General features: G+C 42.9%; 1 long non-coding RNA gene and 8 other non-coding genes across 9 annotated transcripts; 3 read left to right on the forward strand and 6 right to left on the reverse strand.

The window, feature by feature from the left end:
* The first annotated feature begins 13,154 nt into the window (after positions 1-13,154).
* Positions 13,155-13,227, forward strand: TRNAV-AAC (transfer RNA valine (anticodon AAC)). Its single transcript has one exon. It is a non-coding gene; the product is annotated as a tRNA-Val (tRNA).
* Positions 13,228-18,575: 5,348 nt separating this feature from the next.
* LOC143773298 (uncharacterized) lies at positions 18,576-97,496 on the forward strand. The gene is made up of 4 exons (XR_013215133.1): positions 18,576-18,667; positions 72,459-72,614; positions 93,606-93,769; positions 97,039-97,496. It is a non-coding gene; the product is annotated as an uncharacterized LOC143773298 (long non-coding RNA).
* Positions 20,084-20,156, reverse strand: TRNAV-AAC (transfer RNA valine (anticodon AAC)). Its single transcript has one exon. It is a non-coding gene; the product is annotated as a tRNA-Val (tRNA).
* TRNAV-AAC (transfer RNA valine (anticodon AAC)) lies at positions 60,441-60,513 on the reverse strand. Its single transcript has one exon. It is a non-coding gene; the product is annotated as a tRNA-Val (tRNA).
* TRNAE-CUC (transfer RNA glutamic acid (anticodon CUC)) lies at positions 75,357-75,428 on the reverse strand. Its single transcript has one exon. It is a non-coding gene; the product is annotated as a tRNA-Glu (tRNA).
* Positions 84,532-84,603, reverse strand: TRNAE-CUC (transfer RNA glutamic acid (anticodon CUC)). Its single transcript has one exon. It is a non-coding gene; the product is annotated as a tRNA-Glu (tRNA).
* TRNAV-AAC (transfer RNA valine (anticodon AAC)) lies at positions 86,074-86,146 on the forward strand. Its single transcript has one exon. It is a non-coding gene; the product is annotated as a tRNA-Val (tRNA).
* A 108-nt stretch (positions 97,497-97,604) lies between the features above and the next one.
* TRNAE-CUC (transfer RNA glutamic acid (anticodon CUC)) lies at positions 97,605-97,676 on the reverse strand. Its single transcript has one exon. It is a non-coding gene; the product is annotated as a tRNA-Glu (tRNA).
* A 31,550-nt stretch (positions 97,677-129,226) lies between these two features.
* On the reverse strand, positions 129,227-129,299 carry TRNAV-CAC (transfer RNA valine (anticodon CAC)). Its single transcript has one exon. It is a non-coding gene; the product is annotated as a tRNA-Val (tRNA).
* Positions 129,300-144,179: the final 14,880 nt, after the last annotated feature.

Consider the following 144,179-nt stretch of genomic DNA (forward strand, 5'->3'; position numbering starts at 1 on the left):
CTCAGCGTTCACACCGTCAAAAATGAACTCCAACCGGGGGCTGGCATACATTTGTGGAGTAAGTTATACCACTTTAATGGTGGAAATTATGATGAAATTGGCAGGCGTGCGTAACCATGCCCGATCCATGCTCTGCTCATGCCCATGTCAGCATAACTGTACTAACGTGTAAACGCAAAAAATTGTACAACTGCAACAGCAATTTAGGAATTGTTTTTATTTCTTTTACACTACTTGCGGGATAAGTGATAAGACAATTTTATTCTTCGAGTCGGCATGATTACAGCGATACTAGATTTATATTTTTTTTATGTTTTGTTACTTTTACACATTGCAAGCACTTTATTTGTGCTCTGCATCATCATATTCTGAGAGCTACAACTTTTCTATTTTTCTGCCAACAAAGCTGTATGAAGGCTTGTTTTCTAGTATGAAGGAGGTTATGATCAGCTCATCTATCCACGAGTGCACAGGATGCCAAATCCAATGGAAGACAGTCCAAAAAAAGAGGTTGATCCAGCACTTCAGATAAAATACAACATTTTATTCCATTGATAAAAACATTTGGCAAAAGACAGTCCACATCATCAAATATCCGGCTACATCATCCAAGGAAAAAGTCCAAAGAAGGATTAATGTCTTGGTTGACGCAATTTGAACTAACACTTCTTACTCATGTCAGTTTTTCCTCCAAGGAAAAAGTCTCAAGAAGGATGAAGGTCTTGGTTGACGCGTTTTGAAGTAAGGAAAAAGTCACAAGAAGGATGAAGGTCTTGGTTGACGCGTTTTGAAGTAAGGAAAAAGTCTCAAGAAGGATGAAGGTCTTGGTTGACGCATTTTGAAGTAAGGAAAAAGTCACAAGAAGGATTAAGGTCTTGGTTGACGTGTTTTGAGGTAACACTTCTTACTCATAACCAGGCTATGAGTCTTGGTTATGAGTCCAGGTTATGAGTAAGACGTTTTAGTTCGAAACGAGTCAACCAGGACATTAATCCATCTTGGGACTTTTTCCTCAGATGATTTGGCCAGATATTTAATGATGTTGACTTTCTTTTGACAAATGTTTTTATTGAAGCAATAAAATTTTTTATTTTATCTGAAGTGCTGGATCAACCTTTTTTGTGTAAGGCTTGTTTTCTGTAGGGATTTAGGATAACTTCCCAAACAATTAGTTTTTGACATGTATTTTTGCTGTATTACACTGGCAGGAGGTCAGTGCCACCATACCTGGCAGACCCGAAGGTCATTGTATAGCATTTGGTTGCCATGACAACCACTGATATCCAGTGATATCATCACGGCATGGGTGGTGTAGGAGGCAACGGGTAAAAGATGGAGCTTCCTCCCTCTAACAAGCATCTAAATGCCAAAGTCGCTATCAACATCCACTTACAGAGTGTTTTTGCTATAGGAGCTCGGCGGTCAGATAAACTGAGCCCTGTGCTCTCATGATCACCGTTACGTTCCTGTATGTCATATTCCAGGAACATCTACCTATTATTTCACAGTTGTACATCAAATATTGAGAAGTGGTAAAGGGACCAGCTGTTCTCACATGTCAATTTTTTTAAATTTTCTTTTTGTAGAAACTATTTGTTACTTTCTAGCGGCAGATGTTTTTTTCATTTATGTGTCTTAACAAAATGGATATGGAAAAAGTAGACTATACTAGTACCTAGAGATGCAGCTGTACATAACAGTGTATAGATAGAGAGATTTAATAATTTGTAATATTGAAAATGAATTGAAGGCTACATTTAATGCAATGTGAGTTTTTGCAACATTTTAAATGTGTTTGTATTTTTAAATAATAAAAAATGTTTCTGCCCGGTGACCTTTCGCGTGTGAGGCGAACGTGATAACCACTACACTACAGAAACGTTATTCCATGCTGTGAGTGACACAAATGTCTCAGCTTAAAATGAAACAGTGCCAGTGTATATTTATCCCTGTGATGTATTGTGACAAGTCATGTGGGACTTGTGTCCTCTTTTCATTTTGTGCTTTCATCATTAGTACGCACACAACATAGGTGTGACTGGGAAGAGTTAAGGTACTGTCACATTAAGCGACACTGCAGCGATATCGACAACGATGCCGATCGCTGCAGCTCTCCAGTGACCAACGATGCCAAAGTCCCCGGGTAACCAGGGTAAACATTGGGTTACTAAGCGCAGGGCCGCGCTTAGTAACCCGATGTTTACCCTGGTTACCAGTGTAAATGTAAAAAAAAACAAACACTACATACTTACATTGCCGTGTCTGTCACGTCCCTCGCCTTCAGCTTCCCTGCACTGTGTAAGCGCCGGCCCTAAGCACAGCGGTGACGTCACCGCTGTGCTTTGCTTTACGGCCGGCACTGACACATTCAGTGCAGGAAGCTTTGAGCAGCAGCGCGGACGCCGGGGGACGTGACAGACATCAGAGGGTGAGTATGTAGTGTTTTTTTTTTTACTTTTACAATGGTAACCAGGGTAAATATCGGGTTACTAAGCGCGGCCCTGCGCTTAGTAACCCGATATGTACCCTGGTTACCATTGGTGGTAAATTCTGTTGCAACCTTGGCCAGATCTGTGCCTTGCCACAATTCTGTCTCTGAGCTCCTTGGCCAGTTCCTTTGACCTCATGATTCTCATTTGGTCTGACATGCACTGTGAGCTGTGAGGTCTCGTACATAGACAGGTGTGCGCCTTTCCAAATCAAGTCCTATCAGTTTAATTAAACACAGCTGGACTGCAATGAAGGAGTAGAACCATCTCAAGGAGGATCACAAGGAAATGGACAGCATGTGACTTAAATATGAGCGTCTGAGCAAAGGGTCTGAATACTTATGACCATGTGATATTTCATTTTTTCTTTTTTAATAAATATGCAAAAATTTCTACATTTCTGTCTTTTTCAGTCAAGATAGGGAGCAGAGTGTACATTAATGAGAAAAAAATGAACTTTTTTGAATTTACCAAATGGCTGCAATGACACAGAGTAAAAAATTTAAAGGGGTCTGAATACTTTCCGTACCCTCTGTATGGGACCTTATAGCATTCTAAATATTATAAACACATGAATGATTGCTCTCCCCCTTTCATTATGTAGTAATGTCCTCTATCCAGTACCAATGTCCCACATCTTTGGCCAGTTCCAGATATTTATGTCAGTCAATCCTGGGCACCTCACAGGTATATATGTCCCCATCCTGGGCCCCTTCATGGTATATATGTCCCCCATCCTGGTATATATGTTACCCATCCCGGGCCTTTTCACAGTCTTGGGCCCCTTCCGGGTGTATATGTCTCCCATCCTTGTGTGTGTGTGTCTTTCTTATACACTGGAGACCAGAACAGTACACAGTATTCTAAGTGTGGTCGAACTAGTGACTTGTATAGAGGTAAAATTATGTTCTCCTCATGAGCATCTATGCCTCTTTTAATGCATCCCATTATTTTATTTGCCTTTGCAGCAGCTGCCTGACACTGGCCACTAAATGTGAGTTTGTCAATGATTTTATCATCCACCCATACTCCCAGGTCTTTTTCAGTGACAGTTTTGCCCAGTGTTTTAGAATTAAGCACCTTACATTTGCCAGACAGTTGCATAAATGGCCTGACGTTGGGAGACAACGGAGTTGCATTCCCTTGGCAAACTGGTGACAGTGCTGGGATCTACATCATCTCCCCAGTGTTATCCATGACAAACGTGGTAGCAGTGGGATCTGCCTCCTGCTCTGCCCTTATCAATTTTTACATCTGCTGACACATAGTGAGGTGAAGTACAAGTGTTAGGACCATCCAGAGCGGGGTCACCTTATTGTGGTGGGATGGCTTTTACTTTTTTGTTATTTACATGTACTTTTACTATTTAATTACTTGCAGGGTGTTTGCTCATTTTCCTTTTATCTTAGGTTCTACAGTGTAAATTTAGACCAGATAGTCTTAAAATGCACCAGATTTATCATGGTCCACAGAAGGGAAAAAATCCAGCATTTCCAAACCGAACCTTGAAAACTGTACCTATATTTGACATTTAACATAAGAGAATTAAAGGGAACCTGTCACCTGAATTTGGCGGGCCCTTTTTTCGGTCCGATGGGCAGTGTTTTCAGGTCTTTTATTCACCCCTTCGTTTCCCGCTGGCCGCACGCTGGCCGCAATATTGTCTTGACGTTGATTCGCTTTCCTCCGTAGAACACGCGTGTGCAAGGCAATCTTGCCTTGTGCACGCGCAGCATGCTTTGCCCAACTGCGGGCAAAGCCGAAAAGCATTAGTGCGCATGCGCCGGCGCACTATGTCCCGGAAGTATTTCGCTGTGTTCCGGGACATAGACTGACAGAATGGAGAAGGTTTTTTTTCTCATACGAATGAGAAAAACTGATGCCATGCTGATCAAAGTTTGATTAGAATATCAGACAGTTTTTCTTGGATGTGGAGAAAATGGTTGAGTAACTCTGCCCTAAGGGTAAGATGAAAATTGTAGCCCTCAACAGCTTTTCAAAAATAGAAAAGGCTCTGCTTACTAGTTATTAGTTTATTAAAAGTATGCCTTTAACCCCTTAACGACCGCCGATACGCCTTTTAACGGCGGCCGCTAAGGGTACTTAAACCACAGCGCCGTTAATTAACGGCGCTGTGGAAAAAGTGAATAGCGCCCCCCAGAGTCGGATTTTCTCTGGGGTCTCGGTTGCCGAGGGTAGCCGAGACCCCAGAGAACATGATTCGGGGTTTTTTTACCGACCCCCGAGTTGCGATCGCCGGTAATTAACCGTTTACCGGCGGTCGCAACAAAAAAAAAAACGCGATGTGCCGTTTAATTTCTCTGTCCTCCGATGTGATCGCACATCGGAGGACAGAGAAATAGGGTCCCTGATGGCCCCCAATAGCCCCCCGATACTTACCTACCTCCCCCGGTGCTCCTCGTGGGTCCCCATGGGCGCCGCCATCTTTTTTCCGGGAAAAAATGGCGGGCGCACGCGCAGTACGCCCGCCGCCCGGCGCCCGGAAGATCTTTGGGGTCTCGGCTGCCGGGGGTAGCCGAGACCCCAAAGAACATGATCGGGGTCGGTTTGCACAGACCCCTGTTTTGCGATCGCCGGTAATTAACAGTTTACCGGCGACCGCAAAAAAAAAAAGAAAAAAAAAAAGCGATCTGTATTTCTCTGTCCTCTGATGTGATCACACATCAGAGGACAGAGAAATAGGGGGATTCGGGGACCCTAACATACTCACCCGGTGTCCCTGGGTCCTCTTCTGTCTTCTCCTGCCAGCCGGCTTTTTCCTTATGGCGGGCGCATGCGCAGTGCGCCCGCCATCTGCTGCCATCTGCCGGCCGGCAGGAGAAGACGAGTTGGGGCTAAAATTAGGGTTAGGGTTAGAGTTAGGGTTAGGGTTAGAGTTAGGGTTAGGGCTAGGGTTAGGGCTAGGGTTAGGGCTAGAGTTAGGGTTAGAGTTAGGGTTAGGGCTAGGGTTAGGGTTAGGGCTAGGGTTAGGGCTAGAGTTAGGGTTAGGGTTAGGGCTAGGGTTAGGGTTGGGGCTAAATTTAGGGTTAGGGCTAGGGTTAGGGTTAGGCTACTTTCACACTAGCGTTTTTTGGCTTCCGTCGCAATGCGTCGGAGAAAAAACGCATCCTGCAAAAGTGCTTGCAGGATGCGTTTTTTCTCCATTGGCTTGCATTAGCGACGCATTGCGACGGATTGCCACATGTCGCATCCGTCGTGCGACGGATGCGTCGTGCTTTGGCGGACCGTCGGCACAAAAAAAGCTACATGTAGCTTTTTTGTGCGACGTGTCCGCCATTTCTGAACGCGCATGCGCGGCCGGAACTCCGCCCCCGCCTCCCCTCACAATGGGGCAGCGGATGCGTTGAAAAAACAGCATCCGCTGCACCCGTTGTGCGGCGCTTACAACGCTAGCGTCGGTACGTCGGCCCGGCACACTGCAATGGGCCGAGTACGACGCTAGTGTGAAAGTAGCCTTAGGCTTCTATCACACTTGCGTCGGTACGGGGCGGTCGCAATGCGTCGGCCCGACGTACCGACGCACGTTGTGAAAATTGTGCACAACGTGGGCAGCGGATGCAGTTTTTCAACGCATCCTCTGCCCAGTCTATGTCCTGGGGAGGAGGGGGCAGAGTTACGGCCACGCATGCGCGGAAATGGCGGACGCAACGTACAAAAAAAAGGTTACATTGAACTTTTTTTGTGACGACGGGGCTAAAGTTATGGTTAGGGTTGGGGCTAAAGTTAGGGTTAGGGTTGGGGCTAAAGTTAGGGTTAGAGTTGGGATTAGGGTTTGGATTAGGGTTGGGATTAGGGTTACGTTTGGGATTAGGGTTAGGGGTGTGTTGGATTTAGGGTTTTGATTAGGGTTATGGTTAGGGTTGAGATTAGGGCTGTTTTGGGGTTAGGGTTGTGATTATCGTTAGGGTTGTGATTAGGATTATGGATCGGGTTAAGATTAGGGTTAGGGGTGTGTTGGAGTTAGGGTTGGAGTTATAATTTGGGGGTTTCCACTGTTTAGGTACATCAGGGGGGTCTCCAAACACGACAGCCAATTTTGCGCTAAAAAAGTCAAATGGTGCTCCCTCCCTTCTGAGCTCTGCCGTGCGCCCAAACAGTGGTTTACCCCCACATATGGGGCATCAGCGTACTCGGGATAAATTGGACAACAACTTTTGGGGTCCAATTTCTCCTGTTACCCTTGTGAAAATAAAAACTTGGGGGCTAAAAATCTTTTTTGTGGGAAAAAAAAATATTTTTTTATTTTCACTACTCTGCATTATAAACTTCTGTGAAGCACTTGAGCATTCAAAGTTCTCACCACATATCTAGATAAGTTCCTTAGGGGGTCTAGTTTCCAAAATTTGGTCACTTGTGGGGGGTTTCTACTGTTTAGGTATATCAGGGGCTCTGCAAACGCAACATAACACCCACAGACAATTCTATCAAAGTCTGAATTCCAAAATGGCGCTCCTCTTCCGAGCTCTGCCGTGCGCCCAAACAGTGGTTTACCCCCACATATTGGGTACCAGCATACTCAGGACAAATTGGACAACAACTTTTGGGGTCCAATTTCTCCTGTTACCCTTGTGAAAATAAAAACTTGGGGGCTAAAAATCTTTTTTGTGGGAAAAAAAAATATTTTTTTATTTTCACTACTATGCATTATAAACTTCTGTGAAGCACTTGAGCATTCAAAGTTCTCACCACATATCTAGATAAGTTCCTTAGGGGGTCTAGTTTTCAACATTTGGTCAATTGTGGGGGGTTTCTACTGTTTAGGTACATCAGGGGCTCTGCAAACGCAACATAACACCCACAGACAATTCTATCAAAGTCTGAATTCCAAAATGGCGCTCCTTCTCTTCCGAGCTCTGCCGTGCGCCCAAACAGTGGTTTACCCCCACATATTGGGTACCAGCATACTCAGAACAAATTGGACAACAACTTTTGGGGTCCAATTTCTCTTGTTACCCTTGTGAAAATAACAATTTGGGGGCTAAAAAAATCTTTTTTGTGGGAAAAAAAAATATTTTTTATTTTCACTACTATGCATTATAAACTTCTGTGAAGCACTTGGGCATTCAAAGTTCTCACCACATATCTAGATAAGTTCCTTGGGGGGTCTATTTTCCAAAATTGGGTCACTTGTTGGGAGTTTCTACTGTTTAGGTACATTAGGGGTCTGCAAACGCAACATAACACCCGCAGACAATTCTATCAAAGTCTGCATTCCAAAATGGCGCTCCTTCCCTTCCGAGCTCTGCCGTGCGCCCAAGCAGTGGTTTACCCCCACATATGGGGTACCAGCATACTCAGGACAAATTGGACAACAACTTGGGGTCCAATTTCTCTTGTTACCCTTGTGAAAATAAAAACTTGGGGGCTAAAAAATCTTTATTGTTAAAAAAAAAATATTTTTTATTTTCACGACTCTGCATTATAAACTTCTGTGATGCACTTGGGCATTCAAAGTTCTCATTACACATCTAGATAAGTTCCATGGGGGGTCTAGTTTCCAAAATGGGGTCACTTTTGGGGGGTTTCTACTGTTTAGGCACATCAGGGGCTCTCCAAACGCGACATGGCGTCCGATCTCAATTCCAGTCAATTTTGCATTGAAAAGTCAAATGGCGCTCCTTTGCTTCCGAGCTCAGCCATGCACCCAAACAGTGGTTTACCCCCACATACGGGGTGTCGGCGTACTCAAGACAAATTGTACAACAACTTCTGGTGTCCATTTTCTCCTGTTACCCTTGGTAAAATAAAAATTTGGAGGCAAAAAGATCATTTTTGTAGAAAAAATGCGATTTTTTTATTTTCACGACTCTACGTTATAAACTTCTGTGAAGCACCTGGGGGTTTAAATTGCTCACCACACATCTAGATAAGTTCCTTAAGGGGTCTAGTTTCCAAAATGGTGTCATTTGTGGGGGGTCTCCACTGTTTAGGCACATCAGCGGCTCTCCAAACGTGACATGGCGTCCGATCTCAATTCCAGCCAATTCTACATTGAAAAAGTAAAACGACACTCCTTCTCTTCCAAGCTCTGCGGTGCGCCCAAACAGTGGTTTACCCCCACATATGGGGTATTGACGTACTCAGGAGAAATTGCACAACAACTTTTGTGGTCTAATTTCTCCTGTTACCCTTGAGAAAATAAGAATTTGTGGGCGAAAAAATCATTTTTGTGAAAACAAATGCGATTTTTTATTTTCACGGCTCTACGTTATAAACTTCTGTGAAGCACTTGGGGGTTCAAAGTGCTCACCACACATCTAGATAAGTTCCTTAAGGGGTCTAGTTTCCAAAATGGTATCACTTGTAGGGGGTTTCCACTGTTTAGGCACATTAGGGGCTCCCGAAACGCGACATGGCGTCTGATCTCAATTCCAGCCAATTCTGCATTGAAACAGTCAAACGGTGCTCCTTAACTTCCAAGCTCTGCGGTGCACCCAAACAGTGGTTTACCTCCACATATGGGGTATCGGCGTACTCAGAAAAAATTGCACAACAAAATTTGTGGTTAAATTTCTGTTTTTACACTTGTGAAAATTAAAAAAAATGGTTCTGAAGTAAAATGTTTGCAAAAAAAAGTTAAATGTTCATTTTTTTCTTCCACATTGTTTCAGTTCCTGTGAAGTACGTAAAGGGTTAATAAACTTCTTGAATGTGGTTTTGAGCAGCTTGAGGGGTGCAGTTTTTAGAATGGTGTCACACTTGGTTATTTTCTATCATATAGACCCCTCAAAATGACTTCAAATGAGATGTGGTCCCTAAAAAAAAATGGTGTTGTAAAAATGAGAAATTGCTGGTCAACTTTTAACCCTTATAACTCCCTAACAAAAAAAAAAATTGTTTCCAAAATTGTGCTAATGTAAAGTAGACATGTGGGAAATGTTATTTATTAACTATTTTTTGTAACATATCTCTCTGATTTAAGGGCATAAAAATACAAAGTTTGAAAATTTGAGAATTTCTTTTTCTTTAAGGGGTCCCTCTACCTTCAGCTCCAGGGAACAGCAATGGGCGCGTCCTTCGCGCCCTCATATGCAAATTTGTTCCTGGGGCTGTGGGAGAGGGACCTATTCCATGCCGGACTTGAGTCGTCAATGGACCGCATCCCAATTTGGGTGCGGTTTATTGACGATATATTTTTTGTCTGGCAGGATACTGTGGATTCACTTCACAGTTTCATGGAACATCTAAATCAAAATGAATTAAATATCCGCCTAACATATAGGTGTGATATGGAATTCATGGAGTTCCTGGATGTGGGAATATACAGGGATGAGAGTGGCTGCCTATATACAAACATCTTTCGGAAATCCACTGCAGTGAATGCATTATTGCATGCCTCTTCATCACACCCTCCCTCTATGATCAACTCCATTCCGATAGGCCAATTTTTACGCCTAAGGAGGATTTGTTCAAATGAAATAGATTTTGAAAACCAAGCTATTGATTTAAAGGAAAGATTTTTGGAAAGAGGATACAGCAAGCGGTCAGTGAAAAAGGGCTATAACCGTGCAAAACATATAACTCGACATCAAGCTTTGTATGGAACGAAACCGTATAAATCAGAAAAGGTAGTGAGGTACATAACACAATATCATGGCCAAACAGAACTAATGAGGACATATATAAATAAATCGTGGGCCATACTAAAAGCGGATCCGATTCTGACCCAATACATTGGAGAAAGATGTAGTATTACATATCGTAGATCTAAAAATCTTAAAGATCAATTAGTCAGAAGCCATTATTCATATAATGTAGAAATTCCATCTTTCCTTACGAACACAAAGGCTATACCAGGATGCAAACCTTGTGGTCGATGTGTGGCCTGTAATAATATTAAAAGAACTGATACGTTTTGCAACTTTAATGGCACTACAGTATACAAAATCAAACAGACTATTAATTGCAACTCGAAAGCCGTTATATATCATGCCACATGCCCTTGTCCACTGGTGTATATAGGGATGACAACTAGACAACTTAAAGTACGCACCAGGGAACATGTATTAGGAATCCTAGCCGCCAAAGAAGTGGAGGATATCTCGTCCTTAAAAACAATCCCTAAACATTTTAAATTGTATCATGGATGTGATGCTTCCATGTTGAAAATAACCGGTATAGATATGATCCAAACAAATGAGAGAGGTGGCGAAATAAGTATGGCTTTGGCAAGAAAAGAAACAAAATGGATATGGACCCTGGATACTGTTGCACCAAAAGGGCTGAATGAGAACCTCAGCTTTGTACCATTTTTATGACTTTTAGAAAATGTCGCACCAAAAGGGTTGAATGAGAACCTCAGCTTGGCACTTTTTTATGACTTTTTTATGTCTTTTATACTCTGTAACCTTTTATATTTTAATATTTTTATCAACAATTACAATTTTTATTTCTATGATCCCGTATTTCATTATTTTTTTATCTTTTTAGTCTTTTATACTTACCATTTGTGAATTGGAACTCTGCGTGGAGTACTTTCTGCTGTGGAGTCGGATGGTTGGACGACTGGATGCTGGATACACCCTACATGGATGTGAAGAAAGAAAAGAGATTAATTTTACCTTTATGTAACATATTAATGCATACTGAATTTATTGTATATTTTGCTGTATTGTAGGTATAGATTACACATCTATTTATTATATATAATATATTTATTATATATTTTATTTACCATAAAAAAGTTAAGATGTAATTTTTACATTAGTGAGCCGTATTTTGGCAATTTATTTATAATATGTATTTGGCACGGCACATGTGTACTTATATATACACATCCATGTGTGTACACACCGTAATATATCTTCTATCAGCCATAGATAACCCTTCCCCCTCTTTTTCCTCTCTTTTTCTAGTTTATTTAGGGTAATCACTATTTAATAGAATTATGGCTGGGCATTATTTTCATCCCCTTCCATACTAATCCGGCCCCATTGTTATGTTGTTATTTTATCTCTCTGCTTAATCGTGCTCCACTTGGCATTGCTTCACCCACACTGTGTCCCTGATGGTGCGCATGCGCGGTCCATGTCTGTTGGCGCCGGCGCTCTGCGTCCTTGGTTGTTTTTCACGCCGGGTACTCTGTTCCCGTGGTGATGGATCATGTGACGTGGAGGCCGGAGCCGGCCGTCCTCCGGACTGCGCATGCGCCGCAGACATCTTGGACGCAGCGTCCGGTGTTAGCCCTATAAAAAGCCCCCTGGGATCATATTAACCACCCCCTGACGAAGAAACATATTCGAAACGCGCGTCGGGAGCACGCAGGTTCTGGACTCAGGCCCCCCTGAAGGTAGATCATCTGCGGTAACGATTTGTCCATTTAATTACTAGCCTACATATATACGGAAAGCTTGCATGCGGTAATACTATGACCGCTGAATTACCCACTAGCTATTGACCACTACATGTGGATATCTATTTATATAGTGAGTCAATAGACTGTAGGGGTATTAACCTACGGATTTCCAGTGCACTTGGACACATATGTATGCGGTGAAACTAACATCATTCCCATCAACCTCGCTGTGATATAATCACTTTCTTGCACTTAGTCACTTTATATGTAACCAGTGAATATAACCTTTACTTATACCACTGTAATATTCCCATTTCATTTTGTTGCACTTAAATTATTTTATGCACTTTAGTTGGTTGTTTGAAATATGCTGATATAAAATTTTACACTTGGTCACTATATGAATTTTTATACAATTTTTGTGTATTTTTATTCTTTAGCACTTTTGCTGTTCATGGACAATAATATATGTAAATTTTTATGAGGTTTTGCACTGATTTTCATAAATTAATTTAAATATTTTAGTGGATATTTAGCCTCACCTTATCTGGTTTGACCAGTTTTACTGTTATACTAGTTTTTTTTATATACACAGCGAGTAAAGATAATTTTATCCTTGGTGGGCTGCTACCTTCATTATTTAGGGGTTCTGGGGTACCAGATAAAATCTCCTGCATTTTGGTTATTATATCAGTTATTTTTTATTCACATGTATAATTTTTATAAAACTTTTTATGTATGAATTGCCAATAGATTTAATAAAGGCTTATTATTGATCCTAATGGTGTGATACTTCCTAGTGATTTCCTATTTCTGTGGTGGCTGGGTGGTTTGGTCCTTTCTCTCAGTCTATTCACTGAAGTTTTTCACAGTGCACCCTAACCCCTTGGGATATATTACGATTTTTTATTCCTATTTTTGGTCTGAATTGTGGTTTTTAGAGGTGCTCGCTGTGTTCTTTAATTAAAGTTTGAAAATTGCAAAATTTTAAAAATTTTCGCCATATTTCCATTTTTTTCATAAATAATCGCAAGTAATGTCGAAGAAATGTTACCACTAACTTGAAGTACAATATGTCACGAAAAAACAATCTCAGAATCAGTGGGATCCGATAAAGCGTTCCAGAGTTATAACCTCTTAAAGTGACACTGGTCAGAATTGTAAAAATTGGCTCGGTCATTAAGTACCAAATTGGCTCTGTCACTAAGGGGTTAAAGAGATATATGAGTAAAACTAATTTTCCTAACACATAGAGACAGAGACCTTAGTTTCAGGTTACACCTTGATAATTTATCTACTTCAACTAATTTTATATGAGCACAAATGAGAAAGAAACCCAACACATGTAAGTTTCTGTAGTGTAGTGGTTATCATGTTCGCCTAACACGCGAAAGGTCCCCGGTTCGAGACCGGGCAGAAACACTTTTGTCTATTTGTAGTATGGTATTGCCTCTACAAAAAAGAAGCTATTTAACATGTGAGAACTGTTGGCTATTTAAAGTGATAAATTATATGCAGCTCTGGCAAAAATTAAGAGACCACTGCAAAATGTTCAGTTTGTCTTATTTTTCTCTTTATAGGTATATTTTGAGTAAAATGTAAATTGTTCATTTATTCTATAAACTTCTGACAACATGTCTCCGAAGTTCCAAGCAATAAATTTTGTATTTTTTTTTAAAAGGAGAAACGGTCAAAATTAAAAAACAAACAAAACAAAACAGTGCTTTCAGACCTCAAATAATGCAAAGAAAACAAGTTCATAATCATTTAGAACAACAATACTAATGTTTAACTCAGGAAGAGTTCAGAAATCAATATTTTGTGGAATAACCATGATTTCTAATCACAGCTTTCAGGTGTCTTGTCATGCTTTCCACCAGCCTTTCACACTGCTCCTGGCACAAAAATGTAAACAGCTCTTCTTTGTTTGATGGCTTGTGACTAGTGTTGAGCGATACCGTCCGATACTTGAAAGTATCGGTATCGGATAGTATCGGCCGATACCCGAATAGTATCGGATATCGCCGATACCGATACCAGATACCAATACAAGTCAATGGGACACCAAGTATCGGAAGGTATCCTGTATGGTTCCCAGGGTCTGAAGGAGAGGAAACTCTCCTTCAGGCCCTGGGATCCATATTAATGTGTAAAATAAAGAATAAAAATAAAAAATATTGATATACTCACCTCTCCGACGCAGCCTGGACCTTACCGATGTAACCGGCAGCTTCCGTTCCTAAGAATGAGCGCTTGAAAGACCTTAGATGACGTCGCGGCCTGTGATGGGTCGCGTGAGCGGTCACGTGATCGCTCACGCGACCAATCACAGGCCGCGACGTTATCTAAGGTCTTTCAAGCGCTCATTCTTAGGAACGGAAGCTGCCGGTTACATCGGTAAGGTCCAGGCTGCGTCGGAGAGGTGAGTATATCAATATTTTTTATTTTTATTCTTTATTTTACACATTAATATCGATCCCGATACCGATTCCCGATATCACAAAAGTATCGGATCTCGGTATCGGAATTCCGATACAGCAAATATCGGCCGATACCCGATATTTGCGGTATCGGAATGCTCAACACTACTTGTGACTCTCCATCATCCTCCTGATTACATTCCAGAGGTTTTCAGTGGGGTTCAGGTCTGGAGATTGGGCTGCCCATGACAGGGATTTGATGTGGTGGTCTCTTAATTTTTTCCAGAGCTGTAGACATGAGACATAACATTAATAGCACCATCGACTGGGCCAATATTAACTTGAAGGGGTTCTGCCTGCCTGATGGTGATGTGAGTGGACGCGTTCTGTTTGTTCCTTCGCTACGGTGCTGAACATATATCTCCCATAAATAAGGGATCGCAGCAAATCCCAAGATTCATATCTGGACATTGAAGACAGAGTGTCTAACTGAAATTGTCCAGTTTTTCTTTAACCCCTTTACCCCCAAGGGTGGTTTCCACGTTAATGACCGGGCCAATTTTTACAATTCTGACCACTGTCCCTTTATGAGGTTATAACTCTGGAACGCTTCAACGGATCCTGGTGATTCTGACATTGTTTTCTCGTGACATATTGTACTTCATAATAGTGGTAAAATTTCTTTGATATTACCTGCGTTTATTTGTGAAAAAAACGGAAATTTGGTGAAAATGTTGAAAATTTCGCAATTTTCCAACTTTGAATTTTTATACAATTAAATCACAGAGATATGTCACACAAAATACTTAATAAGTAACATTTTCCACATGTCTACTTTACATCAGCACAATTTTGGAACCAACATTTTTTTTTGTTAGGGAGTTATAAGGGTTAAAAGTTGACCAGCAATTCCTCATTTTTACAACACCATTTTTTTTAGGGACCACATCTCATTTGAAGTCATTTTGAGGGGTCTATATGATGGAAAATACCCAAGTGTGACACCATTCTAAAAACTGCACCCCTCAAGGTGCTCAAAACCACATTCAAGAAGTTTATTAACCCTTCAGGGGTTTCACAGGAATTTTTGGAATGTTTAAATAAAAATGAACATTTAACTTTTTTACACAAAAAATTTACTTCAGCTCCAATTTGTTTTATTTTACCAAGGGTAACAGGAGAAAATGGACCGCAAAAGTTGTACAATTTGTCCTGACTACGCCGATACCCCATATGTGGGGGTAAACCACTGTTTGGGCGCATGGCAGAGCTCGGAAGCGAAGGAGCGCCATTTGACTTTTCAATGCAAAATTGACTGGAATTCAGATGGGACGCCATGTTGCGTTTGGAGAGCCCCTGATGTGCCTAAACATTGAAACCCCCCACAAGTGACACCATTTTGGAAAGTAGACCCCCTAAGGAACTTACCTAGATGTGTGGTGAGCACTTTAACCTATTAAGTGATTCACAGAAGTTTATAATGCAGAGCCGTAAAAATAAAAAATCATATTTTTTCACAAAAATGATTTTTTCGCCCCTAATTGTTTATTTTCCCAAGAGTAAGAGAAGAAATTGGGCTCCAAAACTTGTTGTACAATTTATCCTGAGTATTCTGATACCTCATATGTGGGGGTAAACCACTGTTTGGGCGCATGGCAGAGCTCGGAAGGGAAGGAGCGCCATTTGACTTTTCAATGCAAAATAGACTGGAATTGAGATGGGACGCCATGTTGCTTTGGAGAGCCACTGATGTGCCTAAACATTGAAACCCCCCACAAGTGACCCCATATTGGAAACTAGACCCCCCAAGGAACTTATCTAGATGTGTTGTGAGAACTTTGAACCCCAAAGTGTTTCACTACAGTTTATAATGCAGAGCCGTGAAAATAAAAAATATTTTTTTTCCCACAAAAATTATTTTTTAGCCCCCAGTTTTGTATTTTCCCAAGAGTAACAGGAGAAATTGGACCCCAAAAGTTGTTTTCCAATGTGTCCTGAGTACGCTGATACCCCATGTGTTGGGGTAAACCCCTGTTTGTGCGCACGGGAGAGCTCGGAAGGGAAGGAGCACTGTTTTACTTTTTCAACGCAGAATTGGCTGGAATTGAGATCGGACGCAATGTTGCATTTGGAGAGCCCCTGATGTGCCTAAACAGTGGAAACCCCCCAATTATAACTGAAACCCTAATCCAAACACACCCCTAACCCTAATCTCAACTGTAACCCTAACCACACCCCTAACCCTGACACACCCCTAACCCTAATCCCAACCCTATTCCCAACCGTAAATGTAATCCAAACCCTAACCCTAACTTTAGCGCCAACCCTAACTTTAGCCCCAACCCTAACTTTAGCCCCAACCCTAACCCTAACTGTAGCCCTAACCCTAGCCCTAACACTAGCCCTAACCCTAGCCCTAATGGGAAAATGGAAATAAATACACTTTTTAAAATTTTTTATTTTTCGTAACTAAGGGGGTGATTTACTATTTATAGCGCGTTTTCTAGCGGATTTTTGATTGGCAGCCGTCACACACTAAAAGACGCTTTTTATTGCAAAAAATGTTTTTTGCGTTACCACATTTTGAGTGCTATAATTTTTCCATATTTTGGTCCACAGTCATGTGAGGTCTTGTTTTTTTGCGGGACGAGTTGACGTTTTTATTGGTAACATTTTCGGGCACAGTGACATTTTTTGATCGCTTTTTATTCCGATTTTTGTGAGGCAGAATGACCAAAAACCAGCTATTCATGAATTTCTTTTTGGGGGGGCGTTTATACCGTTCCCTGTTTGGTAAAATGGATAAAGCTGTTTTATTCTTCGGGTCAGTATGATTACAGCGATACCTCATTTATATGATTTTTTTATGTTTTGGCGCTTTTATACGATAAAAACAATTTTATAGAAAAAATAATTATTTTTGCATCGCTTTATTCTGAGGACTATAACTTTTTTATTTTTTCGCTGATGATGCTGTATAGGGGCTCGTTTTTTGCGGGACAAGATGACGTTTTCAGCGGTACCATGGTTATTTATTTCCGTCTGTTTGATCGCGTGCTATTCCACTTTTTGTTCGGCGGTATGATAATAAAGCGTTGTTTTTTGCCTCGTTTTTTTTTGTTTGTTTTTTTACGGTGTTCACTGAAGTAGTTAACTAGTGGGACAGTTTTATAGGTCGGGTCGTTACGGACGTGGCAATACTAAATATGTATGTATTTTCTTTTTATTTAGCTAAAGGAAAATATTTATTGGAACAATATATTTTTTTTATTATTTATTTAGGAATTTTTTATTTTTTTTTTACACATGTAATTTTTTATTTTTACATTTTTACTTTGCCTCGGGGGGGAGGGCAACACAGTAAAGTGACAGATCGCCGATCTGACACTTTGCTGTGCACTGTCAGATCTGTGATCTGACGTGCACAGAAGGGAGGCTTCCCGGCGTGTGCTCTGAGCAGGCGCTGTGACGTCACCTCCCTGCAGGACCCGGATGCAGCCCTGTGGCCATTTTGGATCCGGGGATTGCAGGGAGGAGACGCTCGGTACAAGGTGAGCACATCGCCTTGTACCGATCGTCTCAGGGAAGCACGCAGGGAGCCCCCTCCCTGCGCGATGCTTCCCTGTACCGCCGGAACACTGCGATCATGTTTGATCGTAGTGTGCCGGGGGTTAATGTGTCGGGGGCGGTCCGTGACCGCTCCTGGCACATAGTGCCGGATGTCAGCTGCGATAGTCAGCTGACACCCGGCCGCGATCCCTTGAGCGCGGCCGATCGCACTGGACGTACTATTCCGTCCTTGGGAAGTAGGGCCCACCCCACATGGACGGAATAGTACGTCCGATGGCAGAAAAGGGTTAAAGAGAACAAAAGTTACCTCGGAAGTTATTAGATTTTTCACCACTACTCTGCCTATTGAATATATGGATTTCAATCTTTGTGTCTTTTTCCCAGATCATTTCTCTGCTGCAATTACCTGGTCACTGCAGAAGGTCCTTACTTCAGTTGACTTTCTCACTTTACCAACTATAATTAGTTTCCCTATTCCCTAGCTATGATGTATCCCATCTATTCAATGTGGAGTCCTACTTCAATGGAGGTTGAATAGTCAGAACTTCATAGAATCATAGAATGTTAGAGTCGGAAGGGACCTCAAGGGTCATCTGGTCCAACCCCCTGCTCAATTTAGGATTCTCTAAACCATCTCAGACAGATGTCTGTCCAGCCTCTGTTTGAAGACTTCCATTGAAGGAGAACTCATCACCTCTCTTGGCAGCCTGTTCCACTCATTGATCACCCTCACTGTCAAAAAGTTTTTTCTAATATCTAATCTGTATCTTCTCCTTTTCAGTTTCATTCCATTGTTTCCATGTGCAAATGAGAATAAGGATGTTCCTTCTACACTGTGACAGTCCTTCAGATATTTGTAGACGGCTATTACGGTAAGTCTCCTCTTCGCCTTCTTTTTTGCAAGCCTAACATTCCCAGATCCTTTAACCGTTCCTCGTAGGACATAGTTTGCAGTCTGCTCACCATCATTCTCCCTTTTGGAGATGTCTTTATGGATTTTTACTTTTCTCTACGACACAGACTGAACAAACAAACAGCAATTCACAAATCCTTTGTTTTATTTTTAATGCTGATCACCATCAGGTATAAGTGATAGGACAACTTTATTCTTCGGATCAGTACGATTTTTTTTTTCATACAAATTTTTATTTGCTCTGTTTCCATTTCTTGTGTGTCAGTTTGATAAAAAGACTATTTTTGGTGCGTAATTTATTTATTTTTATGTTCTTCACCATACAGGATAAATGGTACAAAATTAATATCTTATAGAGTTCCGGACACGTCAATACTAGTGATGAGCGAGTATACTCGTTGCTCGGGTGGTCTCCGAGTATTTGTTAGTGCTCGGAGATTTCATTTTTGTTGATGCAGCTGAATGATTTACAGCTACTAGCCAGGCTGAATACATGTGGGTGTTGCCTGGTTGCTAGGGAACCTCCACATGTACTCAGGCTGGCTAGTAGCTGTAAATCATTTAGCTGCGGCAAGGAAAACTAAATCTCCGAGCACTAACAAATACTCGGGATCACCCGAGCAACGAGTATACTCGCTCATCACTAGTCAATACCAAATATGACAACTCTCGGCACCCTGTGATCGCATCTCATGGGGATCAATTGGGTGAGAGAGGTAGACTTCTTTTCACAATCATCTAAATGCTGCAGCCACTATTGACCGCAGCGTAGAACTCTGGTTGTTCCTGCAGTTGCTTGACCCTCAGTTAAGCTGATCGCATTGTGCGGGCACAACTCTTGTGCCTACACGATCACCATGATATGCCTATACATCTTATAAACAATGAAGAAAGCGGCAGCACTCACCAAACTTCTTATGCAGGTCACTTTATTGTGTCGGTATCTTCACGGCACGGGGGTGTATTTACAAGGTAATGTGGCATCTTAGTTTGGAGGTACATCTTCCAAATTATGATGTACAGTGACATCATATAACGAGAAAGGGTTAAAGCACCAGCTGTTCTCACATGGAAATTTCTTTAAGAAGAAATGAATTCTTTGGCATTGTACTATGTACTATATTTCTCTGCCGTATCTGTGCATCATGAATTGTGGTATGCGTTAAAGGGGCCAACTGAGACTAGTTCACTCGGGGCCCACGAAAACCTGGAGCCAGCCTTGATGTCATGTAACGAGAAAGGGTTAAAGCACCAGCGGTTCTCATACGGCAATTTCTTTTTCCTTTAAGGAGAGAACATCTTAGTATTTAACGGCTCTTGCTGATGTTACTCACATGTTTTGAAAAGATCGCTAAAGAAAAAAAAAGTATAATAATGTTTCTGCCCGGTCTCGAACCGGGGACCTTTCGCGTGTTAGGCGAACGTGATAACCACTACACTACAGAAACTCCTGCATGTTTGAGTTTTTTTCACTTGAGCTGGGACAAAGGTCCATCTTGCAAGCCTGACAAAATCTGCTGTGATGTTCCTGGAGGCGCAGAATTACAGCTGTAGGATATTGTGGGTGTCTGCACAATAATTCTGCAAAGATATGACTAAAATTATTATTTTCAACTAAATTTATTGGATCAGAAGAGATATCAAGATCTAACCCCAAATCAAGGTCTTTGTGTTTTTTGGCTGTTTGCTTAAACCATACAGCTCCTAAAAAGTACACATTTAATTTAACATATTAAAAAAATAAAAAATTTACCTAGACGATTCACAATTCATAACTGCATTACAAAAACGTTTTCACATACATTTTAGAAAGGGACTTTATGATTTAACCTTAGCGATCCCAAAGCTTCCAATCTTAAAATGGGGTAATATTTGTAGGGTTGATGTCACCTTTGTATTGTCTGGTGACATCAAGCCCACGGATTAGTAATGGAGAGGTGTCTATAAGACACCTCTCCATTACTAATCCTATAGTTGTATCATATCGGCCAGAGAAAAAGTCGCCACAGTTCAGCTCAGTGAGTTCAGTGTAGATCTTTGATCTGCTTGGCTGATTGCAGCATGAGCAAGGGAGAATGATGTGGGTGGTCTTCAGCACCCGGCGCCGGGGAACAGCGCTAACCGTACCGCTGCTTCCCAGGCGCCGCTGCATGTCACACTGATGACACATGGATGTCATCCGTGTGTACGTGTGCTGGATGGTTTGAATCCCAAGCTGCTGTTAAAAAATGGACATGTCAACATATTTTGCCCATGCACACATGGTCCGTGGAAGCACACTGACGTGCACAGACCCATTCACTTGAATGGGTCTACCTGTGTAAGTGTCTCCGGTATGTGTGAAAACTTTCACGCACGTACTGGACATACAGATATGTAAAAAAGGCCTAAAGAAGTATTTTCCAGACAATAAATCTAGATGTAATACTAAACATCTATTTTGTGTTCAATAATGATGTCGTAGTCTCCAAACCGAAATATATGTTGGAGTGGGAAAAGGATTTGGGCGCCAAATTTTCAGCTGACACTTTGCAAAAAGCGATAAAAATTTCCTTTAAAAATGTATCCAATGCAAACCTACAAGAATCCTATTATAAAATCAGTTCTATGGGACTGTTCGTTAATCTCTTCTCGTTAGACAGAGGTTTTTGAGTTGATTAATAAAATTTGTAACATAGATGTTCCCCCCTACTCCTCCATTAGCCATCCTATCTAACAAAGCTGTTATTGTTGTCTGAATGGAAACAAACACGTATTCCCTCAATTACAGATGTTGTAGACAGAATTATGAACAATAATATATTTGAATATACATATGCCATCAGAAATAAGTCAATTTCAAGTTACGACTTGAAATGTCCCATATGGAATTCGATATATCATCATAAATAGGAATCCTTACAAATAAAACATGATTAAAATATATTTGAAGCACCGCCTTGTGAGATGCAGGGCCTAGTATCTCGGAGGATGGTTCAGTCACGGTGACTCCGATGGCTCTAACAATCCCTAGGTTCGGTGACAATTATAAAGGGGGAGACGGCGGATATATGAGACTGTGAGTTATGTTAATGCCCGCAAGGGACGAAAGAAGCATACATCGGGGTCTCATGCAAACTTGAAAGATGAACTTTACTGAAGACTTGTAACAATCCTTATATTTTTCAATATAACAGTCATGGGCAGCCGATAAAATTTTTCTTGCAATTGCGACGGTCAAAGACTTTTCTCGGTCCCGGCCTTGGGAGGATGGTGGTAACTTTTCATTTGATTAATTGTGCTGCATGAAGGGGAAGGATCAATCTGACCTTAATCAGATCGGAGTATCCAGGGAATCTGCTGTGCTGTTCTGCAGTTCTTCAGTTCCTTCTCTTGTCTTATCACTCTGTTGCTGTAAGACGCAGGGCACTCCGAATAAGGTGCTATTTGTACACCCCGCTTGTCCCAATCCAGGAGCCCCCATTTTCTACCTCCTCTCCCCACCAAAACTATCCATAAAGTGCTGTTTGTCCCACATGCACCACCTCCAACTGCCACTTATCTTCAAATCAGAAAAACAAGTTGCAATGCCAAACTAAGGCATAAGAGGGAAGTATAGTACTACAAGTTGTAATACCAAAACAAGGCAGGGGAGGGCAGCATAGAATTAAATAGTTTACCTCCTCCCAAGGCAAGAGAAGGAGCCGGTGTCGCAAGTGTAATCATGTAAGGAATAGAGAACACACTTACCATATGATATATAACATACATTAGTAATGGCTTTCCTGGTCACTACATGTATAGTGGGAATCTATACCATTTATTTTATGATTGAATAGATTTCAAGCTGTTTTTTCTGCAAATATTTTATAAGGTGCAATAGTTTCCGTTGACTTTTATGTATATGTTTTTTCCATCCCTTTTCTTCCCATTTTTCATGTGGTGTAACCCTTCCCTTTAAAAGTTAATACAAATAATTTGAATAAAAGATCGTTAAGCAAAAATAACATTTCTGCCCAGGGACCTTTCACGTGTCAGGCAAACGTGATAACCACTACACTACAGAAACTCCTATATGTGTGGTTGTTTTCTCTAGTCACCTTCCACGACGGCATATGGAGGTTGTCTCTTTGCCCTAATGGAGAACAGGAAATACAGAGAGGTTAAAAGGACCTCCCACCTCCCACTTGCCAATGTCTTTCCTGTTCCCCATGGGACAGGGAGAGGTGTTCCATGTGCTGTGGTGGCCGGCGACTGCAGTACCTTTAACAGGCTTTGCCTGTTAAGCCAGGCAGCTGGCGGTTGCTCCTTGCCTCCTCCTGTGCTGCTCCCATCGTCCTGCATGCAGGTACCTCGGGACCCCTTCCTGGCCTTCCCGCGCCCCCAAGAGGGCAAAGCAGGCCTGGGGTCCCCAGCCGGGCTCCTCTCTGAGCTTCCCGGCTTCTCCTCCTCCATGCTGCTCTGCTCGGCGATCCGGAAGTGACGTCAGCAGTTGCGCGCATGTCACTTCCGGCTTTCATATCTCCCTGAAGCCGGTACTTCCAGGTTTCGCCAGCTGGCGTGTCAGGCCTAATGGCGTCTGACACATGGATCCAGGAGGGGGAGGGGGGAGTGTACGACCGCTGGAGGCAGGTGCTGGGACAGAGCTCTATAAAATCCTGCAGAAGTCACCACTGAGGTGAGACTGAATTCCCTCAGTATGTGTCACGGGAGTACTGGGTAGACTAAGGCTGGTTACCCAGGCCCCTGCGATATATCCCTCAGGCTAGGGAAACCCTGTCTGACCCTTTCCCAGAAGTTACACTAAAGGTGTGCATGTCTGGGCCGCCAGGCCTGACCCTGTCTCCTGTTTCAGCCCTAAGCTGAAACCACTACCCGCCACCCAGTGAAGAGACCACACACCAATCCCCACAGAAAGCACAGACAGGGAAAACTGGAAAACGCACCACGCCGCAGACACACAGGAATACACTATAATGTGCACAGGGCAAAAAAACACAAATATAGGAAGGAGGAATATGACAAAGGATAATACACCACCAGATACGATATTCCTACAACAAGACCACCACTCCAGACCGGAATCGCTAGGCACAAAGCACAAGCTATAATCGGCGACGCCCAAAGTCCAGCACGACTATTTAAAGGCCGTGGGCGTGACCCAGCCTCCAACCAAATTACCAGCTAGATTAACCCCGAGCAAGCTGGATAAAGTCTAGCCGACGCCACTGAGCGTGTAGTGGACATATGTGGAATTACTGCTGTCTGTCTGACGCCCTAGTGTGAACAGCGTCCGACATGACAGTCTGCGTCTGCAGAGCCCAGCGCTACCCCTGCTACAGTGAGTGTATGCAGGGATGGGGTATGGGAGGTATTACTGTTATGGAAATATTAGGGTTGGATAAATATATCCCTGTGTGTGCTGTGGCCGCTCCCAATTAGACTGAGTATTTTGAGCGCTCAAAGGAATGAGACTGCAACACCATTGTGTCAGAACAACATTCCATCAATACTGAATCTTTATTGTACATACATAGTTTTATATTTTCACATAGAAAGGAGTGGTTAGGGGTTGTCAGGGGTGGTTAGTTAATTACCATATTGTCTAGCTCGTCTGTCATTGGTTATCTAAACATATATGGAATATGGTGATTAATGCTCATATGACTGCTGATCAAGCTGAGACATCTGATCAGCAGTCATCAGACATCTGACATCATTCCGCTTTTAGGGGTGGAAAACCCCATATGATCTGTCTGGTTTACATTAGTTCATGTCAGCCATTTTATGATCTGTCTAGGTTATATTAGTTTGTGTCAGCCATTTTAAACCATTGATTATAATGTATATATTAGCTGTGAGCATATAAGTATATATTTGATTATAGAGGAGTATACATGCAAGTGAGATCTACATGATATATATATTTCTATCACAAGCCCCCCTTAGATATCACTTGCCCTAATCCTAGCCTCCTGTCCCAAAGCGCTGCAACTCTTTTGTGCTGTTGGCGAACTGACACAAGCCTAACGCCTGTGCCCCACTCCATACAGACTTTTCGCAAATGGGCGGTCAGGAGATCTGTCCCTAACGGGGGTTCGTTGCAATCAGTCTCTTAGTCAATAGCATGTGTAGTGAGCGATGTGCAGTCTTTATCAGGTAGGTCATCTTTTCCGGTCAGGCAGGGCATCCACGACATCATTCTGGCTTGGGTGTCATCTTCTGGTAGGGGAGTTTTCTTGCCATGCGATGAGTGGATCCAAGCGAGTCTTCCCTCCAGTTTCACAGAGTTTGGTGTCATCAGCAGCACTTGAGCAGGACCATCAAATCTGGGATCGAGTGGTGTTCTCCTTACAAGCTTTTTCACCAACACCCAGTCTCCTGGCTTCTAGGAGTGCATACCGGACACTGAATCTGGATCTGGCAATGAAGAAAAAACTCGAGAATGGATGTTAGCAAGTTTCTTGGTGATTTCAATTACATAAGCAGACAAAGTATCATATTACATAATCAGCTGCTAAGGGAAAGGATACCCCTAACCTGGGACTAGACACAAACAAAATTTCATATGGTAACAGCTTTTCTGGGTCTCTGGGAGTGTGCCTAACACTGAGTAGTGTGATTGGGAGTGTGTAGGCCTAAGTCTGATCCTACTGCTGACTAGATCTCTCGTGTGAGATTTGCTGTGAATGCGGGTCCCTGGTCACTCTCTATCACTTCTGGGACCCCATAGCTGCATATCTCGTCTCTGAGAGTAGCTTCTTTGCAGTAGTCTTTGCTGACTGGTTTTTCACTGGGAAAGCTTCTGGCTGTCATCTTGAGAACATGTCCACGGCCACAAGGGCATATTCGAATTCTCCACTTGGCGGCATCTGGATGTGGTCTATCTGGGTCCTTTGGAAGGGGGTACAGTGGTCTGGCAAGTTGATGTGTGGGAACTTTCTTCATTCTTCCAGGGTTGCATTTGCCACAGGTCAGACAGCTGTTTATGAACTTGGCTGTTAGGGTGGAGATTTCTGGAGCGAACCAGTAAGCACCAATCGGATCATTCATCTGTGTCTTAAATCTGTGTGTGGGCCCATGTGCCCACTGGACCACCATAGGGTACATGCTTCGGGGTAAACAGGGTTTGTAGTCCATTTAGTATACCCTTCCTTCTTCATGTGTTGCTCACTTCTGCATCCAGCATTCCTTCTTGTCCTTTGGGGCTTGGTCTTGCAGCTTTTTGAGCAGATCACAGTCATCTTGTCAGGTTTCCTGTCTTCAGCCGTCCTGTAGTAGCCGTCCGGCTCTACGACCTCTTCCACTTGTCCATATTGTCTTCCCTTGACTGCTTCTTTGGCTGCCATATTGACCATGTTGTTGCCCCGTGCCTCTACTGTGTTTAGTTTTCCATGCGCTTTGACTTTTAGCACTGTCACCACTTTTGGAAGTTGAAGTGTGTTCAGCAGGTCCTTAATGGCTCCATTATGCTTCACGGTTGTTCCGCTTGCTGTGAGGAAGTCCCTTGCAGCCCAGATGGGTCCGAAGTCGTGTGCTGTGCCATGCAAGTACCTTGAATCGGTATACATTTTCTCAGTCTTGTCTTCTGCCATCTGGTAGGCCTTCATCAGCGCTATCAGTTCTGCTTCCTGGGCTGACAGACTGGGCGGCAGACTTCTGGACCACAGGATCTCTTGATTGCTGGTCGCTGCACCTCCCGTGTGGAATCTTCCTTCATCATCTGCAAATCTGGAGCCATCCACATAGAGGATCAACTCTGGGTTGGTCAGTGGCTCTTCTGCCACCTTGGGTAGTCCTGCTGTTTCCTGTTGCATGATGCTGAAGCAATCATGGTCATCCGTCCGGAGCAAATTCAGACTTTCTATCTGAGGATCCGTATCTGTATCCCCCCTTGGGAGTGGGAGTAGAGTGGGCGGATTGAGGACTGTGCATTTGGAGATGGTGACATTGTTGGGCAGGAGTAGAGAGCACTGGAGGCGAAGATGCCTGGCGGTGGAGAGATGTTTTAGCTGGGTTTGGTTGAGGATTGCTGAGATGTCATGCAGAGCCAGGATTTCCAATGGTTTTTCCACTGATGTCAGTAGTCCTGTCCAGGAGGGCATGTGCTGCAACTGCTGCTCTCATGCGGGAGGAAGAGGCTTCCCTTGCAACTGGATCCAGGCAAGCTGAAAAGTAGTCCGAAAGTCTCTGCTTTCCCCCCTGAAGCTGTGTCAGGACTCCAGTAGCAAGGCCTTCTCTTCTCATCAAGTAGAGACGGAATGGCTTCTTGTAGTCAGATAGGCCTAGTGCTGGCGCTGAGACTACAGAGCCTTTTAACTTCTTGAACGAACTGAAGGCCACATCTGTCTGGAGGAACGGGGTCACACTGACGTATTCACACAGAGGCTGCATTAGGACGGAAGCATCAGGGATCCAGGCTCTGCAATATGACACTAGACCAAGGAAGGCCTGTAGCACCTTTGGAGTTGTCGGAGGGACCATCTTCTCCACTGTGGTCCTCCGGTCATCTGTCAGGTGTTTCGCCTGGTGAGCAATACAGTGTCTCTGGAATGTAACTTGCTTCAGACACCACTGGACTTTGTTCTTTGAGATCTTGCAGTGCTGCTCCGCCAGGTAGAGTAGGAGATACAAGGAATGGGCTTTACACGTGTCAAAGTCAACTGCACAAAGGAGTGGATTGTCCATGTATTGTAGCAGGGTTACTTCTGCTTGTTCTGTGACTCAGTTGGTGAGAACTGTGGACATTGCTTTGGTGAACTGTGAAGGGCTGTTCTGGGCCCACTGTGGCATCACTGTCCATGTGTGGTGTCCCCCCTGGTGCATTAAGGCAAACAGGAACTGGTCTTCCGGATGAGGGGGAACACTGAAGAAAACCTTAGCCAGGTCGGTCACTGTGAACACTTTTGCTGTGGCAGGCACATTCGAGAGCAGAGTGTGCGGATTCGGCATAATTGCAGTTTCAAACACTGTGGTGTCATTCACAGCTCTCAGGTCATATACCATTCTGAACTTGGCTGGCGCTCCTTTTACAGTCTTTTTCTTGACGGGGAAAAGCGGGGTATTGCAAGGCGATGTGCGAGGAACAATGATTCCTATTTCCAGGTAGACCTTCAGTTGGTCAGAGGCAGCTTGACTCTAGGCCTGGCCAGGGCCTTACGAGGGTACGGGGTACATGGCTTGAGTGACACCCGTACTGGGGCAACTTGAGGTTTTCTCACGTGCTGGGGTCCCTTAGACCATAGACTTTCTGGTACTACATCCAGTACCTCCTTGGGTAGGCCTCAATTGTTTAATGTTCTTGTAGGGCCGCCAGCATGACTCTTCTCGGGTCAGGGATGAAGAAAGTGTCACTGTCCCATCTTCCTGGAACACTGTGGTTGCCTTCAGCTTCTGCAGTAGGTTCGCTCCCAGCAGGTTGAGTGGCAGGTCCTTTACACCACAAACTGGGACAGGATAGAGTGTCCTGGCTGAGTGCACACGCTCAGTGGCTTTGTAAGCTGAGAATGTCTGACTTGACCATCAATGCCCATGCGAAACACAGAGGATTCTGATAGGCAGGTGGGATCAGCGAGTTCCACAGGTGTCATCACACTTCTGGCTGCACCACTTTGGATCTGACAACGCCATCCACTTTTAAAGGTAATTTGAGGTATTGGTCCTGCAGATGAAGTTTTACATGTCAGGAGCGTAGTGTCTTGCGGACCTGGCTTGCTTGCCTCTGTCCTATGGACGGGGTACTTCACTGCTTTCTGCACTTCCTCCTTGACCTGTTTCTCTGGACCAACTCTTGGATTGCATGGGTCCAGTCTCTTCGGGGGCGTGGGTGCTTTGCACTGGTTCTGGTAATGGCCAAACTTGCCACAGATGTAACACTTGACACTTTTTCTGTCTTTGTAGTGTGGTTGCTCTTCCAGGTCAGTGGTCACCATGAGAGGGGCTGTCTTCTGCACCCCTGGTTGAGACTCAATCCTTTTGGCTACTGTGGACAACGGCATGATGGGTACTGTAGCGGCAGCGGGGTCCGGCCTGCTGATTGAAGCTGCGGTGGTAAGACGGGGCCTGCAGGTGCATTCGTGGCGAGGCCCGGGGGTGCCATGAGACCGGCGGCTGCATCCAACCCAAGGTCTTGGGGCATTACAGGGGCTGCGGCTGCATCTGCCGTCACTTCTTACCCCTGGTCTGGCATAGCTTCTCCCCTTTGCTAACCTTATTGAGGTCGGTGTCTTCTCTCTGGAGTCTGCAGCGGTTCTTCTGGTGGTGTGTTGGTCGGCACTTTGTAGCGTCTTCACCTCTGGCTCCCCTTCTGGTGTTCTCAGCAGCACGGCACCCTTTTCCTTCTTTGTGCTCTTTTGTGGTGCTAAAATGGTGCAATTTTGGTGACAATCGGCAATAAACAGTCTCCTAGGCGCACATAAAACATTTTTTCTGGGTCAGTCCACTGCTATTGACCTGTTCCTAGGCCTAGCCACTATCAGTGGTTTCCTGATTGGCTGTCTCAGTCCATGCACAAAGGCCTGTGTATCTGGTCATCAATGGTGAAGCCCAAGTCTTGGAATACTTGCATTACTCTGCACTGAAACTTCTTTACAGACTCTGTCTTATCTTGGCTCATGTCATGGCTCACTCTCTGAGCTGTTCAATTAGCTGTGGCCCTGACTTCCAAGCGTGTATGTCTGATTCTGCTGGAAGTTTGAATTGTTCCTTCATGATTGGCCAGAGTGCATCACCTGCTTCTATTTTCATTCATGGCCCAGAGATCATTGCAGCTGCCTGCATATGTTTGCTGCTTCTGCTACATTCTTCGGTAAAATGGCATGGGATGCATCCCTGGGTCTGGACTATTGTCACCTGACTTGAAGTGGTGCAGTGCACATAGTGTAATGGTGGTGCCTCTATCTGCCCCTGCTTTCTTGGTGCCTGTGGGTTTCTTTTCTAGTACTAGACAGCATGTATGATGTTCCCTCTTCATCTTCATCAGAGGAATATTTGTGACTGGGGTCATACACTGGCTGATATTGGACTCAGAAGTTGCTTTTTTATGTGAGGATGTCTCCCCCCTTGCTGAAGCTATGATGGATTAGGCTTATAGTTTCATGTTGGTGTGAATGTGGATGTAGGCAGCTCTGACCGGTGCTGAAGCTGTACATTATCAATACATGGTGATATCAAAGTTCATGTAAAATCTTAAGGGTTACAATATTGTTGACTGTGAAATGAGGTAACGGAGGATCTGTCAGTGAGCTCGTTCTGATATCACCCCTCCCCCCTCTGCACCCAGGGCTGAGCTGACTGCTGCCTGATATGTCTGGGGCTGCCCACTGTAGGGGGGGCTTTCACCTTCTTTCCCCGATATCACAACTGGCAATGGCTGGACTGTGCCAGGGACACTTTGTGCTGTACGCACCATATTGTTTGAATTGGGCGTTGGCCCAGCCGGCAACAAGGAGGGAAAAAGAGGAAGAAGAAGGGGGAGGGTTCGAGGAGTGAGACAAAGGAATAGTAGGAGGGGAGAGAGAGAGAGAGAGAGTGTGGAGAAGAGGGAGGAGAGATGGGTGTGTAGAAGGAAAAGAAGGAGGAGATAGGTGTGGTTGTGAAGTGGAGAAGAAGGGAGGAGAAGATGGAGGGTGAGAAGAAATATGTGGAGGAAGAGGAGAGGAAAAGAGAGAGAGAGAGAAGAATACAGAGAGAAAAGACTGACAACAGAATGAGAACAATAGAGTGGAGCAATGATGCCTTCTCCCTGTAGGGAGAGACGGGGTGCACCACATACTGTGCAAAAATAACTACCTATACCATGGATTCTGCTAAAAGCAGACTGCGCAGATTCTCCCGTCTCATACCCACAAAAATCACTTCCTGGTTTGCTCACAAAACTTTCTGTACCAACTAAACGATGTAAGCTCTGCTGCCACTTCATACCATGTATTAGTATTCAGCAATCTAACATCGGCTACTGTAACTTCCCTATTTTCCTTTCTACGTCACGCCATTCTGCAGCTTGAAGTCTGCCATTCTAATGAATTTCACGTACTTTATACCTTCCAAAATCTTCACATACTTAATACCTTCGTATCCTGCCACTATCTAGGGGCTCTTTTCTCATCAGGAAGTAAAAAGACTTTCCTGTTGCTCGGCCACTTTATTCCCCATGGCAAGAGTAAAAAATGAAAAAAACACACAAAAATGAAAAAAAGAAAACAGTACTAAAAAAAACTTCTAAAAATGAGTATATAAAACTCTAAGAAAAACCCAAAATGATAAGAAAACCGTCAAAAACTTAGTTCACAACCAAAAACTCAAAACTTTGATACAAGAGTAAAAAAAAACTTTTTTCAAAAATAAATAAATAAAAAATAAAAAGGTAAAGAGATTGAAGATTGAGGAAAACTTAATTAAAAACTTTAAAATGCCGCAAAAAAAAAAAGACCCTTTAAGAGAGTAAAAAAAATTAAAAATTAAAACGGCTGTCAGTCAGAGACACACTTCCTCTTTATTCCGTATGAAATTGCAATAATATCAAATGTCACTAAAATCACGTTTCTGAAAACATTTATGTCACATCAAAAATGATAGATACAACTCAAATTTCACTTCTTCACAAAAAAAACTACACATACCCAGCACTGCAGCTGAAAACAGTCCGGAAAAAAAATGTGACAGTTTGATTTACAATGCATATCTCTCCTCTCAGCTGAAAAAGAGGAAGTTCATGAAAGAAGGAAAAAAAAACCAAAACTTTCTTTTCACTATTTCATGCTTCTTAAAGCGGCAATAGTACATGACACAAACAGACACAGATAGACAATCCGAGAGACGCCCTTTTAAATTCTGTGACACATGCAGGTTGAGCTGGGAACAGACTACTGCCAATCGCACTGGACGCACCTGCGCCCGGGTTCTACCACCCCGGTCCGGATGTCCTGACTGGATCGCCGGCACTACGGGAATCTGCAGTAGCCCTCTTAAGTTATCACTACCCGTGCCTGGATCATGGGACCACCTGCCCCGGAACTCTGCGTGTTCCTCCTATGCACGGGAATCCTGCAATAACTTATCGAGCGATTTGACCTCCTGCGGTCCGTTTCCAGCAACCACAAACAAAAGTCACTTTTTCCTTCCTCTCTCGGATTTTACACAAACACATACACGGTCCACAGCAGACACCTCCCAGGGTGGATTCGTGGCTACGGATTTTTTACACTACCTGGGAATTTGTGACCACATCTGACTGGCAAGAGGCATAGACAAGGACTGGGCACAGGGGACTTTCAGGTAAGATGATAACATTTTCTTACCTTACTTATGGAGCTGCGCAGTCTCCTGCCCCTGTGCCAGGCCACTCTACAACTTCCGTTCCAGTCAGTAGTGGGTCCACGTGTGCGTTTCATCCGAGCCGTTGGGCGCCATTCTGTTATGGAAATATTAGGGTTGGATAAATATATCCCTGTGTGTGCTGTGGCCGCTCCCAATTAGACTGAGTATTTTGAGCGCTCAAAGGAATGAGACTGCAACACCATTGTGTCAGAACAACATTCCATCAATACTGAATCTTTATTGTACATACATAGTTTTATATTTTCACATAGAAAGGAGTGGTTAGGGGTTGTCAGGGGTGGTTAGTTAATTACCATATTGTCTAGCTCGTCTGTCATTGGTTATCTAAACATATATGGAATATGGTGATTAATGCTCATATGACTGCTGATCAAGCTGAGACATCTGATCAGCAGTCATCAGACATCTGACATCATTCCGCTTTTAGGGGTGGAAAACCCCATATGATCTGTCTGGTTTACATTAGTTCATGTCAGCCATTTTATGATCTGTCTAGGTTATATTAGTTTGTGTCAGCCATTTTAAACCATTGATTATAATGTATATATTAGCTGTGAGCATATAAGTATATATTTGATTATAGAGGAGTATACATGCAAGTGAGATCTACATGATATATATATTTCTATCACATTACCTTTTAGGGGGTTTATCTGTCCTCACTCCTCTCTCCTTTTTTATTTTAGGGAGAAAAGTCTACCCCTAAAGCCGCCTATAGAAAGAAGTGCCCGGTCTGTAATGCTAAATTCCCTCCTCACTGGGATAAAAAACTCTGCCAGCCATGCACTGACAGGATAGTAAAAGCTGAGCAACCATCTCTGTTAGATGAAATATGCTCTCTTGTAAAACAGAAGGTACAATCTTCCTTGGCAGCTTTTACTCCTCCACCTCCGCCACCACATTCCCCAGCTAAAAAGAGGAAGATTCAGGTTGTGGAATCTGATTCCGATTCTGACCTCTCTCATACCTCATCCATTGGTTGGGAAGATCCGGTATCACCTAAGGCTGAGGTTAGAAAATACCTCTTCTCCTCAGATTATATTGAGGATCTAGTGACTGCTGTTCGTAACACTATGGGACTAGAAGAGGAACCTGAACCACAGTCCATACAGGATCAAATGTTCGGAGGGCTTAGATTGGAGAAAAGGTTGGGGTTCCCAGTACACGCTAATATCATTAGTATGATTGATCAGGAATGGGAACTACCAGAGAAACGCCTTAGCACCCCTTCAGAAATGAAACATAGATTTCCTCTAGAGGTTGAATTTGTTAAATTGGACTTTCCCAAGGTTCATGTTCAGGTGGCTAGAGTTGCCAAGAGAACAGCGCTCCCTTTTGAGGATTCTTCACAATTGAAGGATCCTATGGATAGGAAGATTGAAAGTCTCCCGAAGAAGTCATGGGAAACTTCTACATCTGTCCTTAAGGCTAACATCGCCTCTACTTGTGTAGCAAGGGCCCTCTCCCGCTGGCTAGAAAAATTGGAAGCCCATATATCTCAGGGTACCCCAAGAGGCGAAATGTTAGATTTGCTCCTTATTCTACATAGGGCTACTGGTTTCCTGGCGGATGCTTCTCTGGAATCTGTTAGAGTTGCCGCCAGATCCCTAGTGCTTTCCAACTCTGCCAGAAGAGCTCTCTGGCTTAAAATATGGAGTGGCGATATTACTTCTAAAGCCAAATAGTGTGCCATACCCTTTAAAGGGGAATATGTATTCAGTCCAGCCTTAGATGAAATTCTTGACAAAGCTACTGACAAGAAAAAGGCACCCCCAGAGCAAAAACCACTTAGGAAACTTTTTTTGTGCCCCACAGTCTCAACCCTCTCAAGCGAGAGGTAAAGGCAAAACCGGCAGATGGAGCTACACAAAAGGTAGAGGGAAAAGAAAAATATTTTTGTCCCACAACAGCAGCAGCAGCAATCCCAACAGGACAAACAATGACTCCGACCCAGTGGGGGGAAGACTCTCAAAATATGTTGGTCAGTGGGAAAACATCACCAGTTCCCATTGGGTTCTCAATGTTATCAGGGAGGGCCTATTGATAGAGTTAATTTCCTCCCCCCTCAGGGTCTAAAAATCACTACCTTTCCAACATCAAAAGATCACAATTTATTGACATTAGGTCTTAGAGATCTTATGAAATCAAACGTGATCTCCCAAGTTCCACAATCGGAATGGGGGCTAGGAGATTATTACCGATTATTCCTGGTACCCAAACCATCAGAGGATATCCGTATCGTTATAAACTTAAAGGGTCTAAATCAACATGTGAAATATCGCAAGTTCAAGATGGAGTCTGTAAAATCAGCCATTCCTCTGATAGGACATCACTCCTTTATGGCAACCATCGACCTAAAGGATGCATATTTTCACATTCCTATTCACCCGAGACACAGAAAATATCTCAGGTTTGCGATACAGGGGAGTCGTCAAGTGGAGCACTATGAGTTTGGAGTCCTTCCCTTCGGCATTTCATCAGCACCGAGAGTGTTCTCCAAGATAATGGCAGAAGCGGTGTCATTTATCCGGAAACAAGGTGTCTGTATAGTGCCCTATCTGGACGACCTCCTGATAGTAGCTCCCACCGAGATGACCCTGATATCCCATGTGTCAACCACTTTAGAGTTATTGAGGTCTCTGGGTTGGATTCCAAATATAAAAAAATCCCCCTTCAACCCTCAAAAACCAGGAAATTTTTGGGAGTACTTCTGGACTTGGCAAAACAAATGTCCTTTCTTCCAGACAATCACAGACTACCATTAGTAGTAAATATCAGAAAATTCAAAGAGATGAGATCTCCTACTCTCCGAGAGGGAATGTCGCTCTTAGATAAACAAGCAGAAAATGGAGGGCACCATCAAAGCATAATAGCAATAATTAAAGTAGGGGGTCAACCAAAACTTGACTTGAATAAGGTGCAAACATACAGAAAAAAGCGTCAAGCTAGGGACCACCACTGAAATATATATATAATTATTTAAATTTTATTTATCAACCAAGAAAAAACAACAAACACCACACTCTTAAAATCACTTAAAACCTAAACCCAAATAGATCATGGGTTCCACATGAGGAGCCCCCCCCCCCCCCGGACATGATTGTGATGGGAAGCAATTATACAAACAGGTGGAAAAATGTACTGGTGCATACGGCAATAACAATACTATACCTGTCCTAAATATATGAATGAATATATAAATAACGCAGCTAGAGGGATATTACCATTAAAAGGTCACACATGAATATGGAAACATGGCACAGCTCACAGCATAAATGGCAATAAACAAAAGGTTTATGCAAATAATTTGCACGAAAACAATAGCTGCTGGTAAACGTTTTGAACAAAATAAGACAGAAAAAAGTATATATATGAAACAATCTGTACGCCGAGTCACGAGAAAAAAGGGGGTCAGATGTTCTCTAAAGGTGTGGCAATAACATAGGTGTGCCACCCACTATCAATGTCCAACAACTATTTAGCGAGAATATATGTAGCTCCCTTTAACATAGGAGGATAACCTAGAACATGCACATACCACGGTCAAATCAGTATATTGATTGAGAAATGATTGATTAGCTAGGTGAGCCCGCATCATATATTCAAATATTTAAGAAAGTCCATGGAAGGGATGCAACCCAGGCAAATGCAGCATAATACCATATGGCAAAGCCAAAGAAAAAGCTTCACACAAGGCAACGTACTAGAAAATATATATATGCTGCATTTGCCTGGGTTGCATCTGGAGCGCCCCCACTGTCGCAGGGCCGAGGGGTACCCGGTACCGGGCCTCTCTGTCTCGGTTCTGGGATTGTCACGGTGGCTAGACCCGGCCCGTGACCCTGCTAAGGGGCGTCCAGTAGAAGTTGAGAAAGATGATGTGTGGTGCAGGGTGCGATGAATAACGAGGACACAGGGTTGCAGTCTCTTTACCTCTTTACTGAAGGCTTCAGGATCCTCAATCCAGAGCACGGTTAACAGGGCTGTCTGAGACCGGCCGGTCCGATGGCACCTCCAGAGTTCCCGTTGCAGGTGGAAATCTGTGCCTTCCTTCTAGCGCTTGTGTGTTGTAGTCCTTCCCTGCTGAGCACCACGGGATAGTCCTCACAACTGTTGTGTCTGTTTCTGATGTTCCCTCACAACTGATTCTGATGTTCTTCTCCGTCCCCCAGATGATATGGCTAGGACGCACCCGTATGACGGGTAGGCCTGGAGTTCTTCCGGGACCCTAGAGTCGCCCCTCTCCCACTGTTTCCCCCTATGTCTGCTTAGGTGATTTAGGTGAGACAGCCCGCTTATAACTGACTGTCCTGCCGTTGGTTTGAAGTAAGGTTTGGAGCCAATACTTCCTCGGCGTTTCCAGCCACCGGCTACGCGCCTCAGTAGGATGTTGCCTCGATTTTACAGCACGACTCCTACTGGTGTTTTCTCCCTGTTGCGTTGATCTCGTTTCTCACTCTTCACAATAAACCTCGCTTCTTGTCCTTTCTTGGGGTACCGCCGCAATGAAGTGCAGGCGCGGTCCCGTAACGTTCTTTTTGTTCGCTAGGCCTCTATCAGGATCCCACCCCTGACAGGGACCCCCCTGAATCTTCCCCTGCAACACCCTCTGCCACAGGATGTTGCCTGGTTCCAACCCAGTCAGCTTTCTTTTCTAACTTCCTATCTAACCCCCAGTTTTACCAGATTGTGAGGAGTGGCCTAATACATTGCACCCTTAGCTCCCCCTGGAGGCCAGACTATGAAGTGTATTGGTGTCTGTGATACCTGGTCAGGTGAACTCCTTCAGTGCCATCAGACGTACCAACACTCCCCTTAGCGGCGGAGCATCAGTACTGCAACGACCAGGACTCTGGGGCGCTGCACATCCCTTCCATGCACTTTCTTAAATATTTGAATATATGATGCGGGCTCACCTAGCTAATCAATCATTTCTCAATCGATATACTGATTTGACCATGGTATGTGCATGTTCTAGGTTATCCTCCTATGTTAACGGGAGCTACATATATTCTCGCTAAATAGTTGTTGGACATTGATAGTGGGTGGCACACCTATGTAATTGCCACACCTTTAGAGAACATCTGACCCCCTTTTTTCTGGTGACTCGGCGTACAGATTGTTTCATATATATACTTTTTTTGTCTAATTTTGTTCAAAATGTTTACCAGCAGCTATTGTTTTTGTGCACATTATTTGCATAAACCTTTTGTTTATTGCCATTTATGCTGCGAGCTGTGCCATGTTTCCATATTCATGTGTGACCTTTTAATGGTGATATCCCTCTAGCTGCGTTATTTATATATTCATTCATATTTAGGACAGGTATATTATTGTTATTGCCGTATGCACCAGTACATTTTTCCACCTGTTTGTATAATTGCTTCCCATCACAATCATGTCCGGGGGGGTGGTTCCTCATGTGGAACCCTTGATCTATTTGGGTTTAGGTTTTAAGTGATTTTAATAGTGTGGTGTTTGTTGTTTTTTTCTTGGTTGATAAATAAAATTTATATAATTATATATATATTTCAGTGGTAGTCCCTTACACATAGCTTGACGCTTTTTTTCTGTAGGAATGTCGCTCTTAGGCTCCATGACAGCCTGCATACAGTCGGTGGCTTGGGCTCAAGCCCACTCAAGAATCCTTCAAGCCCACATTCTAGGCAATTGGGATGGTCATCCTGATACTTTAACCAAAAGGATTCACACACCAGGGCGAATGAAAGCATCCTTAGCGTGGTGGATGAATTCCAGAAACCTCCTCAAGGGTGTGAGTTGGATTCAGTTTCCACTAATCACGATCAAATCAGATGCCAGCAAGAGGGGCTGGGGAGCCATGATAAACCATGTTCCTTATCAGGGTCTTTGGGACCAGTCGATCAGAGGGAAATCGTCAAATTTCAGAGAGCTCAAAGCCATGGAAAAGGCCCTGTTAGCAGCAAGTCGTCAGATTTTCGGACAACATGTTCAGATATATTCAGACAACATGACCACGGTTGCTCATATCAAGCACCAGGGCAGTACAAAATTCATCAGCCTAAAGAAAATCTCTGCTCAAATTTTTTGTTGGGCCGAAAAGCACTTACTGTCCCTGACGGCAATTCACTTGAAAGGTTCTGCCAATATTCAGGCAGATTACCTGAGTCGCCAGGACATTCACCCCGGCGAATGGAGCCTGGATCATCAAACATTCAACATGCTAGTCCGCAAGTGGGATCTCCCAGAAGTCAACCTCTTTGCCTCTCACCAAAACGCAAAAGTCGAAACCTTCTCCTTGAACCCAAGAGGCAACCCCAGGGGAGTAGATGCCTTAGTCCAAAATTGGCATTTTCATCTAGCCTACGCGTTTCCACCAATCCCAATTCTTCCAAAGGTTCTACTGAAAATACAGATAGAAAGGACCACGACTATTTTGATAGCTCCATTATGGCCCAAAAGAAGTTGGTTCAACTTGATCATCCAGCTACAGGTGGACAGGCCGGTAATGTTACCAGTAAAAGACAATCTCCTCTCTCAGGGACCCATTCTCCACTCAGACCCTCAGAGATGGAACTTAGCGGTGTGGTTACTGAAGCCCAGATACTGAAAGCAAAAGGGTTATCAAACCCTGTCATAGCTACCCTGCAAAAATCCAGGAAACCAGTAACAAACGCCATCTGCAATAAAATCAGGAAAAAGTTTTCATCCTTTTGTCTACCTAACCTTCCAGACCCTCTCAAGAAAAATATACCTAGGATACTAGATTTTTTACAAAAAGGCTTAGAGATCGGTCTTAGACCCAGTACTCTGAAGGTCCAGGTCTCTGCGCTTAGTTCTGTCTTTGACCAAGATCTAGCAGGTTATCGCTGGATCAAAAGATTTATGACCTCAGCAATTAGAATGAACCCTAGAAAACAGGTTATAGTTCCTCCATGGGAACTTAATGTGGTGTTCCAAGGTCTTACAGGTCCACCTTTTGAACCTTTGTCTTCCTGTTCTCCACAAAATCTTGCTTATAAAACTGTTTTTTTGGTAGCCATAACTTTGGCTAGAAGAGTGGGTGAACTACAGGCCTTATTGATAAGAGAGCCTTATCTACTGGTTAGAGAAGATTCAATAGTGCTTCGTCTTGACCATTCTTTTCTTCCAAAAGTAGTCTCTGAATTCCACCATTCCCAAGAGATCGTTCTACCAACTTTTTGTCATAAACCTGTAAATTTGGAAGAAAGGAAATTCAACACTCTTGATGTTCAGCGTATTCTATTACACTACTTAGATCAGACCCACCCTCACAGAATTGATCATAACCTTTTTGTCCATCTCTCAGGACAAAATAAAGGGAAGAAGGTAGCTAAAAGTACCATTGCTATGTGGATCAAAAAAGCTATAACACAAGCTTACCTTGCTCAAAATAAACTACCTCCAGTATGGATCAAGGCCCACTCAACCAGATCTACATCAGTTTCCTGGGCAGAAAGAGCAGGTGCATCTCCGGAGCAGATCTGCAGGGCAGCAACATGGTCCTCACTTCATACCTTTTCCAAACATTATAGATTGGATATATTGTCCAATAAGGACTTAGTCTTCGGCCGTAAGGTTCTCCAGGCCGTTGTCTCTCCCTAGTGCCAAATTAGTTGGTATTACTCCATATGCCGTCGTGGAAAGTGACTAGAGAAAATAGAATTAGACTTACCAGTAATTCGGTTTCTAGGAACCTTCCACGACGGCGCTAATTTCCCACCCTATATATATTACTGGATTAATTCTGGGATTCAGGAGGTAAACTGGTGCTATGGTCTCAGTTGTAAGTCACTGGCAAGTGGGAGGTCCTTTTAGTCTCTCTATTTCCTGTTCCCCATTAGGGCAAAGAGACAATATCTATATGCCGTCGTGGAAGGTTCCTAGAAACCGAATTACTGGTAAGTCTAATTCTATTTTTCACTTGAGCTGGTACAAAGGTCCATCTTGCAGACTGGACTAAATCTGCTGTGATGTTCCTGAAGGCACAGAATTACAGCTGTAGGATATTGTGGGTGTCTGCACTATAATTCTGCAAAGATCTGACTAAAATTATGACTTTCAACAAAATACAGAAGAGATATCAAGATCTAACCCCAAATCAAGGTCTTTGTGTTTTTGAAGGTTTGCTAAAACCATACAGCTCCTAAAAAGTACACATTTAATTCAATGAGGAAATAGAGTTTATATCATTTGCTCTACTATTTAAAAGGTGTTAAGGGATACAATTTATCTAATTCATAAAAATAAGTTTCGAATCTGGGGACCTTTCACCTATGAGGCGAACGTGATAACCACTACACTACAGAAAATTCCTGCCTGGTAATGGTGAGATCAAAGTTACAGGTGAAGAGTCAAGAGTTTCTGTGGATGTTTATCCCTATGACATATTGTGACTGTGTATGTACGACTTGTCTTCTTTTGATCTTGTGCTTTTGTCATTGTGAACGCTCCTCACAATCCTGTTCTCACCTTCCATCGAGGCTTCAAATTGAGGACAAATCACACTCCAACAAAATCCTCACACCCCAGATACACAAGTGGCCACCACTCACCAAGTAATCGGGGTGGTTGGTCCCCACTTCTCACACTGCTCTCCAGCAGTCAACAAAGTACAAACTTTAAAAAGGTTTTGGATCCTTTAGAGCATATAAGGACCCAAGTTATTATACTTTGTTATAAAAAGTACATTGCTTGCAAAAAAAGGGTAAAAGGGCAAAACAAGGTGAGAGACAAAATGAGAGAAACAACAGTAAACACCTGAATGCTTACAGTCAATAGATGTTCTCTTGAGGTTAGAATAATGGTACATACTCAGACTCAGAATTTTTTATGAATAGGAGCAAAGAAAAACTGTAGCCCTCACTCCATGAGTAAAAAGTTATTTCTTTATTACATACAGGACGGAGGGCACATAAAGAAAAAAGATCTCTGACCATTTCACTCTGCCAAGTGCTTCATCAGGGCCGTATTGCCTGCTCCACCCTATTCCCCTTATAACAGGTTTTCCAAGGTAAATGGAGCCATTTAACAAATTAAAAAAAAAAATAAAAAAATTACCTAGACGATTCACAACTGCATTTCAAAAGAGTTTTCACATACATTTTAGAAAGGGACTTGAATCGTTTCTCTGATTTCACCTTAGCGATCCCAAAGCTTCCAATCTTAAAATGGGGTAATATTTGTGGGGTTGATGTCAGCTTTGTATTGTCTGGTGACATCAAGCCCACGGATTTGTAATGGAGAGGTGTCTATAAAACACCTCTCCATTACTAATCCTATAGTTATATCATATCTGCCAGAGATAAAGTCACGGCAGTTCAGCTCAGTGAGATCACCGCAGATCTTTGATCTGCTTGGCTGATTGCAGCATGAGAAGGGGAGAATGATGAGAGCTGTCTTCAGCACCTGGCGCTGAGGAACTGCGCTAACAGTACCGCTGCTTTCCAGGTGCCGGTACTTGTCACACTGATGACACACGGATGTTATCGTGTGAAAACTGTTACCACACATACCTGAGACACTGATATGTGAAAGAGGCCTAAAGAAGTATTTTCTCTAATTAGTAATATGGACAATACACTCCCTGACAGAAGTTATGTCTCTTATCCATGTTATGTAAATAAAAGTTTATAACCTGACGTTAAATTCATCCACTGGTTGTATAAATTATTCTTTTGAAAGCTGAAACCCTCCGAAATGTCATTTAGGTTAAGAAAATAAATTGGCATCAATGCAGAAATATTGATCAGTTAATGGACACAGAATGGTCAGATTTTGGCAAGACAAAAGTTTTGTCGCCCACAGAAAGTAATGTGATATTCAAACAAATAATTAACTTAAAATACAAATATACGCTGCATAACATTGGTGAATGAAGTTGTGGTCCTATTAGAGTCATATTTAATATTTTGTGTGACTTCCATGAGCTTGAAGGACTGCATCCATGCGGTTCAACAATGATTCATACAATTTATTAATGAAGTCATCAGGAATAGCAAAGAATGCAGTCTTACATGCCTCCCAGAGTTCATCTAGATTCTTTGGTTTTGTCTTCCAAGCTTCCTCTTTCATCCTACCCCAAACATGCTCAATGATGTTCATGTCTGGTGACTGGGATGGCCAGTCCTTGAGCACCTGGAGGAACTCTGTTGTAGAGATGGATGTGTGAGATGGAGCACCATCCTGCTGCAGAATTTGACCCCTTTATGATTTGGAATATAAGAGGTAGCTAATACTTCTTGATATTTTAGGCTATTGATATTGTCTTCCACCTTGCAAATGTTTTGCACACCTCCATACTGAATGTAACCACAGACCAAATGTAACTGTTTTGTGGGTGTATTTTGGATCCATACGGGCTCCAGTAGGTCTCCTACAGTATTTGCGGCAGCTGTGGTATAATTCTACTGAAGATTCATCAGAGAAATCCACCTTCTGCCACTTTTCCAGCGTCCATCTGTTTAGCAGGCTGTGGGACTTTCCAAATGCCACAGTTTTTTATTTGCCTTTTGTTTAGTGCTGGCTTCTAGGCACTGATAGCACCATGGAGGTCATTTCGAGACAGAATCCTACAAACGGTTCTAGTTGACACAGGGGCTTGAGGTGACCAGGCCTGTTGGAGATCTGCTGCAGTGGAAGATGGGTTTGCTGTGGATTTTCTAACCAGCAAACGTTCCTTCTGAGCAGTTGTCTTGCGGGGTCTGCCGGACCTGGGCTTGTCAATCACATCTCCAGTCTCTTCAAATCTTTTTTTAATTCTTTGTTCTTGACGCTGAGATACATTAAAGATGCCAGCCACCTCTGCAGTGGATCTCGTCTGCAGCCTCTTGATAATCCAGGCTTTGGTCGCAGGGTCGATCTTTGGCATGTTGTCAGAGCTCAGGTTGCAGTTCAAGTGAAGGTCTGGTGTGCTGGGTTTCTTTTTATACACATACACTAATTAACCAATCATTTACTGAGCACAGGTGAGGATGTAATCTAGGATTGGTGGCATTACATGACCAGGCGACAAAACTTTTGTCTTGCCAAAATCTGACCTTTCTGTGTCCATTAACTGATCAATATTTCTGCATTGATCCAATTTATTTTTTTAACCTATACCACATTTTACAGGGTTTCAGCTTTCAAAAGAATAATTTATACAACCAATGGATGAATTTAACGTCAGGTTATAAGCTTTTAATTACATAACATGGGTAAGCGACATAACTTCTGTCAGGGAGTGAACATCTATATGGAATACTAAACATATCTATTCTTTGTTCAACATTGATGTCATACTCGCCAAACAGAAATATATGTTGGAGTGGGAAAAGGATTTGGGCACTACATTTTCAGCTGACCCATGACAAAAAGCAATAAAAATTTCCTTTAGAAATTCATCCAAAGCAAACCTACAAGAATCATATTATAAAACTATGACAAAATGGTATTATACCCCAGCAAAACTTCATGGAATACTTCCCAATCAATCAAAATTATGTTGGAGAGAATGTAGCCAAAAAGGCCCTCTTTTACATATACTATGGGACAGTTCGCTAATCTCTTCTCTTTGGACAGAGGTTTTTGATCTGATTAATAAAATCAATTAGCCATCCTATCTCTGGAAATAGATGAGCTTCCACTTAAAGTAAGATCTAAAATAATACAAATTTTCTTGCTAACAAAGCTGTTATTGTTGTCAGAATGGAAACAAACACGTATTCCCTCAATTACAGACATTATAGACTGAATTATGAACAATAATATGTTTGAATATACAGTACATATGCAATCAGAAATAAGTCACTTTCAAGTTACGACTTGAAATGGTCCATATGGAACTCGATAGGAATCCTTTCAATTAAAACATCTGATCAAAATATATATGGTGGGAATCTATACCATTTATTTTGTGATTGAATAGACTTTAAGTTGTTTTTTCTGCAAACATTGTATAAGGTGCAATAGTTTCACTTGACCTTTTATGTATATGATTTTATTTATGCTCCTTTCTATATTCTGTTTTTTTCCTTCCCTTTTCCTCCCATGTTTCTTGTTACATATACTACTTCTATGGATGTTTCCTGATGTGTTTGCTGTAACCCTTCCCTTTAAAAATTAATACAAATAATTTGAATATAAGATAAAAAAATAAACTGTTCTGTTTCTGCCCGGTTTCGAACCGGGGACCTTTTGTGTGTTAGGCGAACATGATAACCACTACACTACAGAAACTTCTGTGTGCTTGGGTTCTCAGGGCCAGCCCGAGAGATTACGGTGCCCTAGGCGAAACTATTTTGTTGCACCCCTACTACTTTTAACATACTTCCCAACTTTTGAAGATGGGAAAGAGGGACAAAGTTTGCGGCGCGCTAAGCCTCTGACCACACCCATTCATAACTAGCTATTCTGCCACCGATATACGTGGATGAGATGTGTCTGAGGGATGTGATCACAAATCGCTATATAAACAATGGCGGACAGCGTTACTCACTAACTGTGCTCCTAGTCCTTATCAGCTGCGCGTGGTGATCCGGAAAGATGATGCAGTGATACATTCAACAGATTTTATTTACAGTACCTTGGTGAGAGTGAGGACTGTAGGTTAGAGCTGTTACAGAATCACCAGATAGAGATAATAGAAGCTTCAGGTTAGAGGTAACAATAGAATCCTTTCTCCAGCTCTGCGGCACATGTGAGATCTAAGATGGCACGGAGTACAAAACAGGAAAAGAAGGAAGAAGATAGGAGGAGCTAAAGACAGAAAGGCGTTGTGGGAAAGTTCCATAACGAATATTACAGTGTGATACAACAATGGCCAGTAGATAGCAGCAAAGTACAACAAATACAATAAATGAAAGAACTAGGTATATTAGCACTACATAAATGTCCATGTATGACTGAAAGTCTATCAGAATAAACTGAAAAGCACACTCCCCATCTGAAATCCTTGGATTTCACTATACCATAAGTCTCGAATTGGGAGTGTTAACCAGAAGTGCATGGAGGGATACCTCAACCTGTAAGATAAAAACAATGCATGCAATGCAACAATAACATATTGTATAACAAGATAGACAAATGTCTATAACGAGTTCCTGAAGTAATCCAACGGATAACCCATCTTCGGATTGGAGAAGCTGCGCTAGGCCAAACTGTCTCCAACCCATTTGTAATCCAAAGGTTGAAGTTCCTTGAAAGAGTTCCTACTGATTGGATGGATAATCAATCCTCAACCGGTATGAGTAAGATAATCTCTGATATAGGCCTAATGAAAGATTTGGGGTCACCTTGCTTAGTAACTGTCACTTCTACCTTACGTACCTTACCATCGTCACTTGGAAAGGTTTTAGATATAAGTCCCATAGGCCATGCGTTTCTTTCCTCCTTCTGGTCTTTCATGAGGATAATATCTCCTACTTGTAAATTTGGCTTTACTTGTTGCCATTTTCTTCGTTTTTGGAGAAGTGTCAAGTACTCCCTCTTCCATCTATTCCAGAAACAATCAGCCAGATGTTGCACATATTTCCACCGTCTCTGATATTTGTTACCGGACACAGAGTCTTCAGGCGGGTTAGGAACAGTTCCAAGTTTCTGGGTGAGGAGAGTTGCCGGAGTGAGAATTGTAGGAGATTCTGGATCCGTAGATATGGGTACAAGAGGTCTTGAGTTTACTATAGCAGAGACTTCTGCTAAGAAAGTGGTCAAGGTCTCGTGAGTGAGTCTTGAAAGATTTGAGTCACTCAGCATAGATTCCAGTATCCGACGAGTAATGCCTATCATTCTTTCCCATGATCCGCCCATATGGGAAGCATGAGGAGGATTGAAGACCCAGGAACAGCCATTGGTTGTCAAGAAGTTCTGGACTGGTGTTGAATTCAGCTGTAGTTCTCGACAGGCACCTACAAAGTTCGTTCCACAATCAGATCTTAGTTGTTTTACTGGTCCTCTGATGGAGAAGAATCGTCTTAGGGCATTAATGACACTGGAGGAATCCATGGACTCTATCACTTCTATGTGTATTGCTCGTATACTCATGCACGTGAACAACACTGCCCAACGTTTACTTTCTGCATGCCCGCCTCTGGTCCGACGTGCAGCGACTGCCCATGGGCCAAAAACGTCCAAGCCAACATAGGTAAATGGAGGCTCTGTGTTTGTCCTATCAGCAGGCAAATCAGACATCTGTTGTTGTTGCCGTTTTCCTCTTGTCTTACGACACTGAACACAATAATGAATTAAATGGGAAACCTGTCTCTTTGCTCCCACAATCCAGAAGCCTGCAGCTCTTAAGGCTCCTTCAGTGAAGTGTCTGCCTTGATGTTTGATTTTTTCATGGTAATGTCGTATTAGTAGAGTGGTGATATGATGATGACCAGGAACAATTAGAGGATTCCTTTCTGCCTCATCCAATTTAGCTTTGTTTAAACGACCACCAACTCTCAATAAACACCTCTCGTCTATTACTGGGTTTAGGTTGACAATGGGGCTTTTTTAGGAACGTCTTGTTTTTTGCGTATACAATCCAGTTCCTTGTGAAAAACATTCTGCTGCACATTGCGTATCACAATGAGTTCACTCAGAGCAATGTCTTCTGCAGAGAGAGGCTTATGGCAGATATGCCAACCGTGACAATCAGTGTTACTGTCCTTATTGCGATAGCATTGTACAATGTGTACTAACCTTGCAATGGCACGAACCAGTCTCGTCCATCTTGAGAAGCGATCAAAACGCCAACAGTCCAAGCCAACCTTCTCCTTGAATTTGGTGATGAAGGTGCTGACATCAGGACGGATCTCTGGGTCGACATCTGGATTCTGAAGGCTGAAGCTGTCTTCAACGGCAGTCTCTTCGCACTGTTCATGAAGGAACTCTGGTCCTGTCAACCAAGAAGAGCTTGCGAAGGCACCAATAGACACTGGTCTAGTAGCAAGGTCCGCAGGGTTAAGATGGGATGGGACGTGCTGCCATTGCTGGGGTTTGGAGGATTTCCTGATTCTTTCCACTCGGTTACTGACATAGACGTAGAAGCGTTTCATCTGGTTGTATATGTAGCCCAGAACTACCTTACTGTCTGTGTAGAATTTTGTGTCATCCACATGAATAGCTAGTTCACTCTGTATGAAGTCTGCAATCTCTATGGCTAGTACAGCCCCACAGAGCTCGAGTCTGGGTATGGTGTGCTCGGGTTTAGGAGCCAGTTTAGCCTTTCCAAACAGAAATCCAACATGGGCTTCATTATTAGAGTCTACAACCTTCAAGTAAGCGACAGCGGCAATAGCTTCAGTGGAGGCATCAGCGAATACATGAATCTCTTTCCTTTGACTCGTAGTTAGGGATGCCGGAGTGTAACAACGTGGTATGTGGATCTTATCCAAGGCGCAAAGAGATTCTCTCCACGACTTCCATTTTAGTTGTTTGTCCGCAGGGAGTGGTATATCCCAGTCCTTCAGGCACTCTGAGAGTTGTCTCAGCAGGAGCTTGCCTTGTATAGTCAGGGGTGCGACAAACCCAAGTGGATCATATAGACTGTTCACCACTGACAGAACCCCACGCTTAGTAAATGGTTTTTCTGCACCATTAACCTGAAAGCTGAAGGAGTCCTTTAGCAAATTCCACCTCAGGCCTAGGCTTCACTGTACTGGTGGATTGTCTGAGCCTGGGTTCAAGTCCCTAAATTCTGCGGCATGATCATTAGGGTGAAAGGCCTTCATGACAACAGCAGTATTGGAGGCAATTTTATGCAATCTTAAATGAGCCTTAGAAAGCATACCTTGTGTCCGTTTGAGCAGATCTATCGCTTTCTCCACTGTAGGCAGGGATTTAAGACTGTCGTCCACGTAGAAGTCCTTTTCAACGAACTGTTGGGCATCCTTCCCGAACTCTGCAGCGCCATCGGAGGCGGTCCTACGTAGGCCGTATGTAGCGACTGCAGAAGGACTGTTTCCGAACACGTGCACCTTCATGCGGTATTCAACCATTTCCTTGTTGGTGTCGTTGTCTCGGTGCCATAGAAAACGGAGGTAATTTCTGTGATCTTGTTGCACGATGAAACAATGGAACATTTGTTCGATGTCAGCGGTAATGGCGACAGGTTCCTTTCTCATGAGCACTCCCACCAGGTTATTAGTCAGGTTCGGACCAGTGAGGAGAACGTCATTCAGAGATACGCTGTCATGTTTGGCGCTTGAATCGAACACCACTCTGATTTGTTTCGGCTTTCTTGGATGATACACTCAAAAGGAAGGTAGATACCAGCATTCTTCATCAGCTTGCAATGGTGGAGCTGGCTCTGCGTGATCATTGCGAAATATCTTGTCCATAAAAGCTATGAAATGTTCCTTCATTTCAGGCTTGTTCTTTAATGTTCTCTGCAGTGAGATGAATCTAGATAAGGCCTGTTCTCTGTTGTTAGGAAGCCTGGCCCTTGAAGCCTTGAAGGGTAAGGGAGCAACCCAGCGGTCAGATTCATTTTTGAAGAATCCACTGTCCATAATTTTAAGAAACTCCTTGTCTTCTATGGATAAGGCAACTTTGTTATCATCTTTTGTTGTGTGAAACACTGTTCTCCCTAAGTCATCACCGTAGGGAGTGGGAATGATGTCAGGCTCCTGGATGCAATCAGAGAACCTTTCTTTCACTTCGTAGTGATGAAGGCATGGCTTAAAGTGAGTTGCGCGACCATTTTGGAGCACATACGTTTTACAGGCGTTGATTTCGGATGCCTTATGACTCCTATCCAGACATACATCGCCCACGATTACCCAGCCTAGGTCGAGTCTTTGGGCGTATGGAGCATCATCTGGGCCGTTGCATTGTTGGCGTACCTTGTGGACCTTCAGAATGTCCCTTCCGAGTAGGATTAGAATATCAGCATTAATGTCCAGAGGAGGAATTTCATTAGTCAGGTGCCTCAAGTGGCGATGATGAAGTGCGGCTTCCGGAGTGGGAATCTCCTCCCTGTTATCAGGTATCTGGTCACATTCAATTATGGTTGGCAAGGGTATATGCACGTTTCCCTTGATTGAAGAGACTATGTACCCAGAGGCTCTCCTGCCAGAAGTCTCAATACGACCAGAGCAGGTGTTGAGGGTGTATGGAGTCGTTTGTCCCTTTATGTTGAAGATCTCAAAGAATTTGGGCCTTGCTAGAGATCGGTTACTTTGCTCATCTATTATGGCATACATTTTAGAGGCCTTGTCGGGTTGTCCTTCTGGATAGACCTTAACCAGACATACCTTGGCACAGCATTTAGGAACAATCCCTTCTCCACATACCTCAGTACATGAGGAGGAAACAGCAGTTGCAGTTGGGTCAGGGACCTGTGGCTCCCCGCCATGCTTTGGAGCAGGATTGGATGCTGCAGAAGGTTGTGAGTTGTGTGGAGCTGGCGTGGGATGCATGGCTGTGATGTGTTTATCACCTCTGCATTCAGTGCACTTAATGACGGCCTTACAGTCCTTAGCGAGGTGGTCTGAGGAGGCGCAACACTTATAACATATCCCTAGCTCCTTGAGGGTGTCTTTACGCTTCTGCAGAGTTCTTGCTCTGAATCCACAGCATTCTTTAAGTGGGTGAGGCCTTTTGTGGATAGGGCACATACGGTTACTGTCCATGACTTTAGGAGCAACATTATTTGTTTTAGTGAAGGCAGGTGTAGTAAGTGGAACGTCAGTCTTTCTCACAGATACTGTGTTCCTTGAATCTCTATGTTTGGCAATGTTATCATACCTTGTAGATGATGATGATGCTGGTGGAGTAGGCTCAGTGAAGTCGAAGCTGGGATCATTCTTCTTCCAAGCTTGGTCACTGATGAACCTGGAAAAATATGAAAAGGGGGGAAAGGACACATCATACTGCCTTTTATACCGTGAGCCGTGGTCTGCCCATTTATCCTGCATGCCATGTGGCAACTTGGACACTATTGGATTAACGCCATGAGCAGTATCTAGGTAGCTCAGTCCTGAAAGACGTGGGTCTAATTTTGCCAATTCTATTTCCTTTAGCAGGTCGCTCAAATCTTGACATTTTCTATTGTCCTTGTTAGTTATCTTTAGGAAGGCTTGCAGTCTTTTAAATAAGGCACCTTCTATTGCTTCTGAGCTGCCGTAGGTTTGTTCCAGTCTCTCCCAGGCTGCAATAAGACCTGCATCTGAATAGTCCACATGAACTGCCCTTATTGTCTTTATGCGCTCTGCTGATTCAGGGCCTAACCAGTTAACAAGCAAATCCAGTTGTTCCTTGCCGGTGAGATTAAGGTCTTGGATCACTGCTTGAAAGGTGGATTTCCAGGCTCTATAATTCTCAGCACGATCATCAAACTTTGAGAGACTAATGTTTATTAACTCCCGGCGAATCATGTATCTGGCGAAGTCAGACATGTCCGATCTCCCGGTCATTGTTGCAGGATGAACTTGTGGTATCCGTAGGGAAGGTAAGTTCTCTGGCTTATATGACTGCGACAAATCAGGACGAAATGATGCGGCATAAGGGTTAAACTGCTGTTTAGTCTCTAAAGGTTCTGTTGGCTGTTGCCTAAATTGTGGGTTAGTGCTGGAAGTTACCTTGTCGGCAGTAGGTGGCGACATTTCTTGACTTGCGGGCGCATCCGTGTTAGAAACTGGAGGTGGCGCTGGTGCAGATGTTGAATGTCTTAGCACGTAGTCAGTAGTGCGATCAGCTGCATCCTCCATTTCTTCTGGAATAAGACAGTCCGAATTATCATCTTGTCCCAGTGCTTGTTCAAGGACCTTCAGTTTAGCAAGGGCTGTTGCTTCTTCCTTTTCTGCTTGGAGTATTTTTAATTTCCTTTGAGCTTCCATTTGGGCTTCTACTTCCACTTCAGCCTCCCTCTTAGCAAAGGAGCTTTTTACTCTAGCTTCTTCTGCAGCCGCACAGATCTCCAGTAGCTTGTTGGACAATGTTGACTTCCTGGAGTGAGATGATCTGGAAGACCGAGCTGTGATTTTGGTCGATGTTGTGCGATGTGACCTAACCTCTTGGAGGTGAGCGATGCGGAGTTCTGCTTTATCCTGAGCATCTCGGACTAATGAGGTCTTTTCTTGGAGAAGAGTTTCCCTTTCAGTTAGTTCTGCTGGGGCATCTTCCATGTCACAGTTACTCAGGAATGTGATGTACTTTTCAGACAGTCTCTGGTAGCGATCATAAGCGGCAGATAAACTCTTCAATGTGGCGGTTGAACCTGCGGCGTCACTGTAATAGCGTGGAAGAGCTGCTAAATAGTGATCCACTCTGCCTCATAAATGTTCTAGGTTATCATGGAACTCGTCTCTAGTAGTCTCAAAGTTCTCTCTGACCTTTTGTGTCGGCTTGGTTACACGTCTGGGTTGTACGTCCTGCTCTGCAGTAAGTGTGGACTCTGCTCCTGCAGCATCTATGGTGTCGGGAACCTGATGTGCTTCGCTTGCAGATGGGTCCACGGTGCCCTTTATGGACATGTTTTAGCTAAGATGGCGGACGGTTAAGACTTGCTAGCAGACAATGCATATGCACACAGACACTGTAGACTTAGGTCTCTTGTTACTATTCTGCCACCAATATACGTCGATGAGATGTGTCTGAGGGATGTGATCACAAATCGCTATATAAACAATGGCGGACAGCGTTACGCACTAACTGTGCTCCTAGTCCTTATCAGCTGCGCGTGGTGATCCGGAAAGATGATGCAGTGATACATTCAACAGATTTTATTTACAGTACCTTGGTGAGAGTGAGGACTGTAGGTTAGAGCTGTTACAGAATCACCAGATAGAGATAATAGAAGCTTCAGGTTAGAGGTAACAATAGAATCCTTTCTCCAGCTCTGCAGCACATGTGAGATCTAAGATGGCACAGAGTACAAAACAGGAAAAGAAGGAAGAAGATAGGAGGAGCTAAAGACAGAAAGGCGTTGTGGGAAAGTTCCATAACGAATATTACAGTGTGATACAACAATGGCCAGTAGATGGCAGCAAAGTACAACAAATACAATAAATGAAAGAACTAGGTATATTAGCACTACATAAATGTCCATGTATGACTGAAAGTCTATCAGAATAAACTGAACAGCACACTAGCCACACCCATATCTACATCCCAACCACACCCATTTAGCACTGCTGATCACACTGTTTCATAAAAAATAATTATAAACAAAAAAATGTGGCCACACAGTGCTCAATACTGTATAATGGCCACACATGATGCTCCATACTGTATATTGACCACACATGATACTTCGCACCATATAATAGCCACACATAGCTACTCCTTCACACGCGGCTGCGCTCCGTACACACGCGCTCCGTTCCATACACCTCGAACACACGCGGCTCCGCTCCGTACACCTCGTACACATTCAGCTCCGCTCCATACACCTTTTGCCTTTTGAAAAGATTTTTTATAATTTTTTCTATTTTTTCTCTGGCGCCCCCTTAGGGTCGGCGCCCTAGGCGGCCGCCTAGTTTGCCTATACAGGTCCTTCTCAAAAAATTAGCATATAGTGTTAAATTTCATTATTTACCATAATGTAATGATTACAATTAAACTTTCATATATTATAGATTCATTATCCACCAACTGAAATTTGTCAGGTCTTTTATTGTTTTAATACTGATGATTTTGGCATACAACTCCTGAAAACCCAAAAAACCTGTCTCAATAAATTAGCATATCAAGAAAAGGTTCTCTAAACGACCTATTACCCTAATCTTCTGAATCAACTAATTAACTCTAAACACATGCAAAAGATACCTGAGGCTTTTAAAAACTCCCTGCCTGGTTCATTACTCAAAACCCCCATCATGGGTAAGACTAGCGACCTGACAGATGTCAAGAAGGCCATCATTGACACCCTCAAGCAAGAGGGTAAGACCCAGAAAGAAATTTCTCAACAAATAGGCTGTTCCCAGAGTGCTGTATCAAGGCACCTCAATGGTAAGTCTGTTGGAAGGAAACAATGTGGCAGAAAACGCTGTACAACGAGAAGAGGTGACCGGACCCTGAGGAAGATTGTGGAGAAGGACCGATTCCAGACCTTGGGGAACCTGAGGAAGCAGTGGACTGAGTCTGGTGTGGAAACATCCAGAGCCACCGTGCACAGGCGTGTGCAGGAAATGGGCTACAGGTGCCGCATTCCCCAGGTAAAGCCACTTTTGAACCATAAACAGCGGCAGAAGCGCATGACCTGGGCTACAGAGAAGCAGCACTGGACTGTTGCTAAGTGGTCCCAAGTACTTTTTTCTGATGAAAGCAAATTTTGCATGTCATTCGGAAATCAAGGTGCCAGAGTCTGGAGGAAGACTGGGGAGAAGGAAATGCCAAAATGCCTGAAGTCCAGTGTCAAGTACCCACAGTCAGTGATGGTGTGGGGTGCCATGTCAGCTGCTGGTGTTGGTCCACTGTGTTTCATCAAGGGCAGGGTCAATGCAGCTAGCTATCAGGAGATTTTGGAGCACTTCATGCTTCCTGGCACCTGCTCACAGTGCCAAAACCACTGGTAAATGGTTTACTGACCATGGTATTACTGTGCTCAATTGGCCTGCCAACTCTCCTGACCTGAACCCCATAGAGAATCTGTGGGATATTGTGAAGAGAAAGTTGAGAGACGCAAGACCCAACACTCTGGATGAGCTTAAGGCCGCTATTGAAGCATCCTGGGCCTCCATAACATCTCAGCAGTGTCACAGGCTGATTGCCTCCATGCCACGCCGCATTGAAGCAGTCATTTCTGCCAAAGGATTCCCGACCAAGTATTGAGTGCATAACTGAACATTATTATTTGATGGTTTTTTTGTTTGGTATTAAAAAACACTTTTATTTGATTGGACGGGTGAAATATGCTAATTTATTGAGACAGGTTTTTTGGGTTTTCAGGAGTTGTAGGCCAAAATCATCAGTATTAAAACAATAAAAGACCTGACAAATTTCAGTTGGTGGATAATGAATCTATAATATATGAAAGTTTAATTGTAATCATTACATTATGGTAAATAATGAAATTTAACACTATATGCTAATTTTTTGAGAAGGACCTGTACATTCGGGCCGGCCCTGTGGGTTCTTTCCACTTGAGCTTGTACAAAGGTCCATCATGCAGACTCGACTAACTCTGCTGTGATGTTCCTGGAGGCGCAGAATTACAGCTGTAGGATATTGTGGGTGTCTGCACTATAATTCTGCAAAGATATGGCTAAAAGTACGACTTTCAACAATATTCATTGGATCAAAAGAAATATCAAGATCTAACCCCAAATCAAGGTCTTTGCGTTTTTGAAGGTTTGCTTAAACCATACAGCTCCTAAAAAGTCCACATTTAATTTAATTCAATTAGGAAATAGAGTTTATATCCTTTGTTCTACTATTTAAAAGGTGTCGAGGGAAACAATTTATCTAATATGAGATCATTCATAAAAACGTTTTTCTGCCCGGTTTCGAACCGGGGACCTTTCGCGTGTGAGGCGAACGTGATAACCACTACACTACAGAAACTTCCTGCCTGGTGCTTGTGACATATTGTGACAGCGCATGTAGGACTTGTCTTTTTCAGCTCTTGTGCTTTTGTCATTGTGAACGCTCTTCACAATCCTGGTCTCATATTCCATTAAGGCTTCAAATTGAAGACATCACGCTCTTAGGCTACTTACACACACCAGGTTTTTGCTGTCATGCCGAAGCCGGAGTAAAATGTGAAAAACTGATGAAATGGATCCGGTTTTCTGCCGGATCCGTTTCATCAGTTTTGCATCCGTTTCTTCCGTTTTTTTATCCATTTTGTGACGGATCCGGTTTTTAAAAATGCCCCTGGGTGGCTCCAAAATGTGATTGGCTACTGAAAACCTACATATACAGTGTTCCTACAGCCCATCTGTGACAGGTTGTAGAGGAGCAGGTTGGAGAGCAAGATGGATGTCATTATTGCGACTATTCTGAAGATCAACGTGGATTTTATTGTGGAGGCGAATCGTTTGAAAGCTATTGTTCTGGAGAAGGAGCGAGAGGCACAACGCATCATGCGTCTGCGCCAACGGCGTTTGTGGATCCACCCCATCACTGCACAGAGAATGACACATGGGGTGTTTTCTACACTGTACCTGGAGCTTTGAGGAAACCCAGAGACATTTTTCTCATATGTGCGGATGAAAGCGGAGAACTTCGATCTATTGGTGGACAGAATTGGACATCTCATCCGATGCGGTGATACGTATTGCCGATTCTCCATTTCACCGGCAGAGCATCTGATGGTCTTATTTTCGGTAAGCCATTTTTATTGTATCTCATCCTGTTACGCACACTTTAATGTTGTTGCTGGTATTTCGTTTGAGAATAGTTTTTAGTGATCTTTTTTATGAATAATTTTTATTGTATCTCCTGTTAAAGCTGACTTCTAACTGTAATGTTATTGCTGGTATTTTGTAATAATTTTTGCCTTGCTTTTATTCACAGATTCTTTGCAATTGGAGAATCCCTTTTGTCACTACATTTTTAATTTCGGTTGGGAATTTCCACCATATCGGGAATTGTCAAGCACACCTGCCGTGCATTGTGGGTCTCTTTGCACGGAGAGTTGGTTGGAAATAGCCGATAAATTCTACCAAGTGTGTCAGTTTCCAATTTGCTCGGGTGCCGTGGACGGGAAACATATCCGCATCGTGAAACCGGCTGGATCTGGCTCGGAATATTTTAATTATAAAAAATACTTTTCCATTGTGCTGATGGCCATGCGGAATACAAATTTATAGCGGTGGATATAGGGGCATATGGCCGCTCCAATGATTCCCAAGTTTTCAAATTGTCTGCAATGGGGCATCATCTGTATGGAAACACCTTCCAATTCCCCCCCCAAGACCACTGCCTCAAACCTCTGGGCCACCAATGTCATTTGTTTTTGTTGGGGATGAAGCGTTCCAACTATCGGAACACCTACTGAAACCCTACTGCAGTATTGGATTGACGCAAACTAAAAGAATTTTTAATTACCGCGTCACACGAGCACGGAGAATGGTGGAGTGCGCTTTTGGGATTCTGATGTCCAAATGGATAGTTTTATTGACCGCTATCAACTTGAAGACGGACACTGTTGACGAGGTGGTGAAAGCGTGTGTTGTCCTGCACAATTATGTGATATGCAAGGAATGGATTTCCATTGAAGACCACTCAGAAGAAACCACCTTAGCTGATTATCAGAACACTAGATGGTGGCCCGATTCTAACGCATCGGGTATTCTAGAATATGTGTGTATGTCTGTATGTACGTCGCGCTTAGCACAGCCACGTAGTAAATAGCACAGCCAAGTAGTATATAACACAGCCACGTAGTATATAGCACAGCCACATAGTATATAGCAGCCACATAGTATATAGCACAGCCCCCCACGTAACACAGACAGCGACGTAGTATATAGCACAGCCGCCACGTAGTATATCACACTGCCCACATAATATATAGCTCAGCCCACGCAGTATATAACGCAGGCCACGTAGTATATAACACTGCCCATGCAGTATATAACAGCCACGTAGTATATTACACAGCCACGTAGTATATAGCAGCCACATAGTATATAGCACAGCCCACATAACACAGCCACGTAGTATATAGCACAGCCACGTAGTATATAACTGCCTACATAATATATAGAACAGCCCACGCAGTATATAACACAGGCCACGTAGTATATAACACTGCCCATGCAGTATACAGCACAGCCCACATAGTATATAACACAGCCCACGCAGTATATATCACAGCCAACGCAGTATATAACACAGCCCATGCAGTATATAACACTGCCCACGTAGTATATAACACAGCCCACGCAGAATATAACACAGGTCATGCAGTATATAACACAGCCCACGTAACACAGACAGCCACGTAGTATGTAGCACAGCCACATAGTATATAGCAGCCACGCAGTATATAGCAGCCACATAGTATATAGCAGCCACGTAGTATATAGCACAGCCACATAATATATAGCACAGCCCATGCAGTATATAACACAGGCCACGCAGTATATAACAGGCCACACAGTATATAACACAGCCCACGTAGTATATAGCAGCCATGTAGTATATCACATAGCCCACGTAATATATAGCACAACCCATGTAATATATAGCACAGCCCACGTAGTATATAACACAGCCCATGCAGTAAATAACATAGCCCACGTAACACAGACAGCCACGTAGTATATAGCACAGCCACGTAGTATATAGCAGCCACGTAGTATATAGCAGCCACATAATATATAACACAGCCCACATAATATATAGCACAGCCCACGCAGTATATAACAGGCCACACAGTATGTAACACAACCCATGTAGTATATAGCAGCCACATAGTATATAACAGCCCACGTAAAATATAGCACAACCCACATAATATATAGCACAACCCACGTAATATATAGCACAGCCCACGTAGTGTATAACACAGCCCGTGCAGTATATAACACAGCCCACGCAGTATATAACACATCCCATGCAGTATATAACACAGCCCACGCAGTATATAACACAGCCACATAGTATACAGCAGTGTGGGCACCATATCCCTGTTAAAAAAAAATTTAAATAAAAAATAGTTTTATACTCACCCTCCGGCGTCCAGCGAAGCTGTGACAATGTGAGCGATGCTGCCACCAGCTTCCATTCCCAGAGATGCATTGCGAAATTACCCAGATGACTTAGTGGTTTCGCAAGACCGCTAAGTCATCTGGGTAATTTCGCAATGCATCTCTGGGAATGGAAGCTGGCGGCAGCATCGCGAGGAGCGGGAAAGCTGTGGAGGCGATGGAAGGTGAGAATATCAGGATTTTTTATTTTTTTAATTATTTTTAACATATCTTTTTACTATTGATGCTGCATAGCCAGCATTGATAGTAAAAGGTTGGTCCGGGATGGGGAGACACACTGGCGCTGACTGGAGGGGAGTAGGGAGGGGCCAATTCGCGGCCGGACTAAGCCTGTCACGGGACGCGGGATTTCCATTACGGAAGTTGCAGACAGACAAACAGACGGAAGTACCCCTTAGACAATTATATATATAGATTACTTTTAGAAGTTCTGTGTCAGTTTCCAGAATGAGGGACAAATTTGCAGAATACTTTATTTTACCTGAAGGAAGAGTAGACTGGCAGGATGAGAGAGTTTGAAAAATTTGTCTTGGACCTTGTAACCCAAAGTATTTTACCTTATTTTAACTAAAGTTTACCTGTTTGGGTTGTACCCAAAGTATTTAACCTTTACCCACTGTATTTAACCTTGTCTTACCCAATGTACAGTACAGACCAAAAGTTTGGACACACCTTCTCATTTAAAGATTTTTCTGTATTTTCATGACTATGAAAATTGTACATTCACACTGAAGGCATCAAAACTATAAATTAACACATGTGGAATTAAATACTTAACACAAAAGTGTGAAACAACTGAAATGATGTCTTATATTCAAGGTTCTTCAAAGTAGCCACCTTTTGCTTTGATGACTGCTTTGCACACTCTTGGCATTCTGTTGATGAGCTTCAAGAGGTAGTCACCGGAAATGGTTTTCACTTCACAGGTGTGCCCTGTCAGGTTTAATAAGTGGGATTTCTTACCTTATAAATGGGGTTGGGACCATCAGTTGTGTTGTGCAGAAGTCTGGTGGATACACAGCTGATAGTCCTACTGAATAGACTGTTAGAATTTGTATTATGGCAAGAAAAAAGCAGCTAAGTAAATAAAAACGAGTGGCCCGAGTGGCCATCATTACTTTAAGAAATGAAGGTCAGTCAGTCTGAAAAATTGGGAAAACTTTGAAAGTGTCCCCAAGTGCAGTGGCAAAAACCATCTAGCGCTACAAAGAAATTGGCTCACATGAGGACCGCCCCAGGAAAGGAAGACCAAGAGTCACCTCTGCTTCTGAGGATAAGTTTATCCGAGTCACCAGCCTCAGAAATCGCAGGTTAACAGCAGCTCAGATTAGAGACCAGGTCAATATCACACAGAGTTCTAGCAGCAGACACATCTCTACAACAACTGTTAAGAGGAGACTTTGTGCAGCAGGCATTCATGGTAAAATAGCTGCTAGGAAACCACTGCTAAGGACAGGCAACAAGCAGAAGAGACTTGTTTGGGCTAAACATCATAAGGGATGGACATTAGACCAGTGGAAAACTGTGCTTTGGTCTGATGAGTTCACATTTGAGATCTTTGGTTCCAACCACCGTGTCTTTGTGCAACGCAGAAAAGATGAACGGATGGACTCTACATGCCTAGTTCCTTCCGTGAAGCATGGAGGAGGAGGTGTGATGGTGTGGGGGTGCTTTGCTGGTGACACTGTTGGGGATTTATTCAAAATTGAAGGCATACTGAACCAGCATGGCTACCACAGCATCTTGCAGCGGCATGCTATTCCATCCGGTTTTTGTTTAGTTGGACCATCATTTATTTTTCAACAGGACAATGACCCCAAACACACCTCCGGGCTGTGTATGGGCTATTTGACCAAGAAGGAGAGTGATGGGGTGCTACGCCAGATGACCTGGCCTCCACAGTCACCAGACCTGAACCCAATCGAGATTGTTTGGGGTGAGCCGGACCGCAGAGTGAAGGCAAAAGAGCCAACAAGTGCTAAGCATCTCTGGGAACTCCTGCAAGATTGTTGGAAGACCATTCCCGGTGACTGCCTCTTGAATCTCATCAAGAGAATGCCAAGAGTGTGCAAAGCAGTCATCAAAGCAAAAGGTGGCTACTTTGAAGAACCTAGAATATAAGACATATTTTCAGTTGTTTCACACTTTTTTGTTAAGTATATAATTCCACATGTGTTAATTCATAATTTTGATGCCTTCAGTGTGAATGTACCATTTTTTATAGTCATGAAAATACAGAAAAATCTTTAAATGAGATGGTGTGTCCAAACTTTTGGTCTGTACTGTATTTAACTTTGTAAACCTTATAAATAAATTAAAGACAAAATTTATTACCAATAAACTGTTTTATTAACAAATTAATAAACAAAAAAAACTTACAAGTTTAAATAGTGTGGGGTGGAGATAATGCTGAAGGGGCTGTCAGATTGGGACACTTCGACAGTGGGAGTGTGGAGAGAGGAATGTGTTGAAGGTGGTGAAGGATCAGTAGGTAAAACAGGTGAGGGGGTGGAGAAAGAGATATAGGCTGTGTGTCCATTTTTATGAAAAACTCACCATCAAAATATCCCTTAAATTAGTACATGATTTAACATTTTTTTTAAAAGCAACTTCAACCACTGTAGCATCATTCATTGATATGTGCCAGTTTTTCTGGATAACAGAGCTAATTGTAATTTCTATAGAGCCATATTTAAAAGAATTAATTCAAGAAGACATCTTACTTCAGAAAGGCAGCAGCTTCTGTCACTCATGTGTCTTAAAAAGCAACATAAAAACTGCATGATGAGTTTCTGCCCGGTCTCGAACCGGGGACCTTTCGCGTGTTAGGCGAACGTGATAACCACTACACTACAGAAACCTCCATGTCTGCAATGTGTTGCTTATTTGAGCTGGAACAATGGCCCAACCAAGAGGCTTGATTAAACCGGCTGTGATGTTTAACCCCTTCCTGACATCTGACGTACTATCCCGTCGAGGTGGGGTGGGCCCGTATGACCGCCGACGGGATAGTACGTCATACGCGATCAGCGGCGCTCACGGGGGGAGCGCCGCCGATCGCGGCCGGGTGTCAGCTGATTATCACAGCTGACATCCGGCACTATGTGCCAGGAGCGGTCACGGACCGCCCCCGGCACATTAACCCCCGGCACACCGCGATCAAACATGATCGCGATGTGCCGGCGGTGCAGGGAAGCATCGCGCAGGGAGGGGGCTCCCTGCGGGCTTCCCTGAGCCCCCCGCAGCAACGCGATGTGATCGCGTTGCTGCGAGGGTCTTACCTCCCTCCCTGCAGCTCCCAGACCCGGATCCAAGATGGCCGCGGATCCGGGTCCTGCAGGGAGGGAGGTGGCTTCACAGACGCCTGCTCAGAGCAGGCACTGTGAAGCAGCCTGCACTTTCCTCAGATCGGTGATCTGTCAGAGTGCTATGCAAACTGACAGATCACCGATCTGTATTGTCCCCCCCTGGGGCAAAGTAAAAAAGTAAAAAAAAAAATTTCCAAATGTGTAAAAAAAAAAAAAAAAAATATTCCAAAATAATGAAAAAAAAAATAAAATATTATTCCCATAAATACATTTCTTTATCTAAATAAAATAAAAAAAACAATAAAAGTACACATATTTAGTATCGCCGCGTCCGTAACGACCCAACCTATAAAACTGCCCCACTAGTTAACCCCTTCAGTAAACACCGTAAGAAAAAAAAAAAAAAAACGACGCAAAAAACAACGCTTTATTACCATACCGCCGAACAAAAAGTGGAATAACACGCGATCAAAAAGACGGATATAAATAACCATGGTACCGCTGAAAACGTCATCTTGTCCCGCAAAAAACGAGCCGCCATACAGCATCATCAGCAAAAAAATAAAAAAGTTATAGTCCTGAGAATAAAGCGATACCAAAATAATTATTTTTTCTATAAAATAGTTTTTATCGTATAAAAGCGCCAAAACATAAAAAAATTATATAAATGAGATATCGCTGTAATCGTACTGACCCGACGAATAAAACTGCTTTATCAATTTTACCAAACGCGGAACGGTATAAACGCCTCTCCCAAAAGAAATTCATGAATAGCTGGTTTTTGGTCCTTCTGCCTCACAAAAATCGGAATAAAAAGTGATCAAAAATGGTCACGTGTCCGAAAATGTTACCAATAAAAACGTCAACTCGTCCCACAAAAAACAAGACCTCACATGACTCTGTGGACCAAAATGTGGAAAAATTATAGGTCTCAAAATGTGGAGACGCAAAAACTTTTTTGCTATAAAAAGCGTCTTTTAGGCTGGTTTCACACTTGCGTTTTTATCTGCATGCGTTTTTTAAAAAAACGCATGTGTGAAAAAACGCATGTAAACGTGGTAAAACGCATGCGTTTTTAGACGCATGCGTTTTTATAGAAAAACACAAGAAAACAAACAAAAAAAAAAAACCCTACCCCTAACCCTACCCCTAACCTGAAATACGTGGCACTAAAATATACGTTTATATACGTATATAAGTGCCACGATATTTCAGTGGCCACGTATATAAGTGCCACGTATATAAGTGCCACGTACATAAGTGCCACGTACTTAAGTGCCACGTACTTAAGTGCCACGTATTTACGTGCCACGTATTTACGTGCCACGTATTTACGTGCCACGTATTTAAGTGCCACGTACTTAAGTGCCACGTACTTAAGTGCCACGTATTTACGTGCCACGATATTTCAGTGCCACGTATAACCACATAGTTATAGTATTTATAGTACGTGGCACTGAAATACGTGGCACTGAAATATCGTGGCACTGAAACACGTGGCACTGAAACACGTGGCACTTAAATATGTGGCACTTAAATATGTGGCACTTAAATACGTGGCACTTAAATACGTGGCACTTATGACTGTCAGAAAATGTTCATTAAACGGTTAGAGGTGAGGTTAGGGGTAGGGTTAGGGTTACCGTTGGGATTAGGGTTAGGGGTGTGTTTGGGTTAGGGTTTCAGGTAGAATTGGGGAGTTTCCACTGTTCAGGCACATCAGGGGCTCTCCAAACGCGACATGGCGTCCGATCTCAATTCCAGCCAATTCTGCGTTGAAAAAGTAAAACAGTGCTCCTTCCCTTCCGAGCTCTCCCGTGCGTCCAAAAAGGGGTTTATCCCAACATATGGGTTATCAGCGTACTCGGGACAAATTGAACAACAACTTCTGGGGTCCAAGTTCTCTTGTTATCCTTGGGAAAATAAAAATTTGGGGGGCTAAAAATCATTTTTGTGGGAAAAAAATATGTTTTATTTTCACGGCTCTGCGTTGTAAACTGTAGTGAAACACTTGGGGGTTCAAAGTTCTCACAACACATCTAGATAAGTTCCTTGGGAGGTCTAGTTTCCAATATGGGGTCACTTGTGGGGGGTTTGTACTGTTTGGGTACATCAGGGGCTCTGCAAATGCAACGTGACGCCTGCAGACCAATCCATTTAAGTCTGCATTCCAAATGGCGCTCCTTCCCTTCCGAGCTCTGTCATGTGCCCAAACAGTGGTTACCCCCCACATAGGGGGTATCAGCGTACTCAGGACAAATTGGAAAACAACTTTTAGGGTCCAATTTATTCTGTTACCCTTGTAAAAATACAAAGCTGGGGGCTAAAAAATCATTTTTGTGAAAAAAAAAAAGAATTTTTATTTTCACGGCTTTGCGTTACAAACTGTAGTGAAACACTTGGGGGTTCAAAGTTCTCACAACACATCTAGATAAGTTCCTTGGGAGGTCTAGTTTCCAATATGGGGTCACTTGTGGGGGGTTTGTACTGTTTGGGTACATCAGGGGCTCTGCAAATGCAACGTGACGCCTGCAGACCAATCCATTTAAGTCTGCATTCCAAATGGCGCTCCTTCCCTTCCGAGCTCTGTCATGTGCCCAAACAGTGGTTACCCCCCACATAGGGGGTATCAGCGTACTCAGGACAAATTGGACAACAACTTTTAGGGTCCAATTTATTCTGTTACCCTTGTAAAAATACAAAGCTGGGGGCTAAAAAATCATTTTTGTGAAAAAAAAAAGAATTTTTATTTTCACGGCTTTGCGTTACAAACTGTAGTGAAACACTTGGGGGTTCAAAGTTCTCACAACACATCTAGATAAGTTCCTTGGGAGGTCTAGTTTCCAATATGGGGTCACTTGTGGGGGGTTTGTACTGTTTGGGTACATCAGGGGCTCTGCAAATGCAACGTGACGCCTGCAGACCAATCCATTTAAGTCTGCATTCCAAATGGCGCTCCTTCCCTTCCGAGCTCTGTCATGCGCCCAAACAGTGGTTACCCTCCATATATGGGGTATCAGCGTACTCAGGACAAATTGGACAACAACTTTTGGGGTCCAGTTTATTCTGTTACTCTTGTAAAAATACAAAAGCTGGGGGCTAAAAAATCATTTTTGTGAAAAAAAAAAAAGAATTTTTATTTTCACGGCTCTGCGTTATAATCTGTAGTGAAACACTTGGGGGTGCAAAGCTCTCAAAACACATCTAGATAAGTTCCTTAGGGGGTCTAATTTCCAAAATGGTGTCATTTGTGGGGGGTTTCAATGTTTAGGCACATCAGGGGCTCTCCAAACGCAACATGGCGTCCCATCTCAATTCCAGTCAATTTTGCATTGAAAAGTCAAATGGCGCTCCTTCCCTTCCAAGCTCTGCCATGCGCCCAAACAGTGGTTTACCCCAACATATGGGGTATCTGCGTACTCAGGACAAATTGCACAACGTTTTTTGGGGACCAATTTCTTCTCTTACCCTTGGGAAAATAAAAAATTGGGGGCGAAAAGATCATTTTTGTGAAAAAATATGATTTTTTATTTTTACGGCTCTGCATTATAAACTTCTGTGAAGCACTTGGTGGGTCAAAGTGCTCACCACACATCTAGATAAGTTCCTTAGGGGGTCTACTTTCCAAAATGGTGTCACTTGTAGGAGGTTTCAATGTTTAGGCACATCAGGGGCTCTCCAAACGCAACATGGCGTCCCATCTCAATTCCAGTCAATTTTGCATTGAAAAGTCAAATGGCGCTCCTTCACTTCCGAGCTCTGCCATGCGCCCAAACAGTGGTTTACCCCAACATATGGGGTATCTGCGTACTCAGGACAAATTGCACAACATTTTTTGGGGACCAATTTCTTCTCTTACCCTTGGGAAAATAAAAAATTGGGGGCGAAAAGATCATTTTTGTGAAAAAATATGATTTTTTATTTTTACGGCTCTGCATTATAAACTTCTGTGAAGCACTTGGTGGGTCAAAGTGCTCACCACACATCTAGATAAGTTCCTTAGGGGGTCTACTTTCCAAAATGGTGTCACTTGTAGGGGGTTTCAATGTTTAGGCACATCAGGGGCTCTCCAAACGCAACATGGCGTCCCATCTCAATTCCAGTCAATTTTGCATTGAAAAGTCAAATGGCGCTCCTTCCCTTCCAAGCTCTGCCATGCGCCCAAACAGTGGTTTACCCCAACATATGGGGTATCTGCGTACTCAGGACAAATTGCACAACATTTTTTGGGGACCAATTTCTTCTCTTACCATTGGGAAAATAAAAAATTGGGGGCGAAAAGATCATTTTTGTGAAAAAATATGATTTTTTATTTTTACGGCTCTGCATTATAAACTTCTGTGAAGCACTTGGTGGGTCAAAGTGCTCACCACACATCTAGATAAGTTCCTTAGGGGGTCTACTTTCCAAAATGGTGTCACTTGTAGGGAGTTTCAATGTTTAGGCACATCAGGGGCTCTCCAAACGCAACATGGCGTCCCATCTCAATTCCAGTCAATTTTGCATTGAAAAGTCAAATGGCGCTCCTTCCCTTCCAAGCTCTGCCATGCGCCCAAACAATGGTTTACACCCACATATGGGGTATCAGCGTACTCAGGACAAATTGTACAACAACTTTTGCAGTCTATTTTCTCCTGTTACCCTTGGTAAAATAAAACAAATTGGAGCTGAAATAAATTTTGTGTGAAAAAAAATTAAATGTTCATTTTTATTTAAACATTCCAAAAATTCCTGTGAAACACCTGAAGGGTTAATAAACTTCTTGAGTGTGGTTTTGAGCACCTTGAGGGGTGCAGTTTTTAGAATGGTGTCACACTTGGGTATTTTCTATCATACAGACCCCTCAAAATGACTTCAAATGAGATGTGGTCCCTAAAAAAAAATGGTGTTGTAAAAATGAGAAATTTCTGGTCAACTTTTAACCCTTATAACTCCCTAACAAAAAAAAATTTTGGTTCCAAAATTGTGCTGATGTAAAGTAGACATGTGGGAAATGTTACTTATTAAGTATTTTGCGTGACATATGTCTGTGATTTAAGGGCATAAAAATTCAAAGTTGGAAAATTGCAAAATTTTCAAAATTTTCGCCAAATTTCCGTTTTTTTCACAAATAAACGCAAGTTATATCGAAGAAATTTTACCACTATCATGAAGTACAATATGTCACAAGAAAACAATGTCAGAATCGCCAAGATCCGTTGAAGCGTTCCAGAGTTATAACCTCCTAAAGGGACAGTGGTCAGAATTGTAAAAATTGGCCCGGTCATTAACGTGCAAACCACCCTTGGGGGTGAAGGGGTTAAGGAGACACTGGATTATAGCTATTGCCTGATTCATGCTGCCTAAGGCCTCTTTCACACTAGCGTCGTGCACTGCACGTCGCTATGCGACGTTGCGGCGCACCGACGCTAGCTGTGAAAGCGCCGCACAACGGTGGCAGCGGATGCAGTTTTCCAACACATCCGCTGCCCCATTGTGATGTGCGGGAAGGCGGGGACGGAGTTCCGGCCGCGCATGCATGGTCGGAAAAGGCGCTCACGACGCACCAAAAAACGTTACATGTAACGTTTTTTGGTGGCGACGGTCCGACACAACACGACGCAACCGTCGCACGACGGTTGCGACGTGTGGCAACGCGTCGCACTGCGTCGCTAATACAAGTCTATGGAGAAAAAACGCATCCTGCAAGCACTTTTGCAGGATGCGTTTTTTCTACAAAACGACGCATAGCGACGTGCAGTGCACAACGCTAGTGTGGAAGTAGCCTAATAGCCTAAACCATGTATAGCATGAATCAGAGCATTATTGTGGGTTTATGCAAAGCTCTGTCTAACTTATTAGCTTTTAACAAAATTCATTGGATCAGATAAATGGTCCAGGAGCGGTGCCAAACCAATGTCCTTCTGTTTATTAACCCCTTCACCCCCGGAGCTTTTTCCATTTTTTCGTTTCTGTTTTTCGCTCCCCTCCTTCCCAAAGCAATAACTTTTTTATTTTTCCATCAATATGGCCATGTGAGGGCTTATTTTTTGCGGGACGAGTTGTACTTTTGAACGATACCATTGGTTTTACCATGCCATGTAACAGAAAACGGGAAAAAAATTCCAAGTGCGATGAAATTGCAAAAAAAGTGCAATCTCACACTTGTTTTTTGTTTGGCTTTTTTGCTAGGTCCACCAAATGCTAAAACTAACCTGCCATTATGATTTTCCAGGTCATTACGAGTTCATAGACACCAAACATGTTTAGGTTCTCTTTTATCTAAGTAGTAAAAAAAAAATCCAAAATTTGCTAAAAAAAAAAAAAAAAAAAAAAAAAAAATTTGCGCCATTTTTTGATACCCATAGCGTCTCTAATTTTCGTGATCAGGGGTAGGGTGAGGGCTTATTTTTTGCGTGCCGAGCTGGCGTTTTTAATGATACCATTTTGGTGCATATACTTTCTTTTGATCGCCCGTTATTGCATTTTAATGCAATGTTGCGGCGACCAAAAAAACATAATTTTTTTTCTCGCTACGCCATTTGGCGATCAGGTTAATCCTTTGTTTTTATTGATAGATCGGGCGATTCTGAATGCGGCGATACCAAATATGTGTAGGTTTTTTTTATTGTTTTATTTTGATTGGGGCGAAAGGGGGGTGATTTGAACTTTTATATATTTTTTAGTTTTTTTTAATATTTTTAAACACTTTTTTTTATTTTGGCAGGCTTCAATAGAAGCTAGAAGCATGCACAACTTGATCGCCTCTGCTACATAGAGGTGAAGCACAGATCACCTCTATGTAGCAGAAATGCAGGGTTGCTTTGAACGCCGACCACAGGGTGGCGCTCAAAGCAGTTTGCCATAAACAACCATAGAGGTCTCAAGGAGACCTCTGGTTGTTAACGCAATGCATCGATGACCCTTAATTATGTGACGGGGTCAGCGGTGCGAGCACCTCCGGCCGCGCGGCCGGGAGCGCTAGTTAAATGCCGCTGTCAGCACTTGACAGCGGCATTTAACTAGTTAATGGGCACGGGCGGATCGCGATTCCGCTCGCGCTCATTGTGCGCACATGTCAGATGTACAAAACAGCTGACATGTCGTGGCTTTGAGGTGGGCTCACCGCCGGGGCTCACCACAAAGCGGCGGTTCTGCCAGCTGACGTACTATTCCGTCAGCTGGCAGAAAGGGGTTAAAGTTCTATTTTTAAAGTGAACAGAAGTTTCAACAAACTTTGCATAAATCAGTAGTACAGAAGAATGTAAAACTCTGTAATATATCTCATCAGATTCGGATTGTCCACTTAACACACATTTTTCCTCTTTCATTCCCCTGACATCTGAACTTGTCATCCACTATGAAAATCAAGCTCAAATCTGTCTCGCTGAAATAAGATGGACTGCAGTTGTCACAGGACACGGCCCATTATACATTAGAGTGGAGAGTAAGTGGAGGAGCAGAGAGAGGAAACAGGCAGAGATAAGCTGCTGCATGGTGCAGAGCTCTCGAACAAACATTTTACCTCAACTTGAGCTTGATTCAAATCAAGACACCTCAGCTCTGCTGTATATTTTCCTCCATGTTGCTGCAGCTCGTCTCTATGCGCTAAAAAATGAATGAAGGGGAGGAATCCATTTCTGTGTGCTGTTCTTTGTAATACAGAGATTATAACAGATAGTATCCTCAGACCAACTCCCAGTGAATTGCCACTTAGAGCTAGAGCATGGAAAGGGGAAAATGGGTGAAGATGCAGGATGCAGGGCATATAATAGATAGTTTGTGGATGCAGCTCACTTCATCAAATACATGTATTTTGTTTAATCTGGTTCCTTGGAAATCCACTCCACTGTGCATGGATAAGGCTTGTCAAGTATCAATCATCTTTGTTCGAAGTGATGAAAAAGGTTTTCAATCCAGCAAAGTGAATTAAAAGTAAAAAGTGTGACTTCACTAAAATAGCACAGGCATAAAAAAATATCTGACACGTTTCAAGTCGGGCTAAGTCTCTTTGTGTCTCTACGTGTCTCTTCGTGAATCTGGAGCATCTGATGAGTGGTGTGTGCCTCCATGCGCTATGCCAGAAGTCTCCCTCCAATTAGGTACTGAAATGAGATTTCTGGTGCAGGTTAGACGAGCTGTCGCATCACGACCTGCTATGCCCGTCTCACCACAAGTCCACCTATTTTAGCACAGCTGCTAGAAACTGAGTTGTGCCTAAATTTTGCAACTTTTTAAAGTGTTTACGCCAAAATTTTGGCATGAAAGCTTTGATGTATGGGACCTAGGTGTTACCCAAGGGTTGATAACACAGATTCACACGATTCACCATAGATGATTGCTACACCCTCCATATAGAGTTAGCTCTGTAAGGATTACAAAGCATGCCAGCCACACTCTCCCAATTAAGTTAAAGGGTTATTCTTGTAACATTTATCACACAGCAAATTATCAGCATACGTCTTATTAAAGGGGTTGTCCTCTACTTGGACAACCCCCTTTCAATATGGATGTTGTTATAAAGCAGCTATACTCACCTCCCATGCCAGATTTGATTGGGTACAGAGCTCACGTGACATAACAACCTCACGTGAACCCCAGGAACATGAGTGCCGGCACCTGAGGTGGGTATAGGTGTTTTTATTATTACAGGGGCAAACATTCAGATTGAAAAGGGGTTGTCCTAGTGTTGGAAAATACCTTTAATAAACAGATTTAGCCCAAGATAAGGTTTTAATCTTGCACTTTTGCGTCTTTTTATCATCTGCTTCTGCCTCTTCGAGAACCTAGCTTCACAGAGCTTACCAGTCCTCTTCTTATCCCTGCAGCACCCTGCTACTCCTCAGTGCTGCAAGCCTCTCTGTCTGTTCTGTGATGTGTGACTATGTAAACTGTTACTCACTATGGTCACTCAGGGTGTTCCTTTTCTTAAAAAAAAAAAAAAAAGTGAATAGATGGCTGGAAATTTTATCTATAAGGATGAGGTGTGCAATGATTCTTTTCAATATACAGTAGTGAATATAACCAAATGTTTTACTAATGGCAGGTCTCATTTACATTCATTATTATTTTCAATGTATCTAGAACTCAACATTTCATTGGTCGTTCTTAGGAATCATCAAGCTCCTTTCTGGATGCCCAGCGTAATCGAATCCAAGCCAGCTCATAACTGATTGCCTAAAAAAATCATAAAAGCTGCAATATGAAACTATAAGACTCTCATTATTTACTGTATTTGTAAGAACTGCATAATAAGCCCAGCGCAACATAGAGCGGACCACACCACTACTGTGCCGTGCGCTATCCAATCTATCGTTTCCTGCATCTTTGTGGCTGCTGTAAAAAAGCTTTTAATGACAGAAGATCAGACATGATGGTTCACACTAACATAAGCACAAAAAATATTTCTGCCCTGTTTTGTGTCGGGGACCTTTCGCATGTTTGGCAAGTGTGATAACTACTACACTACAGAAACTCTCAATTGTTTACTGGTTTCCTGACTTGAGCTGGGATAATGGGCTAACATGTACGTTCAAAAAAATTGAGTTAAAGGGGATATCTGCAGGGATTGTCTAACAAACAGGCAACCGCTGCATGTGTTGCTGCTGTCGAACAGCTGCGACACATGGAGCCGTGGGGACTCGAACATATTTTTCGAGCACGTTGAAGGCACTTGGTTAGCACCTGAGCGTGATCAGATAACACCTTATCCGAGTACATTCGCTAATCACTTGTCAGAGAGGCCAGTCTTTTATTGTAGTGATATTCTCTTGTATGACTAACCCCCTCACACAGAAAGCAGCAGCACTTTGTGTACCTACCCTGGAGACCGAGTAAGGGGGCAAACACCTTTAAGTCACCACAGAGGGGCCACAAATGTTGGTCATAGTTCAGGCACCTCAATGGCTGTTTCATGTTGTCATAGGTTTCTATCGTGTGGACTGTATAATCAACTGGAATTGAAGGTAGCGCACTGACATAATGCAGCAAGATGGCCTTTGGGCTGTTTTCGAGCCTCTATTCCTCATGATTATGACTGGATTAGAAACATGTCAATATGCTAAGAAACTAAGCTAAGAAATGCTAAAACTGTATACCTTACACAGAGAGCATTTATAAAAGTAGGTGATGCAACTGTGATTAGGATTACGTCACCGGAGCTGAGTTGGCGTTTTTTAATCGGTCGCCCTAAGATGATAGAAGACTGAAGGCTCAATAAACTAAATAGATGATGTAATAGGCGAGCTACTAACAATGCAATAATGATGAGGAAATAATAAAGCTACAATTTTTCGATAAACCTGCATGAAAGGTGTCATAATTAGAGATTAGCGGATATGTTCGTCTCCCTGCTTATTCGGCAAGCTATAGCGCTTACCGAATAGCTGCATCGGGAGCTCGGATACCTGGATTGCTCCGGCTAATCAGCTATCCGTTTCTGCAAGTGCATGTGTCGCGGAGGTTTCACTGTCATAGCACATACATGGAGAGCCCAGCAAACAGACTCTCCATACATGTGTTGTGAATGTCACACAACCGTGATATACGATGCTGCGGCGCCGAAGAGCTGATTATCGGTAGCGCTCCGTGTATCCAGGTTCCCCATGCTGCTATTCGATAAGCGCTATAGCTTGCCGAATAAGGAGGGAGCCGAACATATCCGCTCCTCTCTAGTCGTAAGTAATTACAACCTCCCCTGGATCTTGAAAGTTAGAGCTAATGAGCAAATTTAAGCATCATATTCGTTTTCAGCACCAAAAAAATTAGTTGAGTTCAACTGTTTTAGTCTCTGAACCAGTTTGGCTGTAGAACAGTGAAACGGGTTGAAAGGTCGTATTTTTGGTGCGCATGTTGGCATGGAAGCCACGCCAAAAACTGCCTAAAAAAACTCTGATCATACTCTGAAGCAGTTCTGCATTAAAATCCATTTTTAAAAAGGAGTGTAAACATACGGCAAAACTGCATTTAAAAAAAAAAAAGTTTTGGGATGGGATTTTTGGTGAGTTTTGACACTATATTATTTGTTGGAACGTTGTTGTTTTTTTACGAGCCTTAGCATACCTTAAGAATTGTCATGTTGCTTCTTTTATCAGTCTTACCAAAACAATTGGAAAAAGTCTAATCATCTCTTCTTATTGTAAAGAACATGAATCTTGTTCAGAGTATTTACATTGTTTTTTATGCGATTTTTGAAGCAAAATCTGCTCCCGAATGTACCGTAAAAAGTAAGTAAAATGTTTTATCCACAGAAATGCCCTTCCAAAGAACTTCACTATATGACACACCAAATGACTGGTGTATGAGTCTCTTCCCCCAGCACCACATGTGCTTTGTTGATGAACCTGCCATTGTTTTAAAACAAAGCCAGTTAAAACCAGTGGTCTTGATTGCTACATACTGTATTCCAGTCCATTGTTGGAGCTGCCCCATTGTTTTCTGTTTCTGAAGCCTTTCTAAGGTTAATGCCTGAGTTGTCCTGCTGATTTAAAACTGTTCTTTTTTACCTTTTGTTTTGTAGATACAACATGTCACAAAGCCTCAGCTGCTTTTGTCATTCCTGCATTTTAAAAAGAGAAGTTTGAGGAACATCTACATATTGTTTCTACCTTTATCATGTGAAGCAGACATGACAATTACTGCTCTACAGAAACTGCACTAACCTCATTTTAAAAAGGTGAAAGCATGAAGTGATTAACTGCAAATCAAATTTGTTTGAAATGTGCACAAATTTCATAGTTAGGTTGAAGGAGGGCATAAGTCCATGGAGTTCAGCCTATAGCCTGACATGTTCATCCAGAGGAAGGCAAAAACCCCATAAGGCAGGTACTAAAAGTTCCGCATTAGGCTGCTTTCACACTAGCATCGGTACGGGGCCGTAGCTCTGCGTCGGCCCGACGTACCGACGCATACTGTGAAAAAAATGCCCGACGTGGGCAGCGGAAGCAGTCTTACGACGCTTCCGCTGCCCCATTGTAAGGTCCGGGGATTAGGGGTGGAGTTTCGGCCGCCCATGCGCAGTCAAAAATGGCGGACTAGACACAAAAAAGTAACATGTAACTTTTTTTGTGGCGGCGGTCCACCAAAACACAATGCAACCGTCGCACGACGGTTGCGATGTGTGGCAATACGTCGCAATGCGTCTGTAATGTTAGTCTATGGGGAAAAAACGCATCCTGCAGACAACTTTGCAGGATGCGTTTTTCTCCTAATCGACGCATTGCGACGTGCAGCAAAAAACGCTAGCGTGAAAGTAGCCTTAGGGGAAATATTCCTTCCTGACTCCACATTCGGCAATCAGACTAGATACCCGGAACAATGTCCCATCACAGAATCTAGTGCCCATAACCTGTAATATTATATTTTTCTAGAAAGCCATCCAGTCCCTTTTTGTATATTTGTAGTGAAGCAACCTTTACAATATCATGAAGCAGAGAGTTTCATAGTCTCAATGCTCTTACAGTAAAGAATCTATATTCTCACTGCTTGTAAAGTAAAGTATCAATAGTATCACTGCTCTTACAGTAAAGAATCCATAGTCTCACTGTAACATTACAGCAAGGCGCAGGAGCGCCACTTACACCCCAGCACCTTAAGGTCTCCAACCCATGGCCCCTTTTGCCATTCATGCAACCTGCTTTCTGCTACCGCCGCATACAGCCTGTGTGGAGCCTTGCTTATAAAGAAGTTCCCTGCTTTCAGCTTCATTGCAGCTGCAGCTACCCATCTACTAATATTGCCACAGGAACTCCACAAATAGCCCCATACTACCAGTAGTCCTAGGCAGTACCTATGTCACGTCAGACCCATCTGCGGTCCGTATACCACACGAGGCTCATCCTCTTACCCACAGAGCCTGCCAGGATTCGTTTTACGGCGCAACAGGAATATTGCGGTCCTTGAGCTACAAACATACTTTTAGTACTCCCACCTACTTTGAAAGACTATACTTGTGGTACCATAAGGAAAGGCCACCTGCCTATTATTAATATCATTTTGTAAGATACTCTTTATGCTACGAGGATACTATCTATGCTATACTACTATTCACCTTGCTAAGCGACCATTTGATAAAGACTCGGGAGGAGTCGAAACGTTGTCAGTTTGACTTCTGGTCGCATTCTGCATTGTTGAATGATATGTCTATAGCACTTCAATAAATTTCAAATTTTTCACAAATGATACACTTAGAGTGTGCGGTGTATTAAATTTAATCCTTCACTGACTGAGCGCCGGCCCTAACAGCAGAGCGGTGACGTCACCGCTGTGCTGTACTTTCACTTTCACTTTACGGCGCTCAGTCAGTGTGGGAAGCGGACGGCGGGGGACGCGAAGGTGAGTATGTAGTTTGGTTTTTTTACATTTTACACTGGTAACCAGGGTAAACATCGGGTTACTAAGCGCGGCCCTGCGCTTAGTAACCCGATGTTTACCCTGGTTACCAGTGTAAAACATCGCTTGTATTGTTGCTTTTGGTGTCAAACATGACGATACACGCCGGTCTGACGACCAAATAAAGTTCTGAACTTTGTTCAACGACCAGCGATATCACAGCAGGATCCTGATCGCTGCTGCGTGTCAAACTAAACGATATCGCTAGCCAGGACGCTGCAACGTCACGGATCGCAAGCGATATCGTTTAGTGTGAAGGTACCTTAAGATTTTACTGAAATAGTAAAAAAGCAATAACCTGTATACCATTGTGAACCTAAGGTCAGTCACTCTTACACTAAACTATTTTAAACTATTATTTAAAATTATTATTATTGTTATTATTATATATTTTTATAGCGCCATTTATTCCATGGCGCTTTTACACGTGAAAGGGGCAAATATAGACAAGTACAATAAACATGAGCAAAACAAGGCACACACAAGTAAAGAAGGAGAGAGGACAATTATGTATTCATCATTATTATTGCTCTCTCTCTCTCTCTCTCTCTCTCTCTATATATATACATACACGTACACAGGCAAACTTTTCCATTAAAAAATATATATAGACATCTATATATACATATATAGTTATATATAATGTAAAAGTGTCCAGATAAATAAACTATGTTTATTACTTATTTATCATTCTTGTTTACCATTAGATACATTTGTTTATGTAAAAGTATGCCCATATTTATATATGAGTCAAATAATAATCAATAATGAACACCTAAGAGAACAAAGCTTTCTTTGAAAAGGATAAATGATCTTTATTGATATATATTACAAATTATTTTCATTTTCAAGATCATAAAACACAAGAAACATTTCTTCTCAATAATAATAAATAATAAATATGATAGTTTATTTATCTGAACTAAAATAGAGGCAAATAAAAAAAGAAATTCCCTGACCGACATAGTCATTTATACTATTTTTGTGTTGTATATATTTATTTGATAAACTAAAGTAATATATAAAATTCCCTGACCGGGAATCGAACCCGGGCCGCGGCGGTGAGAGCGCCGAATCCTAACCACTAGACCACCAGGGAACGTGGTGGTGGAGTTGTCTAGTACCTGAGTAGAAAGCTTTGCAGTACATAGTCATTAGGCTGGTGACACATTGATGGTAAGGGTATGTGCTATTCATCACAGCCTCCATATGGACTTTATAGGAAAAAGGAAAATATCAAAACATGTTTCCGCCCGGTTTCGAACCGGGGACCATGTGAGGCGAACGTGATAACCACTACACTACAGAAACTTAAACCAAAAATTGTTTTTCCAACAATTCTCTCCGGAGATATCAGTGTCACATTGTACATTGTAATTCACACCGTGCAGTTTATGAAATTACAATCAGCTCTTATAGATGATTGTGATAACATCTTTGGTCTCCAAATGATGCGGAAGTCGATTTCTTATTTGTAAAATTTTCTTTTTACTTTATACAGGTTTAATAACAATCAGAAATAATCACAATAATAAAATACAGTGCGGTGGTGAAAATACTCCCAAAAATCAGCTACAAGAAATATAAAAATGGCACAAAAATTGTCATTAACGTTGGCACTGGAGGGTGTTATCAAAAGGGTTAAATGGCTTAGGGCCACTGATCTGACGCTGGCCTATATCAATATCAGTTCCTGGTATTAACCTAGTATCAAAGTGGGTAAGCGGCCATTGGTTGCTGATATGACTATCTTGTGTTTATATAGGGGCTATAAAGGTTACCCACAAAATATTAAGGTTTCCCCTATTTATATGAGGGGCTAACATTATTGTCACCAGGGGTCCCACCATGATCCCAAGATTGAAGTGTTTGTGATCCTCCTAACATTAATGTTCATTTCTCTGTCCCATATTCCAGTCTCATCTGCGTGTAGTAATAGGGGCGTCTGTAGCAATATTCTTACTATGCAGATTGCAGATAACACAGCGAGACCCTCAATAACCTTCTTCTGAACTTTTCATACATGTCTGCAGTCGAGTTGTCATTGTCTGATGAAGTTCTTGGTGTGAGTACTGGTACATAGAGACATCCATAGAAACACTGTCGGCGGAGCTCCACACTCGCAGCCTATTTATGGAGTCAGAGTAACTTTTCACACATCACCTTTAAAAAACACCAGCTACCTATTCACATCTGTAAAATTGTCTATTTGCCCCTTTTTGTGCTACTTGTTATATTTTCCATCGCAGCTTTTAGGTATATTAACATCAGGGCACATTGTTGAGATACATTCTGATTAATAGTGAACCTGTAGAAAAAACAAAAAATAAAATTTTACAAATGGAAAACTTCTAAATTAAAGACCGACTTCAGCATCGTGGTCTATAAAGCATTTTTCATTGCAGTAAGAGCAAATTATGGATTTTTATTGTAAGGACGTGATAAGATGCCGGTAAATTATTGGCAATAATAAATAAATGCATTTCAGCATCAGAATCTAGAGACACGAACGCCCTCATCTGCACACGTACACATTAACAAATCATTCTAGGACTCTTTGCGTTAGGAATTCTGTAAAAGTTTAATTCCATTTCCAAGTCTGTCATTTTACTAGAATAATAATATTAATATAAATATAGTAATTCCAGGGTGAACCTTGGCGTAGTCATTTATACTTTCTGTATATACATTTAACCCCTTCAAAACCCTATTGTTTTTTCCTTTCTGTTTTTGCTCCCCTTCTTCTCAGAGCCATAACTTTTTTATTTTTCTGTCAATATGGCCAAGTGAGGCTTGTTTTTTGCAGGACAAGTTGTACTTTTGAATGACACCATTGGTTTTAACATATCGTGTACTCAAAAAAGGAAAATGAATTCCAAGTGCCGTGAAATTGCAAATAAAGTGCAATTTTACAACTTTTTTTGGATTTTTTTTTACCATGGTCACCAAATGCTAAAAATGACCTGTCATTATGATTCTCCAGGTCAAGGTCATTATGAGTTCATAGACACCAAATATGTCTACGTTATTTTTTATTTAAGTGTTGAAAAAAAATAAAAAATTTGTAACAAAAAAAACAACAAAATGCCATTTTCCGATTTAAGAAGTTTATTAACCCTTCAGGTGCTTCACAGGAATTTTTGGAATGTTTAAAAAAAAATGCACATATTTCACAAAAAAATGTATTTCAGATCTAATTTGTTTTATTTTACCAAGGGAGAAATTTGTTGTACAATTTGTCCTAAGTAAGCCGATACCCCATATGTGGGGGTAAACCACTGTTTGGGCGCATGGCAGAGCTCGGAAGGGAAGGAGTGGCCTCAGTGAGATCACCGCTAGCACCATGAGAAATGTCAAAAGGACAGTTTTGCCTGGCTGGCTATCCAAAATACAGGGGAAGCCACGTCATTTTCTAAAAATGATTTATTTATTTCTAGTGCAGATGCTCGCTGATGAATTCTCCCATCATCCGGTGCTTGCTCTCATTGTTATCAGTGACAGCAGGCGTAGGATGATGGGATTATTTAAAGATAACAAACGCAGTTATACTCAGAAAGGACAGTATGTAGCCCTGAAAAGGACTTTTGACATGCGCCGTACTAGTACTGCTTTGTGGGAACTGAGTTCCCGCAAACCGCAGTACTAGTACGGCGGCACGATCGCGCGGTCTCACGCGGCCTCACAGCTGTCAGCTGTATATGAAAGCTGACACCCCGTAACAATGCCCACGATCAGCGCTAGCGTCGATCGTGGGCATTTAACCCCTCTGATGCCGCTGTCAGTAGTGACAGTGACATAAAGGGGCATCGTGCAGGAACGGGGGCTCTCTGCACTCTCCCACCAGAACAACGCGATGCGATCGCGTTGTTCCGGTGTTCTGGAAGGAGTCCCCGGATCCAAGATGGCCACGGGGCTCCTTCCGGGTCCTGAAGTGAGGTGGCTAGCCGGCGCCTGCTCAGAGCAGGCACCGGAAAGCCTCCTACACTGCCTGTCAGATTGCTGATCTGAAACAGTGATATGCAAAGTGTCAGATCAGTGATCTGATCTAATATAGTGATGTCAATCCCTGGGACAATGTTAGAAAGTAAAAAAAAAAATCCCCAAATAAAGAAAAAAATTTTTTTCCCAATAAATCCATTTATTTATGTAAATTAAAAAAAAATAAAAGTGCACATATTTGGCATCGCCGCGTCCATAATGACCCGCTCTATAAAACTATCCCACTAGTTAACCCCTTCAGTGAACACCGCAAAAAAAATAAATAAAAAACGAGGCAAAATAAAACTCTTTATTATCATACCGGCGAACACAAAGTGGAATAACACGCGATCAAAAAGACGGATATAAATAAACATGGTACCACTGAAAACATCATCTTGCCCAGCAAAAAAAAAGCCGCCATACAGCATCATCAGCAGAAAAATAAAAAAAGTTATATCTCTCAGAATAAAGCGATGCAAAAACAATTATTTTTTATATAAAATAGTTTTTATTGTGTAAAAGCGCCAAAACATAAAAAAAATGATATAAATGAGGTATCACTGTAATCGTACTGACCTGAAGAATAAAGCTGCTTTATCAATTTTACCACACGTGGAACGGTGTAAACGCCCCCCTAAAAGAAATTCAGGAATTGCTGGTTTTTGGTCATTCTGCCTCCCAAAAATCGGAATAAAAATCGATTAAAAAAATGTCATGTGCCCGAAAATGGTACCAATAAAAACGTCAACTCGTCCCGCAAAAAACAAGACCTAACATGACTCTGTGGGCCAAAATATGGATAAATTATAGCTCTCAAAATGTGGTGATGCAAAAACTATTTTTTGCAATAAAAAGCATCTTTTAGTGTGTGGCAGCTGCCAATCATAAAAATCCACCCAAAAAAACGCTATAATAGTAAATCAAACCCCCTTCATCACCCCCTTAGTTAGAGAAAAATAATAAAATTTTAAGGTTAGGGTTAGAGTTGGGGCTAAAGTTAGGGTTAGAGTTAGGGCTAGGGTTAGGGTTAGGGCTAGGGTTAAGGTTGGGGTTAGGGTTGGGGCTAAAGTTAGGGTTGGGCTTAGGGTTAGGGTTGGGGCTAAAGTTAGGGTTAGGGTTGGGGCTAAAGTTAGGGTTTTGGATTACATTTACTGTTGAGATTAGGGTTGGGATTACGTTTAGGGGTGTGGTTAGGGGTATGGTTGGGGTTAGGGCTAGGGGTGTGTTTGGGTTACGGTTTCAGGTAGAATTGGGGGGTTTCCACTGTTTAGGCACATCAGGGGCAGACATGGCATCCGATCTCAATTCCAGCCAATTCTGCATTGAAAAACTAAAACAGTGCTCCTTCCCTTCCGAGCTCTCCCATGCACTCAAACAGGGTTTCCCCCCACATATGGGGTATCAGCGTACTGAGGACAAATTGGACAACAATATTTGTGGTCCAATTTGTCCTGTGACCCTTGGCAAAATAAAAATTTGGGGGCTAAAATATCATTGTCGTTGAAAAAAATATATTTTTTTATTTTCACGGCTCTGTGTTATAAACTGTAGTGAAACACTTGGGGGTTCAAAGTTCTCACAACACATCTAGATAAGTTCCTTGGGGGTCTAGTTTCCAATATGAGGTCACTTGTGGGGGGTTTGTACTGTTTAGGTACATCAGGGGCTCTGCAAATGCAACGTGATGCCTGCAGACCAATCCATCTAAGTCTGCATTCCAAACGGCGCCCCTTCCCTTCCGAGCTCTGCCGTGCACCCAAACAGTGGTTCATTCTAAAAACTGCACCCCTCAAGGTGTTTAAAAACCACATTCAAAAAGATTATTAAGTTTTCAGGTGTTTCACAGGAATTTTTGTAATGTTTAAAAAAATGAACATTTAATTTTTTTTCACAAAAAATTTATTTCGGCTCCAATTTGTTTTATTTTACCAAGGGTAACAGGAGAAATTGGACCCCAAAAGTTGTTGTGCAATTTGTCCTGAGTACGCTGATACCCCATATGTGGGGGTGAACCACTGTTTGAGCACAGCAGAGCTCAGAAGGGAAGGAGCGCCATTTGACTTTTCATTGCAAAATTGACTGGAATTGAGATAGGACGCCATGTCGCGTTTGAAGAGCCATTGATGTGCCTAAACATTGAATCCCCCCACAAGTGACACCATTTTGGAAAGTAGACCCCCGAAGGAACTTATCTAGATGCGTGGTGAGCACTTTGACCCAACAAGTGCTTCACAGAAGTTTATAATGCAGAGCCGTAAAAATAAAAAATCATATTTTTTCACAAAAATGATCTTTTAGCCCCCAATTTTTTATTTTCCCAAGGGTAACAGGAGAAATTGGACCCCAAAGGTTGTTGTCCAATTTGCCCTTAGTACGCTGATACCCCATATGTGGGGGGAACCACCGTTTGGGTGCATGGCAGGGGAAGGAGCGCCGTTTGGAATGCAGACTTAGATGGATTGGTCTGCAGGCGTCATGTTGCATTTGCGAGCCTCTGATGTACCTAATCAGTACAAACCCCCCATAAGTGACCCCATATTGGAAACTAGACCCCAAGGAACTTATCTAGATGTGTTGTGAGAACTTTGACCACCAAATGTTTCACTACAGTTAGTAACGCAGAGCTGTGAAAATAAAAAATCTTTTTTCCCACAAAAAGTATATTTTAGCCCCCAGTTTTGTATTTTCCCAAGGGTAACAGGAGAAATTGGACACCAAAAGTTGTTGTCCAATGTGTCCTGAGTACGCTGATACCCCATATGTGGGGAGGAACCACTGTTTGGTCGCACGGGAGAGCTCGGAAGGGAAGGAACACTGTTTTACTTTTTCAGCGCAGAATTGGCTGGAATTGAGATTGGATGCCATGTCGCGTTTGTAGAGCCCCTGATGTGCCTAAACAGTGGAAACCCCCAATTCTAACTGAAACCCTAATCCAAACACATCTGTTACACTAATCCCAATGGTAACCCTAACCACACCCCTAACCCTGACGCACCCCTAACCCTAATCCCAACCCTAATCCCAACCATAAATGTACTCCAAACCCTAACCCTAACTTAAGCCCCAAACCTAACCCTAACTTTAGCTCCAACACTAACCCTAACTTTAGCTCCAACCCTAACCCTAACTTTAGCCCCAACCCCTAACTGTAGCTGTAACCCTAACCCTAGCCCCAACCCTAACCCTAGCCCCAACCCTAACTTTAGCCCCAACCCTGACCCTAGCCCTAAACCTAACCCTAATGGGAAAATGGAAATAAATTCATTTTTTAAATTTTATTATTTTTCCCTAACTAAGGGGGTGATGAAGGGGGGGTTTGATTTAATTTTATAGTGGGTTTTTTAGCAGATTTTTATGATTGGCAGCTGTCACACACTAAAAGATGCTTTTTATTGCAAAAAATAGTTTTTGTGTCTCCACATTGTGAGAGCTATAATTTTTCCATATTTTGCTCCACAGAGTCATGTGAGGTCTTGTTTTTTTCTGGGACGAGTTGACGTTTTTATTTGAACCATTTTTGGGCATGTGACATTTTTTGATCGCTTTTTATTCCAATTTTTGTGAGGCCGAATGACCAAAAACCAGCTATTCATGGATTTCTTTGGTGGGGGGGGGGCATTTATAGCGTTCTGCGTTTTGGAAAAATTGATAAAGCAGTTTTATTCTTCTGGTCGGTACGATTACAGCAATACCTCATTTATATCATTTTTTATGTTTTGGCGCTTTTATACAATAAAAACTATTTTATATAAAAATAATAATTTTTGCATTTCTTTATTCTGAGGACTATAACTTTTTTAATTTTTCGCAGGTGATGCTCTATGGCGGTTCGTTTTTTGCGGGACAAAATGACGTTTTCAGCGGTACCATGGATATTTATATACTTTTTTTTGATTGCATGTTATTCCACTTTTTGCTCGGTGGTATGATAATAAAGCGTTGTTTTTTGCCTCGTTTTTTTTGTGACGGTGTTCACAGGGAGCCCCCTCCCTGCGCAATGCTTCCCTATACCGCCGGAACACTGCGATCATGTTTGATCGTTGTGTTCCAGGGGTTAATGTGTCGGGAGCGGTCTGCGATAGTCAGCTGACACCCGGCCACGATCGGCCGCGCTCCCCACGTGAGTGCGGCCGATCACATATGACATACTATCCCGTCTGTGGTCATACGACGGGATAGTACCTTTGATGTCAGAAAGGGGTTAAACTGTTATTTTAAATTATAATTTTTATACATTTTTATAGTGCCATTTATTCCATGGCGATTTACTCGTGAACGGGACAAATATAGACAAATACAATAAACATGAGCAAAACAAGGCACACACAACTACAGAGGGAGAGAGGAAATTTATTTAGCATTATTATTGTTCCATAATATATATATATACTACATGGTGGCCCGATTCTAACGCATCGGGTATTCTAGAATATGCATGTATGTATGTATATATATAGCAGCCACATAGTATATAGCACAGGCCACGTAGTATATAGGAGCCATGTAGTATATAGCAGACAAACAGTACGTGACCTGTGCTATATACTATGTGGCTGCTATATACATACATACATATTGTAGAATACTCGATGCATTAATACAGGCCATGCAATATATAACAGTGGCCACGCAGTATATAACAGCCCAAACAGTATATAACACAGCCCACGTACTGTATTAGGCTACGTTCACATTTGCGGTCAGCGCCGCAGCGTCGGGCGCCGCAGCGGCGCCGCATGCGTCATGCGCCCCTATACTTAACATGGGGGCGCATGGACATGCGTTGTGCTGCGTTTTGCGCCGCATGGCCGCAAGCGTTGGACGCAAGAAACGCTTCAAGTTGCATTTTTTTTGCGTCCAACTTGCGGGCAAAAACGACGCATGCGGCGCAAAACGCAGCATTTTAGCGTGCGTTTTGCCGCGGTTTTGTTTGCATTGTGCGTTGCGGCGCCGACGCTGCGGCGCACAACGCAAATGTGAACGTAGCCTTACACAGCCCATTCAGTATATAGCAGCCACGTAGTATATAACACAGGCCACACAGTATATAACACTGCCCACATAATATATAGCACAGCCCATGCAGTACAAAACACAGCCCACATAGTATCTAACACTGGCCACGTAGTACATAGCAGCCACGTGGCATATAACACAGCCTACGTAATATACAGCAGTGTGGGTGCCATATCCCTGTTAAAAAAAATAATTAAAATAAAAAATAGTTATATACTCACCCGCCGGTACCCAGCGAAGCTCTGGCGATGCGCGCGCGGCTGCCACCATCTTTCATTCCCAGGATGAATTGCGAGACCACTAAGTCTTCTGGGTAATTTCGCAATGCATCTCTGGGAACGGAAGCTGGCGGCAGCCGCACGCCTCGACGGAAGGTGAGAATAGCAGGTTTTTAGTTTTTTTTATTATTTTTAACATTACATCTTTTTACATAGGCAGCATCAATACTAAAATGTTGGGGACACACAGGGTTAATAGCCGCGATAACGGAGTGCGTTACCCGCAGCATAACGCGGTCCGTTACCGCTGCCATTAACCCTGTCTGAGCGGTGACTGGAGGGGAGTATGCGGGTGCCAGGCACTGACTGCAGGGGAGTAGGGAGGGACTAATTAGACTGTGCCCGTTGCCGATTGGTCGCGGCAGCCATGACAGGCAGCTGGCGAGACCAATCAGCGACGCGGGATTTCCGTTACAGAAGTTGAGGACAGAAAGATGGAAGTACCCCTTAGACAATTATATATATATATACACACACATACACAGGCACACCTTTCCATTAAAAATATATATATAGACATCTATATATACATATGTAGATATATATAATGCAAAAGTGTCCAGATAAATAAACTATATTTATTATTACTTATTTATCATTCTTGTTTACCATTAGATACATTTGTTTATGTATATATATATAGTCAAATAATAATCAATAATGAACACCTAAGAGAACAAAGCTTTCTTTGAAAAGGCTAAAAGATCTTTATTGATATATATTACAAATTATTTTAATTTTGAAGATCATAAAACACATAAAAAAGCATTTCTTCTCAATAATGATAAATAATAAATATGATAGTTTATCTGAACTAAAATAGAGGCGACTAAAAAAAGAAATTCCCTGAACGACATAGTCATTTATACTATTTTTGTGTTGTATATATTTATTTGATAAACTAAAGTAATATATAAAAGATTGAAATTCCCTGACCGGGAATCGAACCCGGGCCGCGGCGGTGAGAGCGCCGAATCCTAACCACTAGACCACCAGGGAATGTGGATGTGAGGTTGTCTAGTACCTGAATAGAAAGCTTTGCATGACACAGTTATGAGGCTGATGACACATTGATGGTAAGGATATGTGGTATTCATCACGGCCTCCTTATGGACTGCATAGGAAAAAGGAAAATAAAAAAAGTGTTTCTGCCCGGTTTCCTTTCACGTGTGAGGCGAACGTGATAACCACTACACTACTGAAACTTCACTAAAGACTGTTCCTTCAACAATTCACTCCGGAGATACCAGTGTTACAATGTAATTCACACCGTGCAGTTTATGAAATTACAATCAGCTCTTATAGATGGTTGTGATAATACCTTTGGTCTCCAAATGATTCTGAAGTCGATTTCTTTTTTGTAAAATTTTCTTTTTATTTTATACAGGTTTAATAACAATCAGAAATAATCACAATAATAAAATACAGTGCGGTGGTGAAAATACACCTAAAAATCAGCTGCAAGAAGTATAAAAATGGCACAAAAATTGTCATCAACGTGGGCACTGGAGGGTGTTATCAAAAGGGTTAAATGGCTTTGGGCCACTGATCTGACGCTGGCCCCATATCAATATCAGTTCCTGGTATTAACCTAGTATCAAAGTGGGCAAGTGGCCATTGGTTGCTGATATGACTGTCTTGTATTTTTATAGGGGCTATAATGGTTACTCACAAAATATTAAGGTTTCCCCTATTTATATGAGGGGCTAACATTATTATCACCAGGGTTCCCACCATGATCCCAAGATTGAAGTGAATAACGAAGAGAAATAGATGAGTGGCACAACTCTATAACAGAGGACTTAGTGGGTGTGTGAGATATCCTGGGCGTAATTCAGCGGAGGTGCTTGCATCTAAGAATGAAAACAATCTTGAAGATTGAAGTGTTTGTGATCCTCCTAACATTAATGTTCATTTATTTGTCCCATATTCTAGTCTCATCTGCGTGTAGTAATAGGGGCGTCTGTAGCAATATTCTTACTATGCAGATTGCAGATATCACAGCGAGACCCTCAATAACCTTCTTCTGAACTTTTCATACATGTCTGCAGTCGAGTTGTCATTGTCTGATGAAGCTCTTGGTGTGAGTACTGGTTCATAGAGACAGCCATAGAAACGCTGTCGGCGGAGCTCCACACTCGCAGCCTATTTATGGAGTCAGAGTAACTTTTTACACATCACCTTTAAAAAACACCAGCTACCTATTCACATCTGTAAAATTGTCTATTTGCCCCTTTTTGTGCTACTTTTTATATTTCCCATAGCAGCTTTTAGGTATATTAACATCAGGGCACATTGCTGTGATACATTCTAATTAATATTGAACCTGTAAAAAACAAAAAAGAAAATTTTACAAATAGAAAACTTCTGAATTAAAAAACAACTTTAGCATCGTGGACTCTAAAGCGCGTTAGTCTGCATGATTGACCTTTGTACAAGCTCAACTGGAAAGAACCCACGCACAAAGAAGTTTCTGTAGTGTAGTGGTTATCACGTTCGCCTAACACGCGAAAGGTCCCCGGTTCGAAACCGGGCAGAAACATTTTTTTTTTTTTTTTTTAATCTTTTATTCAAATTATTTGTATTAATTTTTAAAAGTAAGGGTTACAGCAAACACATAAGGAAACATCCATAGAAATAGTATATGTAACAAGAAAAATGGGAGGAAAAGGGAAGAAAAAAAACAGAATATAGATAGGAGCATAAATAAAATCATATACATAAAAGGTCAACTGAAACTATTGCACCTTATACATATTCTTTTGAATCCTGAAAACCTGTAAAATGTGGTTTAGGTTAAGAAAATAAATTGGCATCAATGCAGAAATATTGATCAGTTAATGGACACAGAATGGTCAGATTTTGGCAAGACAAAAGTTGTCGCCCACAGACAGTAATATGATATTCAAACAAATAATTAACTTAAAATACAACTATATGTTGCATAACATTGGTGAATGAAGTTGTGCTATTAGTCGTATTTAATATTTTGTGTGACTTCCATGAGCTTAAAGGACTGCATCCATGCGGTTCAACAATGATTCATACAATTTCGGATTTCGGAGGGTTTCAGCTTTCAAAAGAATAATTTATGCAACCAATGGATGGATTTAATGTCAGGTTATATGCTTTTATTTACATAACATGGATAAGCGATATAACTTCTGTCTGGGAGTGTATAAAAAATAGTTAACTCCCTCACCAGTAATCGAACCTGGGACGCGGCAGCGTCAAGTCCTAATCACGAGGGAAGGTACCAACATTGCTACAATTTCCTTTTAAAAAATAAAAAAAAATGTTTCTGGCCAGTGAATTTTCATATGTTAATAGAATGTGATAACCGCTAGACTAAAGAAACTTAAAGAAGCACTCCTCCTTCTATAAAAGTTTGTATCCTCTTACTATATTGCAGTCATCATATTATATAGCACTGAGTACTTACAATTGCTCATTTTGCTTTTCTACCCAGTAATTTTTTCTCCTTTACTCTATAAGCGGGAAATCGCTTTTCCTTGTAAAAATCATTCCCCTCTTCTACTCCTGACCCAGCTGGTCCTGCCCCCTGGCAGGGACTTTTGCAGTGATGGCTACAGTTCCCAGTAGTCAGGGATAACAGGGCAATCTGTAGGGTCGGCCCATAGTTTGGGAGGAGTAATAGAGACTTGTGTGTTAGTTCCTGTTTTCCTAGGGAATTGATAATGAGAGAGAGAGACAAGAAAGGACACCCTCAGAGGAAGGTTGTCATCATTGGGTGTCCGAGAAGAAATCAGGCAAAAAGAGAGCAAGTTTCAGCAAGAGACCTTCAGTGGCTGCAGAATTTTTCTTTAAGCAGGAAAGTATGGGGACCGCAGCAAGAGAATAATAGGAACATCCTTAAGAGACTTTTGGGAACATCTAGTGTTCCAGACCAGAAAGCTGCTGTTAGAGAGACAGAATCAACAAGGTTGGGGAACCTTTTGAAAGTAGACAGCCGGAGGAGCTACCTCTTGTTCTCATGAACTGTAGTTGGAGTGTAGTAGTCACAGTGAAATACATCCACCCGTGTGACATTATACTGGGAAGATGGAGGTGCTCAGGTTGACATGCAGTGCTACAGTAACGTTCACTTTACGTATTGTGTCGCCATCCATAACAACCATGAATGTACCTCTGTATTGTGGAGAAGAAAACAGCAAGCGTATTTCCTACTACCCTCTACACTGTGTGCAGAATTATTAGGCAAGTTGTATTTTAGAAGATTATTTTTATTATTGATCAGCAACTATGTTCTTAATCAACCCAAAAGACTCATAAATATCAAAGCTTAATATTTTTGGAAGTTGGAGTGTTTTTTTTTTTAGATTTGGCTATCTTAGGAGGATATCTGTTTGTGCAGGTAACTATTACTGTGCAGAATTATTAGGCAACTTAATAAAAACCAAATATATTCCCATCTCACTTGTTTATTTTCACCAGGTAGACCAATATAACTGCACAAAATTTATAAATAAACATTTCCGACATGCAAAAACAAAATCCTAAAAAATTAGTGACCAATATAGCCACTTTTCTTTATGATGACACTCAGCAGCCTTCCATCCATAGATTCTGTCAGTTGCTTGATCTGTTTACGACCAACATTGCGTGCAGCAGCCACCACAGCCTCCCAGACACTGTTCCGAGAGGTGGACTGTTTTCCCTCCCTGTAGATCTCACATTTTATGAGGGACCACAGGTTCTCTATGGGGTTCAGAACAGGTGAACAAGGGGGCCATGTTATTATTTTTTCTTGTTTGAGACCTTTACTGGCCGATCCACTCTGTGGAGTAGTTGGAGGCATGTGATGGAGCATTGTCCTGCATGAAAATCATGTTTTTCTTGAACGATAACAACTTCTTCCTGTACCACTGCTTGAAGACGTTGTCTTCCAGAAACTGGAAGTAGGTCTGGGAGTTGAGCTTCACTCCATCCTCAACCTGAAAAGGTCCCACAAGTTCATCTTTGATGATACCAGCCCATACCAGTACCCCACCTCCACCTTGCTTGCATCTGAGTCGGAGTGGAGCTCTCTGCCCTTTACTGATCCAGCCTCTGGCCCATCCATCTGGCCCATCAAGAGTCACTCTTATTTCATCAGTCCATAAAACCTTTGAAAAGTCAGTCTTAAGATATTTCTTGGCCCAGTCTTGATGTTTTATCTTATGTTTCTTGTTCAAAGATGGTCGTTTTTCAGCCTTCTTTAGCTTGGCCATGTCCGCGAGTATCGCACACCTTGTGCTTTTTGTTACTCCAGTAACGTTGCAGCTCTGAAATATGGCAAAACTGGTGGCAAATGGCATCTTGGCAGCTTCACGCTTGATTTTCCTCAATTCATGGGCGGTTATTTTGCGCCCTTTTTGCCCAACACGCTTCTTGCGACCCTGTTGGCTATTTGCCATGAAATGTTTGATTGTTCGGTGATCACGCTTCAAAGGTTTGGCAACTTCAAGACTGCTGCATCTCTCTGCAAGACATCTCACAATTTTGGACTTTTGAAGCCCGTCAAATCTCTCTTCTGACCCATTTTGCTAAAGGAAAGAAAGTTGACTAATAATTAAGCACACCTTATATAGGGTGTTGATGTCATTAGATAACACCCGTCCTTATTACAGAGATGCACATCACCTGATTTACTTATTTGGTAGTTGGCTCTCAAGCCTGAACAGCTTGCAGTAGGACAACATGTATAAAAAGTATCATGTGATCAAAATACAACTTGCCTAATAATTCTGCACACTGTGTATACATAATTTTGATCGACAGTAAAAAGGACTTTATTTTACTAACTGGTCTGGATTCCTCATCATGGTGTTAAAGGGTCTGTTTACTACTAGGACAACCCCTTCTCATACCCCACGCTTGGCCCCGACACAATAAAAAAGCCAATACTCATGTCCCATGTCAGCCCTGTTCCCGCGATGTTGACACTCGCTCTCCCAAGTGCTCTTGTGTAGTTGTTGTGACACTGACACCCAGTCAGAGCTAGCGTCACTGTTTCCGACTTCGGACAAATAGAATATAAAGAGGAAGTTAGAGATCCGCTACAGCCCAGACTTCCTCTTCATGTTTAATTTGTCAGAAGGCGGGGAGAGTTACACCAGTACTGATTGGTCATTTGGGTATGACAAGGAGTGGCCCAAGTAGTGGACAGCTTTGAAGGCATCTGACTCTGTACAAATCATGGCAGAGCTGAACCTGAAGGTGTCAGTAGCAACATAACCACAAACACACAGGGACCTTGCTTTCCTGTAGCGTGGAAGACAACTACCTCACCCACAGTTACCGCTCCGTGCCGTACACACCACCTATTGTCTTACTTTGTGCCAGAAATTTGCTTCACAATTTCTGTACACAGTATCACATAATAGGTCACTGCTACTTTCTTTTAGGCAATGCCCTATTCAGTGGCCCCAGGGGTAAAGTTCAGAAAGTGTCTAAAACACATAATCCATATGCTGAATGTCATTAGAGACAGTTCGTGGCTCATTTCACTTGATCAATTTCTTCAAATGGGGAAACGCAGGATGGAATATTGCTTAAATTCTGTTATGTTAAATATCAAATACAGGTAAAGTTTTCAAGGAGCCGTTTGGATGACTTGGATTTCTACTCTTCTCTTCACTATGATTAATCTGTTGCAGTTTAAGGCTATGTGCACATCAGGATTTCTTGCAGAAATTTCCTGACAAGAACCGGACATTTCTGCCAGAAATCTGCATGCGTTTTTTTCGCTTGGTTTTTATGCGTTTTTTGCTCGTTTTTTCCCCAATGCATTAAATAGCAGGAAAAATGCGAAAAATCCGCAAAATTAATGAACATGCTGCTTTTTTTTACCGCCATGCGTTTTTTTCGTGGAAAAAAACGCATCTTGTGCACAAAAATTGCAGAATGCATTCTAAATGATAGGATGCATATGTATGCATTTTTTATGCGTTTTTATCGTGAAAATTTCTGAACGTGTGCACATACCCTAAGACTGTCTGGTCTTAAGTTCCCAATACACAAATAGATCTTAAAAGATGTTGCCCAAAACATTCTTTTGGCCGATAGCTATCATTTCTGAGTCCCCCCATGTACAGGAACACTCATCTCTCCTGAACGTTCTTGTGTTATCTATTAGAGAACCTCTGTCAGACTCTTTAGGCTTATCTCGTGGAGAACAAAGGTACTGCCATTGGAGATCTGGCATGCTTGATTCTTCTCTACCCTGACATCATCTGTTGAGGAGAAAGTGTTGGGAGGCCACCAAATATGTTTGATTGTTGGCCAAATCTGCTGAAATTGGTCTTATGTTTATAAGGGCCTCTTGACATTTGATATGTGACAGTGTTTTTTTGCTAATATTTTTCTTTACTAGCTAGATATTCTCACTTCAATTTTTTGGTTCTTTTTATAGAGACATCTCACTTCATAGAGGCAGCTGCTTCTGTCACTCATGTGTCTTAAAGGGAACCTGTCACCCCCCCAGGCGTTTTTAACTAAAAGAGTCACCTTGTGCGGCAGTAATGCTGCATTCTGACAAGGTGGCTCTTTAAGTTCTGAGTGCTGTAACTGCCGAAATAATCAGTTTTGTAATTTGTCCTAAATACCTTTTCTTCAGTCCTGGAGGCCGGCGTTTCCCACCTGCTGCAGACGCCACACAGCCGTCACTCAAGTCTTCTGGGCGCCGGGTGCCGCCTCCTCACCACTGTTTTGAAATGAGCCGGCGCCTGCACTCTTTTCTCCTGCCTTTCTGCAGTTACAGCACCCAGAACTACAAGAGCCACCTTGTCAGAATGCAGCATTACTGCTACACAAGGTGGCTCTTTTAGATAAAAACGCCTGGGGAAGGGGTGACAGGTTCCCTTTAAAAAGAAAGATAAAGAAAATAGATGGTGTGTTTCTGCCCAGTCTCGAACCGGGGACCTTTCACGTGTTAGGCGAACGTGATAACCACTACACTACAGAAACTTCCATGTCTGTGAGATGTTGCTCATTTGTGGTGGGACATTGGTCCAACCAAGAGGCTTGACTAAACCGGCTGTGATGTTTATGGACACACTGGATTATAGCTATTGCCTGATTGCCTGATTCATGTTGCCTACACCACATATAGTATGAATCATAGCATTAATGTGGGTTTATGCAAAGCTCTCTCTAACTTATTATCTTTAACCCCTTAATGACAGCCAATACGTCTTTAAACTGACCAGAGATATAAGAGAATAGCCTCACCACACAGGTGACAATCCAGCAGCTGCCGGCTGGACACTATAGCTGACAACTTGCTGTATCAGCCACGATCAGTGTTGTCACCGTACATATCTGTTTAGCCCCTTAGATGCTGCTGTCAATAGTGACTACATCATTATAAATGGTTAACAGAGTGTGGGGGTTTCCTCTTTATCCAAACTGGTGCCCTCAGATCATGATTGTGTGGTCCTGATGTTTGCGATGGCAATTCACGACCAAATAGCGGCCTTAGAGTCTGACTGCTGTAGTAATCTGTTCAGAAGTTAGAGGCATTTAGGTGGTAAAAATACACATTTTCATTTCTGTCATACCACCTTGCATTAATTCCTGTAAAGCACCTGAAGGGTTAATAAACTACCTGACTGCAGTTTTCAATTTCTCTAGGGGTGCTGTTTTTAAAATGGTATCACGTTTGGGGTTTTTCCAATATATAGGACCCCTAAAGTCACTTCAAACATGGATAAGTCCCTAAAAAAATAAGTTTTGTAAATTTCCTTGAAAAAATGAAAAATTGCTGCTACATTTTTAAACCTCCTAAAATGCTAACAAAATAAAATAACATTTTACAAATGGTGCTGATGTAAAGCCGACATGTGGGAAATGTTATTTATTAGTGGTTTGCTGTGGTGTGACCATCTGGATTAAAGAAATAATCATTCAAATTTAGAAAATTGATAATTTTTTAACTTTCTCAAATTTTTGATATTTTTTTATAAATAAACACAAAACATATTGACCTAAATTCACCATTAAAGTATAATGTGTTACGAAAAAACAGTCTCAAAATCACTTGGATTTGTTGAAGCGTTGCAGGGTTATTACCACAAAAAGTGACACTGGTCAGATTTAAAAAATTTGGCTCCGTCACTAAGGGGTTAAACAAAATTCATTGGATCAGCTAAATGGTCCAGGAGTGGTGCCAAAACAATGTCCTTCTGTTTATTAAAGTACAGAAGAATGTCAAACTCTTTGTAATATATGTCATCAAATTCGGATTGTTCACTTAACACACACTTTTTCCTCTTTCATTCCCCTGACATCTGAACTTGTCATCCACTATGAAAGTCAAGCTCAAATCTGCCTCGCTGAGACAAGATGGACTGCAGTTGTCACAGGACACGGCCCATTATACATTAGAGTGGCGAGTAAGAGTGGAGGAGCAGAGAGAGGAAACAGGCAGAGATAAGCTGCTGCATGGTGCAGAGCTCTCGAACAAACAGTTTACCTCAACTTGAGCTTGATTCAAATCAAGACAGCTCAGCTCTGCTGTATATTTTCCTCCATGTTGCTGCAGCTCGTCTTTGTGCTAAAAAATGAATGTAGGGGAGGAATCCATCTCTGTGTGCTGTTCTTTGTAATACAGAGATTGTAGAGATTAACAGATAGTATCCTCAGACCAACTCCCAGTGAATTGCCACTTAAGAGATAGAGCATGGAAAGGGGAAAATGGGTGAAAATGCAGGATGCAGGGCATATAATAGAAAGATTGTGGATGCAGCTCACCCCATCAAATACTACATGTGTTTTGTTCAATCTGCTTCGTGGGATAACTACTCCACTGTGCATGGATATGGCTCGTGAGGTATCAATCATCTTTGTTGGAAGTGATGGGAAAAAAATTGATTGCTACATATTCCAGTCCATTGTTGGAGCTGCCCCATTGTTTTCTGTTTCTGAAGCCTTTCTAAGGTAAATGCCCTGAGGTGTCCTGTTGATTTAAAACTGTTCTTTTTTTCCTTTTGTTTTTGTAGATGCAACATGTCACAAAGCCTCAGCTGCTTTTGTCCTTCCTGCATCTTAAAAAGAGAAGTTAGAGGAACATCTACATATTGTTTCTACCCGGGGAACTTTATCATGTGAAGCAGATATGACAATTACTGCTCTACAGAAACTGCACTAACCTCATTTAAAAAAGGTGAAGGAGTGAAATGATTAATTGCAGATCAAATTTGTTTAAAATTTGCACAAATTTCATAGTTAGGTTGAAGGAGGGCATAAGTCCATGGAGTTCAGCCTACAGCCTGACATGTTCATTCAGAGGAAGGCAAAAACCCCATAAGGCAGGTACTAAAGGTTCCATATTAGGGGAAAAATTCCTTCCCAACTCCACATTCAGCAAATAACACTAGATACCCGACACAACGTCCCATCACAGAATCTAGGGCCCATAACCTGTAATATTATATTTTTCTAGAAAGCCATTGAGGCCCTTTTTGTACATTTGTAGTTAATCAACCATTAGAATATCATGTGGCAGAGAATTTCATAGTCTCACTGCTCTTACAGTAAAGAATCCATAGTCTCACTGCTCTTACAGTAAAGAATCCATAATATCACTGCTCTTACAGTAAAGAATCCATAGTCTCACTGCTCTTACAGTAAAGAATCCATAATATCACTGCTCTTACAGTAAAGAATCCATAGTCTCACTGCTTTTACAGTAAAGAATCCATAGTCTCACTGCTCTTACAGTAAAGAATCCATAATCTCACTGCTCTTACGGGAAAGAATTTATAGTCTCACTGCTCTTACAGTAAATACTCCATATTCTCCCTGTTTTTAAAGTATCAATAGTCTCACTGCTCTTACAGTAAAAAATCCATTGTTGCTATGTTCCAGTCCTGTGATACAGATACTGTTATTATGGAATCTTTAAATATTAGAAACAATGGTCTATCTATCATGGTACTTATTCCTGTAGCATTAGGGAGTTTGTGCCTTTCGGGCTTGGTGCTTTCTCTACTTTAGTGATTTTGAGGTGATGCCACTATTCCTGCTGGGTTAAGCAGGTACCATTTAGTAGTGAATTTATGGCATCCCCGATCAGCTGTCATGGTGCTTTTTCTGTAAATACTGTGGAGAAAAAGGTGTTTAGCAGATTGGCCTTTTCCTCATTCTATTCCACTGTTTCACCAAGATAATTTTTATGGGGCCAAAACCATATGTTTTGAGTTTCTTACTGTTTATGTGCAGCGCCCCAGGGTCCTGGTCATTGCAGTAATGTCATTTTCCTCTAGGCGAGAGTGATGTTACGTTTGGAGGCAAAGAAGGACAACTGAATCCAGGTATCACAAACATGCAACACATTTCACACTCCAGGCCACCAGGGGGAGCTCTGCTCCTATTTATTAGGGCACTTCTCACACTTAGGTAAAACTGGTTGCCTGAGGAGGAAGTTAGTTGCTGGCTGAGCTTCGCTCAGGTAGTTGGTTCCTGACAGGGGTGGGATCCTGTCAGAGATTGAGACAGAAGGACATGGAGCTGTACTTGCCCTGAGAGCTGCAGCTTCTAGAAAGAGACACTGAAGGAGAACTGTATTGCAGAGAGGGTGAAAGAAGTCATAGCAAAGGAGTGGATACCAGGAGGGCAACAGCCCTACACAGGCTGCCTCCTTCTGAGGCGCAGGATCCCGGTAGCCGGTACACCGAGGGTGCAACGATCCTTTATGCCTGGAACCAGAGACCGGCAGGACAGCTAATTTCATGTTACCTGTCTGCCCCTACACCCAGGAGGCAAGGTGGCACCCCTTAGAGGCTGGGGCATGATAGAGTCCCTGTAAAACACCTCAAGCCACCGGTCATACGGGTTTGTCCTATCCATCTGGGGGACAGAGAGAGAGAGACACACAACATCTACAACATCTGTGAGTACCTTATGAGAAGCTTAGCAGTAAGGGACTACAACACTACGGCACTAGAGGAAGGCTACTGATTTCCACCTGGACAAGGGAACTCTGAACTTGCCTCCAAACCGGCCGGACTCTGCCTGCCCTGTGATCTGGTGCTCTGGACTGTGGATGCTGAAGTCTTCAGTAAAGGTAAAGAGACTGCAACCTTGTGTCCTCGTTCTTCTCTGCGCCTCTCAACATACCACCATATACACACCGGGACATCCTGGGGATATACTTTACCTGTGGGAGATCATTGAGGCCGGTCAGAGAGCTGCGGTTCCCATGCTGTCAGATTACAACGTGATCCCACAGCTGCGACCAGAGAGAGCAGGCGCCGCTGTTGGGAATACTAATCAGCTGGCGCCTACACTATAAAAAATAAACACATTTTAAAAATGGTGGGGGTTCCCCTGTATATTTGATAAGCAGCCAGACAAAACTTCTATAGCATGGCTGGTTTTCAAGAATAGAGGAGTCCCCATGATTTTTTTTTAAATTGAGTAAATAACTAATTTAAAAATACCACGTGGGGTCCCCCCCATTTTTTACAACCAGCCAAGCTAAAGCAGACAGATGGGGGCTGGCATTCTCAGGCTGGTAAGGGGCCATGGATATTGGCCCCACAGTCTAAAAATAGCAGTCCGCAGCTGCCCCAGAAAAGGCGCCAATTCTGGTGCTCTTCCTACTTTTCCTGTGACGGTGGCAAATGGGGTTCAGATTTGTGGATGTTGATGTCACCTTTGTATTGTCAGGTGACATCAAACCCATGGCTTAGTAATGGAGAGGCGTCTATAAGACACTTATCCATTACTAACCCCATAGTCATATTGTAAATAAACACACAGCCAGAATAAATTCCTTTATTTATACTAACCTAATGCCAATTCCATAGAAGCCCTAGCCTCCTGTTAAATAAAAAGACAAAAATGAAAAACAACCATATCCCTCACCTGCCTGATGTACTGTCCCACGTCGTAATCCATGTCTGTGATAAATGGTTTTCCTTCTGGACGGTGGTAAGATGCAACTGTCCAGGCTAAAAACCACAGGAGAATGAGATGCTGCGAGCACAGCGTCAGTGAGTAGCGGTGACATCATCAAGGTTATCACAGGTCATTGAGTCTGCGTTCCCAGCTGGGCCAATGAACTGCAGTGGCCTCAGTGAGATCACCGCTCGCACCATGAGAAATGTCAAAAGGACAGTTTTGCCTGGCTGGCTATCCAAAATACAGGGGAAGCCACGTCATTTTTTAAAAATGATTTATTTATTTCTAGTGCAGATGCTCGCTGATGAATTCTCCCATCATCCGGTGCTTGCTCTCATTGTTATCAGTGACAGCAGGCGTAGGATGATGGGATTATTTAAAGATAACAAACACAGTTATACTCAGAAAGGACAGTATGTAGCCCTGAAAAGGACTTTTGCTTTAATGGTGCAGAAGCGTTATACAAGTACTGCAATAGCAATTAAACACTGCCTATATGCCTCCTCTAATCTAAACTCTTCCTCCTAGATCAACTCTCCATGAACAGCTTCCAGAGGACACTGTGCCGAGTATTGTGTCACCTGGTCTCATATAAGAAACGATAACACGAAGCGGCCGGCCAGTCACAGAAATGCCAGCAGCCAACATAGCTACAGCTAAAATATATATAGACATCTACATATACATATGTAGATATATAATGGAAAAGTGTCCAGATAAATAAAATATATTTATTATTACTTATTTATCATTCTCGTTTACCATTAGATACATTTGTTTATGTAAAAGTATGCCCATATTTATATATGAGTCAAATAATAATCAATAATGAACACCTAAGAGAACAAAGCTTTCTTTGAAAAGGCTAAATGATCTTTATTGATATATATTACAAATTATTTTCATTTTCAAGATCATAAAACACATAAAGAAACATTTCTTCTCAATAATGATAAATAATAAATATGATAGTTTATTTATCTGAAGTAAAATAGAGGCAAATAAAAAAGAAATTCCTTGACCGACATAGTCATTTATACTATTTTTGTGTTGTATTTATTTGATAAACTAAAGTGATATATAAAAGATTGTAATTCCCTGGCCGGGAATCGAACCCGGGCCGCGGCGGTGAGAGCGCCGAATCCTAACCACTAGACCACCAGGGAATGTGGTGGTGGAGTTGTCTAGTACCTGAATAGAAAGCTGTGCATGACACAGTCAGAAGGCATGTGACATATTGATGGTGAGGCTATGTGCTATTCATCACGGCCTCCATATGAAAAGAGAAAATAAAAAAAGGGTTTCTGCCCAATTTCAAACCGGAGACCTTTCGCGTGTGAGGCGAATGTGATAACCATTACACTACAGAAACTTAACCGAAGACTGTTCTTCCAACAATTCTCTCCGGAGATATCAGAGTCACATACCAGTAGCGTCTCCATTTTTCATGATCTGGGGTCGGGTGAGGGCTTATTTTTTGCATGCCGAGCTGGCGTTTTTAATGATACCATAGTGGTGCAGATACGTTCTTTTGATCGCCCGTTAATGCATTTTAATGCAATGTCGTGGTGACCAAAAAATGTAATTTTGGCTTTTTGATTTTTTTTCTCGCTACGCCATTTAGCGATCAGGTTAATCCTTTGTTTTTATTGATAGATTGGGTGATTCTGAACGCGGCGATACCAAATATGTGTAGGTTTTTTTTTTTTTATTGTTTTATTTTGATTGGGGCAAAAGGGGGGTGATTTGAACTTTTATATATTTCTTATTTTTTTAATATTTTTAAACACTTTTTTTAAAATTTTGGCATGCTTCAATAGCCTCCATAGGAGGTTAGAAGCATGCACAACTCGATCGCTTCTGCTACATAGAGGTGAAGCACAGATCAACTCTATGCAGCAGAAATGCAGGTGTGCTTTGAAAGCCGACCACAGGGTGGCGCTCAAAGCAATCGGCCTTCAACAACCATAGAGGTCTCAAGGAGACGTCTGGTTGTTATGGCAATGCTCCGATGACCCCCGATCATGTGACGGGGGTCAGCGGTGGGAGCACTTCCGGCCGCGTGGCCGGGAGCGCTAGTTAAATGCCGCTGTCAGCGCTTGACGGCGGCATTTAACTAGTTAATGGGCGCGGGCGGATCGCGATTCCGCTCGCGCTCATTGCGCGCACATGTCTGCTGTACAAAACAGCTGACATGTCTCGGCTTTGAGGTGGGCTCACCGCCGGAGTCCACCTCAAAGCAGGGGATCTGCCAGCTGACGTACTATTCCATCAGCTGGCAGAAAGGGGTTAATGTTCATTTCTCTGTCCCATATTCCAGTCTCATCTGCCAGTAATAATAGGGGCATCTGTAGCAATATTCTTACTATGAAGATTGCAGATATCACAGCGAGACCCTCAATAAACTTCTTCTGAACTCTTCATACATGTCTGCAGTTGAGTTGTCATTGTCTGATGAAGTTCTTGGCAGGGCCATATTTAGAGTTTCTGCTGCCCTAGGCACTTTTAGTGCTGCCTCCCCCATTGGTGAGTATGACACTATCGGCAGTGACTTTGGCAAAAATCACTGATGTGAAAGTAGCACACATCCCATCACCCTTCCTCCCCGTACTCTATCCACATACATTTCTCACATCTGTACTCATACTGTGTCTACATACAATCCCCCGTTTGCTCCCCATACTGTCTGCATCCATCCCCCATACTGTTTCCTCATGCATGCCCCACATTCCCCAGTACTGTTTCCTCATACATGCCCTCATTCCCCTGTACTGTTTCCTCTTACATGCCCCCATCCCCCATACTGTTTCCTCATGCATGCCCCACATTCCCCAGTACTGTTTCCTCATACATGCCCTCATTCCCCTGTACTGTTTCCTCTTACATGCCCCCATTCCCCAGTACTGTTTCCTCATACATGCCCCCATTCCCCAGTACTGTTTCCTCATACATGCCCTCATTCCCCTGTACTGTTTCCTCATACATGCCCCACATTCCCCAGTACTGTTTCCTCATACATGCCCCCATTCCCCAGTACTGTTTCCTCATACATGCCCCATATTCCCCTGTACTGTTTCCTCTTACATGCCCTCATTCCCCTGTACTGTTTCCTCTTACATGCCCCCATTCCCCAGTACTGTTTCCTCATACATGCCCCACATTCCCCAGTACTGTTTCCTCATACATGCCCCCATTCCCCAGTACTGTTTCCTCATACATGCCCCCATTCCCCAGTACTGTTTCCTCATACATGCCCTCATTCCCCTGTACTGTTTCCTCTTACATGCCCCCATTCCCCAGTACTGTTTCCTCATACATGCCCCACATTCCCCAGTACTGTTTCCTCATACATGCCCCCATTCCCCAGTACTGTTTCCTCATACATGCCCCACATTCCCCTGTACTGTTTCCTCATACATGCCCCCATTCCCCAGTACTGTTTCCTCATACATGCCCCCATTCCCCAGTACTGTTTCCTCATACATGCCCTCATTCCCCTGTACTGTTTCCTCATACATGCCCTCATTCCCCAGTACTGTTTCCTCATACATGCCCCCATTCCCCAGTACTGTTTCCTCTTACATGCCCTCATTCCCCTGTACTGTTTCCTCTTACATGCCCCCATTCCCCAGTACTGTTTCCTCATACATGCCCTCATTCCCCTGTACTGTTTCCTCATACATGCCCTCATTCCCCTGTACTGTTTCCTCTTACATGCCCTCATTCCCCAGTACTGTTTCCTCATACATGCCCCCATTCCCCAGTACTGTTTCCTCTTACATGCCCTCATTCCCCTGTACTGTTTCCTCTTACATGCCCCCATTCCCCAGTACTGTTTCCTCATACATGCCCTCATTCCCCTGTACTGTTTCCTCATACATGCCCTCATTCCCCTGTACTGTTTCCTCTTACATGCCCTCATTCCCCTGTACTGTTTCCTCATACATGCCCTCATTCCCCTGTACTGTTTCCTCTTACATGCCCTCATTCCCCTGTACTGTTTCCTCTTACATGCCCCCATTCCCCAGTACTGTTTCCTCATACATGCCCCACATTCCCCTGTACTGTTTCCTCTTAAATGCCCCCATTCCCCCATACTGTTTCCTCATACATGCCCTCATTCCCCTGTACTGTTTCCTCTTACATGCCCCCATTCCCCAGTACTGTTTCCTCTTACATGCCCCCATTCTCCCGTACTGTTTCCTCTTACATGCCCCCATTCCCCTGTACTGTTTCCTCATACATGCCCCCATTCCCCTGTACTGTTTCCTCATACATGCCCTCATTCCCCTGTACTGTTTCCTCATACATGCCCCACATTCCCCAGTACTGTTTCCTCTTACATGCCCCCATTCCCCAGTACTGTTTCCTCATACATGCCCTCATTCCCCTGTACTGTTTCCTCATACATGCCCCACATTCCCCTGTACTGTTTCCTCATACATGCCCCCATTCCCCAGTACTGTTTCCTCATACATGCCCTCATTCCCCTGTACTGTTTCCTCATACATGCCCTCATTCCCCAGTACTGTTTCCTCATACATGCCCCCATTCCCCAGTACTGTTTCCTCTTACATGCCCTCATTCCCCTGTACTGTTTCCTCTTACATGCCCCCATTCCCCAGTACTGTTTCCTCATACATGCCCTCATTCCCCTGTACTGTTTCCTCATACATGCCCTCATTCCCCTGTACTGTTTCCTCTTACATGCCCTCATTCCCCAGTACTGTTTCCTCATACATGCCCCCATTCCCCAGTACTGTTTCCTCTTACATGCCCTCATTCCCCTGTACTGTTTCCTCTTACATGCCCCCATTCCCCAGTACTGTTTCCTCATACATGCCCTCATTCCCCTGTACTGTTTCCTCATACATGCCCTCATTCCCCTGTACTGTTTCCTCTTACATGCCCTCATTCCCCTGTACTGTTTCCTCATACATGCCCTCATTCCCCTGTACTGTTTCCTCTTACATGCCCTCATTCCCCTGTACTGTTTCCTCTTACATGCCCCCATTCCCCAGTACTGTTTCCTCATACATGCCCCACATTCCCCTGTACTGTTTCCTCTTAAATGCCCCCATTCCCCCATACTGTTTCCTCATACATGCCCTCATTCCCCTGTACTGTTTCCTCTTACATGCCCCCATTCCCCAGTACTGTTTCCTCTTACATGCCCCCATTCTCCCGTACTGTTTCCTCTTACATGCCCCCATTCCCCTGTACTGTTTCCTCATACATGCCCCCATTCCCCTGTACTGTTTCCTCATACATGCCCTCATTCCCCTGTACTGTTTCCTCTTACATGCCCCCATTCCCCAGTACTGTTTCCTCTTACATGCCCCCATTCTCCCGTACTGTTTCCTCTTACATGCCCCCATTCCCCTGTACTGTTTCCTCATACATGCCCCCATTCCCCTGTACTGTTTCCTCATACATGCCCCCATTCCCCCATACTGTTTCCTCATACATGCCCTCATTCCCCTGTACTGTTTCCTCTTACATGCCCCCATTCCCCAGTACTGTTTCCTCTTACATGCCCCCATTCTCCCATACTGTTTCCTCATACATACCCCCATTCCCCTGTACTGTTTCCTCATACATGCCCCCATTCCCCCATACTGTTTCCTCATACATGCCCCCATTCCCCCATACTGTTTCCTCATACATGCCCTCATTCCCCTGTACTGTTTCCCCATCTCCCCCTTTGCTCTTCATTTTGTGTCCTCAAATCTCCCCCACACATTAAATCCCCCCATCCCCACTACAGATCTCCCCACACACATATATAACCTCATCCCCACTCACATTCTCCACACATAATAAACCTCCCCATCCCTACTCCAATTGCCCTCCCTGCACTTAATCTTTGATGTCTTCTGCTCCACTGGAGCACTTACCACCAGTGTTTGCCTCTGCAGCACGAGTGATCTGATCACGCTGCTCACGTCACTCTGACCGGGCAGTCAGAGCCTCAATTGTACTCACTTCTGTAAGATGCAAGCACAATTGATCCCTGGGAAGGGGCGGACACTGACAGCTTGGGGCCCCTGTGCAAGAACTGTGTCTGCGCCCCCCTCCTTTTATTGGGACAAAGCTATATATATATATATATATATATATATATATATATACATACAATACAGAGCAAAAGTTTGGACACACCTTCTCATTTAAAGATTTTTCTGTATTTTCATGACTATGAAAATTGGACATTCACACTGAAGGCATCAAAACTATGAATTAACACATGTGGAATTATATACGTAACAAAAAAGTGTGAAACAACTGAAATTATGTCTTATATTCTAGGTTCTTCAAAGTAGCCACCTTTTGCTTTGATGACTGCTTTGCACACTCTTCATAGTCATGAAAATACAGAAAAATCTTTAAATGAGAAGGTGTGTCCAAACTTTTGGTCTGTACTATATATATATATATATATATATATATATATATATATATATATCCACACACATACATGTGTGTATATTATATACCGTATATACTCGAGTATAAGCCGACCCGAGTATAAGCCGAGGCACCTAATTTTGCCACGGAAAACTGGGTAAGCTTATTGACTCAATTATAAGCCAGGTATGTATTGTCTCCTCATTCCTATCCCGGTGTGTGTCCTGTCCTGCTCTGTGTGGCTCCCCCTGTTGTATGCATGGCTTCCCACGGTCCCATCTTGTATGCATTGCTCAGCTCCCCCATCCCATCTTGTATGCATGGCTCCCCCTTCTCCAATCTTGTATGCATGGCTCCCCCTGTTGTATGCATGGTTCGGCTCCCCCCTCCCATCTTGTATGCATGGCTCAGCTCACCCTCCTCCCATCTTGTATGCATGGCTCCCCCTCTTGTATGCATGGCTCGGCTCCCCCTTCTCCTATCTTGTATGTATGGCTCTGTTCCCCCCTCCCATCCTGTATGCATGGCTCTGCTCCCCCATCTTATATGCATGGCTCTGCCCCCTCCCATCCTGTATGCATGGCTCTGCTCCCCCCTCCCATCCTGTATGCATGGCTCTGCTCCCCCCTCCCATCCTGTATGCATGGCTCTGCTCCCCCTCCCATCCTGTATGCATGGCTCTGCTCCCCCATCCTGTATGTATGGCTCTGCTCCCCCCTCCCATCTTATATGCATGGCTCCCCCATCCTCTCCCTGTCATACTCACCTTTCTCACACAGTGGCGCCAAACGTCCCTGCATCTCTGTCCTGGCGCTGCAGTTTCTTCCTGCGTGAGCGGTCACGTGGTACCGCTCATTAAGGTCATGAATATGCATCCATATTCATCACCTTAACAAGCGGTACCACGTGACCGCTCACACAGGACTGCCGGAGCCAAGACCATCAGAGTTGCCTGCACTGCTGGAGGAGGGTGAGTATGACGTCTTCAAGGGGACGGGTGGGCGGTGACCCCGGACTTAAATTTTAAAAAAACCCTTGCTCTGGTGCCACCCCCACGCATCGTCCCGCCCTAGGCACATTGTTGTGGATTCTGTTTGCGGGCTCCCTCTGGTGGTTACTGCTGGTACTGGGTGACTTTGGTGGGTTGCGGCCTTTGGTTTCCATCTGTCCATCAGAGGCTGGGTGTTTCCTATTTTACCTGGCCTCTCTGTCATTTCCCTTGCCGGCTATCAATGTGTTCAGATGTGCTCTGTTTGGTTCCTGCCTACCTGCTCCCAGATCTTTCAGGATAAGCTAAGTGCTGATTTTCAGTTGTTTGGTTTTCTTGTTCAGCTTGCTTAGAATGTCTCTTTGTTAGCTGGTTGCTCTAGTGGACTGAGGTTCTCCCCATGTGCCATGAGTTGGCACATGGGTTCTTGTAATCTCAGGATGGTTTTTTTGATTAGGGTTTTTTGCTGACCACTCAGTCCCCTTTTGTGTCATTCTGCTTTCTAGTTTTCAGCGGGCCTCTATTTGCTAAAGCTATATACATCATCTCTATGTGTGTGCCTTCCTCTCATTTCACCGTCAATACATGTGGGGGGCAACTATATCTTTGGGGTTAATTCCTCTGGAGGCAAGTGAGGTCTTTGTTTTCTCTGCAGTACTAGTTAGCTCTTAGGCTGGTGCGTGGCGTCTAGAACCAACGTAGGCACGCTCCCTGGCTATCTCTAGTTGCGTTTGTCAGGCGTAGGGCAGCGGTCAGCCCAGGTTCCATCACCCTAGAGCTCGTCCGATATTTTTTATACTTTGCTCATCCTGTGCTATCCCTAGCCATTGGGGATTCATGACAGTATAGCCGGCCCACAAAGTGTTAATTGTTTGGGCTGAAGCAGGAGAATTAGAAGTGTTCAAGGAAAATTTTTTTTTTTTTTTTTTTTTCCTTCAGAGTTTTGCTGCCTAGCCCTTAATTGCTGTCTAGCTGCTTCTTACCTCCTCTTAACCCTTGAATGGCTCTGATCTTAGCTGTTTATCATGGATGTCCAGAGTTTGGCTTCCAGCCTGAGTAATCTCGCGACAAAGGTTCAAAACATACAGGATTTCGTTGTTCACACTCCCATGTCTGAACCTAGAATTCCTATTCCAGAGTTTTTTTCTGGAGATAGATCTACCTTCCTGAATTTCAGGAACAATTGTAAATTGTTTCTCTCTTTGAAATCTCGCTCCTCTGGAGACCCTGCTCAACAGGTCAAGATTGTTATATCGTTCCTACGGGGCGACCCTCAGAATTGGGCATTTGCATTGGCACCAGGGGATCCTGCATTGCTCAGTGTGGATGCGTTTTTTCTGGCATTGGGATTGCTCTATGAGGAACCTAACCTAGAGATTCAGGCTGAAAAGGCTTTATTAGCCCTCTCTCAGGGGCATGATGAAGCGGAAATATATTGTCAGAAATTTCGGAAATGGTCGGTGCTTACTCAGTGGAATGAGTGCGCCCTGGCTGCAAACTTCAGAAATGGTCTTTCTGAGGCCATTAAGGATATTATGGTGGGGTTCCCTGCGCCTACAGGTCTGAATGAGTCTATGGCTATGGCCATTCAGATTGATCGGCGTTTACGGGAGCGCAAACCCGTGCACCAGTTGGCGGTGTCTTCTGAACAGGCACCTGAGACTATGCAATGTGATAGAATTCAGTCCAGAAGTGAACGGCAAAATTATAGGCGGAAAAATGGTTTGTGTTTTTATTGTGGTGATTCAGCTCATGTTATATCAGCATGCTCTAAACGCACAAAAAGGGTTGATAAATCTTTTGCCATTGATACTCTGCAGTCTAAGTTCATTTTGTCTGTGACTCTGATTTTTTCTCTGTCTTCCATTTCCGTCGATGCCTATGTGGATTCAGGCGCTGCCCTGAGTCTTATGGATTGGTCATTTGCTAAACGCTGCGGTTTTAGTCTAGAGCCTCTGGAAGTTCCTATTCCTCTGAAAGGAATTGATTCTACACCATTGGCTATGAATAAACCGCAGTATTGGACACAAGTGACCATGCGCATGACTCCCGTTCATCAGGAGGTGATTCGCTTCCTTGTACTGTATAATTTACATGATGTACTAGTGCTTGGTCTGCCATGGTTACAAACTCATAATCCTGTCCTGGACTGGAAAACAATGTCTGTGCTAAGCTGGGGATGTCACGGGGTTCATGATGATGCACCTCCGATTTCTATAGCTTCATCTACTCCTTCGGAGATCCCTGCGTTTTTGTCGGATTATAGGGATGTTTTTGAGGAGCCTAAGCTCAATTTGCTCCCTCCCCATAGAGAGTGTGACTGTGCTATAGAATTGATTCCTGGCAGTAAGTTCCCTAAGGGTCGTTTATTTAATCTGTCACTGCCAGAGCATACTGCTATGCGGAATTATATTAAGAAGTCCTTGGAAAAGGGACATATTCGTCCATCTTCGTCCCCTCTGGGAGCAGGTTTTTTTTTCGTGGCAAAAAAAAGATGGTTCCCTGAGGCCTTGTATAGATTATCGCCTTCTGAATAAGATTACAGTCAAATACCAGTATCCATTGCCATTATTTACTGATTTGTTTGCTCGCATTAAGGGGGCTAGGTGGTTCACTAAAATAGATCTTCGTGGTGCGTATAATCTGGTGCGGATAAAACAGGGTGATGAGTGGAAAACCGCATTTAATACGCCTGAGGGCCATTTTGAGTATTTGGTAATGCCTTTTGGACTCTCCAATGCTCCGTCAGTCTTTCAGTCCTTTATGCACAATATTTTCCGTGAATATCTGGATAAGTTTATGATTGTGTATTTGGATGATATTTTGGTGTTTTCTGATGACTGGGAGTCTCATGTTCTACAGGTCAGGAAGGTGTTTCAAGTTTTGCGGGACAATTCTCTGTTTGTGAAGGGCTCAAAGTGTCTCTTCGGAGTCCAGAAGATTTCTTTTTTGGGGTACATTTTTTCTCCTTCTACTATTGAGATGGATCCCGTTAAGGTTCAGGCTATTTGTGACTGGACACAACCTACATCTGTTAAGAGCCTTCAGAAGTTCTTGGGGTTTGCTAATTTTTATCGTCGGTTCATTGCTAATTTTTCCAGTATTGTTAAACCTTTGACTGATTTGACTAAAAAGGGTGCTGATGTTGCTGATTGGTCTCCTGCGGCCGTGGAGGCCTTTCGGGAACTTAAGCGCCGGTTTTCTTCTGCTCCTGGGTTGTGTCAACCAGATGTTTCACTTCCTTTCCAGGTGGAGGTTGATGCTTCCGAGATTGGAGCGGGGGCGGTTTTGTCACAGAGAAGTTCTAATGGCTCGGTGATGAAGCCATGTGCTTTCTTCTCTAGAAAATTCTCGCCCGCCGAGCGCAATTATGATGTGGGTAATCGGGAGCTTTTGGCCATGAAGTGGGCATTTGAGGAGTGGCGTCATTGGCTTGAGGGTGCTAAACATCGCGTGGTGGCCTTGACTGATCACAAGAATCTCACTTACCTTGAGTCTGCCAGGCGTTTGAATCCTAGACAGGCTCGTTGGTCGTTATTTTTTTCTCGTTTCAATTTCGTGGTTTCATACCTGCCAGGTTCAAAGAATGTGAAGGCAGATGCTCTTTCCAGGAGTTTTGTGCCTGACTCTCCTGGTGACACTGGGCCTGCTGGTATCCTTAGGGATGGGGTAATATTGTCCGCCGTATCCCCAGACTTGCGACGCGCATTGCAGGAGTTTCAGGTGGATAAACCGGATCGATGTCCACCAGAAAGACTGTTTGTTCCGGATGATTGGACCAGTAGAGTCATCTCCGAGGTCCATTCTTCTGTGTTGGCTGGTCATCCTGGAATATTTGGTACAAGAGACTTGGTGGCCAGGTCTTTTTGGTTGCCTTCCTTGTCTAGGGATGTGTGTACCTTTGTGCAGTCTTGTGAAGTGTGTGCTCGAGCTAAGCCTTGCTGTTCACGGGCTAGTGGGTTGTTGTTATCTTTGCCCATCCCGAAGAGGCCTTGGACGCACATTTCCATGGATTTTATTTCTGATCTCCCGGTTTCACAGAAAATGTCCGTTATCTGGGTTGTGTGTGACCGCTTTTCTAAGATGGTTCATTTGGTGCCCTTGCCTAAGTTGCCCTCCTCCTCTGAGTTGGTTCCTTTGTTTTTTCAGAACGTGGTTCGTTTGCATGGGATTCCGGAGAATATCGTTTCTGACAGGGGATCCCAGTTTGTGTCTAGATTTTGGCGGACGTTTTGTGCCAAGATGGGCATTGATTTGTCTTTCTCGTCTGCATTCCATCCTCAGACGAATGGCCAGACAGAGCGAACTAATCAGACCTTGGAAACTTATTTGAGGTGTTTTGTTTCTGCTGATCAGGATGACTGGGTTGCTTTTTTGCCACTGGCCGAATTTGCTCTTAATAATCGGGCTAGTTCGGCCACGTTGGTCTCTCCTTTTTTTTGTAATTCGGGGTTTCATCCTCGTTTTTCCTCTGGTCAGGTGGAGTCTTCGGATTGTCCTGGAGTGGACGTGGTGGTGGACAGGCTACATCACATTTGGAATCAGGTGGTGGACAATTTGAAGTTATCTCAGGAGAAGACTCAGCAGTTTGCTAATCACCGTCGCCGCGTGGGTCCCCGACTTCTTGTTGGGGACTTGGTGTGGTTGTCTTCTCGTTTTGTCCCTATGAAGGTCTCTTCTCCTAAGTTCAAGCCTCGGTTCATCGGTCCTTATAGGATCTCGGAGATTCTTAACCCTGTATCTTTCCGTTTGGATCTTCCAGCATCGTTCGCTATTCATAATGTGTTCCATCGGTCGTTGTTGCGGAGGTATGAGGTGCCTGTTGTTCCTTCGGTCGAGCCTCCTGCTCCGGTGCTGGTGGAGGGAGAATTGGAGTATGTTGTTGAAAAGATCTTGGATTCTCGTGTTTCCAGACGCAAACTCCAGTATTTGGTTAAGTGGAAGGGTTATGGTCAGGAGGACAATTCCTGGGTGGTCGCCTCCGATGTTCATGCGACTGATTTGGTCCGTGCCTTCCATAGAGCTCACCCTGATCGCCCTGGGGGTTCTCGTGAGGGTTCGGTGACCCCTCCTCAAGGGGGGGGTACTGTTGTGGATTCTGTTTGCGGGCTCCCTCTGGTGGTTACTGCTGGTACTGGGTGACTTTGGTGGGTTGCGGCCTTTGGTTTCCATCTGTCCATCAGAGGCTGGGTGTTTCCTATTTTACCTGGCCTCTCTGTCATTTCCCTTGCCGGCTATCAATGTGTTCAGATGTGCTCTGTTTGGTTCCTGCCTACCTGCTCCCAGATCTTTCAGGATAAGCTAAGTGCTGATTTTCAGTAGTTTTGTTTTTTGTCCAGCTTGCTTAGAATGTCTCTTTGTTAGCTGGTTGCTCTAGTGGACTGAGGTTCTCCCCATGTGCCATGAGTTGGCACATGGGTTCTTGTAATCTCAGGATGGTTTTTTTGATTAGGGTTTTTTGCTGACCGCTCAGTCCCCTTTTGTGTCATTCTGCTTTCTAGTTTTCAGCGGGCCTCTATTTGCTAAAGCTATATACATCATCTCTATGTGTGTGCCTTCCTCTCATTTCACCGTCAATACATGTGGGGGGCAACTATATCTTTGGGGTTAATTCCTCTGGAGGCAAGTGAGGTCTTTGTTTTCTCTGCAGTACTAGTTAGCTCTTAGGCTGGTGCGTGGCGTCTAGAACCAACGTAGGCACGCTCCCTGGCTATCTCTAGTTGCGTTTGTCAGGCGTAGGGCAGCGGTCAGCCCAGGTTCCATCACCCTAGAGCTCGTCCGATATTTTTTATACTTTGCTCATCCTGTGCTATCCCTAGCCATTGGGGATTCATGACAGCACATGCCCTCAAGTAGAAAAAACAAGACGTCAGTTATAGGTAGCACATAAATGGCGACTCTTCATACAAATAGTAGTATAAAGGAGAATTAAGAGTCAAAACTGGCCAATGTAAATTTACAATCAGTTGAATTTTATTTCCAAAAATCAAATACATAAAGATACCATCAAATAATAAATATGTAACAGCTAGCAACTATATCCTAAGTACATCATAAAAGCTTTCCAGGAATACCCGAACACAAGTAAAAGCAAAAGCAATAAATACTACTCCCCAATCATGTGCATATCGGTAAATGCTGTTCCAAGCCTGGGACCTGCTATCAGTGGCAGGCGGTGATTAGACCAAGTAGTCTGCTTTAAAGTACGTTATCTAAAGGAACTCCCCGCACATCATGAAACCGTCATTATAAGTGCAAAAGACAGACACAATTAAATGAATTTACCCATATGTGTGCAGGCGTCCTGTATGGATCCTGGATCGCAAAACCCCAACGCGCGTTTCGCGTGCAAATCTCGCGTGGGCACGCCCCCTGAGGAAGCGACGAGATTTGCACGCGAAACGCGCGTTGGGGTTTTGCGATCCAGGATCCATACAGGACGCCTGCACACATATGGGTAAATTCATTTAATTGTGTCTGTCTTTTGCACTTATAATGACGGTTTCATGATGTGCGGGGAGTTCCTTTAGATAACGTACTTTAAAGCAGACTACTTGGTCTAATCACCGCCTGCCACTGATAGCAGGTCCCAGGCTTGGAACAGCATTTACCGATATGCACATGATTGGGGAGTAGTATTTATTGCTTTTGCTTTTACTTGTGTTCGGGTATTCCTGGAAAGCTTTTATGATGTACTTAGGATATAGTTGCTAGCTGTTACATATTTATTATTTGATGGTATCTTTATGTATTTGATTTTTGGAAATAAAATTCAACTGATTGTAAATTTACATTGGCCAGTTTTGACTCTTAATTCTCCTTTATACTACTACATGCCCTCAAGTGCCTAGTGGTAAATACAGCCATTATTATCACCAGGGGTCCCACCATGATCCCAAGATTGAAGTGTTTGTGATCCTCCTAACATTAATGTTCATTTTTCTGTCCCATATTCCAGTCTCATCTGCCAGAGACTTCAGCATCGCGGTCTATAAAGCGTTTTTCATTGCAGTAAGAACAAATTATGGATTTTTATTGAAAGGATGTGATAAGAAGCCGGTAAATTATTGGCAATAATAAGTTAATGCATTTCAGCATCAGAATCTAGAGACATGAACGCCCTCATCTGCACATGTACACATTAACAAATCAGGCTAAAACTTTTTGTGTTAGGAATTCTGTAATAGTTTAATTCCATTTTCATGTCCGTCATTTTACTAGAATAAAAATATGAATATGAAAATAGTAATTCCAGGGTGAACCTTGGCGTAGTCATTAATACTTTCTGTATATATATTTAACCCCTTCAAGACCCTTTTGTTTTTGTGTTTCTGTTTTTGCTCCTCTTCTTCTCAGAGCCATAACTTTTTAATTTTTCTGTCAATATGGCCAAGTGAGGCTTGTTTTTTGCGGACAAGTTGTACTTTTGAATGACACCATTGGTTTTACCATATCTTGTACTAAAAAATGGGAAATGAATTCCAAGTGCGATGAAATTGCAATAAAAGTGAAATTTCACAACTTTTTGGGGATTTTTTTTACTGTGTTCACCAAATGCTAAAACTGACCTGCCATTATGATTCTCCAGGTCAAGGTCATTATGAGTTGATAGACACCAAACATGTCTAAGTTATTATTTATTTAAGTGTTGAAAAAAAATCCCAAATTTGTTTTAAAAAACGCCATTTTCCGAGACACAAAGCGTTTCCATTTTTCGTGGTCTCAGGTTGGTTGAGGGTTTATTTTTTGCATGCCGGGCTGATGTTTTTAACCCCTTAATCCCATATGACGTACTATCCCGTCGAGGTGACCTGGGACTTAATTCCCAGTGACGGGATAGTACGTCATGTGATCGGCCGCACTTTCGGGGGGAGTGCGGCCGAGTGCCTCCGGGTGTCAGCTGACTGTCGCAGCTGACATCCGGCACTATGGCACATTAACCGCCGGCACACTGCGATCAAAGATGATTGCAGTGTTTCGGCAGTATAGGTAAGCATCGCGCAGGGAGGGGGCTCCCTGCGTGCTTCCCTGAGACCCTCAGAGCAACGCGATGTGATCGTGTTGCTCTGAGGGACTTCTACCTCCTCCTCCCTGCAGGCCCTGGATCCAATATGGCCGCAGGGCTGCTTCCGGGTCCTGCAGGGAGGTGGCTTGCAAGCGCCTGCTCAGAGTAAGCACTTGCAAGCATCCCTGCAGTGCCTGTCAGATCGCTGATCTGACACAGTGCTCTGCAAAGTGTCAGATCAGCGATCTGACCCTATAACATGATGCCCCCCGGTGCAATGTTCTAAAGTTAAAAAAAAAAAATTCACACATGTATAAAAAAAAAAAATCCTAAATAAAAAAAATTGTTCCCATAAATACATTTCTTTATCCAAAAAGAAAACAATAAAAGTACACATATTTAATATCGCCACGTCCGTAATGACCAGACCTATAATACTGTCCCACTAGTTAACCGCTTCAGTGATCAACGTAAAAAAAAAACTGAGGCAAAAAGCAACGCTTTATTATCATACCGCCGAACAAAAAGTGGAATAATACGCGATCAAAAAGACGGATATAAATAACCATTGTACCGCTGAAAACGTCATCTTGTCCCACAAAAAACAACCTGCCATACAGCATCATCAGCAAAAAAATTAAAAAGTTATAGTCCTCAGAATAAAGCGATGCAAAATAATTATTTTTTCTATAAAACAGTTTTTATCGTATAAAAGCGCCAAAACATAAAAAAATGATATACCGTATTTTTCGGACCATAAGACGCACTTTTTTCCCTCCAAATTTGGGAGGAAAGTGTGGGTGCGTCTTATGGTCCCGATGTACCATGTGGGGAGGGGGCAGCGCGAGTGGGATCCACTGTGATTCCACTCACAGGAGGCAGAAAAAATGTCCCCGCTGCCCGGAATCCAGCGCTGGGGAAACCACGTGGTCCCGATGATTAAAGTGCAGTGAATATTCATTAGCCGCTTCCCCGCCCACCTGTCAGCTGATCAGTGAGTGGGGAGCAGCCATTGAATAGTCCTTCGCTTAAGCAGCGACACATATGGTTTCCTCAGCGCTGGATTCCTGCAGCAGCTGTGGGAGATCTGTGTGTCTGGAGGAGAAGGGGCAGCAGCAGGGGGCCAGGGGAGACTAGATCGCTGCATACCTGCCTGTCTGTGCTGGATGCTGAGGCATAAGGACCTGTGTGATGTCAGGAAGTGGGCGGGCTGGAGCATCACATGGCAGCACACAGACCTCCCTCTTCTGATGTCATACAGGTCCTTCAGATGCCTCACTAGAATCTGCAAGCTTCCTGTTATGACCTGTGCTGTGGAGAGGCAACAAGAGGGAGGGCACTGTGTGTGCAGTCATGGGATGCTCCAGCTTTTCACCTCACCACAGTGGCTGGCTGGCTGCCACAATTAAAAGGTTAGTTACTACAGCACACAATAAAGCACTCTGCCACTCCTGTGGTGAACTATAACTCCCAGCATGCCATAGCATCTGCAGGACATGCTGGAAGTTATAGTTCTCCAATGGGATCTTAAAGCAGCACTCCAGTATTAGTTTTCAGCGCTGGAAAATATAAGCCCTGTGCCCCCATTCTTATACTCACCCTCCAGCATCTTCATATAATACTTTACAGACACCACACTGGTGCCACAGCACCATCTTCTACCCGCAGCTTCCAACGTAATAACATACTATTATATATTATATATTATATTTTACCACTTTTTTTGCTTCAAATATTTGTTTCACTATTTTCCACCTCTAAAACCTGGGTGCGTCTTATAGTCCGAAAAATACGGTAAATGAGGTATCGCTGTAATCGTACTGACCAGAAGAATAAAACTGCTTTATATGAATTTTACCAAACGTGGAACGGTATAAACGCACCCCCCCAAAAGAAATTCATGAATAGCTGTTTTTTGGTCATTCTGCCTCACAAAAATCAGAATAAAAAGTGATCACAAAATGTCACATGCCCTAAAATGGTACCAATAAAAACGTCAACTCGTCCTGCAAAAAACAAGACCTCAAATGACTCTGTGGACCAAAATATTGAAAAATTATAGCTCTCAAAATGTGGAGATGCAAAAACTATTTTTTGCAATAAAAAGCCTCTTTTAGTGTGTGATGGCTGCCAATCATAAAAATCAGCTAATAAACCTGCTATAAAAGTAAATCAAACCCCCCTTCATCACCCCCTTAGTTAGGGAAAAATAATAAAATAAAAAAATGTATTTATTTCCATTTTCCTATTAGGGTTAGGGTTAGGGTTGGGGCTAAAGTTAGGGTTGGGGATAGGGTTGGGGCTAGGCTTAAGGTTTGGGTTGGGGCTAGGGTAAGGGCTAGGGTTGGGGCTAGGGTTGGGGCTAGGGTTAGGGTTGGGGCTAGGGTTAGGGCTAGGGTTGGTGCTAGGGTTAGGGCTAGGGTAGGGGCTTGTGTTAGGGTTGGGGCTAGGGTTAGGGCTAGGGTTAGGGTTGGGGCTAGGGTTAGGGTTGGGGCTAGCGTTGGGGTTAGGGCTACAGTTAGGGTTGGGGCTAAAGTTAAGGTTAGGGTTGGGGCTAAAGTTAGGGTAAGACTTGGGCCTAAAGTTAGGGTTAGGGTTGGGGCTAAAGTTAGGGTTTGGATTACATTTACGGTTGGGATTAGGGTTAGGGGTGTGTCAGGGTTAGGGGTCTGGTTAGGGTTATGGTTGGGATTAGAGTTGGGGGTGTGTTGGAGTTAGGGGTGTGGTTAGGGTTGGGATTAGGGTTAGGGTTAGGGGTCTGTTGGGGATAGGGGTGTGTTGGGTTAGGGGTGTGGTTGGGCTTAGGGTTAGGGGCATGTTTGGGTTAGGGGTGTGGTTAGGGTTATGGGTAGAGTTTGGATTAGGATTAGGGGTGTGTTTGGGTTAGAGTTTCAGTTAGGATTGGGGGCTGCCACTGTTTAGGCACATCAAGGGCTGTCTAAACGCGACATGGCATCCGATCTCAATTCCAGCCAATTCTGCGTTGAAAAAGTAAAACAGTGCTCCTTCCCTTCCGAGCTCTCCAGTACGCCCAAACAGGGGTTTACCTTAACATATGGGGTATCAGCATACTCAGGACAAATTGGACAACATCTTTTGGTTCGAATTTCTCTTGTTACCCTTGGGAAAATAAAAATTTGGGGGACTAAAAAAAATTTTTGTGGGAAAAAAATTATTTTTTATTTTCACGGCTCTGCGTTATAAACTGTGGTGAAATACTTGGGGGTTCAAAGTTCTCACAACACATCTAGATAAGTTCCTTGGGGCGTCTAGTTTCCAATATGGGGTCACTTGTGGGGGTTTCTACTGTTTAGTTACATGAGGGGCTCTGCAAATGCAATGTGACTCCTGCAGACCAATCCATCTAAGTCTGCATTCCAAATGGTGCTCCTTCCTTTCTGAGCTCTGCCATGTGCCCAAACGGTGGTTCCTCCCATATATGGGGTATCGGCGTACTCAGGACAAATTCGACAACAACTTTTGGGGTCCAATTTCTCCTGTTACCCTTGGGAAAATACAAAACTGAGGGGTAAAAATAATTTTTGTGGAAAAAAATTATTTTTTATTTTCACGGCTCTGCATTATAAACTGTAGTGAAACACTTGGGGGAACAAAGTTCTCACAACACATCTAGATAAGTTCGTTGGGGGGTTTAGTTTCCAATATGGGGTCACTTGTGGGAGGTTTCTACTTTTAAGGTACATTAGGGGCTCTGCAAACGCAATATGACGCCTGCAGACCATTCCATCTATGTCTGCATTCCAAACGGAGCTCCTTCCCTTCCGAGCTCTGCCATGCGCCAAAACGGTGGTTCCTCCCACATATGGGGTCTCGGCGTACTCAGGACAAATTGGACAACAACATTTGAGGTCCAATGTCTCCTGTTACCCTTGGGAAAATACAAAACTGGGGGCTAAAAAATAATTCCTGTGAAAAAAAAAAGAATTTTTATTTTCACGGCTCTGCGTTAAAAACTGTAATGATACACTTGGGGGTTCAAAGCTCTCAACACATCTAGATAAGTTCCTTATGGGTCTACTTTCCAAAATGGTGTCACTTGTGTCAATCTTTAGGCACATCAGGGGCTTTCCAAACGCAACATGGCGTCCCATCTCAATTCCAGTCAATTTTGCATTGAAAAGTCAAACGGCGCTCCTTCCCTTCCAAGCTCTGCCATGCACCCAAACAGTGGTTCACCACCACATATGGGGTATCAGCGTTCTCAGGACAAAATGCACAACAAATTTTGGGGTCCAATTTCTCCTCTTACCCTTGGGAAAATAAAAAATTGGGGGCGAAAAGATCATTTTTGTGAAAAAATATCATTTTTTATTTTCACGGCTCTGCATTATAAACTTCTGTGAAGCACTTGGTGGGTCAAAGTGCTCACCACACACCTAGATAAGTTCCTTAGGGAGTATACTTTCCAAAATGGTGTCACTTGTGGAGGTTTCAATGTTTAGGCACATCAGGGACTCTCCAAATGCAACATGGCGTCCCATCTCAATTCCAGTCAATTTTGCATTGAAAAGTAAAATGGCACTCCTTCACTTCCGAGCACTGCCATGCACCGAAACAGTGGTTTACCCCCACATATGGGGTATCGGCGTACTCAAGACAAATTGTACAGCAACTTTTGATGTCCATTTTCTCCTGTTACCCTTGGTAAAATAAAACAAATTGGAGCTGAATAAATTTTTGTGAAAAAAAGCTAAATGTTCGGTTTTTTTTTAAACATTCCAAAAATTCCTGTCAAACACCTGAAGGGTTAATAAACTTCTTGAATTGGGTTTTGAGCACCTTGAGGGGTGCAGTTTTTAGAATGGTGTCACACTTGGTTATTTTCTATCATATAGACCCCTCAAAATGACTTCAAATGTGATGTGGGTCATTAAAAAAAATGGTGTTGTAAAAATGAGAAATTGCTGTCAACTTTTAACCCTTATAACTCCCTAAAAAAAAAAAATGTTGGTTCCAAAATTGTGCTGATGTAAAGTAGACATGTGGGAAATGTTACTTATTAAGTATTTTGTGTGATATATCTCTGTGATTTAAGGGCATAAACATTAAAATTTGGAAAATTGTGAAATTTTCAAAATGTTCACCAAATTTCTGTTTTTTTCACAAATAAACTCAGGTAATATCAAAGAAATTTTACCACTATCATTAAGTACAGTATGCCACAAGAAAACATTGCCAGAATCATCAGGATCCGTTGAAGCATTCCAGAGTTATAACCTCATAAAGGGACAGTGGTCAGAATTGTAGAAATTGGCCCGATCATTAACGTGCAAACCACCCTTGGGGGTTAAGGGGTTAATGATACCATATTGGTGCAGATAAGATCTTTTGATCGCTCGTTATTGCATTTTAATGTAATATCGTGACAACTAAAAAAAACAAATATGTGTATGCTTGATTTTTTTTATTGTATTATTTTGAATGGGGCAAAAGGGGGTGATTTGAACTTTTATATATTTTTTATTTTTTTAATAATATTTATTTTTCTTTTGGCATGCTTCAATAGTCTCCATGGGAGACTAAAAGCTGCCATAACCCGATCGGCTCTGCTACATACAGGCGGTGATCAGATCACCTGTATGTAGAAGAATACCTCACTTGCTATGAGTGCCAACCACTGGGTAGCAGTCATAGCAATTCGGCACTGACAACCATAGAGGTCTCCAGGAGACCTAGGGTTGTTATGCCTATAAATCGGTGACCCTCGATCACATGACGCCCGATGGCCAGAAGCGAGCGTTAAATGCCGCTGACAGAGTTTGACAGTGGCATTTAACTAGTTAATAGCCGTGGGTGGATCACGATTCCACCCACAGATATTGCGGGCACATATCAGCTGTTCAAAACAGCTGACATGTCCTGGGAAAGATGTGGGCTCTGTGCCAGAGACCACATCAAAGGGAGGGAAGCGACCTCAGCACTACTAGTATGGCAGAGGTCATCAAGGGGTTAATAAACTAAACTGAAAGAGTAAATTCCCTTACTGGAAATTGAACCCAGGCCGCAGCACTGAGAGCACCGAATCCTAACCACTAAACCACCAGGGAATGTGCTAATATTGCTAAAGTTAACTTTTAAAAAAGAAAAAAATGTTTCTGACCAGTGAACTTTCATATGTTAGTAGAACGTGATAACCACTACACTACAGAAACTTAAAGATGCCCTCCTCCTCCTTCCATCAAAGGTTTTATCCTCTTACAACACTGTGTGCAGAATTATTAGGCAAGTTGTATTTTGATCACATGATACTTTTTATACATGTTGTCCTACTCTAAGCTGTTCAACCTTGAGAGCCAACTACCAATTAAGTAAATCAGGTGATGTGCATCTCTGTAATGATGAGGGGTGTTGTCTAATGACATCAAAACCCTATATAACGTGTGCTTAATTATTAGGCAACTTCCTTTCCTTTGGCAAAATGGGTCAGAAGAGAGATTTGACGGGCTCTGAAAAGTCCAAAATTGTGAGATGTCTTGCAGAGGGATGCAGCAGTCTTGAAATGGTCAAACTTTTGATGCAAGATCACCGAACAATCAAGCGTTTCATGGCAAATAGCCAACAGGGTCGCAAAAAGCGTGTTGGGCAAAAAAGGCGCAAAATAACTGCCCATGAATTAAGGAAAATCAAGTGTGAAGCTGCCAAGATGCCATTTGCCACCAGTTTTGCCAGATTTCAGAGCTGCAACGTTACTGGAGTAACAAAAAGCACAAGGTGCTCAGGGACATGGCCAAGGTAAGGAAGGCTGAAAAACTACCACCTTCGAACAAGAAACATAAGATAAAACATCAAGATTGGGCTAAGAAATATCTTAAGACTGACTTTGATTGGGCCAAGAAATATCTTAAGACTGACTTTTCAAAGGTTTTACGGACTGATGAAATGAGAGTGACTCTTGATGGGCCAGATGGATGGGCCAGAGGCTGGATCAGTAAAGGGCAGAGAGCTCTACTCTGACTCAGACGCCAGCAAGGTGGAGGTGGGGTACTGGTATGGGCTAGTATCATCAAAGATGACCTTGTGGGACCTTTTCAAGTTGAGGATGGAGTGAAGCTCAACTCCCAGACCTACTGACAGTTTCTGGAAGACAACTTCTTCAAGCAGTGGTACAGGAAGAAGTCGGTATCGTTCAAGAAAAACGTGATTTTTATGCAGGACAATGCTCCATCACATGCCTCCAACTACTCCACAGTGTGGCTGGCCAGTAAAGGTCTCAAAGAAGAAAAAATAATGACATGGGCCCCCTTCTTCACCTGTTCTGAACCCCACAGAGAACCTGTGGTCCCTCATAAAATGTGAGATCTACAGGGAGGGAAAACAGTACACCTCTCGGAACCGTGTCTAGGAGGCTGTGGTGGCTGCTGCTCGCATTGTTGATCATAAACAGATCAAGCAACTGACAGAATCTATGGATGGAAGGCTGTTGAGTGTCATCATAAAGAAAGGTTGCTATATTGTCACTAATTTTTTGGGGTTTTGTTTTTGCATGTCAGAAATGTTTATTTCTAAATTTTGTGCAGTTATATTGGTTTACCTGGTGAAAATAAACAAGTGAGATGGGAATATATTTGGTTTTTATTAAGTTGCCTAATAATTCTGCACAGTAATAGTTACCTGCACAAACAGATATCCTCCTAATATAGCCACATCTTAAAAAAAACCTACTCCAACTTCCAAAAATATTAAGCTTTGATATTTATGAGTCTTTTGGGTTGATTGAGAACATAGTTGTTGATTAATTATAAAAAGTACCCACTAAAATACAACTTGCCTTATAATTCTGCACACAGTGTATATTGGAATCATAATATTATATAGCACTGTGCACTTACAATTGCTCATTTTGCCTTTCTACCCAGTAATTTTTTCACTTTTTTCTCTACTCTGTATAGAAGCAGGTAATCTATTTTCCCAGTAAAAATCATTCCCCTCTTCACCCAGCTGCTCCCTCCTCCCCCTGGCAGGGACTTTTGCAGTAATGACTTGTAGGGATGTAGTGGATGGTGTGATATCTCTCTGAAAACTACTGTTGTCTTAAATGTATGAGAATGTCCTGTATTTTATGTGTCATTCTAATGGAGGTTGCAGTTCCCAATAGTCATTGATAACAAGGTTATCTGTAGGGTCGGCCCATAGCTGGGGAGGAGTAATAGGGACTTGTGTGTTAGTTCCTGTTTTGGTAGGGAATTGTTAATGAGAGAGACAAGAAAGGACACCCTCAGAGGAAGGTTATCATCATTGGGTGTCCGAGAAGAAACTAGGGAAAAAGGTAGCATGTTTGAGCAAGAGACCTTCAGTGGCAGCATAGTTTTTCCTTAAGCAGGAAAGTTTGGGGACCCACAGCAAGAGAATATTAGGACCATCTCTAGGAGACTTTTGGGAACATCTAGTTTTGTCTAGGCCTGGAAGCTGCGGTTAGAGAGACAGAATCAACAAGGTTGAGGCACCTTTAGTAAGGAGACAGCCGGAGGAGCTACCTCTTGTTCTCATGAAGTGTAGTTGGAGTGTAGTAGTCACAGTGAAATACATCCACCCGTGTAACATTATACTGGGAAGATGGAGGTCCTCAGGTTGACATGCAGTGCTACACTAACGTTCACTTTAAGTATTGTGTCGCCATCCATAACAACCATGAATGTGCCTTTGTATTGTGGAGAAAAAAACAGCAAGCGTATTTCCTCCTACCCTCAAAACATAATTTTGATCGACAGTAAAAAGGACTTTATTTTACCAACTGGTCTGGTTTACTCATCATGGTGTTAAAGGGGTTGTTTACTAGTAGGACAACCCCTTCTCATTCCCCAAGCCTGGCCCCGACAAAATAAAAAAGCCAATGCTCATGTCCCATGCCAACGCTGTTCCCGCGATGCCGACACTCTCCCTGGTGCTCCCATGTAGCTGTTGTGACACTGACACCCAGTCAGAGTTAGCGTCACTGTCCTCGCCTTCGGACAAATAGAACATAAAGAGGAAGTTAGGGATCCGCTAGAACTCAGACTTCCTCTTTATGTTCAATTTGTCAGAAGGCGGGGAGTATTACACCAGCAGTGATTGATGGCCGGGGTATGACAAGGAGTGGTCCAAGTAGTGGACAGCTTCTTTAAAGCGATCTGGCGCCGTACAAATAATGACAGAGTTCAAACTGAAAGTGTCAGCAGCAACATAACCACACACACAGGGACCCTGCTTTCCTGTAGCGTGGAAGACAAGTACCTCCCCCACAGTTACCGCCCCGCGTGACGTTACAGACTCAAACAGGTAAAACTGACCTCCTATTTCTACGTAGATGTTGGAAGGATTCAGCTAGCCTGTTTTTAATCACGAGATGTCATAGAACTAATGGAAAACAGAAGAATTAGCTAGGTAGAAGGAAAAATGAGCAATTGTAAGTACACAGTGCTATGTAATATGATGATTACAATATATTAAAGTGAATGTGTCATCTACTTTTTCGCATATAAGCTGCGGCCACCGCAATTAGGGTCTTATCTACAGCATTCTTTAATGCTGTAGATAAGCCCCTGATGAAACCTGAAAGATAAGAAAATCAAGTTAGATTTTGCTCACCCACGGGCGGTCCCAGTGCGGTCCGGTCCGATGGGCGTCGCAGTCTGGGTCAGGTGCCTCCCATCTTCATGCGATGACGTCCTCTTCCTTGCTTCCTGTCACGGCTCCTGCGCTGGCGCACTTTATCTGCCCTCTTGAGGGCAGAGCAAAGTCCTGCTGTGCGCAGGTGCCGGGAAAGGTCAGAGAGGCCCAGTGCCCGTGCACTGCAGTACTTAGCTCTGCCCTTAAGAGGGCAGATAAAGTACACCTGTGCAGGAGCTGCGACAGGAAGCAAGGAAGAGGACGTCATCGCATGAAGATGGGAGGCACCTGACCCAGACTGCGACGCCCATCGGACCGGACCGCACTGGGACCGCCCGTGGGTGAGCAAAATCTAACTTGATTTTTTCATAGTGGCGGAGCCACAGTACTGCAACGACCAGGACTCTGGGGCGCTGCACTCCCCCCTGGTTAAACACAGTACTCCGGGACTGAGAAGAAAACAACAATACAAGTTTAGCAAAAAGACATACAATTTTTGTTGAGTGCAAATAACAATACGTATACTTGAACAAGCTTCCCTTTATGGGAGGTGAGGACACTTGAACGTTACAAAACATGGTTAAACATTAAACATTATAAATTACAGGCTATAAATAACTCCCGCTACCCAACCGGGTATTCTACTGAGTGCAAAAATTGTTGAACAATAATTTAACCTTGCCTTTAAGGACATACACTCTTAGTCCACCAAAGACCTTCCTATAATCACATTATAAGGTATTTTAACTTTTTTTTTTTTTTTCATTCTCCTTCTAGAATCTGCAGGACCGCCTGTCCTATCGGCACCAGACCTACTGCCTCTCCTTTCTGTTACAGGACCGCCCCGTTCAGCCAGGGCCTACTGCCTTTTCAACTACTATACACAGTATAGAACATAACATTACTTTCAGTTTAAGAGCACTAAGTCATCTCTACATGACTCCTATGAGGACTCAGGGTTTACCTTCTATCCTAACTATCTATCAACATTATCAAACATTTTCTTCTGAACATTAAGCCTTCTCATTATCTTTCTTTCTATCATGCATGCTGGACTCCACGTCTATCCTTACGGGTCCACTGCATCCTTCTTCTACCTTTCACCTTTTTACTTCTCAGAGCACATCATCAGTATTTCTTCACATTTAACTAATTAAACACATACAACTTTCTTGTACAACATTATCATCACTTTTCTCTCATCAAGACATTATTGCTATCCATTAATCTCAAAGCAATACAGTTCTTCAAATATACACGTGGATGTCCCCTTTAAGAAGGGACCAAGTCTTTAGGGGGTAGCATTTGTTCTCTAGCTACCAGTCCATACTCAGCAAAGGCTCCGGTGCGGTATCTTCGCAAAGAGTCTCTTTCTAAGTAAAACCAGTAGGAAGCGCCTTTAATAAGGTGCGAACTATTTACAAGAAAAAGTTTGTATCATGCACGGTCCATGATTTCAGCAGTTCTAGAAACTTGTGCAAATAAAACTTTAGAAAAATCAAACAAAAGCAAAACAATAGGGATCCCAGGTCCACAGAAGGATCCCCTTAAGAGTTAACCCTGGACGGGTTCAGCAGCAAAACAGTAAAACAACAAGCAGTCAGAGAACTATTTACATATTAATAAAGCAATTATGCTTATTCATCCTTCGGTAGCCCCCACCGAGGCTTTACCTGGCAGGTGGCCCTCTGCGGCCCAGGCAGGTCGGTCTCCAAGTTCACTCCCGCGGCCAGGTGCACCCCGTGGGTTCGGGTCTCCTGCACGACCAGGTCGTGCGCTGCAATGAGGGTCTGTGTGGGCCGATGAATAATGCTGGCAGCAGCGGCAGCGGCGGCTTCAGCGGCAAGCTCCTCCCCCTCGGTGCGGGATACTGCCAGAACGGCGGTGCAGCGCTGCATGTCCCGAGCCCACCATCCGCTCCCCTTTAGGTGCCGACGGTAGGTGACTACATCCCCCGGCTTCAGGAAGGACTTGGCGCCGTCTCCACTCAGGCAGGGCTCCACTTCCTCCCGGGTGATGCGGACTCTTAGGGCAGTCCCGATCTCCTGCACGAAGCCGTCTGGGGCAGGTATACAACCACCATGCCCCACTTCGGCAAGGAGCCCTCCAGCAGCTCACCTCGCGCCTCCCGCTCCACTTCACGCTGGAACTCTGCGATTAGATTGTTCCGATATTCCCCCCAGGGGAAGGGCCCGAGGTCATGCTCCCCCGGTGCATTGGTGCTAGACGGCGGGGACATCGGGGCGCCACCGGTCGCAGCAGTGACCGGGTCGTGTGCAGAAGTGAGGTGGCCATCCCGGGGATCGCGGCACTGGGTACCTCCACTTGCGGTAGCCCCTCCTGGGGAAGGCGTATGAGTCGGGGACCGTCCAGGCCCGGGATGCTCCAGCGGCAGCTCCCAAGGATCCAAATCCTCCAGCGGAGGCATGTCAGAATAATCCGCTGGTGACGGGGGTCGATGCGGAGCCATCCTTTTCTGTAGGCCTGTCCTGGTCTCCAGTTCCACCTCATCTGAGTCATAGTTTCGTTTCTTCGGTCTTCGCCCGCCATAGAAGATTAAGAGGCGGATCTCTCCTGTCGACGGGCCCGCCCTTAGGATGCAGCAATATTTAGACTGGGCGGCCATTATTGTTCGCGCTCTCCAGCTTGCCTACGCCTACTCCACGCCCTTCTTCTTCTCCTGCGCTCTCCTCAGCGCTGCAATGGCGGCGGATTTTGGCGGTAAATGGCGCAGCACAGTCTTTGCAATAAAGTACAGTCCAAGTACAACAAATCACAGTTCCAAGGCACACATGACCTGATTCTTCAGGCTTAAGTAGATCCTGTTCGTGACGCCAAGTTGGAGCGCCCCCACACCGCCGCAGGGCCGAGGGGTACCCGGAGCCGGGCCTCTGGGTTCTCAGTCCTGGGGTTGTCACGGTGGCTAGACCCGGTCCGTGGCCCTGTCTGTCAGTGGGGGACGTCCGGTGCAATAAGTGGTGTTGTAACGGTGCAGTTGTGGGGTGCAGGTCGCGGTAAATAATGAGGACACCAGGTTGCAGTCTCTTTACCTCTTTACTGAAGATCTCTGGGTCCTCAATCCAGAATACGGCTCACCAGGCTGCGCAAGTCCGGCCGGTCCAATGACACTTCCAGAGTTCTCTTCACAGGAGGAAATCTGTGCCTTCCCCCTAGCGCTATGTGTTGTAGTCCCTCCCTGCTGTGCTTACGGAAAGTACCCCACAACTGTTGTGTCTGTTTCTGATGTTCCCTCACAACTCGACTAGATGATGTTCTGCTAATCCTCCGTCCCTCCCTGAGGTTCGGGTAGGAACGGCACCCGTTTGACGGGTAGGCCTGGAGTTCTTCCGGGACCCTAGAGACGCCCCTCTCCCACAATTGCCTCCCAAGACTTCATAGGTGATTTGAGTTAGACAGCCCGCCTGAGACTGACTGTCCTGCCGCTGTTTGGAGTATTGCTTGAAGCTGAATGTTGTTCTACTCCCTCGGCGTTCCGGCCACCGGTATTGCGCCTCAGTAGGATGTTGCTTCGGTCTTACAGCACGACTCCTACTGGTATTTCTCCTTTGCGTGATCCCGTTTCTCACTCAGCACAATCTATCTCTCTTCTAATCCTTTCTTGGGCACCGCCGCTACCCGGAGCAGGCACGGTCCCGTTACGTTCGTTCTCGTTGCCAAGCCTCTGTCAGGATCCCACCCCTGACAGAGACCCTACTGTATCTTCCCCCACAACACCCTCTGCCACAAGGTGTTGCCTGGTTCCAACCCAGTCAGCTTTCTGATCTAACTTCCTGCCTGACCCCCAGTTTACCCACTATGGTGGGGAGTGGCCTAATGAATAGCACCCTTAGCTCCCCCCGGAGGCCCGGCTGTGAAATGTATTGGTGTCTGTGATACCTGATCAGATGAACTCCTTCAGTGCCATCGGACGCACCATGGCTCCCCATAGTGGCGGAGCCACAGTACTGCAACGACCAGGACTCTGGGGCACTGCAATAGTATATAGCACAGCCCACATAGTATACAGCACAGAGATGTAGTATATAGCGCAGCCCACGCAGTATCTAACACAGCCCACGTAATATATAGCAATGTGGGCATCCTATCCCTGTTAAAAAAAAGAATTAAAATAAAAAATAGTTATATACTCACCCTCCGTTGGCCCCCCGGATCCAGCCGAGGTGTTTACCGATGCTTCTCACGACACTCCAGTCCCAAGAGTGCATTGCGGTCTCGCAAGATGATGATGTAGTGGTCTCACGAGATCGCTACGTCATCATCTCGCGAGATCGCAATGCATGGACCGGTCACCGGAGCGTCACGAGGAGCGGGAAAGGCCTGGGCTGGATCCGAAAGGTGAGTATATAATGCTTTTTAATTTTTTTTTTATTATTTTTAACATTAGATCCCGCGCCAATGTTGCTGATTGGTCGTGCCGGCTGGGCGCGAGCAATCAGCGAAGCGGGATTTAAATCCCGCCCCAATGTCGCCGATTGGTCGTGCCGGCTGACCGTGACCAATCAGCGAAGCGGAATTCATATCCCGTGCCAATGTCGCCGATTGTAGGGAGCAGGCATTTCGCAGCCGGACTATGCCCGGCGCTCCCAAGAGTGCATTGCGGTCTCGTGAGATGATGACATAGTGGTCTCGTGAGACCACACATCATCATCTCGCGAGACCACAATGCATGGACCGGACCGTCACGAGGAACGGGAAAGGCCTGGGCTGTATCCGGGGGGCCGACAGAAGGTGAGTATATAATGATTTTTATTTTTTTAATTATTTTCAACATTAGATCTTTTTACTATTGATGCTGCCTATGCTTACAGAGAAACAGCCGCACACATGAAACTTGAAGGTTTATGCAAAAATTATGCTTTTATTTGTGCGTTCAGTCATCATCAGGTGCTCAATAGCCTATGAAGAGTTTGACGGACAATAATTTAGGGTTAACGTTTCGACCAAGGATGGTCTTTGTGAAAACCTCACTTTCAATAAAGGAATAGGGTGTGCCAGGAAGAAAATCAGTCCAGAATGGGCGGAATCTGTAGAGGTCCAGGAGCGCTATGTCCGTCTCATTGGTGATTGTGGAGGTGAAGAGTTCCAAATACTAACCCAAACTGATGGTGTCGGTGTCAGAGGTAACATCCTGCTGTGAATAAGAGGGATGTGCTGTGTAGTCCATACATTTCTCTGCTATCTTCCAACTAATATGCTTGCCAGAGGCAAAGGAGGATGTTTGGTAGTACTACTGCCTACACGTTTGGTGCCATTGGTGGTGCTTCGGCCTCCACATTCTTATAGGTAGTGGTATGTGTGTTTTTCTCTTTTCCATTATCCAATTCTCACTTTTTCTTTTACTATATGTTTTTACTAGTAGAATACCTGTGGCTTCACTCGCAGAAAATATGTTAAATTATTGGTTATGGTTAGTGTTGAGCATTCCGATACCGCAAGTATCGGGTATCGGCCGATACTTGCGGGTATCGAAATTCCGATACCGAGATCCGATACTTTTGTGGTATCGGGTATCGGTCTCGAAACAACATTAATGTAATAATGTGTAAAAGAAAGAATTAAAATAAAAAATATTGCTATACTCACCTCTCCGACGCAGCCTAGACCTCACGGAGGGAACCGGGAGCGTTCTTTGCTTAAAATTCGCGCGTTTTCTTCCTTCCGTGAAGTCCCGGCTTGTGATTGGTCGCGTGCCGCCCATGTGGCCGCGACGCGACCAATCACAGCAAGCCGTGACGTAATTTTAGGTCCTTCAGTGATTTTAAAATTACGTTCTGGCTTGTGATTGGTCGCGTCGCGGCCACATGGGCGACGCGACCAATCACAAGCCGTGACGTCACAGAAGGAAGAAAACGCGCGAATTTTAAGCAAAGAATGCTCCCGGTTCCCTCCGTGAGGTCCAGGCTGCGTCGGAGAGGTGAGTATAGCAATATTTTTTATTTTAATTCTTTCTTTTACACATTTATATGGATCCCAGGGCCTGAAGGAGAGTTTCCTCTCCTTCAGACCCTGGGAACCATCAGGGATACCGTCCGATACTTGAGTCCCATTGACTTGTATTGGTATCGGGTATCGGTATCGGATTGGATCCGATACTTTGCCGGTATCGGCCGATACTTTCCGATACCGATACTTTCAAGTATCGGACGGTATCGCTCAACACTAGTTATTATGGTACCTAAAGTAAAATTTTCAGTGTCACCTGAAGGAGCTCACATCTCAGTAATGAAAACTGCCTCACAGGCAGACTTGTCTAGTTGCCCATAGCAATCAGAGCTCAGCTTTCACTTTACCTCAGCAGCTTCAGTGATGAAAGCTCCCTGTACTGTAAGCAATAATGACAATCTTACTATGAGTCATTTTTAGCCTGACCAATATTGCTGCTCAGTAATGTTCTTCCGTGTGCGTAGGGTGAATCCATCTGAGTGGGTTTACATGCGTGTGTGGTCCTTGCGTGTGCGTGTGCGTGTGTGTGTGGTGCCCATGTGGTATTTATGGGGTGGTGTTGTGCATGTATGTGTGTGGTGTGCATTTGGTATTTATAGGGTGGTGTTGTGGTATTTGTGGGGTGGTGTTTGTGTAGTGTGTGTCTAGAGTGGTCTGGTTGTGTGGTGTGTTGTGGCAATTGTGTGGTGTTGTGCTTGTGGGTGGGTGTATGTGTGCTGTGTGTGTGATGTTTGTATGGTGTTTGTGAAATGTTTGTGTGGTGGTGCGGCCCCTTTAGCAGTGATTCTTTGGCACCGTTGCTATAATCCGTCCCAACTGTTGTTTCCCTCACCCAAATTGGGCGAGAACTGTGGATTTGTAGAGAGTGAGCTACTACAGATTTCTGAGCTTTATATTTATATATATATATATATATATATATATATATATATATATATATATATAGGCGGCAGTATTCAATTGGAACATATGTGCATCAAATTAGATTGGTAAAACAAATGTAAAATTAATTATCAGTATCGTGTGTAATGTGTTCATTTGGTCAGTCAGTTACAGAGTTAAATGATTGTAATTTATTTACTACACTTTTTATTATTTAGCATTATTAATTATTATCCTTTCCCAAAAAGGAAGAACCTAGATATGGTGAGTAAGCGCTAAAAAAACTAACTGCAGCAAGAGGCAGTATTTGAGGCTTTTTTGATGCTGTAGATTTTGCACCCTTTCTTCACCAATTAGCTAAATTCAGGAGACTTGCATTTTTTACATGTGTTTTTATCATGGTTTTTGCAGTGTTCCAGGGGTAATATGCCGGGAGCGGTCCGTGACCACTCCTGGCACATAGTGCCGGATGTCAGCTGTAATAAACAGCTGACACCGGCGGCGATCGGCCGAACTCCCGTCACTGGGAATTAAGTCCCAGGTCACCTCGACGGCAGAGTACGTCCAATGGGATTAAGGGGTTAATGAGTGTCAAACAGTACTCTTCATCAATCTGGCTCCAACTTTCTCCGATTGCTGTTGCCAGATCAGTTTTGCAGGTTGGAGCCTTGTCATGGACCATTTTCTTCAACCTCATCTGCGCTGATGGAAAGAGTGTAAAAGTTATGGCTCTTGGAAAAAAGGGATGGTAAAAAATTAATTCTCAAAAACTAAAACTGGCTAAGAAGGAAAGTTGTTAAATATACACTGATGGCCAAATTCATCAAGACCTCCATATGGACTGCATTGTATGGAAATAAAAGTGTTTCTGCCCGGTTTCGAACCGGGGACCTTTCGCGTGTGAGGCGAACGTGATAACCACTACACTACAGAAACTTAACTGGTAACTGTCCCTCTAACAATTCACTCCGGAGATATCAGAGTCGCATTCTACATTGTAATTCACACCGTGCAGTTTATGAAATTACAATATCTACTACACTACAGAAACGTAACTGAAATCTGACTCTTATCTTGTATAATTCGAAGATATGAATGACATATTTCAAATCGTAAATGTTTTTACAGCAGGCAGTTTAAGAAATTACAGTCAGGATTCAGCTAGTCACTTTTTAACTGTGTAATATCATTAATTTTATAGAAAAGAGAATAATTATCTGGGTAGAGAGGCAAAATGAGCAATTGTAATTACACAGTGCTATATAATATGATCTGTACAATCATGAAGGATAAAAGAAGATGAGGCACTCACCAGGATATTGCTGTGTATGATCCTTTATTCGCTACTTGCTGCGGTTTAGGAATACATCGAGGCAAAGCAGGTACAGGCAAGAGAGAGTGCAGGGAAGGGGAGTGAGGACTACGGCCTCCTATCGCTATTATATTAGTATCAAATTCTATGAATAGAAAATATAGCGAACGTTTTTTACAAGTAAAAACACCCTATACTACAAGAATACTGCCATGTCCAATTTATCATTTAACCCTAAAGGGCCTTGGGCGTTGGTATCAAGAATCCATCTCGCTTCATGCTGAAGCAGGATTCTATTGCGGTCACCTCCATTTTGTGGAGCATTCACCATCTCTAGACCTGCAAAACGCAATACATCAGGATTCGCCCTATGTTCATTTCTTATATGTTCGATCAATCTTAACGAACCCTTTCCTGTCAAGATTGATCTATGATGTTCCCTGAATCGGGTAACCATGGGACGTATGGTTTTGCCAATATAGAAATACTGACATGGACAAAAAATTGCATAAACAACGTATTTACTTTTGCAAAGAATAAAATCGTTGACCATATGTGTTATTGCACCCAAACGTAAAGGATTTAATGTTAAATGGAGCTGACAAAAATTACAATTGCCGCATTTGCGATTTCCTTTAGGAAGAGATCGTTCTATCCAATTTTGACTTTCTGGCACTAATCGATTATGCACTAACAAATCACCTATATTTTTGGTGCGTTTATACGCAAATTGTGGTGGTATAGATGCGATTTTGACAAGATCTCTATCATTGTGCAGAACGTGCCAATTTTTCCTAATGGTGGAGTATATTTCCCTATCCATTACACTATGAGTAAAGGCAAACGTAAATCTTTGATCTTTAACTGTAGAAGTTTTATTTCTTTTTCGATTCTGTAATAGATCATGTTGAGATAATTTAACAACTTTAGATTCGGCTTCATTTAATAAATGTGCTGGATAATTTCTTGCCAAAAAACCTGATTTTAACTCATTTAATTGTTCTTTAAGGATAGAATCATTATTGTTAATTTTTCTATAACGAATCATTTGACTATAAGGGATGCTTTTTCTTGTGCGGAACGGGTGGGCACTGTTGAAGTGGAGGAGGTTATTAGTTGCTGTTGTTTTTTTTATGCACCTGCGTGATCAATTCTTCATTGATAATCTTAATTTTTACATCGAGAAACTCCAACTGATTGTCACCAAAAGTGGAGGTGAACGACATATTTTCCTGGTTGTTACAATTAATATGTGCAACAAAATTGTCAAAATCATTTTTTAAACCATCCCAAATAATAAAAATATCGTCAGCAAATCTTACATAAAATTTTATATGTTTTAAGAACGGATTAGTAATTGATGTAATATATTCTTCCTCAAATGAGGCCAGAAAAAGATTCGCAAAAACGCATGCGACAGGTGTGCCCATGGCAGTGCCTGTGCATTGTAAGTACCACTTGTCTAAGAACTTAAAAGCATTGTGTGATAATACGAAATCCAGACTCTCTGCAATGAAAGCAATAAAATCCGGATCTTTTTCCGTGTTTTGTAAGATTTTTTTAATGGCTTCAATACCTTTACTCTGAGGAATACGGGTATATAAACTTACAATGTCTATCGACGCCAAAGAGAAAGTGGGCTGCCATTCGAATGTTTTTAATGCTGAGAGGAAATCTCCCGAGTCTTTCACAAACGACGGAATTTTTGCCAGTAACGGTTTCAGAAGCCAATCCAAGAATTGTGATAATGGCTCTGTTAGGGATTCTTTTCCTGCAATAATGGGACGACCTGGTGGATGTGTGGCACTTTTGTGTATTTTTGGGAGACTGTACCAATGGGGCGTTTTCGGATGTTCAGGTAACAGTTTCTCTGCACGTTTTTTAGAAAGAGTCCCCCTTATTACAAATTTATTAAGTAATACCCGTAATTTCTCTCTAAATTTTATTGTGGGGTTGTTAACTAGGGGTATGTACGTGGTACTGTCGTTTAGTTGAGACAAAGCTTCAGCAACATAATAACCTTTATCCATTAAGACGATGTTTCCCCCTTTATCCGCCTTTTTTATTACTACATCGGACCATTGTTGCATTTCCCGTATCGCTTTTTCCTCATTCTGCGTTAGATTTTTACCTGGTTCTCTGTAGAGGATAGCCTCCATATCTTTTAGAACTAGATCATGAAATAAATCAATTACATTCCCCGGTGATACACTGGGCATATAAGTGGATCGGATTCCACCTTTGAAGGTTTCAGTTGTAACACTTTCCCTATCATTTCTTAAAGGACTTACACTCTCATCGGGGCTTTTTTCAAGATTGTAAAGTAATTGAATATCCTCTAATTCCCTAACATCTACGGGAGGAACAGCCATAAAACCTAGATTTCCTATTACCGCAGGTTGTTCAGTTGTGGGTAGCATTGTGACTCGCTGTATCTCAGGATTATTAGCAAATTGTTTATGCAGATGCATTTTACGTATACTTTTAAACAAATCAATCTTGAAGTTCGTTAAATTAAACCGCTCTGGTAAGCAAAAATTAAGTCCTAAAGACAGAACTCGCTCTTGATCTGCTGACAATATTTTATTGGAGAGGTTGACAATCCTTAACGTTCCTTCATTGGTATTCATTTCCTCCAGGAAACCTGCTTGCGTTTCTTTTGTCCTTTTGCGTTTGCGGCCTCCGCGCCGAGTTCTCTTTCTAAAGGGACCGCTGTACTAGAAGTACTCGCCCTGAGTTGATTATCTCCTTGTTCCTCTTGACCACTAGAATCAGAGTCCGTTATCCACCCGTCTTTAATAGATTTTTTCTTATTCATATTTTGTCCTGTACGATTCTTAGAGTAAAATCTTCTTTTATTTTTATTCCACGAAAAGACCTGCCCTTTGTCAAAGTCGTTTTTGTCTCTCAGAAACTTCTCTTTTTTCTTTTGTTTCGTTTCCATTTGTGTTAACACCAGTTTTTTCTCGAGTTTTTTCAAAAACAGTTTTAGTTGCGGTTCAGCCAATCTAGTAGTTAGTTCTTTTTTTGCCTTATCAAGTTGCTCACACAAAGTAACGTACTCTTTTTCATTTTGCGAAATCACCAATGATAATAACCTCTTGGAACAATCAAGATGAATCTGCTCCCATGCCTCCTTAAAGGACGCATCATCCGTAAATTGGGAAATGTCTTTATAGACTCTGAGTCCTCTTGGGACCCTCTGACAGTCCACATACGACTTTAACGATTTTATAGTCCAATATAATCTAATTTCTTTTTCAGCTAGGGTGTAGATTTTAAATTCCAAGGTCTTTGTGCTAATCATTTCAAGTTCCTCTTTATGGTTGCAATCCATAAAGAATTCCACCGCACCCTCTCTGCCCGCCATTAAGCCTAACTCAGCTGGAGAGTTTAGGTCTGCTTCCATTTGAACTTCCTCCGGGAGTTCCATAATGTCAAATGCACTATAAATTCGCCTGACTACTAATAATACACCTGTGCTCAGCACACGAACTTAAAGATGTAATACGTAACCGACCAGAAATAGATAAGTGCGGCACTAGGTATGCAAATCTTCACAGGCAACTCAGTTTAATGGTAATCACAGACTTTTTCACCATATCCAGTAAAACGCATATCAGCGGTGGTGCAACTCGAAAATGTTTCAGAAGCGTTCATCTGTACAATCATGAAGGATAAAAGAAGATGAGGCACTCACCAGGATATTGCTGTGTATGATCCTTTATTCGCTACTTGCTGCGGTTTAGGAATACATCGAGGCAAAGCAGGTACAGGCAAGAGAGAGTGCGGGGAAGGGGAGTGAGGACTACGGCCGTTTCGCGCGAGGCGCTTCAACGGGTCCACGTGCAAACCACACACATGTCACTTCCTTATGAAGGGATAGACAATCACGTGATAAAATGTACAACATTAGTGAAAATAAAAAACATTCAGTTTGCAAGAGAAATGCGCACAAAGACATCCTATCGCTATTTTATTAGTATCAAATTCTATGAATAGGAAGTGACATGTGTGTGGTTTGCACGTGGACCCGTTGAAGCGCCTCGCGCGAAACGGCCGTAGTCCTCACTCCCCTTCCCCGCACTCTCTCTTGCCTGTACCTGCTTTGCCTCGATGTATTCCTAAACCGCAGCAAGTAGCGAATAAAGGATCATACACAGCAATATCCTGGTGAGTGCCTCATCTTCTTTTATCCTTCATGATTGTACAGATGAACGCTTCTGAAACATTTTCGAGTTGCACCACCGCTGATATGCGTTTTACTGGATATGGTGAAAAAGTCTGTGATTACCATTAAACTGAGTTGCCTGTGAAGATTTGCATACCTAGTGCCGCACTTATCTATTTCTGGTCGGTTACGTATTACATCTTTAAGTTCGTGTGCTGAGCACAGGTGTATTATTAGTAGTCAGGCGAATTTATAGTGCATTTGACATTATGGAACTCCCGGAGGAAGTTCAAATGGAAGCAGACCTAAACTCTCCAGCTGAGTTAGGCTTAATGGCGGGCAGAGAGGGTGCGGTGGAATTCTTTATGGATTGCAACCATAAAGAGGAACTTGAAATGATTAGCACAAAGACCTTGGAATTTAAAATCTACACCCTAGCTGAAAAAGAAATTAGATTATATTGGACTATAAAATCGTTAAAGTCGTATGTGGACTGTCAGAGGGTCCCAAGAGGACTCAGAGTCTATAAAGACATTTCCCAATTTACGGATGATGCGTCCTTTAAGGAGGCATGGGAGCAGATTCATCTTGATTGTTCCAAGAGGTTATTATCATTGGTGATTTCGCAAAATGAAAAAGAGTACGTTACTTTGTGTGAGCAACTTGATAAGGCAAAAAAAGAACTAACTACTAGATTGGCTGAACCGCAACTAAAACTGTTTTTGAAAAAACTCGAGAAAAAACTGGTGTTAACACAAATGGAAACGAAACAAAAGAAAAAAGAGAAGTTTCTGAGAGACAAAAACGACTTTGACAAAGGGCAGGTCTTTTCGTGGAATAAAAATAAAAGAAGATTTTACTCTAAGAATCGTACAGGACAAAATATGAATAAGAAAAAATCTATTAAAGACGGGTGGATAACGGACTCTGATTCTAGTGGTCAAGAGGAACAAGGAGATAATCAACTCAGGGCGAGTACTTCTAGTACAGCGGTCCCTTTAGAAAGAGAACTCGGCGCGGAGGCCGCAAACGCAAAAGGACAAAAGAAACGCAAGCAGGTTTCCTGGAGGAAATGAATACCAATGAAGGAACGTTAAGGATTGTCAACCTCTCCAATAAAATATTGTCAGCAGATCAAGAGCGAGTTCTGTCTTTAGGACTTAATTTTTGCTTACCAGAGCGGTTTAATTTAACGAACTTCAAGATTGATTTGTTTAAAAGTATACGTAAAATGCATCTGCATAAACAATTTGCTAATAATCCTGAGATACAGCGAGTCACAATGCTACCCACAACTGAACAACCTGCGGTAATAGGAAATCTAGGTTTTATGGCTGTTCCTCCCGTAGATGTTAGGGAATTAGAGGATATTCAATTACTTTACAATCTTGAAAAAAGCCCCGATGAGAGTGTAAGTCCTTTAAGAAATGATAGGGAAAGTGTTACAACTGAAACCTTCAAAGGTGGAATCCGATCCACTTATATGCCCAGTGTATCACCGGGGAATGTAATTGATTTATTTCATGATCTAGTTCTAAAAGATATGGAGGCTATCCTCTACAGAGAACCAGGTAAAAATCTAACGCAGAATGAGGAAAAAGCGATACGGGAAATGCAACAATGGTCCGATGTAGTAATAAAAAAGGCGGATAAAGGGGGAAACATCGTCTTAATGGATAAAGGTTATTATGTTGCTGAAGCTTTGTCTCAACTAAACGACAGTACCACGTACATACCCCTAGTTAACAACCCCACAATAAAATTTAGAGAGAAATTACGGGTATTACTTAATAAATTTGTAATAAGGGGGGCTCTTTCTAAAAAACGTGCAGAGAAACTGTTACCTGAACATCCGAAAACGCCCCATTGGTACAGTCTCCCAAAAATACACAAAAGTGCCACACATCCACCAGGTCGTCCCATTATTGCAGGAAAAGAATCCCTAACAGAGCCATTATCACAATTCTTGGATTGGCTTCTGAAACCGTTACTGGCAAAAATTCCGTCGTTTGTGAAAGACTCGGGAGATTTCCTCTCAGCATTAAAAACATTCGAATGGCAGCCCACTTTCTCTTTGGCGTCGATAGACATTGTAAGTTTATATACCCGTATTCCTCAGAGTAAAGGTATTGAAGCCATTAAAAAAATCTTACAAAACACGGAAAAAGATCCGGATTTTATTGCTTTCATTGCAGAGAGTCTGGATTTCGTATTATCACACAATGCTTTTAAGTTCTTAGACAAGTGGTACTTACAATGCACAGGCACTGCCATGGGCACACCTGTCGCATGCGTTTTTGCGAATCTTTTTCTGGCCTCATTTGAGGAAGAATATATTACATCAATTACTAATCCGTTCTTAAAACATATAAAATTTTATGTAAGATTTGCTGACGATATTTTTATTATTTGGGATGGTTTAAAAAATGATTTTGACAATTTTGTTGCACATATTAATTGTAACAACCAGGAAAATATGTCGTTCACCTCCACTTTTGGTGACAATCAGTTGGAGTTTCTCGATGTAAAAATTAAGATTATCAATGAAGAATTGATCACGCAGGTGCATAAAAAAACAACAGCAACTAATAACCTCCTCCACTTCAACAGTGCCCACCCGTTCCGCACAAGAAAAAGCATCCCTTATAGTCAAATGATTCGTTATAGAAAAATTAACAATAATGATTCTATCCTTAAAGAACAATTAAATGAGTTAAAATCAGGTTTTTTGGCAAGAAATTATCCAGCACATTTATTAAATGAAGCCGAATCTAAAGTTGTTAAATTATCTCAACATGATCTATTACAGAATCGAAAAAGAAATAAAACTTCTACAGTTAAAGATCAAAGATTTACGTTTGCCTTTACTCATAGTGTAATGGATAGGGAAATATACTCCACCATTAGGAAAAATTGGCACGTTCTGCACAATGATAGAGATCTTGTCAAAATCGCATCTATACCACCACAATTTGCGTATAAACGCACCAAAAATATAGGTGATTTGTTAGTGCATAATCGATTAGTGCCAGAAAGTCAAAATTGGATAGAACGATCTCTTCCTAAAGGAAATCGCAAATGCGGCAATTGTAATTTTTGTCAGCTCCATTTAACATTAAATCCTTTACGTTTGGGTGCAATAACACATATGGTCAACGATTTTATTCTTTGCAAAAGTAAATACGTTGTTTATGCAATTTTTTGTCCATGTCAGTATTTCTATATTGGCAAAACCATACGTCCCATGGTTACCCGATTCAGGGAACATCATAGATCAATCTTGACAGGAAAGGGTTCGTTAAGATTGATCGAACATATAAGAAATGAACATAGGGCGAATCCTGATGTATTGCGTTTTGCAGGTCTAGAGATGGTGAATGCTCCACAAAATGGAGGTGACCGCAATAGAATCCTGCTTCAGCATGAAGCGAGATGGATTCTTGATACCAACGCCCAAGGCCCTTTAGGGTTAAATGATAAATTGGACATGGCAGTATTCTTGTAGTATAGGGTGTTTTTACTTGTAAAAAACGTTCGCTATATTTTCTATTCATAGAATTTGATACTAATATAATAGCGATAGGATGTCTTTGTGCGCATTTCTCTTGCAAACTGAATGTTTTTTATTTTCACTAATGTTGTACATTTTATCACGTGATTGTCTATCCCTTCATAAGGAAGTGACATGTGTGTGGTTTGCACGTGGACCCGTTGAAGCGCCTCGCGCGAAACGGCCGTAGTCCTCACTCCCCTTCCCCGCACTCTCTCTTGCCTGTACCTGCTTTGCCTCGATGTATTCCTAAACCGCAGCAAGTAGCGAATAAAGGATCATACACAGCAATATCCTGGTGAGTGCCTCATCTTCTTTTATCCTTCATGATTGTACAGATGAACGCTTCTGAAACATTTTCGAGTTGCACCACCGCTGATATGCGTTTTACTGGATATGGTGAAAAAGTCTGTGATTACCATTAAACTGAGTTGCCTGTGAAGATTTGCATACCTAGTGCCGCACTTATCTATTTCTGGTCTATATAATATGATGACTGCAATATATTAAGAGGGTAAAACCATGGAAGAGGAGGAGGCGTGCTTCTTTATTGTCTTTCACTTGATTGCTCATTTGGATTGGGACAATGGTCTCTGTGTTTTATGAAGGTTTGTTTTACCCATATAATAAGCAGGTATCAGATAATTTGTACTATTGCAAAGGAGTTGAAGGCCATATTTTATGCACTGTGAGATCTTGCACAATTGTAATTTATAAATAAAAAAAAAAGGTGTTTCTGCCCGGGGATCTTTCGCGTGTTAGGCAAACATGATAACCACTACACTACAGAAACTTAACTGATGATTGTCAGTTTTTCTGTACAATTCGGAGATAGCAATGTCAGATTACAAATCGTAAAATTGTTTTTTCAGTACAGGAAAGATCTTGGTACCGTGTTAGCTAGTAGATAGAAAAATATTTAGAATTGAGAGTCCTCAGTGGTTGATACCTTTTTTATGGCTAACTGAAAAGATGGTAACAGATTGCAAGTTTTCGAGACTACTCAGGTCTCTTCATCAGGCGTAGACTAAAAGAAATTCTGGAGAATCACATATTTAAGCACAAAACATCACAGAAAAAAAAAAAACATGGATAAGACAGGTGACATGAAGCAGAATTACCATGGGTGATAAACAGTTATGTCCATAAATATTGGACCAGTTCTTAGATAGGCACTGTTTTATTGTCCTCTGATTGGAGTCTGGTTCTGTCGTGATGACCCCACATGGTCGGAAGGGCAAATTCCTTAGTTCCTTAGTTGATGTAAAAAGACATAAATCCATGCGACACATTCATTCCTGCACTAAGACTGTCAAAGGTCATCATCAGTTTATATTCCCAGACTCTTCTGTCTCTTTGAGATTTGAAGTTACCTTTTAAAACAAGTAATTTCATGTCCATAATGTTATGATAGGGGAGACAGAAATGTATTGCCACAGGTAGATCCACTTTTTTTTTTCTTATTGTATGGTGGTGAGAATTCATCCTTGTCCTCAGTTTATGCCCTGTCTCCCCCACATACAGACCCCCAAGTTATGGCTCTTGGAAAAAAGGGGCAGAAAAAATGAGTGCGCAAAAACTACAAACGGCTGTGAAGAGAATTTGTTAAATAAACACTGATGGCCGAATTCATCACGACCTCCATATGGACTGCATTGTATGGAAATAAGGAAAAAAAAAATGTATCTGCCCGGTTTCGAACCGGGGACCTTTCGCGTGTGAGGCGAACATGATAACCACTACACTACAGAAACTTAACCCCTTCCCGACATTTGACGTACTATCCCGTCGAGGTGGGGTGGGCCCCCATGACCGCCGACGGGATAGTACGTCATACGCGATCGGCCGCGCTCACGGGGGGAGCGCGGCCAATCGCGGCCGGGTGTCGGCTGCATATCGCAGCTGACATCCGGCACTATGTGCCAGGAGCGGTCACGGACCGCCCCCGGCACATTAACCCCCGGCACACCGCGATCAAACATGATCGCGGTGTACCGGCGGTACAGGGAAGCATCGCGCAGGGAGGGGGCTCCCTGCGTGCTTCCCTGAGACGATCGGTACAAGGTGATGTACTCACCTCGTACCGAACGTCTTCTCCCTGCAGGCCCCGGATCCAAAATGGCCGAGGGGCTGTATCCGGGTCCTGCAGGGAGCACTTCCGGGTCGGAGCAGACTGCAGATGAAAGCTGCAGCCTGCTCCGATGAAAGTATGATCGCCGATCTGATAGAGTGCTGTGCACACTATCAGATCTGCGATCTGTGATGTCCCCCCCTGGGACAAAGTAAAAAAGTAAAAAAAAAAAATTCCACATGTGTAAAAAAAAATAAAAAAAATTCCTAAATAAATAATAATAATAAAAAAATATTATTCCCATAAATACATTTCTTTATCTAAAAAAAACAAACAAAAACAATAAAAGTACACATATTTAGTATCGCCGCGTCCGTAACGACCCCCAACCTATAAAACTGGCCCACTAGTTAACCCCTTCAGTAAACACCGTAAGAAAAAAAAAAAAAAAAACGAGGCAAAAAACAACGCTTTATTGCCATACCGCCGAACAAAAAGTGGAATAACACGCGATCAAAAAGACGGATATAAATAACCATGTTACCGCTGAAAACATCATCTTGTCCCGCAAAAAACGAGCCGCCATACAGCATCATCAGCAAAAAAATAAAAAAGTTATAGTCCTCAGAATAAAGCGATGCCAAAATAATTATTTTTTCTATAAAATAGTTTTTATCGTATAAAAGCGTCAAAACATAAAAAAATGATATAAATGAGGTATCGCTGTAATCGTACTGACCCGACGAATAAAACTGCTTTATCAATTTTACCAAGCGCAGAATGGTATAAACGCCTCTCCCAAAAGAAATTCATGAATAGCTGGTTTTTGGTTATTCTGCCTCACAAAAATCGGAATAAAAAGTGATAAAAAATGGTCACGTGTCAGAAAATGTTACCAATAAAAACGTCAACTCGTCCCGCAAAAAACAAGACCTCACATGACTCTGTGGACCAAAATGTGGAAAAATTATAGGTCTCAAAATGTGGAGACGCAAAAACTTTTTTGCTATAAAAAGCGTCTTTTAGTCTGGTTTCACACTTGCGTTTTTATCTGCATGCATTTTTTAAAAAAACCACATGTGTGAAAAAATGCATGTAAACGCGGTAAAACGCATGCGTTTTTATAGAAAAACACAAGAAAACAAGAAAAAAGCAAAAAACCCTAACCCTACCCCTAACCCTACCCCTAACCTGAAATACGTGGCACTGAAATACGTGGCACTGAAATATACGTTTATATACGTATATACGTATATAAGTGCCACGATATTTCAGTGGCCACGTATATAAGTGCCACGTATTTAAGTGCCACGTATTTAAGTGCCACGTATTTAAGTGCCACGTATTTCAGTGCCACGTATTTCAGTGCCACGTATTTACGTGCCACGTATTTACGTGCCACGTATTTTTCAGTGCCTGAAATACGTGGCACTGAAATACGTGGCACTGAAATATCGTGGCACTGAAATATCGTGGCACTGAAGTATTTACGTGCCACGTATTTTTCAGTGCCTGAAATACGTGGCACTGAAATATCGTGGCACTGAAATATCGTGGCACTGAAATATCGTGGCACTGAAATATCGTGGCACTGAAGTATTTACGTGCCACGTATTTTTCAGTGCCTGAAATACGTGGCACTGAAATACGTGGCACTGAAATATCGTGGCACTGAAATATCGTGGCACTGAAGTATTTACGTGCCACGTATTTTTCAGTGCCTGAAATACGTGGCACTGAAATACGTGGCACTGAAATATCGTGGCACTGAAATATCGTGGCACTGAAATATCGTGGCACTGAAGTATTTACGTGCCACGTATTTTTCAGTGCCTGAAATACGTGGCACTGAAATACGTGGCACTGAAATACGTGGCACTGAAATATCGTGGCACTGAAATACGTGGCACTTAAATACGTGGCACTTAAATACGTGGCACTTAAATACGTGGCTCTTAAATACGTGGCTCTTATATACGTGGCACTTATATACGTGGCACTTATGACTGTCAGAAAATGTTCAGTAAACGGTTAGGGGTGAGGTTAGGGGTAGGGTTTCAGGTAGAATTGGGGAGTTTCCACTGTTCAGGCACATCAGGGGCTCTCCAAACGCGACATGGCGTCCAATCTCAATTCCAGCCAATTCTGCGTTGAAAAAGTAAAACAGTGCTCCTTCCCTTCCGAGCTCTCCCGTGCGTCCAAAAAGGGGTTTACCCCAACATATGGGGTATCAGCGTACTAGGGACAAATTGAACAACAACTTCTGGGGTCCAAGTTCTCTTGTTATCCTTGGGAAAATAAAAATTTGGGGGGCTAAAAATCATTTTTGTGGGAAAAAAAATATGTTTTATTTTCACGGCTCTGCGTTGTAAACTGTAGTGAAACACTTGGGGGTTCAAAGTTCTCACAACACATCTAGATAAGTTCCTTGGGGGGTCTAGTTTCCAATATGTGGTCACTTGTGGGGGGTTTGTACTGTTTGGGTACATCAGGGGCTCTGCAAATGCAACGTGACGCCTGCAGACCAATCCATTTAAGTCTGCATTCCAAATGGCGCTCCTTCCCTTCCGAGCTCTGTCATGCGCCCAAACAGTGGTTCCCCCCCACATAGGGGGTATCAGCGTACTCAGGACAAATTGGACAACAACTTTTAGGGTCCAATTTATCCTGATACCCTTGTGAAAATACAAAACTGGGGGCTAAAAAATCATTTTTGTGAAAAAAAAAAAATTTTTTATTTTCACGGCTCTGCGTTATAAACTGTAGTGAAACACTTGGGGGTTCAAAGTTCTCACAACACATCTAGATAAGTTCCTTGGGGGGTCTAGTTTCCAATATGGGGTCACTTGTGGGGGGTTTGTACTGTTTGGGTACATCAGGGGCTCTGCAAATGCAACGTGACGCCTGCAGACCAATCCATTTAAGTCTGCATTCCAAATGGCGCTCCTTCCCTTCCGAGCTCTGTCATGCGCCCAAACAGTGGTTCCCCCCCACATAGGGGGTATCAGCGTACTCAGGACAAATTGGACAACAACTTTTAGGGTCCAATTTATCCTGATACCCTTGTGAAAATACAAAACTGGGGGCTAAAAAATCATTTTTGTGAAAAAAAAAAATAATTTTTATTTTCACGGCTCTGCGTTATAAACTGTAGTGAAACACTTGGGGGTCAAAGTTCTCACAACACATCTAGATAAGTTCCTTGGGGGGTCTAGTTTCCAATATGGGGTCACTTGTGGGGGGTTTGTACTGTTTGGGTACATCAGGGGCTCTGCAAATGCAACGTGACGCCTGCAGACCAATCCATTTAAGTCTGCATTCCAAATGGCGCTCCTTCCCTTCCGAGCTCTGTCATGCGCCCAAACAGTGGTTCCCCCCCACATAGGGGGTATCAGCGTACTCAGGACAAATTGGACAACAACTTTTAGGGTCCAATTTATCCTGATACCCTTGTGAAAATACAAAACTGGGGGCTAAAAAATCATTTTTGTGAAAAAAAAAATAATTTTTATTTTCACGGCTCTGCGTTATAAACTGTAGTGAAACACTTGGGGGTTCAAAGCTCTCAAAACACATCTAGATAAGTTCCTTAGGGGGTCTACTTTCCAAAATTGTGTCACTTGTGGGGGGGTTTAATGTTTAGGCACATCAGGGGCTCTCCAAACGCAACATGGCATCCCATCTTAATTCCAGTCAATTTTGCATTGAAAAGTAAAATAGCGCTTCTTCCCTTCCAAGCTCTGCTATGCGCCCAAACAATGGTTTACACCCACATATGGGGTATCGTCGTACTCAGGACAAATTGCACAACAACTTTTGTGGTCTAATTTCTTCTCTTACCCTTGGGGAAATAAAAAAATGGGGGTGAAAAGATCATTTTTGTGAAAAAATATGATTTTTTATTTTTACGGCTCTGCATTATAAACTTCTGTGAAGCACTTGTTGGGTCAAAGTGCTCAACACACATCTAGATAAGTTCCTTAAGGGGTCTACTTTCCAAAATGGTGTCACTCGTGGGGGGTTTCAATGTTTAGGCACATTAGGGGCTCTCCAAACGCAACATGGCGTCCCATCTCAATTCCAGTCAATTTTGCATTGAAAAGTCAAATGGCGCTCCTTCCCTTCTGAGCTCTGCCCTGCGCCCAAACAATGGTTTACACCCACATATGGGGTATCAGTGTACTCAGGACAAATTGCACAACAATTTTTGGGGTCCAATTTCTTCTCTTACCCTTGGGAAAATAAAAAATTGGGGGTGAAAAGATCATTTTTGTGAAAAAATATGATTTTTTATTTTTACGGCTCTGCATTATAAACTTCTGTAAAGCACTTGTTGGGTCAAAGTGCTCACCACACATCTAGATAAGTTCCTTAGGGGGTCTACTTTCCAAAATGGTGTCACTTATTAGGGGTTTCAATGTTTAGGCACATCAAGGGCTCTCTAAATGCAACATGGCGTCCCATCTCAATTCCAGTCAATTTTGCATTGAAAAGTCAAATGGCGCTCCTTCCCTTCCGAGCTCTGCCCTGCGCCCAAACAATGGTTTACACCCACATATGGGATATCAGCGTACTCAGGACAAATTGCACAACAATTTTCGAGGTCCAATTTCTTCTCTCACCCTTGGGAAAATAAAAAATTGGGGGTGAAAAGATAATTTTTGTGAAAAAATATGATTTTTTATTTTTACGGCTCTGCATTATAAACTTCT

This window comes from Ranitomeya variabilis, chromosome 5 (assembly GCF_051348905.1).
Source record: "Ranitomeya variabilis isolate aRanVar5 chromosome 5, aRanVar5.hap1, whole genome shotgun sequence".
Classification (NCBI taxonomy): domain Eukaryota; kingdom Metazoa; phylum Chordata; class Amphibia; order Anura; family Dendrobatidae; genus Ranitomeya; species Ranitomeya variabilis.